Source organism: Onychostoma macrolepis, chromosome 15, assembly GCF_012432095.1.
Source record: "Onychostoma macrolepis isolate SWU-2019 chromosome 15, ASM1243209v1, whole genome shotgun sequence".
NCBI lineage: Eukaryota > Metazoa > Chordata > Actinopteri > Cypriniformes > Cyprinidae > Onychostoma > Onychostoma macrolepis.
Window position 1 is genome coordinate 14,627,405 of NC_081169.1, and position 111,668 is coordinate 14,739,072.

Consider the following 111,668-nt stretch of genomic DNA (forward strand, 5'->3'; position numbering starts at 1 on the left):
GTTTCATTTTAAAATATATAAAAAAAAAAAAAAAAAATGTAACCAAGTGTTTTTCAAGTGTAATATTTTTAAGGCTAGGGACAAAGAAATTGACATTTCAATAGAATGACCCCAATATATTTTGGGCTGTAAATATGTGGCTATGTTACAGCTCCCCTTTGAAGCTCTTGTGCTTTTCTCCTTTTCCATCTCTCCAATCCTATTCTGCTTCTGATTGAAGATGAGTTTTGTTCCCACTTTTGTTGCAGTTTGCAAATTTTTGTAAAATAGCTTCTGTTTTTGCTTTTCAGATAAAAGAGTGGTTTCAGTGTAATATGTTGCAGGCTCATTTATTGGTAATAAATAATTGATAATAAATAATATCGATGATAAATCATAAAAAATATATTGGGTTGTTTTTGAAGCTGCGGTTGCTTATTTGTCTCGCGAGAGTTGGCAACTGTGCTAGGGAGCTTAAAGCTTTATGGCGTTTCCAGTGTCATGAGCAGGTAAAACACGGTAAGGTTCCAGCGATAAGCAATTTGTCAGTCCACAGTCAAAATGTATCATGATGTGTCACAACAGACAGACAATCGGTATATTTGATGTTTAATATCACTATAGGGGAATTTTGTCTAGACCGAAACTGGTTTGGACAACAACATTCTGAGGAGACAGATTTAATAAAATAATAATAATAATAATTAATTAATTAACAGTAATACTTGGTCAAACGAAAATTTATTTGATCTTAGTTGCAATATACTATGCATATCCAGATTTTTTAAACTATTGATTGAGTTTCATATGCAAATACACAGCAGTTATTTAATAGGCTTAACGTTTGACTAGATGAATTACAAAATGGCCCCATTTAGCACAATCAGAGATCATTTAATATCATTTGTCATAGCCTACTGTTAAAAATGTATATTCCTAACTAGTTCCATACTTTAAAAATGACAACGGCTTATTTTTGTCACATTCTTCGACTAATAATAAACTTGGAAAAGTCGGTAGGCTATGTTTTTGAACGTGCATTATGCACCTGCGTTTGAACAGGTGCCTTTTTGTTTGATATTATATTGAATCTTGGAACTTTTAGGAATGATATCCTGATCCAATTCGCGAATTCTAAAGAGATTACTCGTTTGAACGCATAATTTGTATTGAATTCAACGGAATTACAAACGGTATTTATGTTCTAAATTACTGTTTTTATAAACGATAAATGGTCGCGAAATTATCAGTAACGCTTATTAATAAAACCTAATTAAAACTCACAAAAATATATATATTTTTTTTTTTTGAGCGTGCACGGTGCAAATACTAGGGGTGTAACGATTCATCGATATGGATGGATACATCGATAGGATGTCTGAAGATACGATGCATCACGCGAAAAATATGGATATCTGTAGTATAAATAGGCACCTTAATTTTGGCACTGTCCACATTTTCACATAATGTCCGTCTATGCATTACCGCGTGCATTCTCGTTCAAACTCACGTATCAGGGCTAGATATAAGGACTGTCCGAAGGCACAAGGTGAGCATAAAAGATGCACACCATATGTGAGAAGTTTTCTGCGCACACATCTGAAGCCCACGCACCGAGCCGAATAATGAATTGAGCTCTCTTCCGCTTTTTTTTTTTTTTTTTTGTGGATGGATGAATAAATACAAACAAAATTACATAAACATGCGCGTTTTGACGAATATCCTAGTAAACACAGTCGGTTAGTATGTCTGAACGTAAACAGTTGAGAAAGAAAATGCATGTGTATCAGTATATTAAATCCGTGCTTTCCTTCTTAAAGTGAAAGCAAACTAATAATAAATCTAATGCGGTCAAAGAAAAATACAAGTGCTTACTGCTCCTGACTAAATAACCTTTGTAACATCAAAAATGATTAATTTAATTTATACAGTGAAGACTATGCAGTTATTTTACATTTGAGTAGGCTATTACATTTCTGTAGAGTATCTGAAAATTCATTTTAGACTGAGCTGAAAAACCTGAAAAGCACTGCTTATTGAACTTGTGTCTTTGCTTATTTATTTTCTGCTATTGCTTGTAATTTGGTTATCTGAAGAAAATATTTTTTTGGACTGAGCCCATAGTATCAGCCAGAATTGTTATTGCAATTGTTTATTTTCTTAACTATTAAAAAAAAAAAAAAAAAAAAGTGTAGACCTATTTATTTATTAATTATTAACTTTTTTTTAATTAACTACCTATTAATTTTGGTGAATGTCCCAATTGAGGGATGTGAAAATTTCAGATAAATGTTCATGTTATATATTTTGGTTGCATTTGTGAGTTAAAATAGCCTTTAAATAGGTATATAATATCATTAAAGTGCATTTAAATAAGTATATAATATCATAATATCGATATATCGATCGATATACTCCTGTATCGAATCGAATCGTAATCGTATCGTAGAATTTGTTGAGGTATCGGCAAATATCGTATCGCTGGGTACGAGAATCGATATTGTATCGTATCGTGATGAACTATCCGATTTACACCCCTAGCAAATACACCATGATCTCTAGAGCCACACCTTGACGAACTTGAAGTCTTGGCGTAAGACTTGTTAGGTTCCCTGGAGCATAATGTTTGAAATTAATGTTGAAAGAACCGATTCGCGGAAATGATGAACAGTGTCCCGAGGGACCCTCAGGAATTATCCATAATTTATTCACTAGTTATTCTAAGGTAATAATTGCACTTTTTTTTTTTAAATCGCCTTTTGGGGAAGTCGGGTTTGTGTGAGGGCGCACATTATCTCGTTATAGTCAAGCGTCTTGCGCCTTTATCTCATCTGCCGTCAGTTGTTTCGCGCCTTCACAGGTAACCCTTATGAAGGCGCGAAACCAGCCGATTGAAAATATCATTTCAGTCAAATAGTTGTTTCGCGCATTTATCAAGTAGGCCTACGTCACCATTTTTAGTAGTTCCTCGAAGTCAGTCAGTGGTAGTTACAAAAATGTGAGTATATTAATAGTAAATGATCAAATATCCAATTATAGAAGGATTTTCTTGTGTTTAAGCCATAATAGCTGAAACTGAGATATAAACTGTTTTCTTTTTTTTTTTTTTTTTTTTCAGTTTTAGCTTCACACTGAATCATACCCTTAAGCCACAGGGTAAAACACAAGGAATGGTCTGGTTTCTTAAGGACAACAATATTAAATCTTTAAATGAATGTACTGGTTTAACCTCAGGTATCTTGTCATATGGCTTCTTCCTTCGACCTGTGATTTGTGGGCTAATCTGATATATTAGACATATTTGTTCTCTTCGATAAACATGCCCTCTGGTAACATCCTGAAATTAGATTGAACAAATGCAGCATTGATGTATTTGTTCAATTACAGAGAGCCAGTCAGTTCAGGTCAGCTACTGTTAGAGATCCTTAAAGGAGAGAGTGGTTTCAGTAGCAAACAGCAAACATGGAAATATTTTAGATTAGTTAACTAGGTGCAGTTTTAAACCACTATGTACTGCAAGTAGCCTACATTTGGTAAGTGTGCTTGCATTTATTTGTGATAAATGAAGACAATATTGGCAAATACCTTTCAGTTTAGATCTTATTGGCAGAATTAACATAAATGACTCTGATGAATCTTTCAAGGCCTAGTGGCGTTTTAAGACTTAGTCGTAGTAATATTAAATACTTAAAGTATACTTATCACATAGCGATGAACCTGAAGCAGTGGAGTCCTTCTGTGTTAATGTCTTCTAATTACACAAGCTGTAAGCAGCCTTTTCCCCCCTTCCTTTCTGTTTGGCACCTGCAATCTTTCAGACATGGGCCGTTTGGACCTTCCCCTGATTAATGGTCCTGATTGGCAATAGAGGAGACTGACAAACGATTGGAGGATTTCATTCCTCTAAAAATCCAAGTCATTATTGGAGAGCAGTGAATCTCTGCAATCTAATAATGCTCTCAGTGTTCTTTTCAAGCTTTTAAACTAATTCGTGATTGATCACTAATTATCGGTGACGGAGCCTCTCGAGACAGCACTTTCCAGCTTTTGTTCCTATCTTAAAACAGTTTGAAAGGAGCTATAACTTCCAAATGGTTGACTCTGCTCCCTGGTGGAGAGTCAATAGGCCGCCGTGAGACGTTTGAGTGAACATTGATGTTCTTTGCCAATATGCAATATTGCCTCTCGACAGAATAAAACACCTGGAACTGGCTGTCTGGTTTTGATGGGACCGTAGTCGGCAATCAGCAGTGTTACTGCTCTTATTGAACCTCTTATTGGGTATTTGTATAGTGCTCCCCACACGCACTTTAGCAGCCAGACATCAGTTGACAAATACAGATTCTGTAATTGCGTGACCATTGATTTCAGTTCCAGTCAAAAAGAGAGAAAAAAGGGAAGTGCCCTCTTAAAGACAAGACATATATTAGTGTAATGCCGATGGCAAAGGCACGTATATGTGGAGTGAAAAGAGCGCGCACACACACACACACACACACACACGCACGCGCACATACACACACACACACACACACACACAGAGTGTGTGAAGACACTGAGCCCCTGGCTCTCCCTTTATGAGTCAACAGACGTCTCACCGGAATAACGTTTTCTTTTCAGTGTTGATATTTGATATTGCCGTCTTTACTTGTTCACTTTTCAATCAGGGACAGAATAAGGGAGTTTTGTAGCTTTTGTTTGTTTGTTGAATGTAGAAATAGAGAGGTTTGCAAATCTTTCAAGAGGAAGTTCTGTTTCTACAAATTATGGACAGATTATACTAACCACAACATTTCAGGTAAGCCTGCCAGTTTTCTTGCTTTTTATGTGAGGAGAAAAAAACATATACATATCAAATCCATTAAAAATTATAATATATATTATAATTTTTAATGGATTTTGTTTAACATTTTTGTTAAGGAGTAGTACATTAACTTGAATTTTAAAGACAAGAAAAGGAAAATATATTTTTGTTTCATTTACACATCTATTATGTTAAAGCCTATTATATAGGTATTATAAAAGTGTTTGTTTTAATTTCACATATCCAAAAACTTTTTCAACATGTCTAAATATCATAGGGAATGAAAAGAGCTGCAAATTGTAGCATAATGAGAAAGGTCCTCAGGAAGTTCCATTTATTTCCAGTAGGAGGCAATAGAGCTTCATACTGTGCAATGCAGCAGCTACTCCACTGCTTCATGCAAACAGTGTAAGACCTGTGAATTTTCTACTTTTTTGCTTGTTGTAAAGCTCATTTAGTTCAAGGCCAGTTTTTAGACTCTAACATGCACACAAAAGGTCCATTGTGGGGTTGTGCAGGTGTTTCTAGTCTATTAAGAAAAAAAAAAAGAGCTAATGAAAATTTGCAATTAATTTGCTGTTTACAGTCTATGGTTTATACAGATAAGTTACTATAATATTTTTTTAAATATGCAAATAAAATTGCTAACAATATAAAATATCTCGAGTTTTTGTAGCAACGGGGTCAAATACTGCCATCTGCTGTCTCTAATTCTTTTAAATGAGCATCATTAGTTTCATTATATTTTTGTGTCAGAAAGAATATGCAAATACTTGAAGTGTGATAAATATAATTTGTTTGCTCGTAGAACAAATGACCTGCACCGTAGCTGCTGCTGTTTGCACAGATCTTTGTTCCAGGCTCATGAGGTTAGTAGCTTTATTAATCCACACAACTGGGAGAGATTAGGGTCTGATTTACTTACCATGACAAATTAAAATAGTCCACTCATTGTTTGATGAGATTTAGCTGTTTTAAATGTGTCCTTTCTTTATTAATTGCAGATGAAACACAGATAACCACATGCTATTCAGCATCAATGGGACAGGCAGCAGCTGCCTTTGCATCGCAGAGTTAAGCCACAGTCTTATTTGTTTTCATTTCTTAAAGTCATAGGGTCAGTGCAGTGGCTCGCCAGTCAATGCTGCTGTGTTATGGCAAGGCGTGACCCAAGAAAGGTAGTAAATGTACCGCCTTTGTTCTTGATGTAGTTTTTATGTACGGACAATGTGAGCTGTTTGTCTGACTGAAGTGGTGATTAAAGCTGACACATAGGACCAGGGCTAAGAGCCACTGGCTGAATCCACGCTAGGGTCTCTTAAAGCCTAATTGACATTATTTTGGCTTTGGTGGGGGCATAGGCTTAAACCTTTTATTGTGGTCACCGTAATGACAATCTTCCTCCCCCACTTCTGCACTTCCCTGCACCATTTTGTTCTTACCCAGTCAGACAACCACCTTCACCTCAGCGCGAGTGCTCTTTTTACCTCCTTTTTTTCCCATAACCTTTGACCTTATGGACTGATCAGCAATTATCTGGAGCAGTCCTCCCCTAGTTAATTCTCTCCTTTGTAGTCACTCTGACACCCGCCAAACTAATCGGGCAATTTGTTTTATGGAAAACATTGGAGGTTTTGTGTAAACACCTTTTGAAATTGTTTCTATAATATTACCTAGTTAATTAAATTTTGTAATGAACTTGTATTCAGCTGAATAAACCATTCAAAATGCCCTTTTAGATTCTACCTAAGGTTGCTGTATATTTTAAGACTCACTTTTACAGTGTGCGAAAAATAGCAAATATGATATTATAAAGACAATGAGATGTTTAAATATTAAATAATTGGCATTTATGTTGTAATTGTACTAAGGTTAAAAGAAATAATTAAAATATTATCTATACTATGTTTTTAATTAAATTCAGATTTATTTTTATAGCACATATTACAATAAATCCAAAGCAGCTTTAAAGAGAATACTGAAATACAAATCCCAGTGAGCAAGATAAAGGGTTAAATTTGTGAGGAGAAACTCCCTAAAAAGATACAATACCAGCATAAACTTTACTTGAAAATATGAACATTGCAAATCTTACTCTTTTAATTTTTCCCCACAGATCTGTTTGTTGCCACCTGGACCCCATTCTGAAAACCCTTGTTCTAGATAATGATGCTCCAGCCTTTTAGAAAATGAATAGAAACTATTTGAGGTAAGACATTAACTTGGTATTTGTTTGGTGCCTACAGGGACATGGTATGATGGACAGGTATTAAGAGGGAAGAGGAATGAAGAGAACGAGGTAGGGTTCTCATTGTAGGGTGGCAATCAGGGAAAGACAGGAAAAAAAGTGTGTTGGGAAGAGAAAGTGAGAGTGTGTGAAAGAGGAGAGAGCTAGAGGGAGGCTGAGAGAATGTCTCAAAGGACTAATGTCCTCATTGTACAACCTGGTTTGAATGCAGACAGATTCTCTGAGAAATTAGGGCAGGAGAGAGAATCACCAGTGCATTGCAGAAACACCCTGCACAGATAAACTCCCTTTTCTCATATGGATAGCATAAAATGTAATACCTAATGTGGAAAATCTCATAATTCATTTCTACATTTTTATTAGAGAAAAATGTAGATTTTAAAAGATAAATAATCAGCCTGTAGTTTTGTTTTGATTAATAAAAATCAACTTGATTTATTTAGTAATTTTCTCTGAATATAAGCGTGTTCCAGCTAAATCACGTCTGTTTGCTCTTCAGGCTTATCAGCTCAGCGTGTGTTTGTGAGAGCGGGCTGGAGAATATGAGCAGTGATTCCATGGGTCGTGCGTGTTTTTGTCTGTGATAGATAGAGCGGTCTGTGATAAGTATGCATTTATGTGTGACTACAGCAGTGGTTTGTTTTGCTACACTCGGCAAGCAAAAAAGTTTCATCCGGTTCATCAGTGAAATGGCAAATACAGCAGCATGAACACTGAGACAAGGCGCTTATCAGAGTTATCCAGACAGCCGCACACAGATAGAAGAGTGAAAACAGACACGCACACATTGAAAAACACCATGAGAGGTGTGTCTCATTCTTCCTTTGGGTGGATATGTGTATGAAACTTCATAGCCTACTGTAAATTGGTGCTATACTATTTTTACATTTTCAATATGTTAATTATCCATAATAGATTTTTTGACCATTTGAATTGCTCAGTTTGCTTACTTTTCTCTTAGAGTTCTGTGAATTTTGTGTTGTAGTTGTTGTTTGTGGTCATTTGTGTTTGTATTATAACTTAACATTGTTAGCATATCTTAACATAGTATAATAGTAAACGTAATAAATTTCAGTCCTTTTCAGCTGCATGGTTACGTAAGGGATACTGTACAATTATTTTGTTAATGACATGTCATTTATTATTTGCCATACTTAACAAATAAATAAATAAATAAATACAGGGACCTGAAATATTGACTGGAGTTTAAATGACTTTATCAAGTAAAAAAAAGAGAGAAAGAATTCAGACTGAAAGGCAGACGTGAAACTACAGTAGCACAATGCGAGTCAAATGTAGTGGCAGTTTAATGACTATTATAGAAAAATTGCAGAATAAAGTATTCTAGATTATAGTATAATATAATTTTCTATTAAATAGTATAATAGGTAAATTAATAGTTAAAGTATGAACATACACTGCCGTTCAAAAGTTTGTGGTCAGTAAGGTTTAAAAAGAACACTATTTAGAAAGGACACATTAAATTGATCAAAACGGACAGTAAATCCATGCATAATGTTACAAAAGATTTCTATTTCAAATAAATGCTGTAAATAAATCCTAAACTTTCTATTCATCAAAGAATATTTTTAAGAAATGTATCAAAAATTTTTAATTACATTTAGCAGTGCATCTGTTTTCAACATTGATAAGAAATGTTTCCTGAGCAGCAATTATAATAATTTCTGAAAGACCATATGACACTGAAGTCTGGAGTAATGATGCTGAAAATTCAGGAATAAATATGTCACAGGAATATTACATATTATAATATATTCTAAAAGAAAATAGTTATTTTAGACTGTAATAATATTTAACAGTATTACTGTTTTTATTGTATTTTTAAACAAATAAATGCAGCCTTGGTGAGCATGAGCGAATTTTTCAAACACATAAAAAATCTGACTGACTCTGAAATGTTTGAAAGGTAGTGTATAAAGAAATCATTTAAGACGAGGTCAAGGAGTTCACTAAGGGAGGTGTGTCACCTCTGTTTTGTGAGAACTTGAGAAGAGCAGTAACACAAGTAGGTATTTCACATCTTACTTAACCAATTGAACACTTTTGCTCAGGTGTCTTTTTACCTCACACATTCCTATTTTTTGCAGAAAAACCACTTTGTTGGGAAAGCCAGTCATTTTGAGATGCCCCGGGGCACATGAAGGGTCAGGGGGTTAAGGTAGGTGCCGTTCTCCCAGCAGTGGTTTCAGTGGAAACCGGGAGCCTTCTATTTGTGGTACAGACCTCTTGCCATTTAGCCACCTGCCTCCAATAAAGAAAAGCAAGCGGCCGGCAAACTTCAGCGCTTGCCTCGGGCAGCTGGACGTGTTATTGATCGGGTGGGGGGAGGCTCTTTCCCTCCTTTCCTTCTGATGGAGGCTGGACTTTGGTCTGAGCTGCATTCCTGGGTTCTGTTCAGCTCGGAGGCAGAAGGGAGGGAGGATGTGGAAGGGAGGAGGGACCCAGGGGCTGGAAATCACTTGTCATGTGCGTATAAAAGTGTGCCTTTCGTTTCAGAGCATGCTCACTGAGGCATGCTCGGCTCCCACCAAATCCAGCCCCCAAATTTGAACTGGAGGGAGGGGAAGTTACGGCGCTGACTCTTGTGTTGTACTCCTCTGTGTCTGTTTGGCTCCCACCCTGCGTGGCTCCTTCTGCACCTATGGCTCTACGGTTGAAAAAGTGAACGCGGATTACTCTGGAAAAGATGGACGGCATTGACAGGAAGACATGTGAGATGAGTGTGTGCTCTTTTTCTGAGTTTGAGTGTTTTTTTGCCCCTGTACAGTTTATCTGTTAAGCCAGGAAAAACTTCATCAGAAATGTAATCAGCAGTTGATCTCTGAAAAAGAATGAGGTCAAAGAAACTTTGAAGTGTTGTTGAGCTTAAATGGAAAGAATTGGCTTGTTTGCTTCAGGTCGGCAATCAGTGAAGTATAAAAAAAGGTCAGGAGTGATGTTTGCCTTCTGTTTACACGCTGGCAAAATGAGGTTAGGAGGCTTGGACTTGTGTAATGATGTGGGAAGACACGTGGACACATTCTCAGAACTCCTGCATTGACACAGGGCTCAGAGTTTACCTAAATCCTCAAGAAGCATCTTATCACCACTTCATGTGTGGCTGCTCTGATTCAGAGTGAATATCTGTCTGAGATGTGACGGGAGGGCGGAAGAGATTTGTCTCTACTGCAGCCACGTGGGGATGATAAAAAAGGGCAGATTTCATAAAGTGCTGTGCTGTTCACGTGGGTTGTTTTTCTGAATTCTGTCTGCATCTCTTTCTGTGGTCGTGTGAAGTTGTATGCTCTTATGCCCCACAAGCTGTTGTCAGAGATTTTGGGGATTCTCACCACTAACATATTCTTGTATGTTTTAAGAATCTGTGCTCTCATTGTCTTTACACATTATTTTGTGAAGGTGTGAATGGTTAAAATGTTTTGTAGAGTCATGAACACTAATGTACTTGTCATCTGCTGCATCTAAAGTAATGAAACAAGGCAGAAATACTATAATAAGCAGTAACATATCCAACTCTAATGGGTAATTTTCTGTCACGCTTTATAAGCTCATTAATGTAACCTTGTAGTGCAAAGATATTTTAATTTGACTTTATTTAACTGCATGTTTCTATAGTCTAATCTTAGTTAATGTATCCTCCAAGGTGAAATCACCTGGATGTGTTATTTTAAAGTCTCAGACCAAGAAGATGATGCCATTTTCAAGCCCCCCAGATAAGACATTATATGTTTTAGTTTAAAATCTACAAGCTAGATTTAAATTGTGGACTGAACAACATCAAGACACTTGTATGACACCACAGTATTGCCGTCCAGGTCTTTATAGTTAGTTTGTCTGTCTTTTAAACCTTTAAATCTAACTTTTAAAATAGTATATAAATTGTGTCATTTGTGCTATTAAACAGAAGCTACTCAGAAGAACTTTTTTCTCTGTAGGTGTCTTTTCATAGCATTTGTGTTCATACTAGTAATAGCTTTATCGACACATTTCTTTGAGGTTTTTCTGAACACACTTTACACTTTAACACAGTTACAAATTCAGATTTATTAATCATATTGTTGCACCCTTTGTGTTTGCCATTAAATTTTTTCAAAATAAAAGCTATTTCTTTCTTTTGATGTCCAGAGGGGAAACAGCGGACAGTCCATGAAATCATTCTCCCACCCAGCTGTTGACAGCTGTGCTGATGGGCAGCTCCCTTCCCCAGCAGGAGATGTAGAGATGTATGGAAGCCCGTTTCCACCACTGAATAAAAATCAAAAAAGGTTATTGCGACTTTTTATCTCACAATTCTGACTTTTTTTCTCAGAATTGCGAGACATAAACTCGCAATTGTGAGTTATAAAGTCAGAATTGCGTGATACAGTTTTGAGGGGGGAAAAAAGACTGATATGTTCTCAGAATTGCGAGTTTATATCTCACAATTCTGACAATTCAGAATTGCGAGAAAAAAAAAAGTCAAAATTGCGAGATATAAACTCGTAATTCTGAGAAAAAAAGTCAGAATTGTGATTTTATATCACGCAGTTCTGACTTTATTTCTCAGAATTGTGACTTTATGTCTCTCAATTGCGAGTTTATATCACGCAATTCTGAATTGCGAGTTTATATCTCAGAATTATGACTTTTTAACTCGCAATTGCGAGTTTATATCACGCAATTCTGAGAAAAAAAGTCAGAATTGTGAGATAAAAAGTCGCAATAACCTTTTTTTTTTTTTAATTCAGTGGCTGAAACGGGCTTCCATACGAGATGAGCTGTTTTTCGACATATTAAACCGCTGTTTGTTTTGCGATAAAGGCTCACCAGACATATCACTCACTCCCATTCTTTGATACTGGGAATTCACAGCTGGGAAGTTCTGTTTGGCAACAAACAGCAGTATGAAAATCCCATAACCCACTGATATGGTTTCTTTTCATTGCACCCTTTGGCACTGTTTGCAAGTAACTGTTACACAATACTACATATGAAAAGCTTGTTTGCACTCTAAATCATTCTTAGGTACTTGTTCTAGCACTTTGATAATTACAAACATTTATCGCCTTAACTTTATGTGTTTCTTAACTTTATGAGTGTTATTTTATGGACACAAACACTCATGGTTAGTGGTTAGACATGTTTGCTTTGAATAAAAGCAAATATGTATTGCATGAAAACCGTGGGCATGCTTTCATTGAAAATCACAATGCTGTTATATAAATTTTGAAACAGAGTTCTGACCTACTAAAACATTTAGTAAATTTGTGAATTTGCTGAAGATCCTTGAGCCATTCTTGAAAATAAATGCAGATAGCTTGATCATTTTATTTGTTCTGAATACTGTTGTCTGAATCCTCAAGCAGTAGAGCATCAAACAATGTGCCAGAGGCCATGAAGTTGTTCCAGGCTTTTTAGTTGTCTGCCTAATGCCAGCACATTTTTCTGTTGCATTTAATAATTAGATGTTATACTTAAAAAAACACTTTGCAACTTGCAACTCCTCTGAAGGATGCAGTGTCCGCCAAGGTTGCTAAGAATGAGAAAGATGTTCTCTTATTAAAAAAAAAAAAAAACTCACTTTATTATAAATTCCTAACTTAAATCTAAGTGGTGCCAAAGTGACACCATCTTTGCACTTTTTAGCCACCAACCAATGAAGAAATGACAACTCATAAAACAGAATTTAAAAATTAAATAGATGGAAACAAAGATATTATGAAATTATGTTAACATTTTACAGTGTCACGCATACGTCTCTCTAGAAATCCAGACTGGAACCAGGAATGGTATCTTGACCACAGGTTCTCAGGTGGAAGTTTGTGACCCCAAAGTCTGGTCTGATGGTAGAAATTAGTGAAATGACTTGAAATAACATAAAATAACATGTTGTGTAACACGCATTCATCCTTAAAAAACATAAACCAAATTATGTAATAAATAAGAAAATATGATTTAACTTGCATTGAGGACAAACATATTTTTCCTGTAAATTATTATCTGCTGAGATTATTATTATTATTATTTTTATCATTAAGTTTATAATCATTTATTTATATTTATATGAATTGTATGGCTTTTTGTTTACATTTGTATAAGGATAGAAAAAAACTTTATTGGGTCACTCAGTGTCTAATGTTAAATCTGGGCCCTCAAACAGAACCAGTTAAAAACTGCTAACTTGGACAGTAATGATGGACAGTAGTGGACGCTTTCTTTAGAGACAGAGGGATAAAAGACTCAGTGTAGATGTCCTGAAAAGTAAACCTTTGTATTCAGGAGAAATGTAGTATTTATCATAGCATAGCAAATTAACAGCTGTTGCTTTTTTACAAAGTAGGTTGCAGGACGAACTCAGCCTGTTGTTAGCTCATGTCTTAGCTCACTCTGCTTTGGGCCAAAGTACATCAGATGTGTCAGATCTTTTGTTTGGTCTGGCAGACTCACGTCATTGCTCACGCAACATTATCGTCCTGACATCAGCTGTGTGTTTTGAGTGTGGGGTGAGAGAGTTCAGTTGTTAACACAACACTAAAAGCATGCCACAGAAGGCCACTGAGCCTTGAAGGAAAGCAGTCATTTTCCTATTTTCAAGAATGTCCTGAGTATTATATGAGGTGTTTCCTTTCCCACAATAGCAGGACACTGTGGTTACCCTTGGAAGCAATATTATTCCTGAGCTCTTTGTTTTCTCAGCAATCTTACCTGTCCCTGTGATGGATTTGAAGGCTGAGTGTGAAATGAGATCAGCTGATAAAAGCAGCATATGCTGTAGTGGAAGCTGGTATTGTTCAGGTGTGAGATCCTGGAAGGTTTATAGGCAGCAACTGGCAGCAGTATTGCTTTTTGACTTTAGGTGTTGTTTGAAATGCTTTGTCTTCCCTGTGGTCTAAGGTCAAGTGCTGCAACAAAGAAATAGTCACTAAAGGCAGTTTAATTAACTCGTAGTTTACTCTAGTTTACAGTCTGAATTGGTGATGAGATGAAAGTGTGTGTGCAGCAAAATAACAGATCTTTCTTTCAGGCAGCGTTCGAATTGTGTCAAAGCTCTTGGTGGGTCCCCCTAACCTGGACAGCTGACTCCTAAAGTTTTTGATAGCCTATTCTTCATATTCTGTGTGGTCAGTTCACAGCAGTGACAGAAATTAATCTTTTTCAACAAGTTTAAAGTGATTTTTACCTTTTATGGGCATTTTTACCTTTGTAAAGCCTTTTTTCTAGAAGTGTGCATTATCTTTTGTGTCAAATTCTTATATTTAATCAATAAAGTCAATTAGAATAATAAGACATTTGGGGCTGTTACAGAGGAAACACAGAAGCTGCATCTGGGGTGTATTCCAAAAAGCAGGTTATGTGACACATCCGGGTATGTTTGAGGATAAGCGACCGGATAACCTCAGCTTTCGTATATATATATATATGTTATGTTCATTATAAAGCGCTAATATAAGTAATAAATAAGGTAATATTCTAGAATGGTTATTATATTTATTTTATTGGCATATATAACAGTTATCTATAAATTATAAAACATTATAAGACAAGGTAATGTTTAATTTATTATATGAAAAATATTTATTACATTTTATATAATCGCATCAGACATGGATCGGCATTTTCTATAATGTATTTCTATAATAAAAATACATATCTGATATGACCTAATTTATAATTAGCATCAAACAAACAATATAATTCTTATTCTCAAGGATTAAGGATTAAATGGGAAAAAAAGAAAAATGATTCCACAACCATCAATTAGTTGGTGATATGCACTAAGCATGTAAATGACCGTTGAACAAAAGAAGAAGAAAGAAACAGCATGGCGCACTTTTTCTTAGGCCGTTTCTGAAATGGAAGGCTGCATCCTCCGGAGGTCACATTTGTAGGCTGCATACGTCATAAAGAAGATCTTATTTTAGAATATTAACAGTTATAAATTTGACCATTATTCTTAGTTAAGTGTAAATTGTTGTAATATGCTTTTGACTCACGAATATAATGCTCAGTTACCTGAAATAAACCAGGCTTGATGACGTATGCAGCCTGCAAATGCGACCTCCGGAGGATGCAGCCTTTCCCTTTGAGAAAGTTTCCATAGTGACTCGTCGATTCGTTGCTCTGTTGAGAATGTCTTGAGTCTTAACCAGGAACATACTCTGAGTTGAATGAACTTACTCCCGGATGAGTTTTTGGAACCACATACCTCAAGTAAGCAAGGTTTGGGGTTAATCAACCGAAAGTTCAGTGTTTAGCTGAAGGTAAGTTAACCGTGCTTTCTGGAATACACCCCTGAAGAGGCAGATATATTTATTTACACACACACTGTAATTTAAATGTGAAATTAAAACCGCCAGTAGGTGGTAGCAAGTCACTGTTAATTAGTGAGTCATTGCGACTGAACCATTTAAATGGTTGATTCATTCAGGAACGAAACACTGTCATGTTGCTCAGAGACGCAAAACAGTGTTGTAGCTGTGTTTGGAACCATTTTTGTTGGCGAAATAGAGCAAAAATAGGCAATATGGTTTCGAAAACGCAAGTCTATTAATATTAACTTCTTACTGATTTTAGCCTATACAACAGCTCAATAAACATCACATTTGTGATTTTTGTGAAAAATGTCACACTTCATTTTCTGCCCCCATATCTTGAATTTTGGCAGCATTCTAAATGCATTTTATTAGACTGAATCATCCAGTGAAAGAACACACTCTAAATGAGCACAGTTAGTCTAGTTAAGCACTCATAACTCCTCTTATAATCTGTATGATAAATTAATCTCTTACTTTTATCGTACGTACATCTGCACTTTTGTTGCTTATGATGAGGGAATTCGCGAGTTTCAGTCTAAACAAAATTCAGCAATGACTAATCTGAACGCCTCTGATTGGCCACTGCATTCATAAGCTCAACAGAATCATGTGTGATTGGTTATAATAAGCAACGCTGTATAGACGAGTAAAAATAAAATAAAATAAGATGTAACATGAGCTATTTTTAGTCTAACAATCAAATCCTTTCATTTCATTTTCATTTTCACTATTTTCATGTTTCAAGTATTATAGTTTTATTGAAAAACCAGGGAGGGTTTTTTTATGGGAGGTCCAGGACCCCCCCAGCCCCCCTCAATTCGAACATTGCTTTCAGGTGTCTTCACAGGCTGCATGCGGTAACATACAGCACAACCAGTGCGGCTTAATTTATGAACAAATGACATTTCTTTGAATTAATTATTCAAATAGAACTTTTTCAAATATTCATGTTTGTAATTTTATAATAATTTTACACATTGTTATAATAATGTGTTTTAGATATTTTTATTACACTACCCACTAAACATCAGGGTACGATGTGTGAAAGAAATTAATACTCTTATTCAGCAGAATGCATTAAATTGACATTCAACTATTAATTGACTGCATTAAATTAAACTCAAAAGTGACAGTGAATAATTATTTTCAACCTTAATGATGATTAGAAATAATATGATCACCATATCGGAATGATTTCTGAAGGATCATTTTACACTGAACACTTAAGTAATGGCTGCTGAAAATTCATATTTGATAACAATTGGAATAAATGACATTTTAGAATATATTAAAATAAATAAAAGTTGTTTTAAAATGTAATAATATTTCACAATATTACTGTTTTTAAACAAATAAATACAGCATTGGTTATACTTCATTCAAAAACATTTTTAAAAATCTTGCAAACCCCAAACTTTTAAATATATATATATATATATATATATATATATATATATATATATATATATATATATATATTTATTTATTTATTTATTTTTTGTCTACCTGTAAACTTTACAGCATTAATGATTAGATCATTTATTTCAGATGTTAGCAAAATAGACCAAATTAATCGGAATTGAATCAAGCTTTTGATTTTTTATCAAATCGGGAGGCCAAGTTCTGCTTCCCAGCATAGTGGCATGAAAATGAAAAGCAAGTTATTGACAAAATGTCCTGTTGCTCTTTCGACTGGTTACGACAAAGACTCAAATTTAAATACTGCTTGTCATTTTTATTACCTTGTGCCTTGTAGGACATTGTGTTAGTTACTTTCCAGAAACCCCAGCCTAAACTACTCAGCACTTTTTCTGCATTTCAATTTCTTGTATGAGTGTGTATTATTGTCATCATTGCTGAAACTGATTACCCCAACTTTCTGTTTTTCACTTCTGTTTACTCATCAGTAGCAGCAGTAAACGCGGTCATGGAGTCCGCTGGGCTTTTGCACAAGTGGAGTTTGCCATTAGTCAGGTTAACAGCTCCCATGGTTCTCCTGTCTCGATCTCTCTCTCCCTCTCTCCATGGGGTGTTCGGAGTGCCAGACACTCACAGGTTGCCATTTTATGGGGCTCTGCAGAACCAGATTTATGGGAATGATAAAAGCTGTGCAGAGCAATAATGACACAGGCAGCTACTCTGAGCCTTGTGCACGTCTTGTGCTGCCGCATCCCCAGTCCTCTGCAAACTCAGAGCGAAAGACATATAAAAATGTATAAATGATGTCCTGTGGAAGACATTAGACGATACGATCCCCTTACATGTGTGGTGCTTATCTAGACTGCTGTCACAATGAAGAGCTTTGTGGCTAAGAGCTTTGATCTAACGCTCCTGGCCTCTTATAGTGTGGTAGTTTTTTGTCATGTACTGAAGTAATCCATGCTTGTAAAAGCCCGTCTCCCAGTCTGCGATAACATCAGTCATTCATCACTATAAAATAAGAGGGAACAAAAAGCTGATGGGACTTGGGCAGATAGAGAGGGGAAGCGGCCGCCACTGTCATTAATGGGCTGACAGAAGTGGAGATTGATGCCGCTTTGTGTTGTGTAATGGTCCAGCAGACCACCAATGATAAAAACAGATCATAAATCTACAACTATCTGCTTGCTACAACAATTTTATGTGTGCTGTCTCACATTTATTGGATTCATTCAGGACATATTCCATGACCCTTGGTAGTAGTTGAACGATATGGGTTTTTCAGTGGCCCATGCCATTATCTCTAGAAAGCAGGCTAAAGTGACGAATATACATTTATGAATAAAATTTTGAGCAAATTGAATCCTTGTTTTTCTCAATATTTACCAAATTTTTTGTTTTAATGTTTAATAGATTTACTATATTTTATGGGGCTCTTTAGTACCTCTGTTAAGGGTGCACTTTATATTATTTTGCCTTTTTAAAAAGAGTCACAATTTACACTAGGTCCTTTTACACTTTACGCAATTTAACAAGATTTATTTTGTCATGTACTGAAGATTTATTTTAAATAAATCTTTCTTTATTTTCAAAATGTTTAAAATGATGTACACTCATGTGAGATGATCAATCATATATGTAGTCTAAGTTAAACATTTAATGCTTGAAAGTGAGTGCGATTTTTATTTATTTATTATTATTTTTTTTAAATCGCATAACCAGCCGAACACTCTCTTTATCTCAGTGAAGCCCAAAGTACACTTTGGTTTTGACACGAAAGTGTCAAAGCCTTTCAAAGTATAACGTGTCTGCACAATTTCTCTCTAGAAGATACTGCTGATTAAAAATGTCTTTGTACTCTTTTAAAACATGAGCATGAGCACTCACCAACTCTGGCATCTGTTGTTATTACTGTCTACAGTAGTTTGTATTGTAGTTTCATCTCATTTACGTCACACATACCTTGGCGTACACATAAAAACCGAAGTATATTTTGGGCTAAGCCCCCATTACTGGGCACTTTCACTATAAACACTATAAAAAATGACAGTGCATTTTTAAAAGGCCAAGTGTGCAGGGCTACTGGCTGATACTGATCTCAACATGACTGCATTTTAGACGACTACATTCAGGATGCTTTGAATTCTTTTTACCTTCTGGATGTCCTTGACTCGTATTGACCTGCATAGTAATTTTGTGAAGGACGTTTTACTCACAGTCTCCCTTTAAACCATGTGTTCCCTCAGCCATGAATCATTTGAGTGTCACAAGGGTCCACATCAATTTGTTCTGTGTGTAATTTCTCCTGTTCTGCTCTGCTGACAGCAGTGTTTCTCTGTCCGCAGCTGGAGAGGAGAAGAACAAGTATTGGGCCTTTTGTTACCATGCTGAGAGAGACGGATTGGGTCAGTGCAACTGTTGTCATTTCATTCCCCCATCGTATATCCCCCAGCAACACCCCAGCTAGACCCATCAGATCAACCCTGAAGAATGGGGTCAATCTTGGGTTTGCCGGAAGATTAGCTGCTCAGGCAATAAATGATCTGTGAGGATGAAACCCTGGCCAAATAGCATTTACAACCTTCTTTGAAAACCCTTTCAGAGCTACAGTTTATTCCAGACTGGCATATTTTGTTTACCTGCACAGACCTTGAGTGTGCTTGGTTCGAGTTCAAGCAGCTCTTGTGGGTGTTTTCAAATTGAAACTTTTATATTTATAAAAGCATATTTCAAGTAACTTGACAGCAGTCCCTGTCCATTTGGAGCTTGTAAGCCTCTCAAAAATAAACTCTAATAAAAAGCATAATGCCCAAGCATATTTGAAAAAAAGACAGAACAAAAGAACTTAATTTGTCCAAAAAAAACAAAAAAACAAATCTCGCCTGAGATTTTAACTTGGTGGTGGGCACACTTTGCCTCCTGTTCAGTCACTCTCTTATGTCTTCTCGTCCCTCTTTCCGTTCCATCATTTTACTGGAGGATTCATATGCTAATAGGGTTCAGGAGATGAGGTGGTTCTCACGTTCAACTTGAAACTCAGGCTTTTGTGTGCCTAAAGCACAAGCTGCACAACAGAAGCTAGAAGTGAAATTAAAATCTGCTGAATGCCCCAGCGGGACGGGGAGGGGAGTGAAGGGGAGGGCAGGGGCGGTCCAGCAGCTGCTGATATTGGATAAATGTGAGATGCCCACTGTAGCGTTCCATACCCTCCTAGGGGACCGGCTAAACGAGGCATGGCTGTGTGTTTCTTTAATCTTACTGCAGGCCTGTTCCTGGTCTACTGATCAATGCCTTTCTGTGGATGATTATTTAGCAAATGGTACCCCACCCCCATGCATACCCTGCATTTCCATGGCATTAACTGTTCTTAAAGTTCCTCGTGCCACTTAAAATGCAAGTCTGACTTTTTGTTGGGACTCTTTAGTTATCATGAAAGTTTTCACCCTTCTGTGAAAACAAAAGAAGATATTTTGAAAAATGTCTTAGTGTTATATTGTCCATATAATGGATCTAATGTTGTTTTGGACCCCATTGACGTTAATTGTATGGGGTGGGGGAAACTGTTCTTCAAAAAAATATTTTTTAATGTTCCACAGAAAAAGGAAAGTCATACAGTTTGGAGCAACATGAGGGCGAATAAATGATCTTTGGATTTTGGTTTTAAAACTATCCTTTTAATGGCGTTCCAAGCAGTTTGCAGTCGCTGTGCAGAGAGAGGCCATTTTTTCAGGGGTTACTCTCACGGTGTGAAATCTCTATGGCAACTACAAATCTTCTGTGCTCGCTGATGCAGAGTATGCACACAATCAGGCCTTCAATGATTAATATAGCCTTTTTTCTTTAGCTCCAATAGATGTGACTTCGAAAAAATACAGGACCAGGCTTAAAATAACAACTCGAGCCTGCAATTATGAGCAATTTGGAGAAAATGTGTGATAATTGTACAGTACAGGCCTGGAAGTTTATTATTCTTCTCATCCGTAGCTGAAAGACAAAATATATGTAGCACTTTGTGACCAATCAGAGCAGCTTTGTGAAGGATATAAGGAATAGTTTTATGTGATTAGATTGACTTCATTGTGCGTTTGCTTTCTCTGCTGGGATAATTGTCTTGGGTTTCATCGTTCATCAACTGCACCGCCCGGTCTGTGTTTGTGTAAAGACTGAGAAATGGAAGAGAAAAGACATGCTCTCCAGACACTGATGGGAATGCACAACCACAGAACACAAGATTGAATGCCGTTTATGCTTGTTAATCATCACCTTCCAGACCCTGGAATGCTGTTGCGTGCTCACATATCAGCCCACGGTCTGAGAGGATCCTGCTACTCCCTCATGTCATAAATGATTTGACATTAGTTGGGTCAGAGATCCAAAGATATTGAAGTCACAGGTGTGTGTCTGGTGTCCAGGGCTTTATTTTTTGCTTCGTTATGTCCATGTTTGGCTGTTTTTATTATACTGTAGGGATATGCCGGTATCAAATTTTCATGTTGCGATTAATTGCTAATGCTTTTATCACGGTATACAGTATTAATCACGATGGTGAAATTTAGTTGCAAAAAGTGTTGTCATAATACAGTATAACAGGTTTAATAACTTTTTTTTTCTTATAACAAAAAATAACTGAACATTTAATGCAATAAAGCAATATACAATAATTTTTTTTACATAGATTAAATTGCAAAAGAATTATAAAGACCAATAGGTAGGCGATCACTTTACAATAAGATCTCATTAGTTAACCTTAGTTAATGCATTAAAATTCACAATGAGCAATAGCTACATTTGCTACAGAATCTTTGTTAAAAAATACAACTCTTAGTTCATGTTAGCTCAGTTGCATCTTTTGATTTTAACAATGTGTTATTAAATATTGGAAATGCCTAAGATTAATGAATGTTTAGAAGAATTTTGCATTGGCAGTTTGTTAACTAACGAAGCCCTAATGTAAAGTGTGACCGAACAATAAACACTTTCAAACTATATCTTGAGCATGTTGTAGTCCAGATTAAAATGTAAAAAAGTTTGTGCATTGTGATCAGTTGATGGGAAAAGTATTCTTAAAATGCATTCAAAATTCGGAATAATTTGTAATAAATAATTATTATCTGTATTATTCTCGGTATATCGTGCATATTCATTATCGTGATATATAGCATTACCGAATACCGGCACATGTCTATTAGGCCTATACAGTGTACCATAAAAGATTTTGGATGCTTGTGCCACATTAAAAAATGTCTAAATATCTTTGCATTAGATGCAAAATATTAAACCAAGTGTTGGAATAACTTTTTTTACAGTTAGTTTTAATCAACTGGCATCAATGTGATATTAGTGAAATAGGGCCCAGTGAAATCCATTTAATTTTTAATTTTTCAGGATTCTGTTTTAATAGTTAAATTACATTTTATTAATCAAAAAGCATGTCTAATTAATTAAAATCATGAAACGTACACAATTTAAAAGTTATTTATTAAAAGTTTAACAAAAATTAAATTTTTAAGACCCTATGAAATGTTTTTACCCTCAAATTTCTCTGTTTATATGATATGATATGCTAGTTTTTGTCAAAAGTAGTGCTAAAATGCTCATGAATTGACTCTCGGAGCAGTTCTAGACATAATGTTCATGTGTTCATGTACTCATATATTAGAGTGTCACGTGCACTTCAGTATGAGTGTAGTAAACGAACCCGCACGTCTGCGCCATTCATTCACACAGAGTGACACAGAACATGCAGGATTCATATTTAAATAGTATTTCGTGGATTAATATTCACAGACACTAGTCCATATTGCATTTTGATTTAAGTGTACTGATACTTTTGATTAATTCATCCAAAATTTGGCAAATTCCATGACATTCTGCTTTGTACAGTAAATTCCTTTTTTATGTCTGGATTCTGCATCACGGAAATCATAGGGCCCTAGTAAATGTATCAAGTCTGTTCTCCTCAAGTTCACACATTGTCCTAGCAGAGTATTCACAGGTGTAATTTATCACCTTAATTATTATCATTGTCAGACATCCAAAGAGCATGCAAATATGTGTATCTTAATTTTAATCAGTATATCTCCTGTTTCATGTTACAGCAAAATTAGTTTTGTTTGAACTTGTATTTGTGCTGTACGTCTAAAAAATGTGTCCAAATGCTATGCATATGTGTTCAAACATACAGGTATTGAGCACAATTTCTCAGTCCTCATTTTTGTCCATAACAGAACAGCTGTTTCCCATTTACTATGCAAAACTGCTCTTTAAAAATCACTTGTATGGCCCAAATTTCTCAAGAGACATGAAATGACCTGAATGCTTGACAGCCAGGACAGAGCGATTTCACTCCATCCTCGAGAGAAATATGGGAACAATTATGTGACTGTATGTGCTCTGTAGAGAGGGGTACATACTGTCCTATGGGCCAAAGAGCCAGAGCCCAACCCTGCTCCATGTGATCCGTTTATTAATTTAATTTGCCAGCCCGCCATGAGAGGAGTCAGAGGGTGCGCGACTCTTCCGGGCCCTAATAGCTTTTAGGCAGGATGACGAGGGCTGATGGAGGAAGATTTATTTATTCTTTTTTGCCCTAAAAGCTGGCCGTCCTCCAATCATCACAGATCTTGTTTGTTTTGTCACGGGGTGTGATGGCTGAATGTGTCTCAGAGGGAGTTGAAGAATGACTGCAGCTCTCCCTGCGGTCGGGCCCCCACAGCTGCTCTGAACACCACACCTCAATTCAGCCTGGCTAAACTCGGCTCCACACGCCTGCAGCAACACCCGCTGCTTTTTCCTTTTCCTTTTTTTTTTTTTTGCATGAAATATACATAAGCAACAAAGCACAGTAATTTGAAAGTATTTGTATCTTCTTCTTACGGCAATACCTCCTGACAGGGATTTGTGAGATATTTTTATATACAGTGTTAACTAACAAATTATGAATGGTGTAATTAAATCAGTTAAGCAATGCCAGCAAGGTGTTACTTTACTGTACATATTTGCATTTGCAATACACTTATTAAAAGTGACTTGCATTGAATTAAAAAAACACATTTAATCAGTTCATACATTCTCTAGATTTCAAACCTAGCTTAAAGTGGCAGCTTTTTTCTTTTTTTAAATGGGATAAGTCAAGTCATCTTTATTTATATTGTGCTTTTAACAATACAGATTGTGTCAAAGCACTTAACAGTATCAAATTGGAGGATAAGTAGCATTACTTTATTTACTTTATTTAGAATTAGCATAGTTTATTTACTGATCGTTAGAAATGATTTCCTTCATCTTTTTTCAACAGTAGACCTACAGTATGCAGTGCAGGGGAACAGATTAATCAACAAAGTTTCCCAATAAGCAACTGAGGACACGCACACACACACATGCTTGTTTCTGTGAATTGTGGGGACTTTCCATAGACTTATATTACTTTTATACTGACCAAACAATATTTTCTATCCCCTAACCCTAAACCTACCTCTTACAGAAAGCCTGTTTGCATTGTTACACTTTCAGATAACCATCATTTACTATTTCTAATCATTTTTTCCCCTCGTGCGGTCCCCAAAATGTAGCATAAACAAGTACACACACACACACAATTTTTTTTTCTGTTTTAGTGTTGTGTTATTTGTAGTTTATTTTAATGTATTATGCTGATTTTTTTTTTTTTTTGTAATAATAACAATACATTTATTTTTATTATTTTACAAGGTTTTATAAGGGAAACTCTTTCTAAATCCCCCTGGAACCTGCTTAAGTGCCTCTAGGGTACACACTCACCCCTGGCTGAGAATCACAGCTCTTGATCTACATTCTCTGTAGTCAAGGTCTGCAGTATTTTTGGTCTTGTTGTGCCTTTTCCCCATCTGCTAATCAACATATGCTCAGTATTCCCTGTGTGTGGACAATGTTAGGTAGAGTGAGAGAGAGAACGAGAGGGGATAAAGTTGGATACAGAGGGAACTATTAATCTTTCCATATTATTTCACAGGGCAAACCGTGTCTGCCGCTCACACTGTTGCCAGTATGACAGGTAATTATTTTAGTCTTAGTGCTGGCACCCAGTGCTCTGTCTTTCTCTCTCTCTCTCTCCCTCTCTCTCTCTCTCTGGGCCTTTCCGCCAAATGACTTTCTGTTCAGCCGCCCCAGATAAGTGAGAGGAATGTGGGCCAGTGCTTTTAGCTGTTGGGCCTTCAGCATCTCTTTCCACCTCCTCCTCCTCCTCCTCCTCCTCCTCCTCCTCCTCCTCCTCCCTCTGTCGGATATGTCTGCTGTCGGGGCAGTGAGCATCTTTACCTGGTGTTTTATGACATGAGCAGGACAGCCGGGTGTTTGGGGGTGAGGTGGTTCTTGATGGCTCTTGTACGTGGAGACAGGGCTTGTAAATCACCTGGGCTGGTTTTTACAGCCCCACGTCCTGAAGAATCAGACGAATGGAGGAGACAGACAGGTCTGTAAATCGGTCTGCTTTGATTTTATATGGTTATGAATATGAAATTTGAACCTGATTTAAATCTTAAAATGTTTGAAAATAGCCGTTGACCAGATCCTTGTAGGTTTTTCTCGATATGAAAGAGGAACGATATGTTGAAAGTCTCGCTTCAGGCCAGGTTTTGTGTGAGTGGCTCCCCGCTGCTGTGAGATGAGTTGTGAAAGCTGAATCAACAGGACTGTATTTACTGAGGACAGGCTGCACCCTCACATCTGACAGCCTCACCTTGTTTTCCAGATCAGATTTCCTTGCACACCATAAAGCCAAGCTCCTGGTGCTTAAGTGGGGACAGGTGCACACTGCAGATATGCTCTGACCACCAAGGACACAGGCCGAGCTTTAGGAGAAGGTTGTCTTAACCTTAGTGCTTCACCAGTGCCCTTTGATGGCTGCTCAGATCAGCCCCATACGACAAAAGACAGTTTATTTCTTTCCTGCCTACTTTCCTTCTTTTGATAATGCCTTCTTTCCTCCTATATTTCTCCTTCAACCTTTCTTTAGTATTTTCTTTTTTCCATTATTTTGTCCTCTTCCTCTCTTTCTTTCTTGTATCGTTTCATCCATTCTTTTCCATCCATCCATATATTCATCCTTCCATTATACCGCTTGTCCCATGTAGGGTCACAGAGATGTTGGAGCCTATCCCAGCATCTCAGGCTTAGGCAGGGAAACAACCTGGAGAGATGGCCAGTCCATCACATTCTTGCTTTTTTGGACCATTTTTTAAGGGTGTGCCATTTATCCTGGGATTTGTGTGTGTGTGTTTGTGCTGGTAGAGCAGTGACTGAATTCTATTAAGAGGTGATATTTTCACATTTTAAGTAGTATTTTTATCTTTATAAAGGGACTATTTTCTAACCTTAACCGTATGTATCATCTTTTATGTCAAGGGAATGCTGTTTAGAGAATGGATGAATCGAATAGATGGATACTTTAAATATGAACTAAATTCTAAACAAAAACTGCCAATAGGTGTTACTGTCTTCATAAGTGAGTCACTGAATCATTCATTTAACCAATTTGTTCAAATGGCTGATTTATTCAGGAGCGAGCAAGTGACTCTCTGCCTGAAATATGCATACTTTGCAACAATATAGTGTGCGACACACACAATGTGCATTCATAAAACAGCAGATGAAAAGTACCCAGATGACTGATTAATTGCAAAGAAATTCTGAAGTGACTTTACTATCCACTATCCAGTGAGACCAAGAGAGAGGATTTGTGAATGGCAGTGAGGTGACACAACTGATGCTGGTAGGTCACGTGAGAGTGACAACATTACGAATGTTGTACGTCCGAATTTCATTCATACTATATATAACATGCTTTCTTAACGGCCATATAGTAAGTTTCAAACCAAATGTAGTAGCTACTAGATGGGATTCATAAATGGGTCATTGAATCATTGATTCACCCCATTCATTCAAAAAGTTCACAAATTAATTTAATAACGAAACACTGTTTTGTGCTGCTCAGGGATGCACCATAGTTTCACTCTTGCTTTGTTTGGAGCTATTTTCTTTTTTGATCAATATCACATTTGCAGTTGTGCTGATTTTCAAGAAAAATGCACTCTTGCTTTTGTGATATTGCTTAACTAGGCTATATCATGATATTAATGTAAGACAAAACTCATTCAGGGACATTTTCGCCCCATTGAATGAATTGAATTGGTGGTACTGTAACTGTTTTTCCAACTGTTTTCAGTTGTTGTTTTTTTTCAAAGTGAGTTACACACTCAGTGTTAGCGTCCACATTGTTAAAATAACAATTACAATATTATCATAGACAATACAGATCACACACCTCTACCTTTCGTCTGGTCTCTTACTTCGTTCCTTTTGACTTTCTTACATTTTTGACCTTTCCTTCTTCTGACCATTCCTTTTTCGAGCCTCCTTCATTCATCCTTTCTTTAAACCTTTCATATTTCTTTCTTTTTCTCTTGGACTATAGTAAAGAGCTGTGTAAGCAGAGGAGGCAGCTTATGTGGGGCAGCTCTGTCACACAGAGATTAGTGCAGGAAGCCAGGTGTGGGATGAGTCCTGATTGGTGCTGAGATACTACACAGTTGGCTCAGATTTAACCCAGTATATATACAGTCTATAGACCACACTGCAAAGGATCATGGGCACCTTGCACTGAAGAAAGACCGCTTTGTCTTGGTTCATCTTGATTTCAGTGTGAAAGGAGAATTGAGTTGAAAATGTAGTACTTAAATATTTTTCAAGACTCCATAAAAGCCAACTGTCATTAAAATAAAATGGACAGATATTCTATAATGGTGTGTTCGGTAAAAACACTCTAATGTTAACATTGTATGACACATAATATTTCACAACACTGAGCGGTTTTGAACAAGGCCCCCGGTTTGAGGCGGTGTCTTTCAGGAGCTTGACAAAGTAATAATTCCAGACTTTTCATTGAGCATATCTCATCTCCTGCCACATTGACTTTCACAGAAAGAGAACTGAATAGATGTTTTGTTCTGAAACATGTAGCGTGCCCTCCTCTGTGCTGTAATGTAAGTATTCAAGCCGCCCAGGTTCTCCACTCATTTACCCTACAGCATAAATCACCCGCTAGAGTCGTGTTTCCATTCCTGAGAAATACACTGCCCAGATGTTGAGTTTAGAGTTGAAGAAAAATTATATTTAAAATTATTTCTTGAGTACACCAATTTCTTTTAGTGGGAAATTCACAGTGCGTTATATTTTTGGTTATTCAGAAGTAAAAATATGCAGTGTTGTTCAGGGTGTAAAGTTATTCACCTCTCAGAGATGTTTGGCCTCTCCTAGCTGTTATTTGACCAGAGCAATTAGGAAGGAAACATTTGTCATTGGTGAATCTGTGACACATGCAACAAAACAGACAGCTGCACACAGGCTTTCTCAATTTCTTTCAGCATTTAGCACTTTGCATCCTAGCTCAGAACAGTCAGATATCAATATAATTGTAAATGCTGTGGTTCTGTAGAGCTATTACAACATTATTCTGATTCATAGCATCCCGACCAGTCCTAAAACAGGAACTAAACAGCTCAGATAATACAGAAAGATTGGAGCTGGGCTATATGTTTGTTCAACCAATAGGAGAAGGGATGTGTTTGGGAAACTTGTTTGACAAACCAATTTTTGCAGTTGTATTCTGTGATGCTAGTGGTATAGAAATTACAGCAATTTAAATGTCACAAGCCAGGTTTTCATCCAAAGTTGTGAATTTACCTTGTGCAAAATTAGAATGTCACATAAAACATTTGTGAATAAGCACAGTAAGCATCTGACAAATCAAAGAGAACAAAATCATCACTTCCTGATAAACTTCCTGGCACTAAATATTACATAGAAAAGTAGGAGAAGCCACTGAATATAACAATTTTCATATATAATAAATGACTTGTGCCTCAAATTGAGCAGACGAAACACAATGAATGCGGTCATTGCTTTCGTTGATGCCTGCTGTTTGGGAACGCTGTCATGTAACAGTTCTGGGAGGCAATAATACAGAAATACTTTGATGACAGACTTTGGTTGGGCATTTCAGAATGATCAAACAGCATTTCAGATGCCGTGCAAGAAGATCGGTCTGCTGGTTAGTCAGGTTATGCTGTCCCATCATGCAAAGTCACATGACTTTTGGAGGACATGGACGATTTTATTCGGCAAATGCGTTTCCATCTCCCATTATTCGCATTAACCCTTTTTTGCACAAGACAAAAACCACCTCAAGCGAGCGTAAAACCTTGTTTGTGAATTAAGGGATTTTTTTTCATTTGCCGTTTCCATCACTTGTTTCTGATGTGATACTTCAAAATGCATTAAATGTGCACTACTAATCATTTTTCTCGTGAGAAAAAAACGCTAGTAGTCTCATAAGTCTCAACAATGAAAGAGTCTCTTCTCAGATTTGCCAAATTTCCAAAATTGCAATCAAGTTTCAGAGATCTCAATATGAACTCAAAACATTTCTCATTAAATTTCCTGCACCTTTATGTCTAATTTCATTTCTCCTACAGAATTTTAGGAGAAACATCTGAGACAAATTTGAAACCTCAGTAAATCATGACTGAGAACATTAAGTCTCATAAAAGAACAACCTCCAAGCAGTAAAAAAATCCTCAAGGGACAAGCGCAGAAAATGTCCAGAAAAGGCCAGTCTGCTCTTTCACTTCAATCGATCTCACTGCAGTGACGTGTGTAACTGTGTGTGTCTGAGTTTGCTCGTTTATGTTCAGCCGAGACGCCGGCGTTTGACTGATGGCTGCATAGAGTGAAGGCACGGGGCTGTGATATGCCTGACGTTCTTCTATGGCTTGGGCACAAATATTGCTCATTCACCCACTGCTGACACTTAACGCTGTGCAGCCCACATCAGCCCTGCTGAGATCTACATTTAACACGCTGCCCAATGACACCATTCCAGTTGTAGAGATCTCAATAATTACCACAGCTGGATACTGCTGGTTAGAATCCAACCTGGCAAGTCAGTGCTAAAGCCATGATAATCACTGCAGCTCTTCTGATACTGGAGACCAAAGACAAAAGTCCTGAAAAAGTCAGATTTATTTGTGACAGATATGGAATTTTCTTTTATTTTAACCAACATATTGCAGATATCTCTGTCTGCACAGATACAATCCTTCCTGGACAGTTCATGTGGTTCAGCAGTGCTAAGAGAAATATATTCATTTAATATTCATTTACAGTTTAGTAGACGTTAGTAATCATTTTTTTTTGTTGACTTGCTTTGAGATCTAGTCTATCTATCTGATAACAGATCAATGTTTATTCCAGTATTGCTCAATGCTTTGCTGCAAAGGTTGATTGTTTTACGTCCAGGTTTGCATGGGTGTGATGAGATGACCCTGTCGGTGTGATGATAAATTGGTGGAGAATGTGGGATGTGGATGACCAGTAATTTGAATGACTTTGAATAAATGATCAGTTGTGTAAGATCAAGGCATTTGTGTAAGTTCAAGGCTTGCTGAAAGGCTCCTCGGCATATTGCTTGTGTCTGTATCTGCCGTGAAACAGGGGTACGTCTCAATCTGCCGTTGACACAACTGCAGAGCCGGATGAATAATGCATTTAGTACAACTGAAAGCCTTAGAAGTATCGAGCAGCACCATTCCTGTGGGTATGTGCTCCAGACACCTCATTTCATGCTGTTTCTCCTTCCCCTCCCCTCTTCTTTAAATGTCCTCCTTCTCCCTCTACTTCCCTTTTCCTTTCCCTTCACATTTAGCATTTCGTCAACATAACATTAAAAAGTTATTACCACAGTATTTTAGAACAGAACGATTATTTTAAAAAATGATTTATACTTTTTCTGAAAAAAAGAGCTGTGCTTGCTCACAACGATGCTTCAGTGTTGTGAATTGTTGCCAGGGCGTTGCTATGTGGTTAGGTGTTCTGAAGGGTGTTCATTGTGATTTCTAGGGTGATCTGGGTGGTTCTTAACAGACTCAAGTCAACACAGCCACCCTCTATTATATTTTTATCTCTAGATACGGCTGGAGTACTTCAATGTAAGTCTAAAGGATTGTTTCATCTTAGAAAAGTAATACCTCTCTTGAACAAAGCCACGTGATTCATTTGGGTCTATAGCACAACAATATGGGGTTAGGTATGTGCTAAACTTGAATTATTTCTGGGGTTATGGGTTATGCCAAAGAATTCCATTCTAGAATTCTAAAAAATGACACTCTAGAATTATTCGAATCAAACAAGTCATAACAACGTGTTTATAAAGTTTTGAGAAATGATGGGGGGTTTATTTGTTTATTTTTATTGTTCATTTGTTTATTTTTTGAGGCTAACAGAAATTAAGTGCAATTACTATGTAATTAAAATGTAATTCACCCGAGTACTACTCAAGACAAACCTTGCTTAGCTTCAGTGATCAAGCGTATGCATTTTTATATGACTGTAAGTAATAATTTAGTCAGAGTAAAGCAATAATTTGTCATTTTAAGTGTCCAACTGAAATTGTGACGTCAGATTTACAGATGTAGATGATGCAATTGTAACTTGACTTCGTCCAGCATCTATACATGTTAATTAAAGTTTTAATTGGCCTTGGTGTTATGTTCGGTTACAATTTAATTTAAGGTGTCATTGGTACAGTGCAATTATACATTTAAGTACTGAGTAATATTAATGAATTACATATACTTACTATATGGTTTGGGTTGGGATTAGGGTTACTTAGATGTAATTACGCATTATTTATTGTTATTATAATAGTAAGTACATGTAACATGCGTAACAAAGACACCTTAAAATAAAGTGTTACCATATGTTCTTATTCCAAAAGACAAAGGTGATGCTCAGCATGTATTTAATCCTTCAAATATTCAATTATGCTTTGTCACGTATACCTGGAAAGACAGATTAAAACTGGACCTTGATTACGCCAGAACCCTCTTTAGCTCAATTATAACTCTGCACGTAAATGCACTTATTCTCTTTGCACATAATCATTCTTTACTTGACATTTTCCTTCCTAGTGAAACTCATTTCTTCCCTCTCAACCTGATGAAGCATTCTGCACCCTTGTTGTCATTAGGTTCGTTTATTTAAGTTCACCCCTGGCCATTTTTGTGCGGCACATTTCCTCCTTCCTCTCTCAACTCGCCAGCATCAAGGGGCACAGGAACGGCTCGCAGACCGAACGGGTGAGTCACTGGCACAGACAGACTAATAATGACCTGCGGGACTGTTCTAAGACAAGTGCGTCTCTTCCGTCACACTTTTGTTCCACCTTTTAGTCTTTTGAACTGCTCAGATAGATTAGTGTGAGAACTGTTAATGAGCTTCTAAAAATGGCTCTGCTAACGAGACATTGTGAAACTCAGGTTCACGCAAACACGGGCAGATGAACATACCTGAATAGTGTATTTACACAGGACATTCACGCACACACATCTTTATACTTTTTTTGACTCTTTCTCTTGACGATGGTATTATGGGAGGTGGGGGGGTGTATAAATGTGTGCTACGACTGTGGAGGCATATCTAAAGGAGTGCAGATACAACACCAAAACACTCACAGATGACTTTCCACGCTGCTCTCGTCTCTAATGGCAATGCGAGGCTGGACCGGACCGAGCGCTCCAGGAGAGACGCGCGCTGTCCGAAACTGAGAAGCGAGTGTGAGGCAGGCAGATAAAAGTGTTCTCTGTGCCTGCGCTGTCCTTCAAACTTCCTGACGGATTACTTTAAAAAAGGGGGAGAAAAATAATCTTGAGGATGAATGAAGCGCTTAAAAAGAGAGAGTGAGAGACGGGACAAAAGGTGAGCGCAGACCGTCGATCTAACCCATTCCATTCATCCTCTTTTTCTTCATCATCCCTTGCTATTTCACGCTTTCACCCCCCCACCCCTCCTTTTTTTGCACTTGCCTTTGTCCTTGTCCTCCCTGTCTGTCTGTCTGGCCGGCTGAATGCGGGTGTCATGGAGAGAGAGCAAAGGTCTCTGCACCGAGGGGGCGGGAGCGCGATGAAGCCATTGTCAAAGCCACGGCTAGGCATTGTGTTCATGTCCAGCCCACTGTCCCCCAAAACTGGGCCTCTCCCGCTCTGAGCCCCAAAACTGCAGATGGAAAGGGGTTGAGCTGCTGCGGCACGGAGGTACTGCAGCTGTTTGCTGCTCCGCTGCGCCCCGTCCTGCAAGCAGGGGTGCCGTCCAGCGCCAAGCACAGCTAAAGGAGCTGCGTCACAAAGCGAAGCCCTTTGCTGATTCTTCCGCTCAGTTCTTATGCTCGTTCATCCCATACGTCTCCATCCACTCTGTGGATATCTTCGGGGGGTTTACGGTTGTGTTTTGGCTTTGCCTCCGTTTATGCATCTGTGCTAAGCTATCGGCTGTTATACTGAATGCTTATGAATCTGAGTGTAGCGAGAGGTTTAGGACGTTTACTGTGTTTTTTTGTTTTTGTTTTTTTTATCTGCGTGTGGATTACAAACATTCACACAAAGCATATTTTTCTTTCTTTTGCAAAAAATGAGTGAGAAATATGACCTAAATGCGTATACTTATAGCGCATATATGTAAAAGTTTCAAAGTTTCAAAAACCTCCTGACCCCTATCTGAGACATCACACAGAGAAGGACCAAGAGAGATAAAAAGCAGAAATTAAATGGCATATCAAACCAATTTATTCATTTGGGCAGAGGTGAACACATAACACAATGTGATTATATTGTAATACATTTTTTTAGACAGTTTATTTGAGACCTTCATGCCATTTCCAAACCTGTACAATGTACTTTTTTCCTACAAAACACACAAGAATATATTTTGAAGAATGATTTTGTCGATACGGTGAAACAACACTGCAAACATTTTTTTAAAATATTATCTTTTGTGTTCCAGGATTGGAACAAAATGATGTAGAGTAAATGTTGATACAGTTGTCATTTTTGGCTGAACTGTTCCTTTAAAATCAACATGAAATCAATTCCGTTTCAGCTGACATCACTAAGCCCTCTCACCCTCTTCCCTCCAGCCACCTGTCATATCGAGACCACCAAAATCTTATAAATTCCTACTGGATAAAATCAAATTTAGTCATTTAACTTGACAATGTCAATTTATGTAAGTAAAATGGACTTTGAATGTTGTTTTATGTTGATTTTAGCCTCTAATTTGCACCAAATTGGACTTTGGTTCAAGTATTCTGAACCTGGATGAAATATGGCTATGAAATCTATCAGTTCTAATCAGTAGCTCTTTGTATCTCATAAAACAGTGGATAAAGAGAGATGTTTTGCCTCACTGCAGTTTTCTTGTTATTAAGTTAAATGAACTGGAAATATTAAATTATGTCAGTTTAAGCTTAGATAACTCAGTATTGTTGTTGTTTTTTTTAATTCTACAGGGCTGCAGATATTTGTATAGATGGTTGTCTTTGGTGCTGTTCATTTGCAATGCAAGCTTCTCTAGCTGCATTCAGCTAAGGCAAAAACATGAGTGATCAATAGTGTTTTTCTTGTTTGGCTGTAGGTGTTCAAACTTTTAAATTTTGTTTTTAAAGTAAACAATCCCAAGTAAACATTTCACACTGATTGACAGGTTATATCAGGAGATGTTATTCACTGTATTATAGCATGTCCGTCCAGTCAGATTTCATGCGGTCGGTCACCGTGCAGTTTTCATCTTTGTCCAGGAGAGGGAGGAAACTGAACGTCTTTGCGCAAATCCTGAAAATCTACCCCCTTCACTGGCTCTGAAGCGTACTAGTGAAATCAGTGGTTCCGATCCAGATTGATTCCCTTTGTTGTGATACAATGATAATCTAAAAAGATTAGGAGATACTGAGTTCAAATGTTTTGAAGCGGGTTGCCTAATTTTCTCTGCATGTTTCTGTCCGAGTCTAAACTCATCCCTTCATTAATGACCGTTGTTTTTCTTCTTTTTTCATTATATTTTTTGAAATCCAGATTATGAAGATAAAAGATTTTATTGCCACAATTTCTTTATTAATTCTATATTAATAATAATAATAATAAACCTTTTTAGTTCAATTTATAAGAAATACATAAAAACAAATATTGTATTTATTTATTTTTTACACTAAGTTTGTATATTACAATGAATACAGTCATTATGATAATTCACCCAGTATCTGTGTGGAGCATCTTTTTGAATCCAAAATTTGGCAGATGTGATCTTAAGTCTTAATCGTATCTAAAACGGATATCTTGTTAAAAAGCCGTACAGCTTTAGGCAGGAATCAGTTTTGTTAGCTGGCTGCCTGCCTTTTAACCAATACAAAAGACAGAACATTTTCTTTTATCTCACTAACCTGGCAGAATAATGCTAATGTAATAAAGATAAAAATCTAATCCATTCCCAACAAAAAGCCTTTGAGCCTGGAAATATTCTGAAGCGTATCGAAGCCTTTCCCTTAATTTGTTGGATTTTATTCATTTTATTTAAATTGTGTTTCAAATGATTGAGTTTAATATTGACTGCGTTAAAAAAGAGTAAACAGTCAACATAATAAACAGAAATGATTGCCGATTAAAGTTTAATTTTAAATAAAGTTATGATGTTTTTATGAGACATTTAAAAACCTTTTCTCATCCAATAAAAAAAAAAAAAACGAAGCAAATGTCCATCTTCGAGATCTCTGTGTTGTACGCACCGCTCCGTAGCTGCCAGAAAATTTATCGAGCTACCGTGAATTGCACTCGACTCCCATGTTTTAAGTGCAGGATAAGATTACGGAAAACTAGGTTGTGATATACGGTACATGCCGTCCCGGCTGGCCTAGCAGATGAGCGCCTATAGTGATTTAATAAGCGATGGGGTCCAGAGTGACCGTAACGGGGCAGGCGGCAGGTAGAAGTGCGTACAGTGCGGCTGGGACTTGATTTGTTTCCTTTCCTGTAAGCCCCTCTTGCTCCCCCCTTGCCATCCCCCTTCTCTCGGAGCAGTGTAAACACACAGCTCCAGAGGAATGTTGGACTCTCTGACCTCACAGCAAACGCTCTTCTGCAGTTCATTCGGTTCAGCCTGGCCGCGCTGTGCTCCGAGAGAGCGCGCACACGCACACTCACGCGGGCTGCCAGATTTCCTCCTGCTCTCGCTGCTGCAGCGGCTGCCATTGTGCGCACGAGCTGCAGTGCTACCTCTCTGCATGCAACTGTGCACATTCAGCCATTTATGCCCACCACGTACGCTTTCAAGTCTGGCAATTTCGCCTACGGGCGCTGTTGGTTTGAATGAATTCCAATCGCCCTTCCCCCCTCTCCGTCGGATGCACGCCGCATGCACGGCTCGACCGTGCGGTGCCATTGGGCATAGGACAGACAGCAAGTTCTAAGCGGCTTTCCGGACAGAGGCCCGCAGATAGGAGCGGATTGGCTAAAGATAGATCAAAGCAGACAGCATCTGTCAGTGTGTGTAAAGTCAGTGTAAAATGAATGTTTGACCTCCTCTCTCTTGCTACGGCCGCTTTTAGAGCAGCCTCTAGTGTGTCTGAGCTCTGATGAGATGTGTCAGGCTTCGGTCACAACCACCCAGACGTGCAGTTATGATCAAAATATGAGGCCATGTCAATCCGGCTCTGTCCGTCTGCTCACTGCACATGTTTAGTGATTTGCTGTGGTATAGATTGGATTAGTGCCCACCCACTTTTTCAGCGGATTTGGTCCCTGAAGTATTTTTTCCATTCATTTTTCTCACAGGGATTTTAAAGTCTTCATTGAAACGCCATAGGCTTTGATCTGAGCCAACAAGCTATGAGGTGAAAACTTTATTTAAAGCGAAACGTATATGAAAATCGCATTATAAGACAAAAGGGTTAGTTCACCCAAAAATGAAAATTCTGTCATTAATTACTCACCCTCGTGTCATTCAAAGCTTCTTCGTTCATCTTCGGAACATAAAAAATATATTTTTGATGAAATTTTTGCTGTATTGCCCTCTGCATGTAAGTAGTCATGCCGGCGGGCCCGGGGCGGGTTTCCAGGGCCCCTAATTAAAGCACTTTCAGTTAGCGAACGGGGCGGGGAGTGGGTTGTTGGCAGGGGGCTGAGATAACAGCGAGGAATTTCACCTGAACAAAGACGCTGGTTGTGTTGGCTCCCCACCAGGGGCTTGATCTACACAAGCTGTAATTTTCACAAAAAAGAAACCCTGTTCGGACTGCATGTTCGATTTGGTCAGCACATCATTCCTTGGTAATGACCTACACTACGGCCCGCTTCCACCTTTTAGGTAAACGTCGGCTGAGAATATTAATGTGGATTGCGTTTATTTATCTATACCGTCCTGATGGCATGTTATTGAAATAGGCATAATTACAGTACTAGGACTTTGAAATGGCATATTATTTTCATCAAACATCCACTATAATCAAAAGCAGCTTGTCCTGATGTAGTTTGATTAAACATTGTTAAATAAAGCCATGAGACACACCAGAGGGTGGGTATGCAGTGAAACTGTACTCTGCCCTCTGTTGGTATTTGAAGCATAATGCAAACTTGATACAGAGGTCACTCAATATACTTCTTCACCTCCTATGACCTCTAGTAACATAAACACTAGTTCAGTATAACTATATGTCTTTATATCATTTTAGTCAATTTTAATTAAACACAGTAACAGGCTTTCGTAAATTCAGTGAAATAGGTTAAATGGCCTTTTTTGAAAAGTCTCTTATATGCTCACGTAGGCCGCTTTATTTAGATTAGAAATACAGTAATAATGTGAAATATTATTAAAAATGAAAATAACCGTTTTCTATTTTAATGTATTTTAAAATGTTATTTATTTTTGTGATTGTAAAGCTAAATTTTCAGCATCATTACTCCAGTCTTCAGTATTACATGATCCTTCAGAAATCATTCTAAAATCGAGAGGAATGACGTGACCCTTCGGCGGCAATGCACGCATAGTCCTTCGCTCTGCTTACTTTGTCAGAAATTGCATATATCCTGTCAGTAAATTTTGAACCACTCTTTATTTAGCTCACTATGAGTGCCTCAGCAGTCAAGGACACCCGGAAAAGAGAGAGTGAACAATCGCCAATAAAGAGAAAATTCAAAGATTCAACCATCTCCAGAGAGGATCTCGACGCTGCTATAGCTAACGGTATCAAGCTAGCACTTAAAGAGCAACAAAGTACTCTCGATTCGGTAGTGGCTTCGACTGTAAGAGAAGCGATAGACTCTGTCCTGACCCCAGCACTCCGTGATCTACATTTGGATACACAAACGACCAACGATCCTGTAAAAGACCTAAAAGCAGAAGTTGAAAAGCTAGCCATCGTTTCGAAACAGACACGTGACTGGGTCGATTCCATTCAAGCAGCTGCACGTGAGGATAGGAGGACAGTCACAAACTTAAGAAATCAGCTTGAGCAACTCACCGAAAAAATGACGGACATTGAAGATAGGAGCAGGAGAAATAACGTACGACTGGTGGGGTTGCCGGAGGGGGCGGAAGGCTCCGATACAGCTGGCTTCCTCAAAGCTAATCTTTCCAAAGTGGATCCCTTCCCTGAAAGGCTGTGACATTGAGATTGACCGGGCCCATCATGCGTATGACGGAAGGAAAAACTCTGATCGGCCACGTAATCTTCCGTGTACTAAGGTGGCATGACAGATCGGCGATCCTGAAAGGTGCTCGGCAGGCATATCCGGTGAAATATACGCAGGACAATGTCACGCTGCTTTTTTCCCCAACTTTAGTCCAGCCACAACTACCAAGAGAAAGAGCTTTAATCCAGTCTTGAAGAAGATGACAGCACTTGGTCTCCAGCCCTTCCTCACCTATCCGGCGGTAATTAAACTACGGCACAAAGGTGAGCAGATGATGTTCGACTCTCCTCAAAAGGCAGAGGATTTTGTTACATCACTGTCGCTGAAGACGTATTCTGCAGCGCTACAAATCAGCGGGAAGGCGTTGGCTACCGTCTCCATCCTCTCAGCTCAACGAGGAAAAATTAACGATGAGGTCTGTGGTGATCCTAACTGCTCTGAAGAGGACAATAACAAGGTGGCCATGGACACTTGTTAATTTCTTTTTGGAATCTTGCCCCTGCCCTGTACGTTCGTCCGCTGATTGGTAAATAATAATGATTTATTTTCTTTATTTTTCTTTATTATTATTATTCTTCGGGCTGATGGAGAGCAGGTTCAATCACTACGCTTTTGGCTCAGTGGGCCTTTTGGGGACATGTCTTGCGTTGAAGTGGACTGGTCACACACATCAACATTTGTTTCTGTTGTTTATGCAGACCTACACTCTCGGTAATGTGCGGTCTGCTTTGGTTTTTATACACACTTGTTTGTCGTTCCTTGTTTTTGCTTTTTTTCTATGCCCTTCAACAGACATCAATACTTTTATTTATTCTGCTTTTCTTTTAAAAGGACTATGCATCTAGGTGGATTGGTATCTAGGATACATACTAATGTTTACAGGTCACTGGCAGTATGGCATTGCTTTTAGACGGAATCTTGGCATTGCAAGCACACAATGCATGTTCTGAATATCTTATCATTGAATGTGAATGGCCTAAATTTTCCTATTAAGCGTAACTGGCAGTCGTCTCTTGTGCTCGTAATAAAACTAAGGGGGTTTTATCTTAGTCGATAGGAAGTTACATTTAACTATTGAACATACCGGGAATGATGATGAAGGTAGATTTGTTTTATACGCTGTAAAATACATAATGAGAGGTTAGCACTGGTCTCCATTTACTGCCCAAATGAGGCAGACAGTGCATTTTTCACAAACATTTCCAATATATTACTTGAGCAGATGGATTGTCCTTTAGGTGATGGGTGGTGATTTTAATGCTGTTTTAAATCCTGCACTGGATAAATCTCACCCTGATACTATAGCTAACCCATCCTATAAGTTATAGAATAAATTTATCACTGAACTTAATGTGATCGAACTTTGGAGAATCCAGAATACTACATCTAAGGACTTCACTTTTTTTTCTAAAAAGGGTGGAACATCCGATGAGAGGACCTTTCAAATTTTGTAACAACACACCCTTATGGCACAACTTGAAATGTTGAAATCGGCCATTTGTCCAGCCCTCTTGGTCTACATTGGGCAGAAACACATGCGGTGACTTATATGATAACCAGGGACTCTGCTCACTTCAAGAACTAAGAACTAAGTTTTGTTTACCAGCATCATCATATTTTGTCTTTTTTCAGTTACGTTCTGCTCTCAAGGCCTATGGAGTTCCCTGGGCATCCCCTATTTCCTCTCATCCTATATGGGATTGGATCGCACCACCCTCTGGTCGGCCATCTGTTTCTTTAATATATAGTAAACTTAATGATCACACTGCAAAGTCTCTTTCTATTAAATCTATCTGGAATCGTGAATTAACAGATTTTGATTTATCGGTCGACTGGGAGAGCATGTGGTCTAATCTAATCTTAACTTCTAAAAAATTAGGTCCTATTTAAAACTTGCCCTCATTCATTGTAACTGTATGGAAAAGAGTGACCAGTACCGTTCTTCAAAATATCTTCTCTTGTGTCCCACAGAAGAAAGAAAGTCACACAGGTTTAGAAAAACAAGAGAATGAGTAAATGAAGACAGAACTGTCATTTTTGGGAGTGCTATAACTTTAAAGCACATTTATTAGTGTAACTCCTCTGCCCTTCCTCTAATGCGATACTTGGACTGAAGTCACTGTATGATGGCAAAGTGCAGTGAATGCGAACTTTGTGAGGAAGACTGATGGTGTGGCAAAGATAAACAGATGGCTGCAAATATCGCCTGCTAAATTATTCATCAGGGCTCCAGCTTTTGGGTAGCGACAGAGTGATAGAGTTTACTGGGATGATGAAAGAGATGGAGTGTGATAGAGAGAGAGAGAGAGAGGAAGAAAGAAAAATAAAGAGCCCAACACCGGCATGAATATAATAGCCTCACATCGAATTTGCCGAAGTGCCAACGCCTCATTGAAACACGGCCGTTATTCACGTCTGTTCTGAATGTTGATGTTGTTGTTGAAATATTATCCTTAGATGTTTCCCAGATGTCAGTGTGTGCTGTGTTGGTCTTAGGTGCTGTCAAACATCGCTCTCTGATTGTGATTTGCGGCAATGTTGAATAAAGGCCTGTCGAAAGGAGGATAACGTAGCATTAGCGCTGCTTATGTCTACATGCTCATTACATGTGAGCGTTTACACGGCTGCTGATTTAACAGCACTCTGACAGAAGATGCATTCGCTACCGAACATCATTGGCATCTCTCATACACATTTACACAGACAAATCTCTGACACAGACACACTGTCTCGCACTCCCTTTCATACACACACACACACACACATACACACATGCATACGCCTCACTCTCTTCTGCGTTTAAGACTCCGGGGAAATAGAGCAGAGAGGAAACTACGTGCCTTCACCGAGCAAGGTCTGTCTGGTGTCATGGCAACCAGTGCGGATTTACTCCACCCTCTACCATCAGCCTCGAGAGGGAGGAGGAGAAAAAGATGGAAAGAGAGAGAGAGAGAGTCAGGGAGGGGTGAAGACAGAATGATACTAGGTGGTCGCAGTTCGCGTTACTGAAAATAAAACAAACAGAAATTAAATGGAATTAATATAAAATGTATAATATATTAAATATATAAATATAAAATATTAGTCAGAAAAAACAAAAATATTACAAAATTTAAATCCCCCAAATTGAACAAGTTAAGTGCAAAACAAAAATGTTATATATATATATATATATATATATATATATTAATGTAAGAATGCTAATCCTATATAATATATACAGTAATATATATACACATACACACGTTTAATATATAAAATATCAATATATCAATATTGAAAATAAATTAAAATATTAATTGAATTACTGTAAATAAAAGATAAATATATAGAGAGAGATAAACTGAAATAAAAATTATTTTAAAATGCATAATATAAAACATACAAATATAAAAGTATAAACAGCACAAAAATTACTATACATATGCGTATATATATTATAAAAATTATATATTAGTGTAGTAATACTAATACTATATATACACATACACACATATAAAATTTAGTATATAAAATATCTGTACTGCAAATAAATTAAAACATTAATTAAATTCCAACAAATAAATAAATTAAATTAAATAATTTAAAGTTAATTTATAAATAATATATAATAATATCGAGAGAGAAACTGAAATAAAAATGTATTTATAAAATGTATAATATAAAATATATAAATATAAAAGTATAAAAAAAAAACAATTAGAAGAGCTTGAAAAATAAATGAAACAAAAATTACTATGAATCTAGGTAGGTTTTCATTTATGTATAAGTGTGTGTGTGTGTGTGTGTGTGTGTGTGATTTAAATTATTCTGCCTTCATTATTAGGTAATATAAAAAATTAAAACAGAAATTCAAAAACTAAACTGAAATCAACAGTTAGTGAAAATTAAAGATAAACTAAAATAAAAGAAATTGAAAATAAAAACTAAATAAAAAATGGAAAACTATGTAATAATGCTGGGTGGTCGGAGATATGTTTAGAAGAAATAAATAAGCATTCAAACTGTTGGAGACCAGAGACTTAGAGAGGAATGATGAATTATTCTTGGAGAGAAAAGGTGGATTGAGGAAGACAGAGAGAGAGAGAGTGACAGGGACAGAGCACAGGCCAAAGATTCTGAAAGCAAGGGAGGATGATTTTAGAGAGAAAGAGGGAGGGAGGGAGGGAGAGAGGCAAATGGGACGGCGGGTCATTTAAGGACACAAAAAATTGCCATCTCTCATGGGCTGCTGATGACTGCAGAGTGAGACACAGAGTGAGAGCGAGGACTGCAGCAGTAGATGACGCCCAGTTACTGCCATAAACCACCACACAATACAGCACAGCTCCATCAGCACCACAAACATTCAGACAGTCACCCAAATTTGCAGTATATATTTAATTCTCAACACACACAAAATATGCAAGTAAACCCATTTTTATTGTAACTATTTTAAAATGTCCGTGTTTGAGGGCATAAATCTGGTTAGCAACTACCAGGAAATGAATTTGCTCTGAATATTTAATTTAAACGTACCTTCAGTGTTACCAATAAAATCAATACCAAGATTTGGTAAGTTTTAAAAGCTAAATGTTTAGTTTTATTTTTTGTTATATTCATTTCCATCCTACCTATCCACAATTTTATGGTCAGCTGCATTTTGTTCATTACATTAGCATCTGTGACCCACCTGTGGGCTACTGAAGACTTTTTTAGACCTCTGTAAAGCCCTATTCAGGTCTGACTAGTTTTCACAGTTTATAGTTTCATAGTCATACTTTCATTTTAATCCCATCTGAATCAAACACATCTGTGTTTTTCTCACTCAACCTTGGTTAAAAATATGTAGCAAATTACCTGTTTTTCAGGTCCTCATCCCATCCAAAATGTCCTTGATTGTGGTATATTATTTCCTCCCTCATGTATTTTGACCTTCGGCAAATACTGCAAGTATATCTGAATGTATGAGTGCGCTGCCTGGTGCACCTTCATTATGGATTTGGACCTTATGCCAACTTTCTAGGTAAAATAACAGTTGGTGGTTCTGCTTTCATCTAATCTGACATAAAAAGAAAATTAAAGCAATAAGCAAAGTCCGATCCCGGAAACTGCTTGGAGTGGCTACCGTAGTATGGTCCTCACCTTAATTAATTCCTTCCCTTAATTACGTAACATAATGTCATATAATTAATCACAAATCAAGTCTGGTTTATTTCAGTGGGTTTTGTGATGAGATCCAGAGCACATAATCATCCATAACACCCACATCCAGACAACAAACACTCCCATCATAAAATCTACACAAATCCCAATATAAATCACAGAAATCAGATTTTTTTTTCCTTCCGAGGAACACAAAAGAAGTTATTTTAAAGATTGTTGGTAACTAAACTCTTTTAGTAACCGTATGGACAAAAACATTTCTAAAAATATCTTCTTTTATGTTCCACAAAAGAAAGTAAGTCACACCAGTTCAGAACAAAATTGAGGGTGAAAAATTATGACAGAATGTTAGTTTTTGAGTTAACTATTTCTTTAGTACTAAACATTGCTATTTCCCCTCAATTGGCTCTTTGATAAGTGAAGCGTTCTAAGCAATGTGCCAGTTGCTTTTATTTAAACAACAAAAAAAAGCTTTTGTATTTCTTAGTGAATGAACATTGAAACATTATTCTTATGCAGAAGTGTTAAATTAAAATACAGAAACCAAAGCCAACTCTTATTAAATAAAAGAAGTAAATGCATTTAAAACTTTTTTTTTTTTTTTTTTTTACTTTCGAGGCTAAATCATTGTGAAGCCTTGTCCTTATAGTCAGCATTCTGCCCTTTGTTTTTTGGATGGTTTTGGGAAATCCCTCATTCATACAATTTAACCTTGAGAGCTTTTTGCCATTTTCAAGGTATTTTTTGTAGATAATTGAAACCTGGATCATGTCCACTTTTCTAATCCATCATAATCAGCGAGGCTTTTGTTGTGATATGAGCACCCCAGAGGAAATATTTGAGTGATGAGAGAAAGATAAAATTACAACTACACGAGCAAAGAACATTTTTAAAGCAACAGACAACATGTTTTGCATTGTTCTTTCAGTAAGAGTCAATGGAGTGTGGTTTATATTTTCACAGCGTGCATGACGATCGCAGTACTGTGACATCGGATGTTATTAAAGTTGACAACGTATGTCTTTGATTAGAAAGTATATTGTGTATGCATGTCCTTCAGATTGTTGAAACATCATATTTGCATATGGCATATTTTGAATTAAATAGTCATTTATGGAAAACTTGTTTAATTACCAGTGTGTCATATTCCATTTATGTGATAATTCCCTCTCGCTGCAGTCATTAATTGCTTTTTTTATGCACATTAAAATATACGCCGCCCATTTATAAGCTCGTGACAGTCAATTTTTGCATTGCTGGTTCCTTATTTCTCAGTCATACGGGGTTGAACCAAGAGCAGCTCACCATGACATGCCAAACTAAAGAAATGAAAGCCCTTAACACAGAGGACAAATAGACTGCCTAAAAGGCTGCTTTCAAACCTGCTGTGCACAGGTAGGCAAGGAGAGACAGTAGCCTGCCTGGATGCTTGTTGTTTAATAGGCATACAGGAGCCATACGCTAATAGCTCTCTGCTTACTTTGCCATCACTTGGAATGCAGGGTCATAATTAAGGCCATTTACCGTAAAAGCCAGCAGAATTAAAAAATATTTGAGTGCAATAAAAGAAAACAGTGAGCTAATGCAGCAGGAGCGTGTGTGTCAGAGGAAAAAAACATTATTTTATTTTTTTTTTTTATCTCCCATTGTTTGACTGCATGCCCGGAATTGGCTGCCTGTCTGAAAAATGCAAGGAAAAAGTTGATCGTAAATGAGAAATCTGTCTTTGAAGGAGTCCAGCTTTCAACCAATAGTTTGCAGGCCAGGAATGGGTGGAATGTGTTTGCACTGGCAAAGGGGAATAACAGTAAAGATAATGGTAACAATAACAGTGTGTGTGTTTCTAGTGGGCACTACTGTATGCTGTAGGCCTGTATGCTGTAGGGGAAGTTAGTATACTAAAGAGTATGCACCACATAGTTCATTTTAGGGTGTTTGCAGCAGGGGCATTTGATTTTCATACAATCGCATATACGTAAAGGAAAGTAAGCGCATGCTAAGTGGAGGTAAGTGCAGATGAGAAGAGTGTTCACTGAAAATCTCAACAGCTCGCTGGAATCTACATTGTGAATGGATGCCTGTGTTTTCTCTCATTTTAAAGTAATATCTTGTTTTTATTTTGTTTTCAGGGGTTAATTGAAATATGCACCAACAAGATTCGTGGCATGAAGTACAAAGTCATCATTCAAATGTAAGTATGTGTTTTGTTATTTTTCTGTGCACATCCATTACTGAAGTTTGCAGGCATCGATTGGATGCCTTTAATAGCGGTGTGTGTGTAAACAAATATTTGGCACATGGAGAGAATACAAAACTTGCGTTTGCGTGCAGCTGTTTTTATTCTTTACTCATCAGCCTTGAAACACAGCAGCTGACCCACCAGCAGCTGCTCAACACACACATGCTAACACACAAACTTAAAGATCATTAATGAGACAGAGAATGTCTAACCAAATTTAAGTCTCTACAGAAATCAGTTTGATTTCTATTGATGTGAAAAATAGCAGTCCACCACCAGAATTGTTGAGGTACAGGTAACAAAAAAACCTTAGTCACTTTATATTTCAGAATTGTGACATTATATTTCACCCTGTGACATATTTCACAATGTGAGATCTTGCAATCACCTGTTTAACTTTTTACTCTGAGACGGTGCTTTCATATTTTCAAATTAAATAAGGTGTCTTCCAGTGTTGGCGAAGCTAAAAAAGGCTAAAAGCTAACGATATAAAATAATGTATCACCGTTTCCCCAAAAATATTACGCAGTAACTGTCAACACTGGTAATATTAAGAACTGTTTGATGGGCACCAAATCAGCATATTAGAATGATTTCTGAAGGATCATGTGGCACTGAAGACTGGAGTAGTGTTTTCAATTCAGAACATCGGTGCGAATCAGGGAATCATTCCTTTTTCTGGTGAACTATTTCTAGTTTATTTATGCGATCCTCTGAACATGCCATCTCAGTAAATTTAAGCTGACTGCGTGTTTGATTATTCTGATAATTATGTCTTGCTCAGCTTTAAAGCTGTGGCTGCACTGCTACTTGTTAGAAAAAATAAATAAATTGTTAATGGAAAAGCTTCAAAACAACTGAGCTACAGTCATTCTACTAAAAAAGTGTAGTTAAGTTAATAGCCTCATAGTCACTTCCCAAAACTTGTCCTAGACGCTGTTTAATTGCTCAAAGAGAACAAACCCCAAACGTTACTCCACACGGCTACTCTCGTCAGCGCCACAAGCCCAGTGCACTCATTCAGAAAACAGCAGCTTGTGGGCTGACCTTAAGTCAGGAGCTTCTTTTGATGAGTGTGAGTAGAGGAAAGAGAGAGCCTTATTTTAATTGCAGCAGGGTCACGGGGTCAGAGCAGAAAGCCGAGCCGCTCGCTTACACAGACATGGTCTCCTCTCAGGCTGGAGGCCGTCAAGGTGTGCAGAATGTGTGATGAGAGACAGAGCTACAAAAACTGCTTCTACAAATATTACAGACAATTTGTGTTAATGACAGGCAGACTTTTGCACTAAGCGCTTCCATCTGCAAATCATCTGAAGGTCTCGCCAATTTAAGGACGGTTAAAAATATACAGCTGGTTCGTCATAAAAGGTTGTCTGCTTTCATCTATGAACAGTGGAATCTTAAAATAAATAACAAAACACAATGGATTTGCTGTGAAATCATCTTCAAGCTCTAGGGTCAGACCGCAGTATTTTTGAACTTGCTGAATCCTGAAGCTGTTTGATGTCAATTATGCTGTTTTCACACTTGGTTTGATCGCTTCCACCTCCCTCCCCTCGGCCCCCGCAGGTCTCTTTTTACATTGTATTATTCGCCTCTGAACCGCTGTACATTTGCTTCATCTATGTGAATAACACTTTAATTACTAGCGGCAGCTGATGGTTTTGAAACAGCATTCCTTTTAGGTTAAGCTGGTTTCAAAGCTAGTTAATAGTTAGTCAGGACTATCAAAAACTGTTTATCCAGGATAACGTTATACATTTTCTCTTGTGTTTGTTTGTTTTTAAATTATTATTATTGTCCATAATTGCTCTGCCAACATTTTAACAAGACAAAACTGAGACTTTGTTTTTGAACTGAATTTTTGTGTATGGCAAAAAAAAAAATACTGACATTTGTCAATATTTTTTTGTTTGTTTGTTTTGTTTGATGTTTGTCAATTCCATTTTCAGAATCGCGGAACTGCACACAAGTTCAGAAAACATAATGAATCCAACAAACTGAAATTTGACATCAAACAGACAGAAGCACATGCTGTGGAGCCTCATCCACCTCAGGTGTCTGGATGTTTTGCCTCTAACCGAAGACTGATTAAATCGCATCGCTATTAGTCAAGGCAAATCAGCCAATGCCTCTGCAGAGGACCGAACGTGCTAAAGTATCATGAGATACAGATGGTAAGAAAGTCCTGCACTATGGATGAGCAGAGGGAGGGAAAGAGAAAAAGAGACAGAACGCTAGACCAAGTTAAGTTAAATGCTTTTTGTCAGTGTGGCATCATCTGCATTCAGACTTTGTTGCGGCTTGGAGTTGGACGAGATGATTTCAGAAACACTTTAATGGCTTTAATGAATCCCTCAAGCCGGGGCTGATAAAGTGATACGCCAAAACGAGCTCCTAAATAGTGTCTGAAAGCTAATTAGGAGAGCCGCTCAAATATGGTACAGGGACGGTGATGAATTTCACAGTCGAGCCTTTAGACTGCACAAATAACCCCAGATCAACCATTCGCCCGCTCACCTAGATGAATGATCTGCTCTGATAGACTCCCGCTCCCTGCAAAGGGACCCTGATGAGAGCAGAAGGGGTGCTGTGGTGCGGTGCATTAGTACGCCGGGCGAGCTGTCAGCCGCTCTCTCTCTAGTCTGGCTTCTCTGGGTGTGAAGCTCTGCAGTATCTGTACATTAATGACTGCTGCTGAGAGGCCACCGGCTCTCCATCCTTAGCAGCCTGACCTTCGCTGTCCTTGGCATTCAGACCGTGAATGAGGGAGAGCGGGAAAGAGAGCGGGCAGGCTGAAAAGACAGGAGGGTGTTGAATAAAGCAACGAGGGATGGTAAAGAAAGAGAGGTAATAAAGATGGGACGATAGAAAGAGGTGAAAATAAAAAAGAAACAGACAGAGTAACACCCCTGTTGACCCGACAGATGGGTACTAGGCTTGTCAGACGGTTCCTCATTTCGTCTGCTAATAAACAAGATTATTATAGTCTCTGAGCGGATGCCCAGGGGCAGCGAGTCCATGTTACACTAATAGAAAGTATGGAGTGACCTTATATTAGTGTGTTTGCGTGTTAGCGTCTGGATGTGTGGTTTTGCTGTGCATTTGGCCTATTTCTGATTGTTTGGGTTGGTTTGTTGTGTATTTTAAGGCCCTGATACAATTCAAATGAAATCGGATTACAAACTGGTGTGACGTCATTTTGAACAAAATCACTTGCTATTGGTTTTGGGATTTCGAATGAAGTATTAGCTAGGTGTGCTCTGAGGCTCCTCCCTCTTTGAAATGGAAATCTTCTCCAGTTCCTTGTTTCTCTTCAGTACGTCGAGATCAGAATGAGAGTAAAAAAGAAACACTGGAAAGCTGTTTTATAGTAGAAACTGAAGTTGTAATTCTAATTGAAAGTGACACTGAGACTGTTGTATTGTTTAATGCTGTAAAGCTGCTTGCTTCACAGAAATCTATTTTGTGTTTATTTTGCACGTAGCACATATTTACACTTCATCTAAATGCAGCTCTTAGCAGCAGCGTGGGCCGCGATGTGATGTTCACTAAAAGTAAACCGCTGCAGAAATATTTCAAACTATTTTTTACCCCTAACAAAGAACAAAAAAGAACTGTGCTGTGAGGTACATTGGGACATTTAGAGTGTCCAAAACTATTAAGCTGTGAAATTACTGTTTTAATTATATTTTAAGGAAATTTTTAAGAATTTTTTTTTTAAGTAATTAACTAGTCAATAGGAATGCACTGATATTCAGGTTGAAAGTTGTTTTCATGGAATGACTGATGGCAGATAAATGGCCATTGTAAATCTACACTAAAATAAAATTAAAACACTAAAAACTCATATCTTGTGTATTTAGATGTTACAACATTATAATGTAACATATGAAAAGTGGATATTTTATCTTTGACATCTGTTATAGAAAAAAAAAATCTCAATTAGAAAAATAAGTGCTCATAATAATGTTGATTTGATAGTAGATAGAAATAGATAGAAAATAGTAGAAAATACATAAAAGAAACAAATATGTAATTTTGTACTATAACATATATAGTTAGGTAGCTTTTCTTAATCTCATAGCCCTTGGGAATAAACATATTAACAGACTAATAATGTGCAGTCAAAAATATTTTCTTGAAGATGGTGAATGTCACCAAAAGTGCTTTGATGGCTATAAAGAGGAGACATTTAGAGACACCACTTCTAGGAAAATGCTGTCGTGACAGCCAATCTGTTAGTAAGGTCATCTGGATAGGGTCTAGTTTATCTTCTTTTTTATGACATAAGTCCGAAAGCTTCTCCAAGAAGTAGCTTCTCTAAATTGATTCTCTTTAAAGCACCTAGGCTAAAAATATTAAAGCTAAACATAAACTAAAATGGTTGCCGCCCATCCTGAGCTGTCTGCAGTGTATATTTGTTTCTCTGTATGTGTGTTTAAGTCTAGAAAGGTATAGAGTATTTGGAAAGGGGCACTGCTAGGGTCAGCTCATGTAAAAATAGGAAGATCTGTTCAGTGCTTCCTTAAACAGAAGTCAGTCTGTCTTCTGCTGTGTTTGTTGAGACATGTGTGGTATACATGTTCAACAAGAGCACTCTGGGATTGGGAAACTATTTTGTATGCTTGCGGTTTGGGAGGCAAAACAGTCCCATGAATGCTAATGGAATGTGGCCTGCTTCCACTTCCATTCACTTGGATCTGCTTTAGCGCCAGAGCCTCGTAATCATACTTGCTCATTAAGTAAAGCCATCTAAGTTTACGAGAAAGCAATGGAAGTCATTCTCGCTCAGGTGTCTGTTCGTTTCATACTCTTGTCATTCAGAAAGTGTGGGATAAATCCTCCTTTTCCATTACCGTTGTTTTCCTCTCAGCCTTTTAGCTCGGAAGAATTCTCTCATCCAGCTTTTGATTTTATCTATTCAATTAGTCCTTGGCCTCCGTTCTGCTCCTCATCCTGAGCCCGCCAAAGCAACATAAGCCATATATCTGCTAGACCCTCTCAGGATGTGACCTGCACTTCTTTTCACAAGGATTTCAATGTGTGTGTTTGTCTTAAACATATCATCATCGGTCAGCGATCTGCGGCTGAAACGTGAGCCGGATTCCGCTTACGAGTCTGTGTGAAACATAATTCAGTATCAGAACGCGCACAGAGGTAAAAACTCTAAAAATGATAAGCTCAAACGACATGAAACCTTAGAAGAGGAGAGGCGGGAGCGGCAGAGGCGTGTGGGGTCCGGGGCAGGTTGCAGCGGCCCCAGGCAGGCCCCGTACGGCTCGGTCTCAGAGCAGAGAGGCACAGAGGTGGCTATGCGGAAACAATGGTTCTCTTTGTAAGTTGGCCTGGCTTTGCAGAGCCACAAGATGTCTTCCCCATATGAAGCTGATCATTGTTCCCTCTCCTGCTTTCCTTTTTCTTCCTTTCACTGGTTGTCCTGCTCGCTGTCAGCCTGACATGTCTCTCTCCCCAGGCACCCCAACAACCATTCAACACAAATATAAAGAGAAGTCACTAACACTTCCATCCTGCTATCGCACTTGTGTGTTGCTCCCTATGTTTGTTTGTTTGTTCGCGTTGACTGCCATATGTTCAACCGTGAGAAGAAGAGACACACTTTGCCTGCTGTTCCCTAGCCTTGGCTTGTTTAGTACAAACAACAACAAACACAACTTATGCGCTCGTCTCATCCGTACGTTTTTTTGTTTTTTGACAGGGAGAGTTTGGCGCCGTGTTCCTGCAAAGCGTCTTTTAACACCTGACAGACAATGAATGTGAGGTCATTCGCAGGGTGGTGCAGTATTGGGTCTCAGATTCCCCTCGACATGCATCATCAGGTATGCAGCGTTTTTTGGACCATCGTTGTATCTGTTTCATGGAAGTCGTTGGGCGTGAGACAGAAAAGCGTACGGTTCGGTTTCAGCCTGCTTTCTAAACCTGGCCATATGCCCCCTTGTGCCTATTACCTTACTCCTCCCTGATCTGAGCGCTGAACAGATAATACTTATCCATATGGCGGAATATTACTTACAGTGTTGCTTAAAGCGGAATCTGAAGCACAGGCGGCCGGCTGGTTCAGACCGTTGGGTCACAATGGTCGACGCATCCACTGGTCCGGGTAATTCCACAGTACCAGAAGGCGGTGCTAGGGGGTCTGCAAGAAAAAAATAAATTGACGTTAAAAAAAGTATTTTTAGGGCTGTCATAGTTAACATTGGAACTTAAGATGATAAATCTTAAATAAAATTTGTTCAAGGTCATTTCATTTTTTACTTCACAAATTTAATTTCATTCTGAATCCTAAGACTGGTCAAGAATCATTCAATTAATTGTGATTATTTTTGACAGCACAAGTTTTTTTGTCATTGGACTAAAGCAATGTGTTCAAGTTAATATTTACTTTTTATGTGCATTTTTATTATTGTTATTTTCAACATTCACAGTTATCAAATTCAGTAATATTTCTAAGGACTTGTCAGAAATCATGAGAATAATTGTGATATATATTGTGAATATAACATTTTTTATTCTATTGACAGCACAGTTTTGAACAGTGAGAAGAAATCAAATCTGCATCTAATTTTGTGGGAGTGTGACAATAACAATAATAAATATTTTACAGATAATATTTTAACTATTTAGTGTAATGTCAGTATGACCAATTATAATTGTACAGTTACACAATTGGAAAATTTTATAATTACAATTAACTTATTGCATATACACTACATTGCCAAAAGTATTGGGTCACCCCCTTCTAATGAACAGGTTTGACTACTTTAGTAATTTCCATGAGTACAAATCTTACTGTTTAAGCATATAATGATATTCTAGGGAATTGTGTGCTTCTAATTTTATAGCAACAGTTTGGACAGGACCCTTTTCTATTCTAATATGACAATGCCTCTGTGTATAAGGCAAGGTTCAAAAAGAAATGATTGATTGAGTCAGTGTGGAAGAACTTGACTGGTCTGCAGAAAGCCAAGTCCTAATCCAAGCTGAACACCTCTGGTGTGACTTTAAATGCAAATCTTGAGCCAAAAACTCTTTACCAAACACCAATGACTTGTACATACACTATATGGACAAACGTATTGGGACACCCCCTTCTTTAGAACAGAAAAGGGCACTTCCAAAACTGTGGCAACAAAGATGGAAACATAATTCATGTATTTAAAAATTGTATTTCCATCTCTGTTGCAACAGTTTTGGAAGTGTCTAAAATGACTGTACCCATATGTACAAGTCATTGGTGTTTGGTAAAGAGTTTTTGGCTCAAGATCTGCATTTAAAGTCACACCAGAGGTGTTCAGCTTGGATTAGGACTTGGCTTTCTGCAGACCAGTCAAGTTCTTCCACACTGACTAAATCAATCATTTCTTTTTGAATCTTGCCTTATACACAGGACCCTTTTCTATTCTAACATGACAATTCCTCTGTTCAAACTGTTGTTATAAAATTAGAAGCACACAATTCCCTAGAATATCATTATATGCTTAAACGTTAAGATTTGTACTCATGGAAATTACTAAAGTAGTCAAACCTGTTCATTAGAAGGGGGTGACCCAATACTTTTGGCAATATAGTGTATTTTTATACACAAGATTTTTATTTTTTATATTATATTGTATTATATTAAACCTTTATTGCAACCTTTGGACTAATCAACTAGTCATTCATCAATTAATGAGGTCAGCTAGTTAAACCTGATTTTCCTTATCTATCATTTTTTTAACCTTTGCTTTAATTTTTATATTTTTAGTGGCAGTACAGTGCTTATAACATCTTGTTAGGTTTGCACACTAAAACCCTCTCTGAAAAGTTGTGTTTTGAAATGCATCCCGGTGCTACAGCCATACTCATTCAGCTGGATGTCTTTGGCTGTTGGATCGCATCTTGCGGAGTTGTTGAAGATCCCACAGTGAGCGTCATATTTTTAAGACGTATGTAGAGTTAAAAATAGCCCAAATTTTAACAGCATGTCTCACGACCCCAGCGTTCTGTCCCATTTCCCCCAGTTTTTCAACACAAGAACACATCTTATGTAAATGCCCCCTATAAGCAACACATCTGATCAAGATCGAAAGGTCGACTAGTCATTCAGGCAACCCACTGTCTAGTAGATTTTGAAAATACGTAGATTTGAGCATCCCTACTTTTAGCTTGGTCAGCTCCTGCTTTAATCAGCTTTTTCTCTTACCGCAGAGTTCTTCTCTGCTCTTTATTAAGACATCACGCTGTCAGGATTTCATAGAAGCTTATTTTTACAACAGCTGTCTCTTAGCACGTTTTTAGACGGCTCCGTCTCCTTTGTGCCTCTGGTAAGTGGCATATTTCTGGAAGAAGCGCTCATCCTGACTGCGTCGCTCTTTTAAGCCAGGCTTAAGGAAGTTATCACACACCTTCCTCCCACTGCAAAGAGACAACAGATAAAAATAGATGGCACCAATGCTAGTTAATGCCTGTCGCCCCAGACACATGCATTTGCATTTCTTTTATGTGCGAGTATTAGTGTTTGTGCGTGCATGTGTTTTTTTTTTTCTTTCTTTCTTTTTTTCCCCGTCTATTGCATCGCCCGTTTCCCTTTTTCCTCCCTTCATTTTTCCCCTCGCATTGTGTCTTGTGTTTTGGATCCTCTTGGGGTTCAATGTGCTTTTAGGAGGGGTGAGCAGTCCAGAGATCACCACTGAAAGGCAACAGCAGACAGTTGAGTAATTAAAGTTTTGGAAAGGCAAGTCTTTTCTGCCTGTATTTTCTTTCAGGCCTTTTTGAAGAGTGTACCGGCCTGTCTGCTCTATCAAGGGCTAGGTATTGAGTCCAGAGCTGTAGGGCAGCCATCTGGCCCGAGACCACTCCTTTCGTCCTGTGAGAATGCTTCGACTTTTACGCTCTCTCCCTCCCAAACCGAATCAAACCGGGCTGGGCGACTTGCTGTCAACGGCAAAAGAGCAGAAAAAGACCGCTGCTGATTTTCAACACTTATGTCAGTGTCAGCCGCTGTGAAATAGCACTGTCTCGAGACTCCCCTCCAATCGGCTCGCTGATAAGACGTGAAATCTTACAAACATTAATCTCGCGAAAATATTTTCTGCTGCCAGGCCAGGGACTAAAGTGTTATTTACTGTTGGAAAGACCCCTTGACCTGGTGCTGAGAGCTTTTCATTGGAAAAGATCAGATGCTCGTGCTGTTGCTAAGATACTACAAAACGGTCAGCTCAGTTTTGCATGAAGCTTTCGGACTTTTGAAAATATATTTAAAGCACATCTGAATGATTAAATTAAGTGATATCCTGTGTAATTAAAGCTTTTTGAAATGCTAGACTGATGACAGTACTGAGTGTGGCACATAAATAATGATCACTCAAAGACACAAATTCAAATTCATGCAAAGTGGACCCCCAAAATTATTCTTTCCCTGTTATTTGGGCTTTTTACGGTATAAAATATGAGGTTTTGCTGAATTAAGATAAAGACACAAGGCCAGCACTCAAGAACATTTTGGCAAAGTGCATCAACAGTTGATAATTAGCATCTGGGACATTCGAGTTTATGCAAAAACTCTTTCAACATTCAAAAAGTGAATGCTTAGCGATAAGAGGAAGCAGTTTATTGTAAAGCCAACTGCATCTATCAGCATGAGTGCTACTACAAAATTGTAAAAGGCCTCCAAGGATAAATAGCAGTACTAAGTAGTAAACAAACCTCAAACTTGGCAAAAATCAAAAATAAGGATTTTATTTTAGTCTAAATGATGAGTCAAAGTTCATGAGTTTGTTGTAAACCGGACTACTACTTTGCTCATATCATAGCATCCACTAAAGCTCTTTATTATTTGATACTGTATGAATATTTTTCTCGTAGGTGGTATATATGCTGATTGCCTTTTGAAAACAGAGAGATGTACTTTCTCTTGGCTTGCTTTTAATGAGGTCATAGTGGGAACATTACAAGATTGCATTAGGTCACTAAATGCATCACTCTAGACATAAATGAGATGCACTGTATTCTTTACATTTACTTTGATGTTATTAGCTGATGCTTTCTTAGCAAAAGCAAAATAATTGATTTTGATGACTTCTACTTAAGTAGGTCACATTTTTAAGGGAATTTTTCTCATTGACTTGTGTGTGTTGTATACATTTCCTTTACCTTTTTCTAATATTTTAGTATTCCATCAGGATCACCAGGTACAACTGTTTCTTTCCATTTAATGTTGTTTTTAAAATGTCTAGCCCTAGGCATGTCGAACAGCCTCTGCATATCTAAACATCTGTAAATGCTAGCTGTTGAGTTGTCAGAATTGGCATCTCAAGCCACTTCCTTTTTGCAGTCAGGTTTATGGTTATGGATACCGCATACTATCTTACTCAGTCATTAAACTAATGCCTTAAATTGCATTTATATTAACTCATCGCATAAAATAATTTTCTTGACTTGCTTGAAAGGTCACATTAGCCGGTTTAAAAGAATTATTTAGTCCAATCTGATTGGCTCACTACTTATTGGCCTAAAATCAGATGATACGTTTTGCCTAGTTCAGAACCATCATCAAAGTGTCTGGACTGAGGGACCATTGTATAGATGCTTATTGTAAAAAAAAGCTTTAATGTCCTCAGTAAATAGTGATCATGGTTGTTTTGACAGAAGGTCAGTCAGAAGATTGAGTTCAAGGCTAGCGCAGTTTGAAGCAGCTCTGCATCTTTGTCACACAGCTGTACGGCTTTAATTCAAGGCTTAAGCAGGAGTTAGTAAACCATTGACACATTATTTAAATGCATATGAGGGATTTGTGCCAAAGCAATTTTTTTGTTTTTCCTTTTTTCGCTCAGGTTTATCAGTTTGCACATGTTCCTGAATGTTAAGTATTACTTATAACACATTAGCGGCAAATACTGTGCAAACAGAACAAGTTGCTGTTTGTGAATACACAAACACATGAAAGCGAGCTGATCTGCGTTATATGAGCAGTCTACCTCTCAGAAGCAATTACTATACATTGCCTGTAGTTCATCCCATACATTCCAGGTTTACAATGATAAGATACAGAAAGCTAATGACCTTGTGACATGCATTCACACATGCTGTCAATATCGTATACATTAAATAATGGCGGCAGAGTACTAACATAAAGAGCGAGAACATGTTGAGAAATGCAGATTATTGATGCTCACTTTTTATGTGCCTCTGTAAGTTCTCTTCAGCGTTCAGTTAAATCTTTAGAGAAGGACAAACAGTTCATAGCTGAATAATTCAGCTGCTTGACTTTTACAGCCATTCGCATGAGGATTCGCTGTTATATTAGGTTTGAAATTGAAGCAGCAGTGCAAGCTTCAACATGAATATGACTATTTGAGGCTTAAGACCTTTTCTGCCACTCTGTATCAGGAGTGCCGGCAGTGATGCCCCCAAAATTGGTTTGCAGTATTGCCCTACATCCACTACTGCAGGCTTACAGGAGCAGATGGCATCCAATTTAAAAGATTTTCATGTTACTGTTAAGTGATACTTTAACATTCAAAGCTTGGGGTTGGGTGAATTTTTTATGGTTTTTGAAGCTTGCTTAGGCTGACCAAGGTTGCATTTATTTGATAAAAAATACTGTAAAAACAAGAATATTGTGAAATATTATTACAGTTTAAAAGAACTGTTTAATATTTTAATACATTTTAAAATATCATTTATTCTTGTGATGGAAAAGCAAAATTGGTGGGCAATATGCATTTAAAGTGCTAAATATAGGAGGAACATGTCAAAGTCATTTATATGTGTCAAACTTGCTCGCAACTGAATATTGGCATGTAGATGTCTTCAGGCCAGGACTTTTACCAAACCAAGTGAGTGTAAAACAAGTGAAGTTTGGGGCAGACTGGACATTGCATGTTTGAGTGAGTGTAAAACATGACATATCCTGTTGCCAGCAGGTGGCGCTGTGATTGTAACTGAAGTTTGGGGCAGATCGGACATTGTATGGATGACATACAATAACTTCCGTTTCCATGGCAAAACATTGAGCTTTGTCAGACCGCTACGGCAGGGCCTTTAACAAAAACTCAAGATTTTCGCAATTTAAAGGGCACCTATTTTTTACACCCCTTTTTACAAGATGTAATGTTGGTCTTGGGTGTCCCCAGAATGTGTCTGTGAAGTTTCAGCCCAAAATACCCAACAGATCATTTATTATAACAGCTCTAAAATGTCATTTTTGGGGTGTGTCTAAAAAAGAGCTGTTTTGGAGTGTATGGCTTTAAATACAAATGAGCTGCATATTCCCGCCCTGTCTCCAGAAGAGGGTGTCGCGTATACGTCTCTCTGCATTGCATGTCTACAGCAATAAACAGCCGGTATAAGCAACATAACCGAGAGCGAGAGAACCGCTCAGCCGTACATATGGGAAGTCAAATGCACCGAAAGTGGGACGAAACAGTGCGATGTTACAGAGCTTGCACCGCGCTGACCTGTCATCGGCACAGATCAATGGACCGGGCCTCGCCACTGCGCTACCGAACGAATCTGATCAGTTAAAAAATACTTAATGTACGCACGCAAATACGGTTAAAACGCTAAGCACTATAACGACATGACATTCACAAAGGAGTCTGGAGTGATACATGTATTTAGGTACATTTTGAGGTGCATTACCTTGAAAAATGAAAGTAATCCACTGTGTCCTCAGCAGCTCAGATGTTGGGAGAAAATGTTCATTCTTGCATGCAAACACAGAGCATTGGGATTGCTTGCGAGACATTGTTGACGTTACAGCTGCTCGAGCGCGGAGAACATGGAGGACAGTGTACAACCGCTGAGGGCGGAAACTATAGCAATGCAGGGCTGCCAATCAACCCCCGTGACCCGGCACCTCCGAAATGTGATGTCACACTGCGAGAGAATCAAAACGGCAGGCCTAGTGAGACTGACTTGGTTTAAAGGGAATTAAAAAATGAGGAGGGGGTGGATTTTTATTATTGTAGGGTGGTTGTGTTCACACACTGCCAACACACATTTATGTCCAAACACCATGTAAAAGTGGATTTTGCATAATAGGTGCCCTTTAATATCGCAAAGGCCTTTAGATTAGATTTAGTCCAAATTAGTCTAAATTTGGCGTTGATCTGATAAAATCTCTAGGATGAGTAAATTACATAGTAAAACATGATATTTGCTCTTGCCAGCAGGTGGCGCTATACATTACAACTGAATATTGGCATGTAGATGTCTTCAGGCCAGGACTCTTACCAAACATGCAAAGTTTGGTCATTTCTAGTTGCCAGCAGGTGGCGCTATGATTATAACTGAATATTGGCCTTTAGATGTGTTCAGGCCAGGACTCTTATCAAATGTGTGAAGTTTGGGGCAGATAAGGCATTGCATGGCTGAGTTACAACAGAGATGTTTTTGTAGGTATTGGTGCGTTAAATGTGTCTGCTGAATTTTGTAAGTGAAATGTAGCTTGAGGGGCACTTCGTGAAAAGTGAAAAGATGGCGCTATTGAGCCATTTTGCCACATTCGCTTCTGAAAACCATATTGGATGGAAATTTTAGCCACCTCTGGTGTGTGTGCAAAGATTGTGGTGTGTGTTTAGGCCCTTAAAAAATGCAATACATTTTGGTGAATAATAATAATAATAAACAGAGCAATTCCAAGAGGGTTCTTGCACCGCGGTGCTTGGGCCCTAATAAATAATTAATTAATAAATTCTTATAAATTAGGTTGTTCGCTTTAATAACAAAACATGTTTGTTTTTGATGCATAAATCAGTCTAGTAGTCAATGCACAAATCTTGCTCAACTTTATTTTGGGGGTCTGTTTCTGGGCAAACCTCTCTTAAATGCCCTAAAATTAACCATAATGGAAGATGGCTGCTGCAGCTTGTTGTAATTAACTTGTCCTGATAATGTCTGGTAACATTGAACCTATGCCAGTGAGCAGACCTCTCTCCTCTGATGGTGTCCACTAATGCTCCCGCTGTGGCGGTAACACTAACCTGGCTCACACAGCCCGCACCCCAGCGCCGGCCCACTTTCTACTTCATCAATCCAAGGCGATTATTATGTTTCTCTATTTGTGAGTGTGAGAGGGAACAGGTTCACAATAGCTCCACCAGAACCGCTCTGTATGTGTGTGTGTTGTAGAGGTACAAAGGCTCCTTACCTCAGAGCATTGGCATTCCCTGAGCGAATAAGCAGGATACAGAAAGAGAGAGAGAGAGAGGGGTGCACAGTGGGGGTATTCATGGGCCCCGTCCCCACGGGAAGGAACCAAGGTCGAGTATTAGCCCCTATTAAAAAACAAAGCCAGCCCTGCAGGGGCCTGGCACTCACTGCATAAAGAGAGAAAGAGAAAGGCAGAGTATTAGAAGACAGAGAGGAGAAGGACATTAAGGTTTAGGCCCTCAGAACTACCTCCTTAAACAATCCCAAGTTTCCTTGAAACCTCTTGGATAAATTGTTGGACTGAACAATCATTCTTATTTGGTTGTGTTGTTCAGCACAAGATATGTCAAAATTGAAAAGAAAAGAAATAGAACTGCTAAAGCCGTAGTGTGTTTCATTTCCCGTCAACAGCGGCACCGAATGGATTTGCAAAAAGAATGAAAAGTGGTTACATTAGTTGAGCCAGTGTTGCCAAACCAAGGAAAGCCACAGGAAATGACATCATGACAATGCTGACTGACTGATGGCACCACAAAAACCAAATCTCAGGACCTTTACTGAGCTGTGACATCTATTTCATTTTTTTAAGAACCCCAAAAACAATAAGGCACTGGCTATTGTATTGTATTTTATATTGTATTGGCTATTGTATTTTGAAAAATGTCTTAGTCTTTTTTCCCATGCAATTAACATATAGGGTTCAATGCAATGTTATATGTATTATATATTTTTTTAATGTTTTAAATTAGTTTTTATTTTTTATTTTTCATTTTAATTTTAGCTAAAGTTTATTGTCGTTTTTATTAGTTATGTCTGTATAGTTTTACTATGTTATATAGTTTTATTTATTTTAGTATGTCATGTTAAAGTAAAGAAACTGAGAAATGTTGCAACTAGCTGGAATAAAACCAGTTTATTTATTTTATTTCAGTCCATTTTTATTTCATGTTGGTTTTAGTGTTTTTTTAGTATGGTTTTAGTTTCAGTCAACTATAATAACCCTGGTCCTATGTTGTTTGGAGCCTGAAGTCCACAAAAAGTCATGCAAGTTTGGAATAACACAAGAGTGAGTAAATGATGACTGAGTTTTCCGTTTTGGGCAAACTATCCCTTCAAGGTCTTTTGTAAAGGCCACATTGTGCATGTGCTTTGTACATTAGATTTTGCTATGTAGATATGCAGTATTTTACTGAAACGGTTTATTTCACCAAAAGGCTTTTTTTAGACAAATACAGGCATGAGTTGCTAGATAAAACACCATAAAAAAAACTTCTTTTTAGCTCAATCCTGAAATATTTTACAACTCCCTCCAGCTCTTCAAAAATGTTCCCATCTACTAGAAATGGAAAACATGTGTTTATATGTAAGCACAGCCAACATCTCCTCTCCCGTGAAGCAGTTCACTTCTCCATGGCAACAGCAATTGCCATGCATGTCTGTAACGATGAAGTGAAAAATGCCATTTCTATAGAATCATGGACTTTAATATGAGAAAAGATTCACTGTTTAGCTTGAGAATTAACCTTGAAGACAAGCTAATATTTTTTTTTTACTTTTCTGTTTATAGTTTGACCTTTCTGTCAAGGTAAACATGTTTGGATTGCAACAGTACGCTCATGATCACGTTCCATACATTGATATTTTGCATTTCGTCATATTTTCTATTCAGAGCGTTCAATACCTTTGTGTTAAACCCTCTATTTCCTACAGGAGCAAGTTTTTCTCTTCAGTCAGCGGTGGTGATTCACAGAGTTACAATTCTTCTCCCCTCTTGATTAGAAAGCGGAGGAAGGAAGTCTGGGCAACTTCACAGCAATTGCAACCACAATGGCTCGTTACCTCCAGAACAAAACACTCCATACATATCCCATGAGGTATATTTTGGAGATACTCACTGTAATGAGTAATAAATAAGGCCAGAAAGTGGGAAAACGGTTATTTAGCAGCTTATTGGAAGTTAGACATTGTCGTTCAGTCTTTGAGCGCTTTTGAGCTCAAGTACAGGATGAAGCAATGTCATAGTCATTCCCCCTCCGTGGCTCTTCAGCTGCACCCTATCACACCTGCGCTTTCCTCTCGGACAGGTATCCTCCTCCCCTCACATCTGGCCCCCTCACCTCAGATTCCTGGCATGCCTCTCCCAAAGCTCGGCATCCTACAGCCTGTCTTGCGTCAGGATCGAGTAACATAAATTAGCGTGTCCTCAGAAAACCCGTGTACGTTTAGACTTGGGCCTCTCACGCTGGCAGGGACTTCAACTCTATCTGCCAGCGCTCTGCTTGCAGCTGCAGTGCACTTAGACTGTTTGCATGTACCAGCCTTCCCCCCCCCACCAAATCGAATTCCATTCATATCCCCCAAAATAACTCTGCCTAATTGCCCACACTGGGCAACGATGAGAGGATTTATCACCGAGATTGATTTTATGTGCAATGAGGCCGTCGGTTAAAAGAATCAATTGACTGATATTGTTGAAGCCCACATTAGTGGGACAATTAGAGGCCTTGATGGGACACTCTATCCTCCTGCCTCTGCACGCTCGAACCCATCTTTTGTCATCAGCATCACAACAACTTGATCGTATCACACAGTGTTTGCAGTTCATGGAAATTTATAATCGTGATACATTCTCTGGAGAATCAAATTAAATTTGCACTTTATGACAGATTCTGGGATGGTAGAGTCGCCTCGTGAATGGCCAGATCGTGGGAATGTGGTATCAGACTGTGGCTGGCTCAGCCCGGGCATGGCTCTAGAGACCCAGTGTTTGTTTCATGGCATGTAACACTTGATGAGCAGCTCAGTGCTTTGCCAGATATGCAAAGGGAGTCAGAAAGCCCATCATTTATAAAGTTCTACCAGGCCCGTATTGGCTAATCGGGAGCACCGGGAGGATTCCCGGTGGCCCTGTCTGTTTTTTTGGCCACGAGGGCCGGTGTTGTCATGCCACTGGGTTGAAATATGGATGCTGTCCTTAGACTGCCTGCACTCAGAGCAGCCCCACTCTTTTTATTTATTATTTTCTCACAGCCCATTATTATTATTTTCACTAGACCATACCAATAACAAATTCTCAACTGGTAATAAATCATTCTTTTTGCGCAAATCATTGTTTTATTTGTGAACGTAGCGGAATCCTCTGCCGGCTGCTCCAACGCTAACAGCAATTCCCTTCACCATCAGCGTTTTGATTTTGCCAAATCAGTTTGGGCGAATGCGAATAACTTATTGATCATGGGCCCAACATCCAGAAAGGCAGGAAAACATTCAATCTACCTGAGGGAAGACGTCTTTCACTAAAAGTTAATGCTGTTAAATAGAGAGAAAAAAATAAATAAACTTCTAGCGTATTCTTAAACCTGTACCTCATTATTGAAGTACAAATCCAAGCACCAGAAGCAGCCCACACTCTCTACGTTTTCTTTAATTGAAAATAAAATATGCATAATATAATATGCATAAATATGCAAAATATGCATTTTCATTCATTCAAAGGCTATATGGTTGCAATAATATTTTAGTTCAAAACTTTAAGTGCCATTGTTTAAAATGCTTTATTGACTGACGTTTCATGGACCTTCAGTTGTTACGCTTTCAAATTTCATGCCATTTGTAATTTCACAGTATTTTCTTCTCCTAAATTATTACACTTGTGAAGTCACAATTCGATATTGGTACAATTTACTCAGGCTGATGACATTTTTTGTATTTCTTTTTAGAATAATTGTACATAAATAGGTTAAAAAAACGTGATTATTTCTGAGAACTTTTTAACTGCAGGCAGACATAGCCTGCATTATGGTACAGTACAATATTTGGAGCATCCCTTATTCTGTCCCTTATTTTCTTAAAGAATTAACACTTATTTTCTACCAGAATACAACAATAAATACTATTTTCTTAAAGAATAAAAGATAAATAATCACAGTTGTCCCTTATTTTCCATTTCTGGACAATTAATTGACAACCCTAATGATGACGTAATTATCTTTTGACTCCCCTGACAGCGGCACCTTGCTCAAAAAAACAAAAAAAAAAAAAAAACCCTCAGTTGAAGATATGCGAGCAAAAAATAATAGATAACAAAAATGGATAATATAAAGTACAAAGGCGGCACTGAAAAGGCCAGTACAAAAAAAACAAAAAAACAAGTGGGCCGGTATAAGGCATGAAACTCCAGGGCTGAAAATGAGTGCCACTCCAGCCCTGAGTTCTACACATCCTCACCCCTTGGTTCTTTGTTATTAAATATTATGACTCCGTTTGATTGTGCTTTCAGCTGCCAGTAACAGTAGCAGCACATGAACGCATGAATCTATTTTGCAGAATTCTCAGAGTTCCCAAAGTTTGGAAAATGAATTTATATTGTCACAGATTCTTAATAAGCATGTTTAATGTATATAATTAAATTATTATTTATATAATTTTAACATATAAAAATATAAAGCTTGTTACTACCATTACTACTACTACCATAATAAATATAATGCAGTTCAGTAAGGACATGATCAAAATTGACAGTAAAGACATTTATAATGTTAGAACAGATTTTAACTTTAAAAAAAAATATTGGTTCCTTTGTAATATCTATTCATCCATAAAAAATTAGACACAACTGTTTTCAACATTGGTTATGATGATAATACATTTTTGCCAGCAAATCAGCATATTAGAATGATTTTTGAGGGATCATGTGACACTGAAGACTCTGAAGTAATGATGCTAAAATTTCTTATTTGCCATTACAGGAATAAATTAAATTTATGTTCAAATGGCAATTTTTTTAAATAATATTTCATAAGTTAATGTTTTGACTAAATCTTTCTAACCCCAAACGTTTGAATGGTAATGTATACTGTACTGTCTTTGCAGTCTCCAGGCTTAAATTATTTTATATTGATTAACCACATGTATATCTTAACCACATATTTAATATATTTGAAAAAAATACTTTTTAAAATGTTCTTGGAATATTGAATATCATCAAAAGGTGAAAAATAGAATTATGTATTTATTATTTTTTGCGCTAATCACCTTTCCTACTGGAAGTTTTAATGTGGTGTTAAAACCTTGACTGGTATAATTACATTTTCCATCTTTTTTTCTTACAAAATTGGTTTTAAATTCTTTTTATTAAATATTTTAAGTCTTAAATTTCATTCCCTTAAACATGCAGATACCCTGATAACATGCTTGCTAATTCTCTTGTCTAACCAGCTGGTCAGTTCTATTGCAGACCGATTTTTCCCAGTGCGCTCCCTGGGCTGCACCACATGTGCCAGATGTGAGTTGTCTTTGTGCTCGGAGTCAACCCCAGAACATGCGAAGTTCATTATGTCAACAAGTTGTCCATGTGTTACTTTTTACTCTTTTTTTTTTTTTTTTGATTTATTTCTCAAAGCTACTCCATCCTGATGACTTTGCAGCACATCTTGCAAGCAATTGCAATGCATATCCAGAGAAGAAACTTCTTGGCAGGGCTTCAGACAAATATAAGTGTCCGCTCTTGATTAGAGCAAGGCCGGGTGAGAGGATCAACTTCTGACAGGACGTTTGTTTGATATATTTACAGAGCAACAAATACTACGCATGAGATTTTGAGAGGCAGGCTTTGGTGACATTTTGAACAACTTGGCATGTTCTGTTAATTATTGTTAATACATTTCCTTTTCTAATCATTTTGTTTACAAGGACGTGACATGTCAAGGGTCTTGTAAGTGTTTTCAACTCCAGACAGATGTTTCTTTTAGTCATTATTAGATAAACAAAGACTTCCAGCCAAGGAAATCACTACAGTTTGAAATGACATATATCTCCATAACCGTATCTGTGACGTCTAACTCATGAGTTGCGCTGTATTTCTTTGTCTCAACACCCCATTTACAACAAGCTAGAGCGGCTGCAGTATATTTTACGGATCTTAAACGAATCTCATGTTTCATAAATCAAATTATTTCAAGTTATTCTTCATTTCTGCCTATTTCATTATGTCACGATGAAGAACTGTGTCCGGTCTTCGCTGTTTAGGGCTTTAGCGGGAGAAAGAGGGGGGAGAGACCGTGAGTTTGTGTGTGTTCTGTCTTTTTCTTTTGCTGCAGACAGACTGGGGATGTCAGGTGCATGATGGGAAGTGGGTTCGCAGGGGACAGCAGTGTGGCGTAGGGCCAGAATCAATTGGCGGTGTAATGAGATGGCTTGGTGCCAGGTTTCCATGGAGCTCACTTTTCCTGTCCTTCACTGGAGGATTTGTAAATTAAAGGGAGAGAGAAAGCTTGGGAGGGAGGCAGGAGAGAAAGGGAGAGAGGATAACAGAAAGAAAAGGAGGGAGTGGGTGGCAGAGGAGTAGCAAAAGGGCACAACCAAAGGAGGGGGCACGGAGCTAGACAGAGAAAGGTGCAGCGATTTACAAAAAAGAAAGGGGGGATGTGAGACAGAGCCTTGGAATGCTGTAGCTCCAGAGATCTCAGCACAGCGCAATTCGCCAAAGATGACGGGGCTTCTTAATGCGCGCTGTCTTTCAGACATTTTTTGGTGTTTGATGCCGAACTCAAGCTTAGGATCTCAGAGATAAGGTGCACTTGGCGTAGGGATGAAAAGAAGGTCTTTCCTTTCTATTTCTGTGCGCCGCACCGAATTTCATTTCTGCCCCCTTGAGCCAAGAATCTGGCTGATACAGCGTAATGAAATCGATGCAGTGATATGCCTTTAATCCAGCAGCGAAACGACTGTCGTGATTATGCAAGAAGTGGCTAATTAGCATTATAAAGCATCGTTTATTTTGAGAGTAATTCACTTTGCGACTCTATTACGAATAGCCTTGCGCAAGAAATTTTTCTTCGCTTATCATTCTCATTTCTGAATACAGTATGCTTTAAAATTGAAGGTTTTCTCGCACACAAAGGACTTTCGTCTTGTGCGGTTAATGAAGGCCTTTTTGTTTGCACAAAAGGCAACTTTTTTTTTCATTTAGGAGCTTAATTCTTCCACTCCAGGGGTGTTTTGTTTCCAAGATCTTCAGTTTGTCCATTTTGAATTTACCACCAGCTTTCCCACAGGCACCACAATGTTTTATGCATACCGTTTATTAATTTACATCATGATTTGTCTGTTTATCCAGACTCGGATAATCCTTTTCACTCTGATGACAAATTTACAGCATTCATACTTTATGGGCCTTGAAGTCTTTAAGCTGGTAATTTATTTTAAATGAAACAAGTTTGCAGAGGCTGGAACTATCCTTGTCTTGATGCCCGGCTTTCTGTATTTGGGGGAGTGGTGTGGATGTTGAGGGTGCCGGCTGGACCCATGTTGGATTAGAAGCCTGAAGTATATTGATGGAGCATGTGAGGTCAGCTGGGGACACACAAGACTGTAACCCTCTGAGAACCACAGAGGAACCAGCTGAGTCATGGTCTCAAATCGGTTTCAACCAATCCTGAAGGGTGGATGCGACGGTGGTGGAACAGAATGGATAGTGTTGCAGTGGTTCGTGGGTAGACGGGAACAAAGAGACTCCTTCATGTCCCCTGAGCCTCACATGCATCATCTTGCATAAAGCTCTTTCTGGCTATACTGGGATACTATCCTCTTATTTCCCCAATACATTCTTAAGATACGGAGCACAGATAACATAAAGCAAAGGAGAAGATGCTTGAACCTTACCGCAAATCAGAGCCAAATGACACTAATTGGTCCACCGGCGCTGTTTTCTCTTGACTGCAGACCGCATTGTAATGAAAACAAAACGCCACTTTGGAGCATTTTCTTTCCCACGAGATTAACAGTAATTAACTAGTATCACTGCTGGGCAGCAGGTGATGTCTCAGCCAGGGACAAAGGGCTGAATGGTCACGCTACATTTTTGGACGTAATTGAGACACAGTTTACTTCGTATTTAACCTTTGTCAACAGCGTTGTTTTATTGATGTGCTAATATTGATAATTTATTTAACATGCTGTGACTTAATCTAATGTAGAGGCCTTGGTTTTATAGTCGAAGGCAGAAAAATAAGTTAATGTGGTAGATGATGTACTGTAATGCTTCTGTTTTGCATTTTTAATTTAATTAATATTTTTAAAAATTCAAATAATAATAATAATAATAATAAATCACATAACAAATTTTATCTTTTTTATTTTATTTTATTTTTTTACTTTTTTGAGAATGTTTTAGTATTTAGTTTAAGACCACACTTAAGCTACTTTTGTGAAAAAACCTGATGATCATGTTCTCCAGTATGATACGAGATGATCCAAAAAGCCTCATGGGCTTCAATGGCAACAAGAACATCTTGTGTCTGTTCAAAGACAGTCACATGGTCAATGTCACAAGTTATTTAATTTTAGTCACCTAGAAATAATGTAGAATCTGAAATATTTATTTGACATTAGAACTTTTCTTTAATACTTTCCAGTTTTAAATCTGATTCTAAATCCTAGATTTCAGAGTTTTGGACCTTCAAATCCCACTCGGTCACTTTCTGGTGCAGTTTCTAGCTCTGGCTTTATATCTGGCTGGTCAGGAGTGAGACAGAGAGACCGCTGGCCCGTTTGTCTGAGATTTTGGTTAATGCAACGGATTGGTGGAGCAGTGCCGCAGCAGTGCGTGAGTAGAATATCAGAGAGAGAGGGAGAGGCATGGAATTTGGAGGGGTGAGACATGTTGCCTTCTTAACTGAGTCTGAAGGTACAATGTACACGACTCACCCTCCCTCCCTCCACCACGCTGGGAGTCGAGTAGAGTAGAGTAGAGTAAGAGGCGCTGGAGGTATTGCTTACAGTCAGCGCTCCGGGGGAAACGCCACAGCGTGTTCACATGGCTTCTCCCCGTCCCCTGGGAAACGGTGCATACCCGCCGGGCATTCAAGTCTATTAGGGTGTCAGCTTCTGTCTGCTGAGTAGAACGGCATCTTAAAGTGTGAAAGCTGGAGATGATGGAAGTGCTGCGTTTGGCCTTATGCTAACATCAGCTCTCAAAAAACATATTCAACTGCCACCTCCTTCCACCACTGCTGCTAGTGTTTTTTCGTTTTTTTTTTTTTGGTATATTTAGGTTTGTTGCTCTGATTTATGTACGTCTACATATCTAAGCGCTATATTTGCAGACTGCTGATCCTTAGAAGATGTGCCACAATAAGACCCTCTATTCTTAGCCGGTGCACATTGATGCTCTTCGCTGTTACCCTGGGCCCACTAGTATTTCAATTAAAAAATCAAATTTCGCTAGAACATGTTGCTAGAAAGATATCGGTTAAGACAAAGGAAAGGAAACACTGGTTTTCAATCATGTACCGAAAGTATCAGTGTTTGCCAAAATGGCAAGTCCACCACGAAACAATTTCGCCCCAGCAAACAATGGCACAGGGCCAACGAGACTCTCTCAGAAGCTGGACTGAACTGCAGATTAGTATTTATTTTTGGTGCAGAGAAGTCTTCCAAGAAGTATGTGTGTGTGTGTTTTTGGGAGGTGTATGTGTGCGAGGGTGGGGGGGTTTGGTTGGGCGGGCGGGCGGTCGGTCGTTCGGGCGGTCTGGGAGAGGGGAGCATGAGGACTGCCGAGGAGTTGTTACCTGGGTTGCTCCTCTACAGCTGGGGGAGAGAGAGAGAGAGGCAAGCGGAGGAGACGAGGTTAAGGGGTGACGGGACTGGTGCACAACTCCATTTTCCTTTTTGCCGAATTTCCACAGTCGCTTCTTTCTTTTCTGTTTCGCTTCATTCAACAGAGTGAGTGAAAGAGAGGGAGAGGGCTATAGAGAGAGAGTGAAAGAGAAAATCAAGCCAATTTTTTTTTAAAGACTCGATCTTGGCTTTCTTACAAACAGATGTTGCCTGTCATTTGGTCGTTAAGCAGGCACATAGATCGTACAATACTGAGGTTTTACTGACTTGCTTTCTCTTATTTATGGTTTTATTACAAGGAAAATCGATCTCTCATAAACATGGGAATGATTTTTTCCCAATCCGTTGTTTTTTTTTTTTTTATAATGTATTTTTCCCTCGCTTAATCTCATCCATTTGCTCGTTTCTATTTTTTTTAGTTGCGCATTTGTGTTTTGGGCTTTCGTGGGCCACAGTGGATGTTCTCCATACCTTCTGCCAGTGCTGTAAGTACAGTGAGCACAGTGAGACCTTTTGGAAACAGTAAACAGACAGTCGGTAAGCATTTGATTCTTTCTATTCGGCATATTTGTTTACCACATTGATACGTTTTATTTTCCTTTGCTTTATATTTGGCATACTTTATCGTTGTTGTAGCAGTCAGTGTTGTTGGTGCGCAGGTTGGTGAGGCCTGGGCGTGTTTTTGTGTTAATCTATGAAGTTGATCTGATGTAAAATCCTATATCCGTTCACTTTGGTTAAGGAACACGGGGTCAGTCTCACTCCTGCTGACCCCCATTCAGCTGATTTTGAGGAGTCTTTCAACTTCTTGGCATAGCCCCGCTAACATAGTTAAAGGAACTTGGCACCTACTTCAAAGTCAGTCTGTTCATTTGTATTCAAGTAGTGGGAAACGGGAAGGGAACACGAACTGTCAGAAGCTCTTCACCGGAGGTGCGGTGCCAGTCCAAATCGACCATCAAATAATTTCACACTGAGCCACGTGTTATTAATGGCACTGGGTTTGGCTTTGTGGGCCAGACTTACTTCACACATCTTTATTATGCTCAGGAGGGGCCTGAAACATTTGGATGCAGAAATCTTCTCAGTTTGAGAGAAATGTTGTTTCTGTTTGGTGAGACAATATAGATAATTACCTTAATGCATAGGTGTTGCCCTGCGAATGATGCAGCATTGAGGGCTTCAGCTTAAATTAGTTTTTGAAATATATAAACAAGACTTTTAAAGTCAGCCATTGGCAGTGCGTTATTTCAATGCTTGATTTTCTTAACAAACAAACAAAAAAAAGCTATAAAAGCTTGACTTTAAACACTTTTTAAAACACATATTTGTTATATGATGCTGCGCTATACAAGAAAATTGTCAAGTAATCTGTATATACAGCGTTGTGTGGTCAGCTCAGGGGAAATGCAGATGTTTGGCTTATAAATGTACTGACAGGTCTTTGATTTGACACTGCTCAGCTGTTGTCCTCTGTGGATTGGGCTTTGCAGGCCCATGAAACCTAAGAAAGATGGTCTGATGGAAGGAGAAGAGGCCAGAGAGCTAGAAAATAAAAGGTTTAGGCATGCTTTAGGGGTGGCATTCTCAGTATAGTGTTGCTCTTTCGTAATTTTTTTTTATATAAGATGAGCAGGTGCTTGACGTTTCCTGAATGATTAGGATAGCCGTGTGCTTAAACAGCTTGACAACTGTACGTTTGCACTACAATATTTTATTGCTTTGTATATTCATCTTTACTTTCACCTTATTAAATACTTTGCCACTCGTTACAGTGGCAATAGAAAAACACTTGTTTTAGTTATTATATGGCTTAGTCGTTTAATTCAACCCGAATATATGGATGTTGAATCATAAAAAATAATAATTTGAAAATATGAAATAATAATAATGACAATATTTTCATATTTAAAAAAATGGCAAATGGTAACTTTCATTTATATCAATATAATAATAATAATAGATAAGAAAATTCAATTCTATCATCTATAATATAATAAAATATATATATATTAATATTATTAAATTCTTGAGGATTTTTATTTTATTTGACTGTTCTGCTGCTGTTTTCAATAAATAAGTACAATTATTTTAAGATATTAATTTACTTTCTTTCTTCTAGCAGGTGGTTGGTAGAGCAGACACTACTAATCCTAAGCTTATATCCGTCTAATACCGACTTTCCCCGTTCATACTTCTTTTCTACACATGCCTTTATTCTGTAGTTACAAGATCATGCACTTAAAAGACGTTTGATCGGATCCTTCAGGGAAAGGTTGGCTATTGGCCAGCTTGGACACACCTTCGGTTTCCTATTGTTCCCAAAATTCCTGATTCCCCTTCTCTCTTGTTTTTCAGCTTTTAGAGTGTGCTTAGATTATAAGGCAATGATTTAATTGCTTATCTGACTTGGAAATGGACAAGCAGATGGTGATAAAACCTCTGTCATCTAGAAGACTGATTTAATCTAAACTGATGTTTGGTCAACCTCTTTAAACTTAGCAGTATCTTCCAATAACACAATATCAGAATGAGTGTGAAGTGTGATGCAGTCGAAGTCATAGCTGCAGTCAACTTGTGAAATCACTTTTTGTCCAGCTTTTTTTAATTAACTTTAGCTTGCAATATGTGTTACAGTTGGGGATTGTTTTTTGACACCTCTTGACTGTTCTTTTCACCTAACTTTACACCATTTTTCTCCATATTTGGCTTTGTTCTGTGTCTTCAGGCACTCTGCCTCCATTTTGAGAGCCTTTTCAAATAGAGCCCTTTTAAATGGAGAGGTTGCAGCTCTTTTCTTTTCAGAAACTGCATTGCATGATTATTTGAAAAATGATTAAACGTGCCAAAGCCATGATCTATAGCTAATGCAGATACTATACAATATAGTTACAATTTTAAATAAAATCTTAAATTGTGATCGAGCTCTATAACAGCTAAACCATTTGAAATTTGTTCAAAGTAAATCAATATTTTGGATTATATATATTTATAAGCTATGCAAGTTATCTCTCTCCTCCTCTCTTAAATAGAACATATAATAATGCCATTATTGTCTTTAAAAGTAATTGATAAAAGGTGTTTGAATGTGCATTTGTGGTAGTGCTATTCTATTGTTGTCATTTTCATATTTTTTTCTGTTTGTTTGCTTGCTGTTCTTGCACTGTTGACTTGGCTTTTAGATTCATAGCCCACAGGAGAGCAGTGAAGACGTGTCGGGAGTCATTTACAAGAATATAGTCCAAATATCTCAGTGTGTGTTTGCATGTCTCAGATGATCTTGCCATTGTGGGGACATTTTCAATTGTATCCAATCAAAATAGAAAATAAAGAAGCGGAGGCTTTTACTTTGGACCCATCAGTTTTCTTGATTGTTTGTTAGCTGAACCGTAAAACTGCAAATATGTTTTGCACCTCAGTGTATGAGCTGCCATTCCTATTTACATATGCAATAGTCTCAGCATTGCAATATGCAGCCTGTTTGCAGAAATATTACCTTTACATCACTGAAAATTCATTTCCAGATTTAGAATTATTTGGTTTTATCTTTTATAATGGAATAACGGAAGCCGATGGACGACTTCTGAACTTGTTTTTCTTCTGGAAGAGACCTGCCTGCTGACACAAACCCGTAGATCCGAACTTGTGGTGACTGTCCACACAAGCTTGTATCTATAGGTATCTGTCTGTGTGGCCTTCACACCTACTATTCAGGGCCTTGTTTTAAACCATCCTGCACTCAGTTGGTAGAGTTTGAATAGTGTATTTAAACCATTTACTACAGAAAGGGAGTCTCGTCAGAATTAACATAGTCGATTTTCTTTCTCAAATCGATAGAGGGTCAACTCTGTTCGCCTCTCTGGGTCTCTGCGGTGCCCCCAGGCTGAGGTAGTAGGTTGTATAGTTTAGAGTAACATCACAGGAGATGACTGTACAACCTCCTAGCTTTCCCTGAGATACACACGCTCCTGCCTCAGCAACTCGACAAACAAACGTACTATCTGCAACATTTTCCACCTGTGCAGTCTTTCTTACTATGTAAACAAAAAGCACATAAACACCATGGCATAAGCCAAACATCTGATTTTATATCCTGTAAAATGATTGAGCTCAAAATGTGTTCTGTTGAACCAAAATGAGTCCCAGAAGCAGACACTGACCAGGCACACAAAACAGCTCGAGGTAAAACATAAAGTCCTGGTAGTTGTACTGACCGTATTTATTTTCTCAGCAATCAAGCACCTTTTTTATAGTCTTAGATGAGAAGTGTTGTTTTTCTACTCTTCCTTGTAATACAGATAGTTTGGGTTTGGTAATATTTGTACTGATTTGGAAAAATATTCTTATGCTCACCAAGGCTGCATTTATTTGATCAAAAATAGTAACAGTAAAAACAGTAGTATTGTAAAATATTATTACAATTTAAAATAACTTTCTGTTTGAATAACCATCTTCCAAAGGGGTGACGAAAATATTCAAAAATAATCTTGTTTTACCTTTTGAATTGTGTTTATTTTTCTGACTGCACTGGCAAATATTTGTTCTTGTTATAATCATAAACTCACTTCAATTTGATAAATTTCTTTGAAAGCAAGAGAAATGTTGTTCTCTACAAACAACATTATAAATATTTACTGTCATTTTAATGTGTTGCATCCTTGCCAAAAAAGTATTCATTACTTGAAAAAAAAAACTTAGTGTAAAAACTGTAGTGTATTTCTTAAAGAGCTATTTCTATCTGATTTAACCCTTAAAATAAATTTTGTTGATGTATATAATATAATATTTTTACATTTTGAAAAAAAGTAGCTAAATTAGATGTTGAGCACATTTTTTGACTATTTGACATTCCACATTTAACATTTTCATATAATTTCGAAGCACTTTTATATTCTTGCATTACAAACATCAGCCCATTTCATTTTTGTATCATCAGTGTGATACACGGCATAATTATTTCAAAGAATTTTGAATAATTATTTTGCTCAATTTGTTAAACCTTTATTAGCAAAAACTTCAGCTATAATGTGTTATCAGATCAAGTCTACATCAAAAAAAATTATTTCATCTTTCCTTTACTCCTAATTAAACAAAATGCTGGTGAGTCTTAAGGGTTTTCAAACTGTCCACCATTTTATTTGAATTACCCAGTGATTCAGAATCACTTTGAATATGCCTTATTTTTTTATTAAAGGGGTCATATGATGCGATTTCAAGTTTTCCTTTCTCTTTGGAGTGTTACAAGCTGTTTGTGCATAGATAAGATCCCTCAAGTTGCAAAGGCTAAAGTCTCAAAACCAAAGAGATATTCTTTCTAAAAGTTAAATCTCGACCACGCCCTCCTAAAATGGCTCATTCAAACACGTGTCGTAACTTTTATTCTCTGTGTAGTGTTGTTGCTGCCTCCAGCACCATGTCCTGAAGTCGCTGTGTTCCATTGTGAAAGCAAAAGTACTTTGTTTGGGCCTCCAAAAGAGGACACGACTAAAAATCAGTGGTTAAGTTGTGTTTGCAACACTGTTCCAGAACAGTTCAACCCAAATATTAGAGTGTGTGCAGCACATTTTACAGAGGACTGTTTCCTGAACCTGGGAGTAGCCTGCCAGCTATGCACGAAGGCTGTTTCTATAAAGTGGGGCAATTCCAACTTTGCAAGGACAAAGTCTGGTGCTTCTGACTCACAGCCTGTGAGTACGTTTTCTTATTTTAAGAATTTGCCACTGACGATTCAAACACGAGTTTTGAGCTGTGTAGAGTAGCTCTTGTTTGTCATTTCTCCGATCACAAATGCAGACATGGTAATATTTAATGTTTAAAAAGACATTATGATCAGTAATTATGTCCCATTGGATGCAACAAATGCCTCGTTTATAATGGGTTTTATTGTTTTTGTGTCGCCGCTACCGACACGGCATCACAATGTCTGATGAGGCGTAACATTTCCGTCTCACGCTTTAGGTATTCGGCCAATCACAACACACTGGATAGCTGGCCAATCAGAGCACGCCTCGCTTCTCAGAACGATGAGCTTTGTAAAAATCGACGCGTTTCAGAAAGGCGGGGCATAGAGGAGCAACAATAATGTACAGTATGTGGAAAATAATGTGTTTTTTGAACCTTAAACCGCATAAACACATTGCATTACACCAAATACACAAAATAATGTCCTTTTTAGCAACATTATATGACCCCTTTAAATTTATTTTTTCTTAAAACACTCCAAATGCATGTATGATGTACCTAACACAAGGACATTTCTTGGTTACGTTTATATATAGAACCATGTTATTTTTTGGAATATATTACACATTGAGCCAAACTGTCTAATTAGTTTGCATCTTTAAAAATATATATATTTGGATTATATAATTTATGATTACAATCAGAGTAGTATTTATCTGATACAAAAAAAAATAAAAATAAAATAAGGATCTTAGGGTAACAGCATTAAACCTGATTTTGATTCATTCCAGTAACTGGAATCTTTTGATTCTTTTCACCAGATTTGCTTAAATTTGTTTTACATTGCACTAAATGCAACAAATCAAATAACAATGTCCGACAGACACACACTTCTCCCTCTTGCATGAGTTGCATCATTTTTTGAACAGATGAATTCAAATGACCCACTGAATAACAAATCAAGACTTCTCAACATTATTTGAAGGCCTAGTTATATATTACAATTGTATAATTTCTATACATGGTTATATTAAATATAGTATATATTATAGTTAATATATGGAAAGTTTATAGTGTCATCATTTTTAATTCATTACTTTCTATCACTTAGAGCCCAATAATGATGAAGAGTTTACACTTCTGGCTTGCTTTAATCTTGAGGTTGATGGATGGAGCTTAGTCCTCAGTTTTACTGAAGAAGAAACTCTCAGATGATGACTAAAGTTTGTATTTACAGTCAAGTAAATATGTCATGCTTAAAAGCACACTTTAGATGATAGCAGCATGCTCCATTTTCTGGAGCGAGAATAAAGCACTGTACATCACCTCTGATCCCCGAACAATGGAGGCTGAAATAGATTTGGCTGTTTCTATTAATGCCCGTGCTACTGCCGGACCTGTCATCATCTCACACCAGTTAAAAAGACAGATCACACTTTAAGAAAAATACAAACAAATAATTGCCATATTAGCTGCTTTTCAGCAAGATAATATGAGTTTGCAAAACAACACAATCTCTTAATTAAATATTCATCAGCAAGCAGATATTAATGATTGCAAGCAAACATTAATGAGAAATAATAGTAGGTTTAAAATGTCTAAACAACACAGCCGTATATATTTTTTTAGTTTTGTCTGTTAGCAGAAGCTGTACATTAACTTTATTTTTGCTCTCCTGTAATAGGATGCTAAGAGCACCATAATGCATATATATGCTCAGCGCACAAAGCTTGAGCAAGATTGAGTGAGATGTTATCTTCACTGTAGATCTCACTGGCTGGAGATTTCATGTGATCCCTCCCTCACAGCCACTGCTGGAGTTCTGGAGCAAAAGGCTGCCCCCCAATGGTGCAGCTTTTCACTGCCACACACACACACACACACTGAAACAAACAGCTGTACATTGTTAGCATCTGATTCTAAGACCCCTTCCAGGGTTTATAATCTGAAAATGTAATCTTTGATGTTGCTTTATTTCCCATCTTCCCGTTAATTTCTTTTTCCGTATATCTCTGCGGCAATACAACTGTGATAACGTGTCTCTTTTGTGTGTGCCGTTAGTCGGCCAGGAGGGTCTGTGTGCTGCGTAATGTCAGCCTTGAAGCTCGAATCCAAAGCAGATCAGAGAACAGAGAGGGTCCAGAGCACAGAGGTTTGTAGCTCCCTGCACCTCTCCTTGCTAATCGCTGCCAAAGGGAAAGAGCTGTGACAAACAAACGGCTTTTTCAGCTCGCCGCTCGCGCTCTGAGGCATTCACAAATGTTCCTTCGCTCTCTCTTCTATTATGAAAGCGCTCTGAATGCTTTACGGACATGCTCTTGTGCCGACATTCTAGAAAATACACAGGTTTAACTTAATAAAATGCTTTGTGTTTGCCTCGTCAGCTTAATATCATTTTGCCTTTTGCATTTGGTAATTGTGAGACTATACAAGGCACTAAAGAATATGCTCTCAGTGCAAAGAATACTTAAAATATGATCAAGGTCTTTTATATTGATCCATTTCTTTTTTTAAACTGAAAATTCGAGTAGGACATATAATTTTTTTTTTTTTTTTTTTAAACAGCCATTAGACTTCATGTAAGTCAGCCATGAGCATGATTTGCAACTTGCTGGTCAGTGGTGGATGTTATTGGGCGAGGGGCATTCTGAGAGAGAGCATTTGATTGGACAAAAATGTGTGTAGTGCAGGATGAGTCATCAATATTTTTGCTCCATTTTACCATAAGAGAAAGATGTTTAGGATTACGCTAACTTTGTAGACTCAAAGATAGCACATACAGACTAAAAGCCACTAAACTCTCATTTTAATTTTATGGGGTCTTGATATACTACGTAATTACTCCATTTGATAGTACGTAATGAGTATTATTGTAGTCACGTATTATAAGTATCACTAAATCAAGGGTTTATTTGGGTCCTAAAGAAGTGCCTCTTCCCTCGCTCAAAGTCCTCATTAGAACTTCAACCACAATGTTTGTTATGCAAGGTATGAAGCACTATAATTACACCGCTTTGCTAATGGCCTTATATTTTACTTCTCTGGAGACACGTCTGCTAAACATAGCTGAAGTCATAATCTTACAGTGAGCACTTAGCAGTCTCTACAGCAGGAATGGCTGGATTCAGTGTTTGAAATACTCTACAATTTTGCCGGGGTGGGCTCATAAACAGTTTGTGGATTGCCTCAGGGAAAAAAAAAGCCATATCCTCTTGAAATAAAAAAAAAATCACAATTGTCTGGTTGTTCCAAGGCCCACACAGTGAACAAGTGCTGATCTCATTCAGTATAATTTTAACTACTTGGATATTTTTACAAGCAAGCTGTGAGGGATTTAAAGAGCTGAGATGTTACACTGAATATCCAATGTAATAAGCAGGCACGGTATATACATGCACACAATTATACATGCATGCTAAATACCTGGAAACTCACAGCATATTTGTTTTATTTCCCAGAAACCTTTGCGTCGTCGCAGGGAGTAGCGGACAGCTGTCAGTCAGACCAACTATTTTGTCACATGGCATTGTCTTGAATGTAGATTTCCATGCACTTACCCACCATGCAGCAAATATGCTTTAATATGCTTTTCTAGGTCTTTAGCATGCATATGTAATTGGGTGCACGTATATATGCATGTGCGCGTGTCTGCTCGCTATAGGCTCTAGGCGGCAGCCGGCGCAGTCAAAGGCGGTCTAATATTAGCACCTCACTGATGGCTTGCTGTATCTGGACGAAAGAGGGTGATAAATGAGGATAGCATTGGTGGGGGCCATGGAGCCGAGGGGGAAATGTAAAAGGGATAGCATCCCCGTTTTTACCGCCAAAACGCTTACATGCATGTCCCGTCAGCATCAGAGAGGATATAATGGTCAATCTACATGTGACACCTAGAGATTAGCCAGAGACTACGAGATCATGAAGCAAGTGAAGGAAAGAGAGGAAGAGGGCAGTGTGGTGCCGGTTTGCTTTTTCTCCGCTCCGGTCGCTGATTTGATCCCATGTGCTGTTGTCCGTCGCTAACTCCCTGCCTGCTCAGTTTGTCCCTCCCCCATCAGCTCGGGCCGCTCTCCCCCCTCGCTCTACCCAAGCCTGGGGGAGCCAGTGGAGATTAAATGTAGCCTCTATAAGCCAAGCACATCATGTAGCTGTGTTTCTAGGGCCTCTCTCTCTCTCTGTTTTTCTCCCTCACTTTCATTCTCTTTTTAAAGGATAGTGTTTATGATGCCAGGCATGTGATAGAGAACTTCTAGAATGTCAGTGTCATTGTGAATACCAAAATATTTTACAAGCTATGAACTAAAAATGACAAAAAAAATCAAGAAGCGTGAAAGTCTATCCCTTTTTCTACACTATTTCTCGTTCTCCACCAACATCCTCCCCCCTTTGGGTTGATACTGCGGAGAAGTGGGCCTCTGGCTTTAAATGATCACAGCTGTGCGAGCAAATTAATGGATGATATTTCTCTGTTTTCCCCCCTTTTCTACAACTTTTTTCAACATGGATTTATAAAGAGGGAAAGAGGGACCAGGGGTGTCACGCTTCTACGTTTTCCCCCTCCTCTTTCCAATTTTGCATGCATCTCAGTCTGCTCGACTCTGAGAGAGAGGAAGAGTGTGCATGTGTGTGTCCTGGGAGAGAGAAAGCGAGCGAGAGCGAGAGAGATGGCGAGGGAGGGAGAAAATGAAATGTAAGACAGATACGGAGAGTGAAAGAGAAGAAGGGGGTGTGGAGAGAGCAAGCTAGCGAGAGTGGAGAGCCAGTAACGCGGTGCATTGATGCATTTGCTGCGTCTCAGATGTGCTCTTTCGGCGGGACGTAGCCCAGGGTTTTTGGCAGCGGCAGGCTGCCTGTTTTCCATCACCCAATCGAGCCAGACCTGGAATAGGGATATACGCACGAACGAAGTTGCCGCGGCTGAGCAGCGCTGGATAAGTGAGGTGAAGTGAATGAGTGAGAGTCTCTGTGCTGTGCTGTGTGTGTGTGTGTGTGTGTGTTCACCCCCTCCTCTCCTGAGATCCAGCAGACTGGCATGATTTGCTGGTGGTGTGGCCCTGGCTGCTGCTCGGACTGTCTCTCATCCTCAGTGCCATCACACCACCCTTCGGCTTTTTCTCATCGGCACGCTTTCCACCTCTGCGGCTTTTGTCGGCAAGCTGTAATATGGATGTACGGACCTTTGCTTTGATATTAACATCCATCCATCTCGCCTCTTGTCCAGCTCTCCTCTCTTTCATTCTTCCTCTTTCGTTTCACCCGAACAGCCTTCCAGTCAACATGACCGTATGACTCTCCCTTTTTCTAGCCTATCAAATCTGCATGATTTTGTCAGCAGGTCTAGCAACAAAAGTTGAAATCTGAGATTTCTCTCTCTCTTTCTTTCTCTCTCTCACCCACTTTCTTTGTCGAGCAGGCTGCGAGAGAACTGTGATCGGCTTCATACTCATCCTCATCCTCGCGCCAGGGTGAGTTTAAAACCATTTTCTGCTTCTCCCCACCCACAGCTGTAGCATCTGTTAGTGTCTTCATTACCTTTGTCTGAAGCTGCTTGTATTGGGCTTGCCAGTTAGCAGCAAGCTAAATTTTATTGTATTATCTTTTATTAACACTTCATGGTTTAGGTAATGTTACAGTTCAGTGCTTTAACCAGTGATGTACGTCGGGGATGCCAGTAGTAAGTCACAGCGACTAGACTGAGAGCTTTTTATGATTAGCGTTGAATGCTTGTGAGAGCGAGACAAGAGCTAGTGGAGAGTTTACCTGGAGCCATGGGCATTTTTTCAAAGTGGCCGTATTGTTCGATGTTAGAGACTGAGTGGGGGTGTTAGGGAAAGAGTGGGATCGAGCTTGTTGGGGGAGGGATAGATGGGTCAATGTTGTGTCTAACTGAAGGTTGCACTTGTTGTGTCAGACAGACAAACAAGTGTCGGGGCGATTGGGGGATGCACAAAAAGCTATGAGTAGATGGGCCTTTTATAGCCATATATTTTTTCAATTTTTATTGCTGTGGAACACATCAGTGTGCTCGAATTTTGTTACAGGTTGGCAGTCGGTCTGCAAATGTGCCTCTCACAATCCCTGAGACCCTAACTTGTGACGTTTTCCTGTTATGTGCACGGGTTAGGTTCTTGGGAGCTGAGAGGGGCGCTCTGTCATCAGCCCGCCGGCGTCGGAAACAAAGACATTTTAGTCAACAGTGTAGCGCAACTGTCAGAGGAGAGAGGAAGCAGCTAGCCGTGTGTATAAAGGGACAGTGTGCATAGGGAGGGCGCGCATTGAAGAAATGCCGGCATACAGGTCATGTGATGTGCTAGTGGGTAGGATCAGCTGAGGGTTCATTGTTGGAGAGATATGGTTAGAAAGAGGAAATCTGATTCCTTTGCATTTCTTGAGTTTAATTTCAAATGCTGCCAGGCCTTGAATGCATGTTAAAGTGATAAAATGAAAACTCTGTCATCATTTAGTCACTCTTACGTTGTTCTAAGTCTGTATGATTTTTGTGTGGAACACAAAAGAGGATATTTTGAGAAATGACTCTCCATTCAGTGGAAGTCAATGGTAACCAAGACATTTTTCAAAATATCTTCATTTGTGTCCCACAGAAGAAAGTCAAATAGGTCTGGAACGATTTGAGGGGGAGTAAATTATGGTGTTACACTATCCCACCATATCTTAGATTTATTCACATTTAATTTCACATTTCTTCATTTGAGAGCAGCACAAAGTACTATGGAGAGCGTCATGCTAAAGGCTCGGTACACTTGTGTTTGACCTCAGAGAGCCCTCAACTGCTCACTTTGTAGATGTGAACGTCATCTTTTTAATGTGTGCTGAGTCATGTGTGTTTGTGTGTGTAAGTCCCTCATGCTATGTGACGTGGCTTTAGCATGTAGCTTGGCTACTGTGGTATGCAAGTGCTAACAGGGCCTTACATTTTTGGTTGCTGGCTAACCTAGATGTATATCCCTTAAGGCACTGGACCTTAAAGATGTGCAACTGGAGGACATCACCCCTACAACCAATTAATTAAATTTGGTGAAAAACATTGTGTTATGAGAGAGATGGGGTTGTCGAGAGTTCACCTACGCTCCTTCGTGGTTCGTTCCATTTCCGTAGTGTGTTAGTGGACCATTTATCCACTATTGTGGCACGTCTGACTGCTGTTTGAAATGGCATTGCGGCAACATTTCAACAAAGGAATGACGCAAAATGAGGCCAGAGAGTATTTATTGCAGTCTCTACACAAACACCTTTACAGTCTAAGACCTTTTTTTGGCATTTAGAGAGACAGTGAGAGGCTGCTTAATGAGATAAAGGCTTGCCCACAGTTCATGGACGGTGCATTGCCTCGTTTAAGGCATCAGCCGCTGCATCGTACGTATAATGCATGGTGCCATCACACCCACATCCCTGTCTGTCTTTCTCTCTCTACCCACCATTACACCCACAGGCTGTCTCCCTACCTCTCTCTATCTATCGGTACCCAATGTCGCATTCAAAGAAAACTCTCTTCATCACAAACCCTGTCGCTCCTGTTGAAGACATCAAACGCTTTGGGGTTTGAGGTGTGACGGTTTTTGCTAGCCAGCAGCGTAGCACTTTGTCTTGGTGCATGTCCAGGTAGCCATGCTCTTGCTCTCTAAGAGGATTTGTCTGGTACACTCTGCTTAGATTGCTTGCTGAATTTCCAATGGAAATCGTCAAGCTCTCGCACACATTTCTGAGGCTTTCCAAATGAAAATGAATGGCTTGTAGTAGCCGGTCCCCCATAGCATGGCATAATGCTGGCTTTACCCCAGTCTCTGCAATGCTGTGCTCTGGCGTCTAGGCTGCAGCTCTATTGTTCACTCCTGTCTCTCTGCGCTCACGTTGCACTCCACTGGCACTGGGACAGCCTCCCCGAGCCTGGCCCACTTTTAAGGTGGACCGGTGAACATGGAGGAAGCCATACAATCACGTTTAAGGCGGACTGCGACAGGTTTACTGGCTTAGAACAAAGGCTGCCGCAGTGAGGAAGGTTGTGCAGGTGGAGTGTTAGACAGCGCCAGGGTGGGTGACGCCCATGGCTAAGCAGCACCGAGCCAAATGACACACTTCCAGACAGATCCATCCAGTCGGGTCCATTTGATCTGCTGAGGCTTCATATCCATCGTCCCACCTACCACGGTGAAAGATTTGCCCCGGTCCGCCATAGGAGTGTCAGTAAACGTCCTTCTGAAATGCTAAAGTACCTCAAGTCTAAAATTAGTGCAAAGGCAGCCTGTTTGATGAAAAGAGAGTATTACTTAGTATTGAACTACAAAGTTATGTTGGTTAGTATAGTGACTATTCCTTCTACAACCAACCAACACCGATCACTCTGATTGGGTTCTCATGGAAAAGAGTCCGGACTCATGATGGTGACCACATGCTAGTGCGATTGTTTATCACAGTATTCATAGATTTTTTTTAAATAAATCATGGCAAGATGGTGTGGAAAGCACGTTGTCTGTCAGAAGCAACAATATTTTCCATGCCCACAGGTGATGTTGCTCAGTATTTGGTTGGCATAAAAATGGAAGGATAAATTGATCCAAATTCTATCCTGAGACCTAAAATCATGCTTCTACAGTGTTCATTGGTATTGACCTATAATGTAAGGGAGGTTGAGGCTGAATGTCTGCCTACTGAGCAGTCACATGGAGAAGGTATGTGCTTGTCCATGCTCTTCATTATTCTAATGGACTCTCTGGAGTAAGCGGGCAGACTGAATGCACATGTATAGTCAAAAGTGAAGGATGCATTTTAGTGATTCTTATGCGAACACGCAGTAGATGATCATGTGTGTGTCTGTCATACCTTCATCCACATGCAACATTCCAGAATACTTTTTCCCTCGGGACAAGGGTAGGCTACAGCTAGTGCACTTTTTAATGATGCAGAAGAGCACAGCTGTGTGTGTGTAGTCAGAGAGCAATCATAGTAATGATATATCAGCCGGTCTGAATAACCGACTGATATTTGTCCATTTTGACATTATCGGCATCGGCTGACTGCCCTATGCTTTTTGATGAACAGAAGTAGTACATTTAAAAGATGATTTTATCCAAAGCAACTTAGAACTATAGGTTCTCTCCTGTGTCAATTCCAAAATCAACCAACAGCCCTATTTCAGTTATTTTATTGAGTATTTGCTAAAGACTTTGTAAAATAACTTTAAAAAAGCTACTTATTGTGTGTTTCAGTATTATATTGCATTATATCTCACAGGTATCAGCACTGGTCCATATCGTTTAATCACTATGTATGTACACACTGTATGATGGAGAATGGCTGCATCTACATTGGTCCAAAGCAGGCTCAGCTGCTTTCTTTCATAATAAGCATCGAGAGAGTTTGCTGTCTGCATGGCCATTTGCGCAGACAGACAGGCAAGCTGGCTTCTCGGACCTCAGTACAAGTTAGAGCAGCTTAAGGATTACCAGCACAGGCATAGGAAGATTAATCAGCTCACAGGCCTAACCTAATTAAGCCAGCGGGGAAATGTCACCAGTGTATATCAACAAGCCTTTCTCTTTCACTCGGCCCTGCCCAGTTCAGGAATGCACGGATAGGTCAGCCCTCTCATCCTCTGTCCCGGACTGTCCGTGGAGCTCACCGAGCAGAACAGTATTCCTTTCACTGCACTCAGGTCAGTTGGTTCATATGGAGACAGCCTGGAAATCCCCTTAGTTACTGTGGGAATGTGCTGCTGGGTCGGACCTGTTCTGCCTCATCTCACTGGGCCTTACTGAACTCAAACGCTGTGGTGCCTAATAGTGTGAGATTACCTGTTGCATTCATATCCATAGTTTAATCAGTTGTTCAAAAATTGGTACTCAAAGGAAAGATCTGAAAAATGAGTGGGACACTATTTACCTGGGTCATGAATATTAATGAGGTGATGTAACACATTCAAGCCATTTTAGGATTACTGCTTTCCAGTTGCACTCAACTGCCGACATCGTTTTTGTATTTTTTTTTTTTTACACTGTGACCAAACAACACAAAATGACAAGCCCTTAAAATTTGATTATTGCTCTAGAAGTGGATGGGGAACAAATCTAGTGATTTCTAAAAATGGAAGGACATTAATCTGTAGCAGCTGTACATAAGGTTGCCAAAATGATGCAGTTGATTTGTTGATCTGATCTGAACTTTCTGAGTAATGTTATTAGTGAAATGCCCTATCGTAACTGATATAATCAATAAAACACTACCATTTACCACTACAAGATTTTTAAATGACATTTCTTTAATTAAATGAAAGAGGTTTCTTATTCCTCACCAAGGCTGCATTTATTTGAATAAAAATACAGTAAAACAGTTTTCTATTTGAATGTTTTAAAATGTAATTTATTCCTGTGATCAACAGTCATTACTCCAGTCTTTAGTGTCACACGATGCTTCAGAAATCATTTTGATATGCCGATTTGCGGCTCAAGAAACATTTCTTATTATCAGTGTTGAAAACAGTGCTGCTTATGACTTTTATTTGATATAGAAATACATTTTGATCAATTTAATGCATCCTTGCTGAATGAAAGTATTAATTTCTTGCAAAAAAAAAAAAAAAATGAAAATCTTACCAACCCCAAACTTTTGATAAATTGGGGTGAAATAAACAAACTGTCATTTATTACTTTTAATTTTGCACTCAATCAGAATTTCTAAGCGTGATAATCAATCTTCACCTCTGTGTATGTAATTCTCTCCATAATCACGCTCGGTGACTGATTAATTTGTCATTAATAAACATTGTCTCTTTTGGCTGTGGCCCTGTTCCCTCGGGAGCCAGGAATTGTGTCGCTGTGGTGACTGTTGTCAGTGCGATTTGCATGACAGTGGTTGACGTTTGTTTCTCAGCGATTTGCCAGGGGCAGCTAGTGGCCAGGTCTCCGAGTGCCGAGAAAAGCATGGTGGCAGCTCTGTCTCTCACTCTGTCATCATCAGCGCTGCATGCGCATGTGTGTGTGTGTGTGTGTCCTGCCGTCAAATGAGGCACAAAGGAACATTCAAATCATGTTTCTCACACTTCCACAAGCACCTTGAGGAAATAATGGCCCCAGTGCTGTAAAGGGCAATGCTCATTGGTAACGGGTATTACAGATTGCCAGAGCTGTATCCTAAAGCCTCCCCAATTATATGGCACATGTCACACAAAGCCTTCATTCACACTGGAAGTCTACGCATATTATAAACGTGTTCAACTGTCAAACGTATTAATTCTTTTCTGCAGTGCGATCATGCCCACGTATTATGGTGTTTGGCAGAGCATGAGACGCTTTTTGTTATTTTGTTGTTTCAGGACGCAGTTCAGCCTCTCGTATCTCAATCTCATTTGATGTTGAATTAGTTTGGCGTCAGCTTCACATAACCTTATAGGATTGGATCTGCTATGCTACTATGGCCAGAATATTGATAACAGATGTTCAAATGGCTTATCAGATCATTATTCGCATGCCAAAGTAATCTCTCATTATTATTTGATTATTGTTATTGTTATCATAAACTGTTGTTTTTGTTTGTCTACTTGCATTTTTTTTTATTTCAGAGTTTATTAAAGATTAACAAGGGAGATTTTTTTTTGTTTATTGATGCTATATTGAAGCCGTGTTGTTTAATAAATGGATGTTTTAGATATTTTTAAAATGCATTTAATCAAAAATGTATGAAGGATATTATATTATATTATGTTATGCTATATTATGTTTAATTAAATGTGGTTTCAGACACCTGCCAAAATTTGTACATGTTTGAATGTGAAATTAAAATGTCCGTCATGTAGGAACTTTTTTGATTCGACTTCATTTATTGTCAAGAGGCTTTTTGAATTTGTCTTGAGCATGTTCAATTTTGTTTTAATTTAATTTACTTTTCTTTAATTAAAAAATTAAATAAATTATGACATGCATATTTTCTTTAGACAGCTGCAGGATTGATACGGCGGCGTTGTTGAAATGTGGGTGCTGTGGAGGCAGACTGTCACTGTCTGTGTTTGTGAATATTGACTAACCTGAACAGAGAGACAGAGGGCAGGCTGGGTGTGAGCCATCGGCCTCAGACTGTCCTTCCTGTCCTCTGCTTAGAAAACATGTCAGACGTGCATCCAGAGATGCCTGCTTTGGATGGACAGCACGTCTTCTCCTTTCCTCAACCTCCAGGACAACATAATACACAGTGCTGGCTAGTCCTGATGTTAAGAAAACCAATGCAACCCAAAAATACTGATATATAAAAAAAAAAAGCTTTTTAGTGAGGTTTGAAATTTCTAGACTTTACGTTGACTGCCTTTTCAAACATTGCCCTAATGATGAGTTTAACATTTTAAATAAGCTTTAAAGAAGACGGGTTAGTTGTCATGCTTTTCACTTCAGGGTGGTTTATTTTTGAAAATCAGCTTCTGTTTAGACACATACAGACAGTCTTTTGAACATCTCTTCTAATATTGCCCAGGAAAGCTACAGCTTTTTATATATTAATCGCATCCAAAATAAAGATTTTTGTTTACATAATATATGTATGTGTGATGTGTATATTTGTGACCCTGGACCACAAAACCTGTCGCTGGGGTATATTTGTAGCAATAGCCAAAAATACATTGTATGGGTCAAAATGATCCATTTTTCTTTTATGCCAAAAATCATTAGGATATTAAGTAAAGATATTTTGTTCCATGAAGATATTTTGTAAATTTCTTACCGTAAATGTATAAAAACTTCATTTTTGATTAGTAATATGCATTGCTAATAACTTCATTTGGACAACTTTAAAGGCGATTTTCTCAATATTTAGATTTTTTTGCACCCTCAGATTCCAGATTTTCAAATAGTTGTATCTCGGCCAAATATTGTCCGATCCTAACAAACCATACATCAATGGAAAGCTTATTTATTCAGCTTCGAAAATCGAAAAATTGACACTTAAGACTGGTTTAGTGGTCCAGGGTCACATTTATTATGTATATATAAATACACACACATGCATGAATATATTTCAGAAGAATATGTTATGTTTATATAGACACGTAAATATTTTCAAAATATTTTTCTATTATATAGCTAACACTTGGTATTCACTTGTTGATCCAACAATATTACAATATGGTTATTGTCTGAATAAAAATAAGTAATTTTAATTAGTATGGTTGGAAATGGTTGGTGATGTTGGAAACCACTTTTTTTATTGTATTTTTAATGCCAAATCTCATTTTTACTGTTTGATTGTATAACTTCTCCCTGTGACAGTTAGCCCCGGTATCCCCTTTTTGAATAGCTATTTTCATCTTCAGCATTTTTATATTTTTAAAGACACAAATCTCAGGTTTGTCGTCATCGGCGGAGGTGTGTGTGTGTGTGTTTGAGGTTTAAAGTGCAGTTGCAGGTCGCGGTGAAGATGTGTGTGAGGGGAATGGTGAGATGGCTCAGGGACTAAGCCTGCTCTTAGTCTGCCATCTCAGTCAGGAAAGCCTCTGCAGATTATCCTCGAGCTGACAGCAACCAAAATAGAATGAGCCTGATTCCCTCTTTTTTGTGTATGTGTGCACACGCTGCCCTTTTTCTTAGTCTCTGTCTGTCTGTCTCATTCTCTCCCACTCAGTTTCCCTCCTGCTGTCATTTATGTTTTATTCGCACACTCTCCGAATCCTATCCTCGCATGGCTTTTGGCCTACTTATTGTATTATGAAGCGTCAGTGTTTCTGGGTAAGCGAACGTGTGAATGCTGTTGTGTACGCGAGTGTGTTCGTGTGTGAATGTTTTCATGTGAGCGAGTGACCGCACCCCATTGATTTGTGAAGAAATCGGCTCCAAACTCTAAATCCACGATTGGCGCGGCCTTCCTTCCAGGGCTCAGCACAAATTTTTGTCTGACTAATATTTTTAGGAGCATCCAGTAAATGTAACTGCCTTTATATTGGTGCCTCACTGATGTTCCTTATTTAGAACTTTATTGACAGGCTCAAGATATCCCGTATGTTTGAAAGCTGTTGCTTTTTCAGACCACCGTGAGCGACACCTCCCTGCGTTTGTCAGTTTAAGACCTGGAGTGATAATAAGCCCTTTGTCTGTTTGTGTCTGTAATTTACAGTCCTTTTGTTTTGAATATAACATGCTTTTGTTTAATCGTTATGCATCGAAACCTTGTATGTTTTCAGATGATATGTAAATCTAACAGCCTCCTCCATGTCAGACACGGACTTCGAGTCAGTGAGTTTAGGCTCCGCAAGTTCAAGAAAACACTTCCACAATGGCGTAGCAAATGGCTGTTACATTATCAGACCCCAAGGAGGCTTTTCCGCACAAACCTGCTGACCCTGTGCAGGCACGAAATGCCCGTCTGACTGTAATAAACCCCCCGTAGGGGCTGGATGTGGGGGCCCGAGTCTCCCTCTCTCACCTTCCGAAAACACTTCCAGTTGCTGGCTCCCCGCTCTCTGCCGTGGCTCTGGCGCTGGTGTCAAATCTCCTGACTTTGTCTTGATTGTATTAAATCTGCAAAACACAAATTAAAATGAATGTAAAAGAAATAAACGATGAAATGCTTCGGCTTTCTGCGGCTTCTTTGTTTTCTCGGCACACAAGGATGAGTGAAGGCAGGTTAACGGGGACAGCGGGCCAAAAGCCATGGGGGAAGGGCTTGTTTTCGTGCAGGCTTTAGCAATACTATCCATTTCAAATTTAAATGGAGCTTCCTGCTTCAAAATCATCGTCTCCTTTGAAGGTATTTAAAGAAGCTTTAAAATATAAAACATGTTTGGACACACATCAAGACATATTTTAGATCAGTTAACAGCAATTATAACAAAAGAAAATTGCCAGTCTGAATAAATCAATAGTTTATTTTCTAAATGTAATTATGCTGATGGACCACATACACAGAGTCTCTAAAATGCATTCAGACATTTAAAAACTGATGAATGTCTTTCTATTTCGCAAAACATTTCACAAAAAGTTTGTTAGGTTGCTTGGACACCTTCATCCCTCAACGTTCAGCAATTATGACTTTTTTAAACAGCATATTTATTTAAGCAATAACAAGGATAATGGGCTGTTTTGCATTTGCGCTGACTCGAGTTTTCAATCTTTGTTTTAGTTTAATGCGTTCTGTTTGTTTGTGGTCAATTCCAGGGCACTTTTGTTTTCTTTCAGCGGGGGTAATAAACCCATAACGCTGTCGGCCACATTCATTTAGTTTTAATATCCTCCGCTTCTCATTTTTCCTTACTAATCATTACTGATGTTGCTTTGATCCTCAGCAACTGGTTTGTTATGTGAATTCTGAAGACCCCTGCATGTTAGCAGGAATCCACAGCGCTCTGTATCTATTTCTAATTATTTATTAGCCACTTTAATAGCAAGGATATTTTCAGTGTGTTGCTATAGAAACTATATAACAGTGTGCTATGTTATTTTCAGGTGGGGTTTTTAAGCATATTTGTGAGTGTCAGGCTTGAGGAAAATGGTGGTCAGCTAGTCACGTGTCAGGTCTCTATATACAGATACAAAGCTTGTCTGTCTGTAAAAGTTTCAGTACAACTTTAACTGTTTTTTTTCTCCTTTTCTCTCCTGCAGTACATAACAAATCATCAAAGCCAGGATTAAAATTTCGTGAAGGAGCAGCTTTGACTGCTGGAAGACTTAAGCGTATTAGCTTTAAAACCAAGATGGGAGTTTCAAGTGATGTATGGCAGACTTCAAAGATGTTTTAATCTGTCAGTAGGCATGCTCTTGCACAGGCTATTTATATTAGGACACAGTGTTTCTTCTGCCTGCATGTCCTAATCAATGGCTTCTCCGGCTAGACCCAGCCTGATGTTGGTGTTAACCAGTTATTAAACAGCTGCACTTCCTCAAGATTGTTTCCTCTGCTTTTCTTTAGAGTGGTCTTTAGAGGCACGACATATGCTTATTATGAATACTGATTTGTCATGTCAGTTTGTTAAAGATTGTATGATTTAATGGTCGCACTGCACTTGTGTTCATGCTACCAAAATGTATTTGGTGTGACTTATAGGTCACACTTAAAAGTATCAGTATATCAAACCGAGTGTCATTTATTTTACAGAAAGACAAAACATTTGACAAAAAGAGTTTTGTTCGGTTGTCTGTGTAACATTCATTGTTAATGGGATGAATTAGCGCTGTGTTTACTCTGATTGAACACATGTAGTTGACATATCAAGAGGATCGGCAGTATCTTGCGGTGTGATGTGCTACATTTTTTTCCACATCTTCTTGGCGTTTTGTATAACCTTATTAATTGGGACAAGGATACACTATAAAAAAAATGATATGATTTGTAAGTCATGGCAACTCAATTTTCAACTTTTTTTTATAAGTTATATGTTATTTAAGTTGAAATGACTTTTACAACCAAGTTGATTATACTGACAAATTTAAGGCAGCAACTAACGTTTTTAAATTGAAATAGGTGGAATTGTTTTACAGTGAATATTGCTACTGTTAAAATTAATTTGTTGCACTGCAGAACAATTTAAAATAATTAACTATCAAAGGAAAATGGTGTTTCAAATGTTTTGACTAAAATAAATGGTGACCACAGGACACATTTTCCCTAATACATTTATATAAGATTAAAAATACTGAAGAAAATAAATTAATACCTGCATACATAAGTATCATCTGTGAAATCTTGATGGAAACTCTCTTCATACATCCACTAAAATGAGTTGGTAATAACTGAAATAATATGCTATATACTATATATATAATAGCACAAGTTATTTCGTTTGTTTACAACTGCTACTTGGTTTGATTTGATTTTTTTTTTTTTTTTTTTTTTTTAATGTAATGCAGCGACAATCATAATGTCTCACTTAAGTATCCAAGTAATTTCTCAGGACATTTTTTAAGGTTTATTTCCTGCAGCAAATTTTAACATTCCTGCAAATACCCAATCTGTCTGCTACATGTGAAAGTTTGTTAAACTGACAAGAAAGTGATCATTTCAGATTTTGCTCATCCAAGTTAAGAGTAATATTAGTTTTTGAACATTAAAGATTTCATCATTTAGTGTCACATAATTTAGTTTTACTTTTTAAAATCCCACAATACTCTGATATTCCCAATTTTAAATGCAATTATAAATCCTAGTCTATGAAGTTTTATACCCCACTGCGTGATAAAAATTAAGAATGTATGTCTTGATTTGATCCTGTGCTTTCTTTCTTTTTTCCACGTCACTTTGTCAACTATGTCTTTTTATGAATTTGCAAACACTGTTCATACAAAGGATTAGGAACTATTTCTAGATGTGCACACAAACATTACCCTTTTCCAGACACGTTTCTGTTGGGAATTTTAAAATATCGCCATGTGTAAACCCTACAGGTACTTTGAATGAAGAGCAGTGTTCTCTGTGAACATGGCCATGCCTGAGGTGAGGGTTTTTTTTTTTCCACTCTGAGATTATTCATCTGTTTGTTTTGAGCTGTTCATTTGTCATCAATGACTTTCTTAGTGTTATGGAGGTTTATACTCAGAAAATGGAGAGAAAACAAAGACAATGTTGAAATGTTTGTCTTTAAATCTCTCATTTAAGCACTATAGGAATATACTGCTAAATCACTGTGAAAAGCACACTGCGATTCTGCCACTCTGTTTTACCTGAAAGTGTTACGAACTGTTGGAAGTCACGCCTGCGTGATTTTTGGAGCTGAATGTCGCTGTGTGTTTGTCCGAGACAGTGATGTAACTCTTCCTCATTTAAAGTGAAATGTTGCAGTGTGATTTCATGTATCAAGGAGGAATCTGAATGTGTTTTCTGTGCTTGGCTATAAATAGCAGATAACGGCTCTTTCCAGTTCCAGAAATAGGTTCTGTGGAATTGGATTCCAAGCCGAGCAACACTTTCCTTTTAAACAAGCAAATATGCAGGACATGCATTACCATGTTGAATTAAGAGTGCCACTTTTGAACAGACTTGGAGCCCTGCCACGTCTACAAGATGAATGCATCACTTCACAGTACAACGCGAGGCTCTGGATCAGACATTTGATGTAACACAGCTCTTTCTAAATAACAGAAATGGCAAATTTAATTGAGTTCAAATATCAGGACTGAATTTAGTTTAAATAATAATTCTAATGATTATATTATAATTATTATCAGTTTCGTTTGAGAAAGGCAAAGCAAATAGTATTTGTCTTAGTTCTGTCAATTTGTTGTATGAGCTGTGGGAGACATTTCATTTAGTTTCAATGACAATTCATTTCCAGTCGTTTATAGATAAACTTTATTATTTTATTATAAACTTTATTATAGATTTTTTTTGGAGAAACTGTCTGATTTCCCAGATTAGTCAAAACTAACGGATCAAAAAAAGCAAGTCTTGTTAAAGGGAAAAGCTTGAGCTATTTTGTACCTTATTTTGCACAAACTGTATATTTCTGTACAATTTTTTTACTCCGATTTACTTTTAAAAATGTACTTAGATGAAATGTGAGAGAATGAGAATTCAATTAACTTTTCTGATAGCCTAGTATTCAGCATGCATGATATTATCTAATAGTCCTGGACCTGTTTATTTGTAAAACTGTAAAGATTGAATTATTAACAGATTTTCAAAGAAAACCGCCTAATCTTTAAAACGAAAAATTACAGTCCTTGATTGGAATTTTCTGCCTCATAAAACCATTTTCCTGCTGTTTGTTTCTTTTTAATTAGATCATATGATGAACAAGGACAAACAAATTATTTGTTTGGTTTATTTAGTCTGAAAGCTTTTTTTTTTTTTTTTCTTTCAAGTGCTGGCTAATTTTTGCAATCGTTTAAATGCTAGACTAATTTAGGGTTTGTTTCAATTTAATTTGCTTCAAATTCTTTTTTGAAACGGTTTAATTTATCGCACGCCATATGCAAGTATTTTCCTGCTGTTTCAATAGATGCTGTCCTCACCTGGGACTGTTCAAGGGCATTAGAGATCTGCTTGAGCTTACTGTATATTCATCCACACACACACACACACACACACACACACACAGGCGATATAGCAGAGCTGTGTGTGGTAGCGGCTATGCGGCTTTGATCTGCGCATTTCCCTTGTCCTTTGTCAAAAGCAGCCTGAGAGGCAGAGATGTGTGTGTGCTGAAGTACGAGGCTCTATTGAAGTGTTAAGAGTGCGCAACTTTCTTCCTCTTTTCTTCCTTCCCTACCGTCCTTTCTCGTATTATAAGAGTCTTTATTATGTGGGCAGAAAGTGAGGGGAAAAAACGGGAGGGTGCGTGAAGGGGGCTCTCCTGTTTATTAATATAGGAGGCAGGTTCCCACACACGGAACAATGCGTTAGCCAAGCGAGGCGGCATTGTCGGAGCGGCAGAAACTACACCGTGCTGGAAGTCAACCGAAGACATGCACGACATGTGATCGGCTCTTGGGTTTTACAAAACGCGGTGCGCGGAGCATGTGTGCTTCTCTGTGAAAAGCACACCGTCTACTTAGCCTAATTCATGTTGTTCGTGAATGAAGCCGAACACGAGTCCTAATGCGGCAGACATGCTGATGGAAAGACTAACGCAGAGTCAGAGGAAATTGCAGATGGTATCGGCCAAGTTCAAATGCACTTTCACCCCCCGTCCCTCCTCTTCCCTTCCTGCCATTCTTCTCGCGGCACAAACGGCCGTCAGCTAGGTATGCGTTCATTCATTGTGTGCGGCAGGGGGTCCCTCACTTCAAACCGGCCCGTTTAAAAGAGGGCTGCGAATCCCACGGAGTCCCCTGAGCCGTGAGCGGAGCAGACAGGCGTGACTGGACCGGCAGACATCAAAGTGGCTGGAGCCCTGCCCCTCCATCCTGCCCACACCGTGCCCCTGCCGCGCCCGCCCGGAACAGCCTTCATTAGGACACCGTTACATGGGTCACTGACATAGATAGAAGGGTGCCCGTGATAGAGAAAAAGCAGCATTTGTGTTCACACTAGTTTAATGTAATTTTTGTAAATGTTTTTACACCATTTTTAAGACAAGTTTCAATTTAATGACTCCAAAATTGTGGTAGGCTTTAATCATCAAGTAGGCCTAATTGATTATTGGTTAGAATTTTTTTTAAATATGCTTAAAAACAAAAACAAAACAAAACAAGTTTCTGGAGAGTTGTACCACATGACATCTTACAACTTTCACCAAACTTGCCTTGTCATAAAAAGGTCAAATTAACTTGATTCTAAAAAATGTACACCTTGAATTCATGTGTGTACGCTACATACTATTATGTGTGTGTTGACATTGCATCTGTTTCAAACATTAAAGGAAAGAAAGTACAAGTAAAAAAGTAATTAAAATATAAGGTGCAATTATTCAAGGAATTCATTATTTTCTGTTTCATTATCTGCATGATTCATCCATCAAAGTTATTTTCTGTAAAGTTAATTTTCTTTTAATAGATTGTACTATATCATTGACACAGCTACAATAGGCTACATTACCAATTGTGTAGTTTTTACATTGAAACAATTTTCACTCATAATGAATAAATCAGAATACATTATATTATTTTATATTATCTACATAATTCATACATTAAAGATATTTCAGTAACTCTTTGCAATATGGTCCATTAGTTAACAATAATTAATGCATTAACATTGAACAATACATTTCTTACAGTATTTGTTCATCTTTGATAATGTTAATTAACGAAAGTACAACTATTTTATGTTAGCTCAGGTTTATTTATTAATATTAATAGATACAACTTTTAATTTTAATTATGTATTAATAAATTTATACTATAAGTATATCATATATCATTATACATATATTATTCATTGTCACTGATTACTGTGAACTGGATGAAATTGCATAAATCTAACAGACTGTTTTGAGATTTGAGAAATGCAGCTGACTTTGGACACATTTAATTAAACGAAAATAACGATAGCACTTTACAATAAAGTTCCATTTGTTAACATTAGTTAACATGAACTAACAATGAAAAATACCTGTAAAGCATTTATCAATGTTATATTAATTTCAATATTATTAATCGATAAATATTATTAATTTTGGGGAAAGTTGCATCATGTTGGATTTTCTTTTTTACTTGCTGACCTTGACATACAGTCATGAGGGTCTGCAGGGGTCCTCTCTATGATATCATTTCCTGTTTTTTTTTATGTTGGTCACACTACATACAAACATTATTTGCTTGTAAATTTCACATATAATTACAAAGAAAGGACAAGTAACACTGAATTAACATCAATTAACATTCTGAAGAAGAAAGACTGAAACAGTATTTTCTTGCAAAAACACTCCAATAATCTTCATTTACAAATTTGAAAAAAAAAACATCTTTTGCAGTGAATCTGTAGCTAAACGTTCACCAAGAAAAAAAAAAAGAAAAAAAAATGACATGACATGAAAATGCATGGGTAATGGAAATGTAAAACTTAATTCCATGGAGCTTCTAACAACTTCAGATGTCAAACATCAATGTTTCAACAGGCCTCTTTAGACTGGTCAAGAGAGATGTGGAAAGTCCCAGGGTTCACCGGGGGATGCCATCAGGTGAATGGGCTTTGAAACGTCCCCGACCGTGGATGAGAGCATAGTGGGTGGTGCTCCCCCGAGACAGACGGGAGCAGAGAGCCCCTGCTCTCATTCAGTCCTCTCTGGGTTTGCACACAGCTTCTCAAGTGGCCCATGAAAGCCCATTACCTCCTTGTGGGAGGGCTTAATTGAAGCTGAAATGCAGAGAAACAATAGTGCACAGAAACCTGAGTGAACGTAAGTATGAGCGCAGCACTTCCCCATGGCATTAATGGTGGCATAAATGACAATAAACTGCTTTGTAACGCAGCGATATGGCCCTATATATCTGTCGTGAGCCGGGCCTGCCTCATTAGGGAGGCCGTACACAAAGAAGGCAATCAGTCAGGAGGTACACGGGTGACTGCCACTGCTCGCATCATTAGCCGTCCCACCAATGCCATGCGATATATTCTAGCTCCTCAGCCACCAGCCATACCATAGAAGAGACGGGACCGACTACAGAAGAAGAGCTCAGACAAAAATACTTTGCAGAAGCTGTGAGGCGATACATTATTAGTTTATTCACTGCGCAGGTGGCGAGATTACACCACATACAGGGAGAAGTGATAAAAGGAAACTCCCGAGGATGACCACCATGCGTCCATGGATGAAGCTTAAAGTGCTCATTCTTTTCCTTTGAAAGCAATTCTGCTTCAAACTGAGGTGTGTAATTTTTTCGATGGTAAAATACAATCTCAGCTTAATATGAGGTGGCACTCACAAGGTTGCTTTCCTTGAAAAGCATGGTCGTTGTTGGTCTTTGCACTTTTAAAACCTTGCTTTGTTCCCAACCAAAACGAATCAGCCAATCGCCCTGGGGTGGGACTACCAGTTTGGTCAACCAATGAGAGTTGTTGGGGGAAACCTGTTTGCAAATAATCAATGTTACAAATTTAATGCATTCCTTTCTTCTGTGAAATACAAAAGAATACTGCAAGAAAAAAAAGGTCACACTATATTTTAAGGTCCAATTCTTGCTATATAACAAACAATTAACTATGACTTTTGCCTCAATAAACTTCTAATTTGCTGCTTATTAATAGTTAGCAAGGTAGTTGTTAAGTTTAGGAATTGGGTAGGATTAGGGATGTAGAATATGGTCATGCAGAATATGTGCTTTATAAGTACTAATAAACAGCCAGTATGTTAATAATAGGCATGCTAATAAGCAACTAGTTAATAGTGAGAATTGGTCCTTATACTAAAAAAGTTGAAGTTGAACTCTTTCAACAAATTGAAGTTGTAAAAACAAAGATTATTAGAGTAAGTTTTATAAGAGAATACTATTTCTGTCTTTCGACTTCAAAATTTCATGTTTAATTCAACTTTACTTGCATTTCTTTATAATTATTTGTGAAATGTTCTTCCAGTTTCAAAGTGAATTATTTTTTTCTACACCAAAATTTTTTTACAGTGAAGATATTTTGGAAAATAGTGTTTTTGGTCAATGGGATCCAATGTTGTTTTTGACTGCATTGACTTTCACTGTATACACAAAAAAACGTCTTTTGAAATATATTTTTCTATATAAGAAATAAAGTCATCCAGGTTTGGAATGACAAGAGTTTGAGTAAATGACAGAATTTAGGTTTTTGGGTGAACTGTCCCTGTAAGCCAAAAGACAATGAATAAATAATAAATTAATAAAATTAATTTTAATTGGATCTAAATTAACAACAACAACATTCAAGTCAAGCTGAAGTTTATAATGTAGCACAGAAATTAGCAAAATAAAGGGACAATAATGTTTCACTGGAGTCATATATCAGATGCAGACATAACTGCAACGTTTTTTGCCTACAGGGAAGTGTGTTATGTCACTGCATTACCCAGCTCCCCCTGCATCACAGACTGTTGCCTTGGAGATACGAACTGCGCTACAGCTGTATGAGATGCAACTGCAGACACAAAAAACCACGCAATCTTCAATGCAGCACGCTGCACTCATGAGACACCTTTTCTGCTCATTGTTAAATCTTTTATTTTTCACTCATGGCATACAGCCATTTTTATTGCAATTTCAAGATCGTTATAGAAAAGAGCACTATTTTTTTCAGTAGAGTAGGTTGAGTAGTACTGAGATTAGAGCAGTGAGTGCTGATTACTGATTGCAGATGCTCTGTGTGTAAATCAGTTATGAATCAGGTAGTGTTGAGTTGAGTACAGAACAGAGTCAGCCATGGTAACATTCAGTAACTTTCTCCATATGCGTCTTGTTTCATATTATCAAAGCCCCCCATGCTCTTACCCATCCCCCTTCGCCTAATTCCCTCCACACATCGACCCCCCGCTTTCATTCTTTCTTCTTCGAAAACTTCTACACCAGAACTCTGCTGCTTCCCCAGTATTTTATCAGTTCATCTTTGCTATCCTCCCAAAACATTCTTATGGACCAGTTCTATATGTTGTCCTGACATTCTTCACATTCATCTTGGTTTGTTGCCATGGGATAATACATCTGCTGAAAGCCCCCTCAGAGTCAAATACCACAACTAACTAAAAGTACCACTGAAAAATTGGCAAGAAAATAACACAACTATTGCTTTCTAATGTATGTTATGGATTACTTGGATTATTTGGATCCTCTATCACCCTTTTTAAGTTTTTAACTTTCATTTTTAAAGGGATAGTTCACCCAAAAATGAAAATTCTGTCATTAATTACTCAACTCGTAAGACCTTCATTCATCTTAAGATATTTTTGATGAAATCCGAGAGCTTTCTGCAATGCAACTACCACGTTCAAGGCCCAGAAAGTTAGGAAGGACATCGTTAAAATAGTCCATGTGACATCAGTGGTTCAACCGTAATTTTATGATGCACAAAGAAAACAAAACTAACGACTTTATTCTACAATTTATTCTCTTCTGTGTCAGAATTCGACACACATTCACGAGAGTATCACCACACATGCGTGTGCATTTCTCTGCTTGTAAACAAGGCACAGCGCATCTGGGTTTGATGTCATCAGCATCACACACATGTCGTGTTACTCTCATGAACGCATATCGAATTCTGACACAGAAGAGAAGAAATTGTTGAATAAAGTCTTTTTTTGAGCACAAAAAGTATTCTCGTAGATTCATAACATTATGGTTGAACCACTGATGTCACATGGACTATTTTAACAATGTCTTTACCTTTCTGGACCTTGAACGTGTCAGTTGCATTGCTGTCTATGCAGGGTCAGAAAGCTCTCGGATTTCATCAAAAATATCTTCATTTGTGTTTCTGAATAAAGGCCTTATGGGTTTGGAACAACATGAAGGTGAGTAATTAATGACAATTTTTATTTTTGGGTGATCTAGTGATTCTAGATTAATGTGTTAAATTTAAATGTCACTCTATCCTAATTTTTTTATAATTCCTAGTTGTGTGTTTTAAAAAAGTGTTGAAAATTAACAGCACAAAAAAAAAAAAAAAAAGAGTATGCTCAATGATATAGAAATAAAATAATTTATAAAGTTCAAGATGCAGATTTTTGTGGTAAATGTGGTACTTTTGAATAAAATTAATAAAAAGTAGGTCTTTATAAGTTTATGTTACATCCACATGCAATGACATATAATACTATAGTACGTTTTAACTAAATTCAGACTCTTTTTATAGTGTATATTCAGGGTATTTTCACTGTTTTTGATGTTGTTTTAGAATATGTAGTTTGATATTATCTGACTGCTTTGATATTAAATATTTTTGCCATATGAGAATATTTTATACTCAAGCTATGTGAACAAAACCAGATGTTAGTTGGCTTCCACTGAAAATATAAACTTATGTAAGCTTAGCCAAGTTTACATAAGGTTATCTATAAGAACATGTCAACAGGAGTGTTGTTTGGACATTTTGTACTTGAAATCGAAGCTGCAGACCAGCAAGGAATCCTTAAGTTAATCATTTAGGCATCATTTAGCGCAATCTAACCAAGCATGATTTCTTTGTTAGTCAACAGCACAGCAATCATGCACTTGTTCTGCTCAATAAACGCAAGAGGAACACCTGTACCATGAAAAAAAGGAGAGTTTCTCGCCAGAGAGAGCCTCATCTTGGATGCGTGATTTTACTGTGTGCAGTGAGGCAGTAAAATCTGAAGGCAATTACCATGGAGAGCGCACACTCCTGAACTTGCCAGCCTATGCAAGCACGCTGTGTCCCCTAATGAGGTGTGACCAGACTCATGAGTTGCCATGGAAACTCCCACCAAGCCACTGCAACGCCATCAAATCTTCTATATGATAACTCCCGCCCCCCTCCACTGTCTGTAGTAATGGTTAAACGCCTGGAGGAAAAGTTACGGGTTGATAGTTCAGCAGATGATGGAATACAATGCCTAAAATCTGACTTCAGTTTCAATAACGAGACATTTTTAGAAGAGTGATATTTAAATGCAATTAATTTTATAAACATGAATACAAACAAAACATTAATCTAATAGAACAATAATTCAAGAAAACTGTTAACAGTTCATTTGGTTTGGCATGAGGCAGAGGGTTTCAGATTCTTGGCAGTTCGGAAGATATTTACTGCTAGTATGTCTCTTGATATTGCCAGGATAAACCGAGATAAATAAATAGCTCAGTTTCTTGGGCAAGAATATCAGTAATAAAGCTCTGATCTTCACGGCTTTATGTTGATAAAGTAAAGCATTTTTTAATTTGGCGTGTTTTTAAACTTTCTGGCGTAAGTTTTCTCTGTCCTGACCTCCTCCATCACCCTTTTTAAGTGTAATGTTGAAGTGTTTCTAGATTAATAACGTGTTAAATTGAAAAGTCACACTACCCAAATTTTTTATAAATCCTAGTTTTAAGTAGAGCTGACAACTGAACGCATTAAACTCATAAAAATAATGTGTTTAAAATTATTAGCATGAAAAAAAATTTATTTTCTTATCAGATATTTCATTCAGTGACAGATGTTCAATGATAAATGAAACGATTAACAAAACATGAAAAAAAAAAGGTACAAAAGCTGTTATTTACCCCCCAAATGGTACATAATAGTACTTTGAAAGTACATATTTGTATGTAAAGTGTACATATTAGTACCTTTTAAAAAGATGCCAACCCAGTGACAGCTTTTGTATCTTTATTTCTGAGTGTATATTGACTTCTAAAGGTACTTTTTGTAGGATTTTCTACTGTTTGTAAATCTCAAATAATCTTAATTTGAGGGTTTTTTCTCAGCAATTATGTGATTAATTGTGATTAATTTGATTATTTTGTCATGTTAATACTCTGATAAAATCAACTGAAATTTGTTAGTATTTAAAAACCAATGGAATACCATTTCCACGTAAAATATAAAAATAAACTTGTGATTATGTTTGACAAACAAGTTATTTCCTGAACTGCATGTGACAGTTTTTCAACTCCTGAATGAGGCAGAGCTCAGAAAGGGAAACTATGTGGGAGGTATGTCATTCAGATTCATTCACTGGTCATTCAGTTCACTGCAAAAAAGCTGCCCATCAGACCTTAGAGAGCGAAACAAAATGGCAGAACGGCGGGTGACAGGCTGCACATGCTAACTGCTACACAGGTTGCAGGTCCTGAGCGGCTCATTCTTCATGCCCAGCGCTGTCCGGTCATTTTGTCCACTAGTGGCACATTCCTTCCTCTTGGCCAGTCTTGTGTTTATTTCCAAGGAGCAGTCTTTTTCCCAGGTCCCTCTTGGCCTCCGAGCGAAGGCTTTTGGCAGAGATCCACGTTGCACAAAAGGCCCGGGCATTCCAGCTGTCTGTCTCTAATCCCCAGTGTCAGCTCGTGTTAATGTTGCAGCGTGAAATCTGAAGGCGCAAAGCGGCGTGGGATATTAAAAAACCATCGTCAGAATTCCTCTGGAAAGGCAACTAGTCTGCTGGTGGCATTAGCGAGGGCTGGTGCGTTGCCATCTTGGAGATGAGGGGCTCTGAGGCCTGCATTGGAAGTGCTTGCCGCAGTGGTTTGAGGTGGCGAAGGAGAGGAAACTGATGAATGCTGTCTTCAGAGACTTGCTCCGGTGCAATAAGAAAAGGGAAGAAAGTGACTGACGCAGGACTAAAGCAGCATTTCCGTTTTTTTCTCTCTGCCTCCTCAGCCTGGAAAAACAGACAATAGGCGAATGACATGGCTCTGTGGATGGCTGATTATCTCACATCCCTTCACCTCACACACTCCTCCCTCCTTCTCTCTGAATCGCCACTAATGTCCAAAGAGCGAATCAACCTGTGCGCTCCTTAAAGGGTTAGTTCACCCAAAAATGAAAATTACACCATGTTTTACTCACCCTCAAGCAGGACAGTTAGACATGGCGGCGGATCAGAGGTAAAAAAGACAATATAAATACTGTTCAGTTTCTTGCACAGACCGATCGTTTCGTGTCTAAAGACCTCATTGTATTGTCACGAGCCGCAGGGTTTAGTTTGGTTTTGTCAGTGTATGTTTTTTTTTTTCTCTCTCAATGTCGTGGGTACCATTGACTGACATTATATGACTGACAGACTGCAACGGTTTGAGTTAAAAATCCTCGTTTGTATTCTAGTGAAGAAACAAAGTCACCAACATCTTGGATGGCCTTGGGGTATAAGCAGATAAACATCAAATTCTTTTTATTTTGGGGTGTACTATCCCTTTAAAACGTGCATCACATGGCTCCAGGGGGTGAATAAAGGCCTCCTATAGCGACTCATACTTTTTGAAGCATTTTTTAAAATCTGTAATTTTACTTTTACTAAGTATATTTTGTTTGAAGTATTGTACTTCGCTACATTTTAAAACACATTAATTACTGAATAAAAAAATAAAATAAAATAAAAATCGCTCCCCTGGAAACTACTGCAGTAAATAATGGGCAGGAGAACAAACTGGCGCTAAAATCAGAAGAAAGATGCAGACGGACAAGACAGGCGTTAATGGTGCAAACCCAGCTGAAAACCAAACCCCCGTAGTATTCGGCTGAAGTTGAACTCGAAGGAAATGAAGTGAACCCCTGGCCATATTTATGCTCTATTAAGCTGTGTTTGCCTAGGGAGACCAAACTAGTAGCTTATAAAATCTGGACATCAACCCTTCGCAAGCATGTAGAGGTAAAGTAAATACTTGCATAATTGCATTGGTGGTTAAAATGAAGCTTTGGCAGTTTAGCAAAAAAGGTTTTGCACAAATTAGCTAAAAAGACAGTGGTGCAGGGTGTGCGATTTTTTCTCTTTTTTTTTTTTTTTACAAAAGTTTAATAAACAAGAATTTAATTAATAGACTTGCGTTTTAGACACCATATTGCCTGTTTTTGCTCTATTTCGACGACAAAAATAATCCCAAACACAGCCACAGCACTGTTTTGCGTCTCTGAGCAACATGATGGTGTTTCATTCCTGAATGAATCAACTGTTTAAATGACTCGGTTCAATCTCAATGACTCACTAATTAACAGTGACTTGGTGACACCTACTGGCGTTTTTAATTTCACATTTAACACTAGAACTGCCAGAGGTCGCTGTATACCTAAAAGCGCCAGCGGGTAAATTTTACCTGCACACATGGCAACTGTTTTTATATGGCTAAAGAACATATTATTTCACTGTATTATGCCACTGTCTTCACAAAGAAGTGTCTAGAGTCATTAAATGATTATGTCTAGTCGTCAACTATATTTTTACCCTGTTGTTTTACTTTTTAATGCAGCCTACACTAATCCATAATGGTCAGTAGGCTAAGCTAAAAAAAAAAGCCTGCACTGACAACCAAAATTAGAAGGTAGTAAATATTTGGGTGGTGTAATATTATAATACAATGTCATTAATCAATATATTAGGATAACCCATGTTATTTAAATTACTAAAATAGCCAATAGACAATAATGAGCAATAACAATTCTCCACACTGCATAGGATGATGCTATGACAAATTCAAGCGCACAGCTTCATCTAGGCCCAATTATTCATTTGTTTAGTTATATCATTTATAATTTGAATAAGAGAACAACAACAATAAACTTCGGGTAATCAAAAAAATAAATAAATAAAATAAATTATTCATTATATCATAGATCGGATTTTTTTTATTTCTTCAGGAAACAGGGAGAGTAGAATAAATAGCAGCACCGTACGTAGCAAACAATAAACTATATGGCAAGACAAAAATGAAATAATAAAACCAAAGTTTGACCAATTATGAGTAACGTTAGGCTAAAACATCTAAATATGATGTCTGGATCACTGTCAGGTGAGCCGTCAGCTGCTGAGCCGGCCCAGGACTCATAACTTACCATCAGACTCTCCATCACTCATGGCATTTAGTGTTTCTAATACCGACCTTCCATAAATCGCCTTCTTTTAGTCATTTTGACTTTATTTATGAAACTGATAACCACTAAATCGGTGAGTGAAAGGCGTTGCCTAGAAACGTACAATGTTAAAACATAAGAGGCAGGAAAATGACAGCGAAAATACATGCATTATATAGCGGGTAAATTTGACCCACGTGGCGCTTATAGGTATAAATGCTCCGTTTTTTGATCTGGTTTTATCAAAATAATTTTTAACAATATTGGGTTGTAAATTACATAATTTTAGTAAAAGTCAATGACTGGAGACTTGAATGTTTTGTTGAAAATCTGTTGTGTACATTTGAAAAACAGCTACGGGTAAAATTTACCCCGTGGCGGTTCTAGTGTTAAAGTATCTTTTTATTTCAAATGAGTATTCAACATTTTATGTCTTATATCAAAACATTATTTCTGCATTTGTAACTGCAGGTCAAATGCATTCATGTCCAGCATTAAACAGTGTGTAAATACATCTAAATTCCACTTCAGATGAAGCTTCTGTGTTTCCTCTGCATTGCAAAGATGAATTTTGTTGATATTGATTTAATTTCCTGGTAACAGCCCAAATATCTTATTATTCTAAATAACTGATTCCTTTAATTAAAAACAACTAGTTTGAGATTTATAGGCCTATATCCCAGGGGTGTCAAACTCAGTTCCTGGAGAGCCGCAGCCCTAACGAGTTTAGTTCCAACCCTGCTCCAACACACATACCATGTAGTTTTCAAATAAGCCTAAATGATTAGATTAGCTGGATCAGATGTATTTAATTAGGGTTTATCTATACTGTGTAGGGCTGTGGCCCTCCAGGAACTGAGTTTGACACCCTTGGCCTATCCCATTTTTGCATCCCTCCTACTGTTAAAATGTAACTAAGTAATTTTTACTATGAGTAAATTTTAAATGAGCTAATTTTTACTTTTATTTGAGTAGATTTTTAGACTGGTAAAATTTAATTAATGTAATGGTACTTTTACTTGTGTAAAATATTTTCGTACTCTTTCCACCTCTGCGAATCGATGCATTCTTGTAAAAAATATACCCATATGTAAAATGATATAAACAGTTTTGAGTAACTTCCGCTGACTGTCGTACGCGCGTTCACGAGAGACTGCCTTTCCGGGCAGATGTCGCCAGACGTAGGCGTGGCACATGCGCGTGTGAATCTCACGAAAACCAATGTTTATTTACAGGAGAAAAGGAAGCAAAGTTTCCTTACTTTAGCAAAGGAAAACCAGGCCTTTATTCACCCCTCAGAGCCGTGTGAGGCATGTTTTAATATGGATAGATGCGCTTTATTTGACTACTTTTGGACTGTTGAACAAAAAAACCTGCCTATTCCCATTCTAATGCTTGGAAGAGCCAGGACAATTTTTTATATAACTCCGATTGGATTCATCTGAAAGAAGAAAGTCATATACACCTAGGATGCCTTGAGGGTGAGTAAAACATGGGCTAATTTTCATTTTTGGGTGAACTAACCCTTTAAATCACAGTGCAACAATATGCACTGTATACAGCATCATGTGGTTTATCTGTTGTCTGTATTTATTGTGCCTTTGTGATTTCTGTATTTCTCTTTTTATTGTTGTTTGCATTGATAAGTCAGTGCCAAGGTTGCTGTCTATATAAAGGTTGCTATGTATATATATATATATATATATATATATATATATATTTTTTTTTTTTTTTTTTTTTTTTGTTTGTTACAAATGAATTCAAAAAATACAAAACAAAACAAAAAAAGGCAAAATGACAAGAAACAGGGCATTTTTTCAATTATTTGCTTTGTGCTAGATTGCCCCACCCACAGTGAAATCTCCTTGCTCTGCAATCCTACTCATTATAATTGCACATTAAACTTTAAATAGCTTTTGATTGGCTGCATGTCAAACTGCATTTGCGTCTTAAGTGTGGACAGACTAATTGGGTTAAACATAAAAATTAGGTGTTCATTTCATCTCTTATTTTAATAAAAAAATATATGAAAATGCAAATATAATAAAAATGAAATGTTATTATGATCAATAATAATCGTAAAATTGTAGTTATTTCTCCAAAACAAGCTACTGGAAAACTATGTTCCTCCTCTCTCACAGCAGATTGATCACTGGAGTGCAGCTGACTTGACACTTTGTCTTCGTTGGCTGTGGTTTGATAGTGGAGCTGTGTGGAGACTGATAAAAGCGGGTGGTCAGTTAGAGGCAGGTGGAGGGGAGCGTGGGGCGGTAATGACATGCAGGAATGGGGCAGAGAGAGCGATCTCGCCTGAGAGGTGGGAGAGATGTTGCTCGCGATGGGGGCCGGTCTGCTGCTGACTGCTTTCTGATGACTTGTCAGTTTGGGAAGGACAGGCTGTTTGTCTGTGCAGCTGGGTGTGTCTCATTATCACATCAGTGTCATCTTTCTCTGTTTTCATGCAGCAGGCAGATCACACCCTTGTGAGAGGATCAAACCCGACACACACTAGTGTGGTTGATACATGTGCATTTTCACTTCATTCATTTCCTGGTTAAATCTGTTCCTTCCCTGTTCATTTCCTTTTTATGTATATTCCCTGTACTTTCAGGGGACAGTGGGTTAAGTTGTGTCAGTGGGTAATTTAGTGAACTGTGCGTTATTTTGCCATGTGACTGTTAATAAAGGTCTGTGATCACACGTGAGTAAAAAAAAGAAATACAATTTCTTTACAAAGTTGTGCAGGTTAATAAATAAATATAAAGTTTGGAACAATTAAGATTTTTAAAAACATTTTTGAGTAAAAGTCTCTTATGCTCACTACGGCTGCATTTCTTTGATTAAAAAAATGCTTTGGGGTAAGATGTGCCAGTGGCTCAACTAAAGATAAGGCTTTTTACTTGCTAATTTAGGAAAATACAAAATATGTTCTGCAAAAAAATGACTTACAGTAGGAATGCACATTTACCTGATGTGAACCAGTGACTTTGAGAAGCCGCAATCTAGCAAATCTAGCAACACCTGGCCCACATTCATTTATGTTTTGTTTTTTATGTAAAATATTACAAATTTCCCTTGACATGAGCAAGTGTTGTCACTAGACTTGGTCATTTTGGTCTTAGACTTGGTCATTAGACTTGGAAATTCTCCTCAGAAGACTACGGAGGGTAAGTCCGGACTGCTGAGCGAATCATTGGTACAACCCTCCCCACTCTCCAAGAACTGTACTCGTCCAGAGTGAGCAAAAGGGCTGGCAAAATCACTCTGGACCCCTCACATCCAGCACACTCCCTCTTTCAACTGTTACTGTCTGGTCGACGCTGCAGAGCTCTGAGCACCAGAACGACCAGCACAGGAACAGTTTCTTCCTCAAGCAATCCATCTCATGAACACTTGATATTAAACGTGGAACACACAACACTATTATACATTATTTATTCACCACACATACTTATTTTTTCATTTCAAATTTGCACATATCAGACCTGTACACACATAATGCATAATAAATATATTATATATTGTGTTTTTGCTATTTTGTACATTGCCTATTTGTATATTTGTATATTATTCTTTTATTATCTGTGTCCTGTCCTGTTGCTGTCTTTCTGTTGCACTGTAGAGCTCCTGTCACTATAACAAATTCCTCGTATGTGTAAACATACCTGGCCAATAAAGCTCATTCTGATTCTTCTTCTGATTCTCATTTCTATTTCTATAATGTCCTGTTTTATATGTGTATTCTTCTAATTTCAGTTGACAGCAGACATCCTGAAATTTATGTAGATGTATTCGTTTCTTGTATTACCTCTTTACTTAATCTAATTTCTCCTTGCCTACGTATACAACTACTTAATTACTGTAAAATGTGGCACAGTTTAGTGTTTTTTTAATTAATTTATTTTTTTAGTTTTCTGTCTTTATCAGCTGATCTGGTCCACCTATGCACAGTCAAGCTGTTAATATTGTCAGATGATATCTGTTAGTCAGAAAATGTGCTTTTCCATTCAAAGGGGCTTCCGAAATGTGAGTTTTGCAAACTTTGAGTCTTTGAGGTGCGTTCACAGCAGGTAAACGTACACGGACAGATGTCTGTTGGAGCGAGACTTCCCAGCAGTCTCGGGCGGGCGGGGCGGGGGGGCGTCGCTGATCGGTCTGCTCCGCGAGCGAGATGGCGCGCGGCTTTATCATGTTTCCCTCCGGCTCCAGGTCTTTGTGTGGGATGTTAAGAGCCCGAGTCTAGAATGCCAAACTGTGTTCTTAACAGTCAGCTATCTGTCTCTCTCATCTGTGGCCTAGATGCGAGCACCATTGCTACCTGTTCAAAAACAAGAAGAAAAGAGGGGGAAAAGAGAGGCAGGGTGCAAGGACAAAGCTGGGAGCGGAGCAGCAGAACACAGTGTCTGTTGTATATGAGTGCAGGCTTGGCACAAACAGTGGCTTTTCTGTAAAACTATCCCACTCCTCCCAGGCCTCTGACTGGGCTCTCAATACTGCCTTTGTCCTTTCACATCACCAGTGACATTGAGAAGCCAAATCTAGCAACACCTGGCCCCTCGCAGCCTCTCTAGCGCACGCGGTACGACGCACAGCCCTGGTTTGCGCCGAACAAGATGTATGGAGTTTATTTCATTAACCAGCTGCGATATGGGAATGGGATCAAGCTATTGAAAGTGAAGTTTTTCCCTGAAAAACAGTCACTAATCTCGTTTTCCTTAAGCTGTCTCATCTTTAAGGCAGGATATGCTGCATAATTGATGAGCGACTCTTTTTAAATCTATTAAAAGATATGATTCCAGTATTGCTAGGGAGTCCCAGTCCAAATCAAATATTCGTTGCCGTCATAAGGTTGGCCACTGAGACACTTTGCAGTTGGGCTGAAAGTATACTTGCATATTGAATGTCTTGCGTCCTTCATAGTATGTTATGAATTAAACTTTCCCCCTGAAAAGTCGCAGAAGACCAAGGACGAACTAAATTCAATTACATTTTATCAGAGTGCCGCTTTTCACAACAGATATTGTAAAACAGTTTTTACGGAGTGCCAAGAATGGGTACAACACCAAGGCCAAGAACGTATTCTAGTCCAAGGTTGCTTGGAAGAAAAAAATTTAATAATAATAAAAATATAAATCTCTTTCTTGTACAGGGATGAATGGCATAAGGGGATAGAAATACCTTTACTACAGTTAAAAGAGCTATTTTTCCAAAAATAACTGTGGAAATTCAATGGAATGTGGTGTAATGCCAGATGTTCAGCATTCCTGAAACTGTTGCATCAGTCTCTGCATGTAACATATTTAGGGAATATTGCCTGCTATATAATGCATGACAAATTGGAACACAGTCTGAGTGTATCCCTATTAACAAGTTAATTTGGTCTAATAGCCTAATAAATTGGAACGACTGCGATGCGAATGTAAAGCATTTCCGATTGGAAATCTTTTATGAAAATGTTAATATAAAACAAAATGATTCATAAAGCAATGAGACAAAATTCCTTTAAAAGAGCTTTTTTCTCTCCCTCCTTTTTGTTCTTTTTTCCTCATCAGGTTAGAACGGCTGCAGGAGGAAAGGGGAGAGTTAACCGCCGTTTTTTTGCTGTGCAATCCGATCTGTTGAACACGGAGGGGAGGAAAGATAAAAGGAAACAGAAGCGCTGTTGGAGTCTGTCTACAGGAAGAGCCTGATTAGAGGTGAGCCTGCAGCAGGCACATTGGCTGAGGAACCAGCCAATCACAAGGGCAGCCAGGGAGGGCAAAGCCGCTCTGTCTTTGGCCAACTGTTTCTCTGTGTCACTTCACTCTTGTTGAACACAATGTATCCGGTATCAATCTGGTATACTTAATTACAATATGAATTTACGTCATGTAATTCATGTCATATGTAACATGTTCTTTGAACATTTCAGGTCACGTTCTCTCAGCGCATGTATTATTAATGGATTTAATGGTTCACTGGTGTTTCTTGTAATATGCATGCTCATGAACATTAATAAAGCAAACACACGTGTACTTTATTGAACTGTGAAGGAATTAATGACACAAGGGTCTCTATATATCATGCTGTTTTGACAGGGTTTGCAGACATTATAATAAGGCAGTTATGAGTGTTTCTTCAACTACAGGCACATGTCCCAGGTGCTGATTTTTAACAACAGATTATTTTTAAATTTGATTATTTATTTATTTAATTTTTACTATGTAAAGGTCACATTAAACAGTTTCGTATTTTTTTATTTATTTATTACCATGCTGTCATTGCTTTTTTTATGTATAGATTTGTATTGTTTTAACCTAGTCCAAGACCAGACTTTTAATATTAAAATATGAAAATGCATAATACAATTATTATTAATAGTACAAACTGTAATAAAACCATTGCAACATTGTAATAGGAATTTTTTTCCCAAGGTTATTCTGATAAAAAAAATAATAATAATAATAATAATAATTATGCAAACAACTTCTTTTATTTGTGATAATTTTTATTACATTCAAAAAAAAATCTGAGAACTATTGTTGTATTTGTATGAAAATTATAAATTTATATAATTATTCAAATTTATTACAGATAATTACTAAAATAATATTTATGAAAATACAGTCACAGAGTTGGTATCATTTCTGTCACAAGATTGAATTTTTTTTGCCAAGCATTTTCCCACAAAACATTAGAAAGTTATTTTATTTTTTAG

At 38.0% G+C, this 111,668-nt stretch overlaps 2 long non-coding RNA genes across 2 annotated transcripts; both read left to right on the top strand.

Moving 5' to 3' along the window:
• Positions 1-31,388: 31,388 nt before the first annotated feature.
• On the top strand, positions 31,389-111,292 carry LOC131520699 (uncharacterized). The gene is made up of 4 exons (XR_009266112.1): positions 31,389-32,551; positions 45,582-45,643; positions 51,411-51,531; positions 110,524-111,292. It is a non-coding gene; the product is annotated as an uncharacterized LOC131520699 (long non-coding RNA).
• On the top strand, positions 80,126-90,973 carry LOC131520698 (uncharacterized). The gene is made up of 3 exons (XR_009266111.1): positions 80,126-80,428; positions 80,559-80,610; positions 89,319-90,973. It is a non-coding gene; the product is annotated as an uncharacterized LOC131520698 (long non-coding RNA).
• Positions 111,293-111,668: the final 376 nt, after the last annotated feature.